The sequence below is a fragment of the Onychostruthus taczanowskii genome, unplaced genomic scaffold (assembly GCF_017590055.1).
Source record: "Onychostruthus taczanowskii isolate IOZ18803 unplaced genomic scaffold, ASM1759005v1 scaffold26, whole genome shotgun sequence".
In the NCBI taxonomy this organism is placed as follows: Eukaryota; Metazoa; Chordata; class Aves; order Passeriformes; family Passeridae; genus Onychostruthus; species Onychostruthus taczanowskii.
Window position 1 is genome coordinate 8,126,279 of NW_024499906.1, and position 143,793 is coordinate 8,270,071.

Consider the following 143,793-nt stretch of genomic DNA (forward strand, 5'->3'; position numbering starts at 1 on the left):
TTTTTATGCTGTTATCTGTTGTGTATATAAGTTCTTTGATTTTGCATGGGTGACCAAGTAAGAGGCTCAGAAGCCAAAATCTGCCTTGCTGTCAACAGAGCAATTTTAAATTTCAGCACTGAATCAAAGTGCAGTTTTGCTCCCACACTAGTTCCCTTCTTGCAGGGTCAGAGCAACTGGAATCAGATTGCTTAATGCTCAAAAGGGCATGAATACTTTGGGCCAAAAAATTAATCACCATAAACCAGTTTTTCTTTATTAGAGGCCTCTTTTCATGACTTTTACTATTATTATTGTTGAGCACTTTGTAAAAGGTCTGTTTTTCATACCACCCACAAAAAGACTGATCTGTTTATTAAATTGTCCTATGCCTACTCAGTGGCCCCAGTGCTTGACAGTTTTAGCTGAAATGTACAAAAGATGTCACTTACATTGCCATATCATGTAATGGCCATAATTATGCAGAAAAGTACAATTACACCGAAACAACACGTTGCTGTGCTTTTTGGTCAAGGGATTTCGCCTCGTCTTGTAACCAGAGCAACAGCTTTACCAAACATGAGAATCTGTAAATACAGGGCTGACAGCAGAGCTGGGAACCTTCAGCTCCCTCCTCTCTGGGCCACTCTTTCCATCTGCAGGTTGGGGTTCTCTCTGCTTGTCTAAACTGTCACACAAGATGTGATTACCTACTTTTTAAAACAACTTCAGTATGCAAAACTTAGAAAAATGTCAAAATAAATAGACATAAAAAACCAATCCCAAACCCAAGCAACCAAACAGAAGATGGAGCCAGAGAGAAGCTTTTAAAGCAAATTGCCAGAGAAGATGGGGAACTCGGATTGCTCCAACTCCTGAACTCCAAACAAGACTGCAGATAAGGAATTGGAGAAAGTCCTTCAAGACTCTGGTGCAGTTCAAGGGCATGGAAAGAGGCTCCACTGTGTGTGAACGCATCAGTGCAAACCGGCACAGCTGCTTCCCCAGGGTGCTCTGTCCTCCCCCTGCTGCTCAGAGGCAGGGAGCCCAATTCTGTTCTACCCCAATCAAAAGAGGGAAAGTCAGCCTGCCTCAAGAATAGAAAGGCCAAAACTAACAGAGGCATGGATGTTTCATTTACTGTGCTGTCATGCCTGAACACAGAGTAAGAGAAATGATGCTAAGAACCAAAGATGAGGTAATACTAATTAATTCGATGTAAAGTAAGCCGCATTTTTCAGCTTGATTTTCATTCTGTCTTACTAGTGGATACACTCTTCCAAGAAAGTTCACATAATCCAAGCATACCTACTAGACAAGAAATAGAACCTTTAAATGATGTCATCATGTAATTTTTGTAATTTCCTGCAAAAAGCAAATACCAGAGGAGCATCTTATAATTCTTAATCCTACAACATTTTTAATGCAGAAAAATAACTGAATAAGCTTGCTTTTCTTGGCTTCAGATTCAGATACTAAGTTGTTCTGCTTTCAGTCCTAGCAGTATTTTTAATCCATGCAATCTGGCCTGAAAGCTATGACAGAAAATGAAAAAAATATATTCTAGGAAATATTTATGAGATTTATTTTCTTGATTTTTCTTTTCAGTTATACAGGGAAACACTTTTCTAAACTACCCTAGTTTTGCTCCTGTAAGTTCTCAAAAAATTGATGTCTAGAGCAATTCTAACTTTGTCTGAAATGTCACACAAGACATGTTACCAACTTTCTGTCATAATATGAAAATTGTTTTTTTAAAGTTTTTTATTGTTTTGTGTGACAGTGGTAGACCTGGGAGGACACTCAGGTCTTGTTGGTAATTTCCATGGCTTTTCCACCACCACAATACTCTTTAAGCCTATCAAGGAGAATGCAAGAGGAAGCTCCAAGTTCTTACTTTGAAATCATTCTATTTCTTCTGTCTCCCATACTCCTTTCCCCAGGTTTCAGTAAATTACTTTTTCTTCCATCAGTCATAGCAAAATTGCTTTTCTGTGCCATAATTTCTCAACCCTCTTTCTCTATCTCATCAGAGAGAGTAGAGCACTGACCTCAAGTTTGCACACCTGGTAAAATGATGTACTAGACCTCAGGACACCTTTCTATTATTCAAGTACTTTCCTGGTCTTGCAGAGGAAATCACCATTACAGATAAGCTTTAAAAAAATGCCCTCAAGAATTTTATCTTGAATAGCCACTGGAATTCTGGAATCTCTTGCATTGTGTTGTCTTTTTTTTTTTTTTTTTCCTCCTTCCTTTCTCCCCAAAGGGTAACTTATTTCCAGAGGCCAACCATTTATATAAAGCATATATTTGATTTTATCATATTACTATTTCACTTCAGTCCAAAATGTATGTCTGTCCTTCAGTGTTTTCCTCTAAACAGTGTCTTAAACCTTGAAGGAGTAGCTGGACCTGGAACTGTTTAAGGATATAAGAGAGACAAGATAATAGGGAAGAGCTGTGTTTCAGTAGGCAACTGAAACAACTCTTTCCCGTTCCGTGACCCACACCTTTGCCTATCAAGACACTCATTTCTCAACTACTTTCTTCCTTAAAAGCCTTTTTGGAAAATGGATTGTGGGTCTCCCAAGGGCCTGCTCCAGCAAATGCTCAGCCCTGTTTATATGTCAGTGATCCAAAATGCCTTGATCTTGAGAGTAAACTACTGCAAGGTCAGTAGATCTTACCAGACTTCAGTTTAAAAGACATTTTTAGATATATTCTGAAAACTAACAAGTATATCAATTTTCAAAGAGTACCTCATACCTCACCAAGCAGTGAGACAAGCATTTCTGTCTGTAGCGCTAGCCTAGGACTGCAGATCATCCACAGCTGAGAGAAGGTGGGTCTTTGACTCTTCAGTACTAACTCCCTTCTAAGAATGATGAGGAAGAGATATTATCTAGTCCAGTCACACATCCTCAGGGAAATAGTTTGAGACTGCAGATTCATTTCCTGTAATCCAGCTGTTGCTGACCAGACCTTTCCCTCTGCAGTACTCTTGTGGACCTGTCATGTTTAGTTGAGAAAGCTTAAATGTCTTGCTGTGGTCCTGCAGACACTGTTTATCAGAGAAGAGATCACTAAACATGGTGAAATTTAATTTCTGTCATAAGGAATTGACTTTATCTTTCCTCTGTTGGCTCTGTCTACTACATAGGCAGCATAAGTGTGAGTGGGCAATCAAGATTTGTCCTATTGCAGACGCTGCTCTATTCTACTCCTAGAAAAAAAAAATTAATCTCTCGATCTCATATTGTTTGAATACCTGATTTTTTTTTTTTTTTTTTTTTTTTTTTTTTTGGTTAAACCGCTGCTGTTTGGGCTTAGTGTGGGTAAATTTAAAGTTGCAGCTGAAATAGCGCTTTCCAATCTGCTGACAACTTCTGCAATGTAGGACAGCAGCTCAGACATTGAGCATGATTTTCCGGAATCTTTCGAGACAGATTATGAAAGTTTGGCATATGCCTCGAGAGGAAGCTGCCTTTTCACTGGTTTCAGCACAGAGCTTTGGGCAAGTGATGTGACTTTCTTGGAGCTCAATGAATCTGTCAGGAAAAGCGAGCGAAAAGAAGGCGCTTGATGAAAACGAGCTGCTGGGAGTCTGCTGCGTTTCCCTTCGGAATCAGCTTTCTTAAAGAGAATTTCTGCTGGCGCCGCGGTGCAGCCCTACCTGTCAGCGTCCCTGTCTAGTGCAGCAGCAGAAATTCCATGTTTACCTTCAGTCCCAGGAAAAACTAAGATAGGAAAATGTAAACAGAGAGGGATGCGGCTACTTTTGCGCAACATTCTGTTTAATCTTGACTCGCGTTGGTTTTTTTTTTTTCGCCCGGCGGCCACAGCAGTGTGGGATGGACCGCACGGAGCCGTACTGTGCCGACAGTCCATAGCCGGGCACGGGACAGAGAGGGACAGGCTCCCCGCAGCCCTGGGGCGAGTCCGCGGCACTGGGAGGGCAGCCCTGGCAGGAGAGGTGCGCTCACACCTCCGCCGGACCGCAGCTTTCCCTTCGCGAAGGCGCCGCTCCACAAACCCCGCTCTGCGAGATGGCGGCGGGCGGCCGCCATTTCCCGCCCCTCCGCGCACCGCACCGCGCCCCGCCCGGCGCGGTTTGGCCCGGCCCTGCCCTGCCCGCTCGGGGGCGGTGCCGCGGCCGCCGCCGCGCTGTCCCTGCTTCCCAGGGAGCGCCCGGCTCCGGCAAGTCCCTCCTCCGCCTCGGCAGTGCGGGCCGCCTCCCTCCCTCCCCCGGCCGTAGCCTCCTCCGGTGGCAGCGGCGGTGCCCGCCGGCCCCATGGCGGCGGAGCCCCAGCCCAAGGCGCTGACTCGCAAGCCCCTCCTGCTCAACAAAGTGGAGGGCTCGCAGGAGGTGGTGAACATGGCAGCGATAGTGCCCAAGGAGGACGGGGTCATCAGCGTCTCCGAAGACAGGTACCGGGAGCGGGTGTTCGGCGGGGCCGCGGCGGCGGTCTGTCAGCTCCCACCACTGCTGCCGGTGATGGTGGCAGTGCTGGGCCCGCGGCGCGGGGTCCTGGCTGGCGGTCCCCCATCACCGGCGGGAGGTGGTGGAGGCAGACAGCCAGCATCCCTGTGCGACTGTAGTCTCCACTACTCGGAGCCCGGGCAAGCGTCACGGTGGCGGTGGTCCAGCATGGGGACATTGCTTTAAGCAGACACATCACATCCCGGAGGGGAAGGAGCCTGGAGCAGGGGTCTCCAGGATAGTGTCGCGCTCCTCCTCCGCCGCTGTGTGGGTCAGGACAGTGACCGGGCTGGGGCGCCGCTGAAACTTGCAGGACTTGAGTGACTTTTCTAAGCGTGGGAAAAATGGGATGTGAGATCCCCTTCATCACGAGGATTGCCGGAGAGTCTGTGGAGATCTTTGACCTTGCCTAAAGATTGTGGTAGCATTGGCTGAAACAGTAGTTTTGGTTCCCGTTTCCCCTCTCCAAACATTTCTTGGTAATTGTTTAAAAATACCACGTATCGGTGATAAGATCTTGGAGTTAAATCCCGTGTTGAAAAGCTGCCAAGGAGGAGAATGCTTTCAGGCCCTTTAGCAGGGCTTCGAAGGGACTGAGGCTGCCCAGGGGCTCAAACTTGATTCAGCTCTGCAGCTGGACCTTCCAAATTCTAACTTGAAAATCTTTTATTTCAAAATAAGTGCTTATTTTTCTTGCAGTGCCCATAAATAGTTATGTTAGGCAGGGTTTCTTTGCAGCTCAGGTGTAGTGTGTCCTAAGATTGAAAGACACATGTTGTTGACCAGCCTGTCAGTATGTTTTGATACTCACAGATATTTGGATGGACTGTTTCTCATGGATGCCTGTTCTGTTGACTGTCTGCTTTTATGTCTCTGCAGGCTTTCTGAAAAACGGACAGTATTTTCTTTCATCTTTGTCCCCACTGCGACTTAGTTTTCAGCTGTCAAATATGTGCAAATTTAAGACCATTTAAGTTCACCTTAAGCTGAGGTCTCCAATTGAACTCTCATTCATCTGCTAGCAAGAGGAGCTGGGTACTTAAAACAAGTATAATGTCAAAGGAACTTTAAGTAGAGTTTTACATTGTTATGTGCTCACAATTTTATTGTCCTCACATTTTTATGTATTTAAAATGATGCTGAATATAGCTTGAGCTTGTTTTCATTCATTGTAGCTTGTTAGGCTTACTTAGCCGATTCTTTTTACCTGTAAGAAGGTATTCCTGAAATTTATTTCCTCTCATATATTCTTGAAATTTATTTCCTCTCTCTCAATCTCTGCATCTTCCCTCACCTTAGCAAAAATACGTAGCTGTAGTTGTTGATGACAGGTTGATGCTCCATGTTGATATTTCTGTGTAGGGAACAGGATTGATGAGACATCATTATTTTCACTAGTAACTGAGGTGTCAGCTTCAAGAAACAAGCAGTGAAGAAGAAACCAGGAATTTCACACTAGGAAACTCCAGAGGTTCTCAGGCTATTTCTGTTTAAGGGAATTAACCAGGTAGTGTGCCTGCTTCCGGGACTTGTTTGCAGTATCCTTGACATGCTACAAGCTATGATCCTGCCTTTTATTTATTCAGACATGAAGATGTCGGTTGATGGGTCTTTCATTTTCTGCTTGCATTAGCATTTTTATTGTAATTAAAAGATTAAGAGTGTGAAACTGACTTGGAAGGAATAGCAGGTTGGGAGTCTAACTTGCAGGTTTTAGGCTGCCTGGGGTGAAAGCATAATTTGTCAGACTTTCAATACTCGTGTATTATGATTAGGCTTGTGCAGATCCTTATGGCACCTTTTCCTGTTTGGACCTGCCTTCTCCTGTCAGTGTTGACGTGGTTGTTTAATGGCCATGGAATGTGGAGGGCTTTTAGAGCTTCCTGGAAACTGTTAAGGATCATTATGGAGATGTTATCTGTCCCTTTACTTGTTAACCAAATAAGTGAGTTTTGTCTACATTTCCCAAACAGTGATATGCACTGCTCATACGAGGAAAATATTCTGAAACCTCTGCAGAGAACTTCAGCTAGAATCACTTGCCATCTCCAGTAATTGCTTCAGTATGGGACATCTGTACGTGAAGGAGGAATAGTTTTGCTGGTGAATGGCTGAACACATGATTATTGAAGTTGCTGGTAGTCTTTGCATATGCAGTAGCTAGGTGCCACTTTAAAGGTTTTTCACTTTAAAGGTTTTCTTTGCTGCACGATGTGGCTCTATACACCTCAGCCTTTAAAAGCAGGAGCTAGCTTGGTCTCTGGTCCCAGTTTTGTATGGCACTAGTGGTGTTATCTGGTTTGAAAAGACACAAAAGTGATTTTAGCTACAGCTTGCAGACATAGTTATGGATTATATAGCCCTGCATGTTTGTAGCTCATACATGCATATATTTTAAGAAATAAAATTAAAACTATTTAATAATAGGGAGTGTCGTTATTCCTCATAAAGAAAGACAAAGGTTGGGGGGGGGAAGAAGGAATCGGGGGGAAGGGGGGGAGGCAAAGTGGGTTCACGTATTAAACTAGGTTCCCAAAACTTTGTATACCCAATGGGGTTGGAGTTCCTTTTTAGTGTGTGTCATTTGTACACGTGATGCACATGGATTTTCTCTTCTTAATCCTGGTCACTTGTGATAATTGAGTGATGTTCATTGTGTGCTAATCTTAGTGGGTTTTCTAATTCTATATCTGGGCAAAATAGACTGAGCCTGTATCTACAGTACAGCTGGTATGCATTGGAGGGGTAAAGTATTATGTGCTTTTCTTCTAAGAAGAAGGATGCACCTGTCTAGACAGGTGAGAGTTGAAATAGTGGCAAAATTTGATATCCAGAAATGTATAAATCTATTGCAGGATGACTCTGAGAAATTACTAGCTTTCATCCATGCTCTTTCCCTGCCAGCAAACTCATGGAATCAACAGACATATATAGCCAAACATGTAGAGTCTTGAGTGATCCATAGCAGTGTATGCTCATGTGAAGTTAGAGTGGCTTTTCCTAATGTGCACAGCTGATCCTGAGCTGTCATCAGCTTCCTCAGTATTAAAAGCATGCACTGCCGTTTCAAAATTGTGAAGCATCCTTGTCTTTTGTTGTGCTCAGAGGGAGACGTGGGTGTTGGGCATGTCTGAAAAGTAGGTCACTGGCATGTCAAGTTCAGACATATCTAACTCCATGCTCCAGAGAAGATTTAGTGTCATTAATCTTACCTGAGCATGGGATACGGTGGGACAAGTGCACTGACTCACCCAGCTTTCAGTGGCAGCAGTTCTGTTCGATGCTGGCACACTCGTGTGCTTCTCAAGAGCCTGAAGAGCCTGCCAGTGCTGTGAGTGCCAGTTCAGCTGGGCCTCCGATGTGCTGATCGTGTGTCACCCATGTGCTGATCGTGTGTCACCGTGCCAGACTGGCAGGAGGGGCGTGGTAGACCTGCACTTTACCAGTAGCCCTCTTTTTACCCCTAGCTGGATTCTAAGTGAGGAGAACTTTTACAGAGGCTGGTGTAAACAGCTTTCCTGGTAATTATGAACTGTGGTCTGTGCCCTCTTGTGGGTGGGAGTTCTGTGCTCACTTCCATGCCACAGACCTTCTAAATGTACATGTTGCAGTCAAGAACTGTTCTCCTTGAACTATTCATAAGAAGTAAAAGTTTTTACAGTCAACTGAAAATTGTCAAAATCCTTTTATTTTAAAAAATGGGCATTCTAGTCTCTTGGTGGCAAGATAGAGAAAAAAAATATGTATCCCTTTATCCCATAGCTTTTTTGTTTTGGTTTGGTTTTGGTTTTGGTTTGGTTTTTTTTAAGGTTTTAAGGGAGTATGGACCTTTGTCTTCTCCATTACCTTGTATTATCTTAAGTTCTTTTTGAACTCAGTAATCTCAGCTTCTTCATATGGATCACTGTATAAACAGTGAGCCCCGACTGCTTATCTTATTAATGTCTTCATCTCACATAGAGAAAACTGTGCAGAGCTTGTATTGCTGGGTTTGGTTTACAGTGTGAGGGTTTTAAATACAGATGTGCACTTCAGCTGTTGTCCAAGGCTTGTGTTCTGAGTGTGCTAATGAGCAGGTTTTTTAGGGGGCACAACAACTTAATGCCCATCTTGTGTAAATGAAAATCTCTTTGCTAAACTAACAGTGGACTGGGAATGGGAATATGCATATGTGACAAGAAATGTGGGAGTTGTCTTTGCTTTGTGTTGACATGACTTCTACCATGGAGAACTGTGATCTTTCTGCCCTCAAGTATATCAAAAGCAATCTTTTTCTCCTTGTGGTTTTCCTGTCCAGATCCAGAATATTTAGCATACAGTGTCATAGTTCATGCCTGTGAAAAAGCTCTGATGGAAAGGTGGGATGCTTCACACAGTGCTGTATTCAAGCAGGGTGCAAGGAAGCACAGACCCTTGGTAAACTGAGTTTCCTTTCTCCTCTGGTGGAGTGGTAGAAAGTGATTGCTTTGCCCAACAGTGTTGGTTGCTGTACAGGTCTGTAACTCTTGCCTAAGCACAGGGTTACATCACTGATGTCTGCTCTGCCTTGTGAGTGGCTGTTGGTTCACAGCAGAAGTGTAGGTGCTGTGAGAACTGATTTTGATGCTGTCTGTGTATGTTTTTCAGTCTAAGCCTGTAGGTTTCACACCCAGGTGATTGCAGTATGAGCAGTAGTTCAAGCAGGGCAGAAGGTGTGTATGCTCTTTGCAAGTGTAAAAGGACTTGTTCCTGCCTGGAGGTTCTTTAAATTTTGATAAAAACGTTAGTCACCAATAAAATTGTTGATAGGAATTGAAGAGACCTAATGCTGTAGAAGGAATTTGGTTGCTCTTTTATTTTGTGTGGTTTTTTAAACTGAATTTTTTGGATATGTTGTAATTTGATGAGTGTGTGTTTGGAATAAAGGTCAGGGTGGAGGTTAGTGCTGGCTGTTTTGAGGAAGAAGTGGATGCTGGCAAGAGGCTTAAGAGAGAAGATAGGAGGTCCAAAAGCGCTTGGAAACAGACATTGTTGCAGATGTTGAAAAGTACTTGTTCCGGATTTGACTAACATGTATCCTGTTGAGATGCCAAAACCTGAGACTAGCGCATAAAATGTCTAGCTGAGTGCTTGTTGGGAGTGATAAACTCCACTTATTAACCTGTGGGAGACCTTACAATGTTGCGCTTTTTTATCTCTCTGTGCTACTTTCTGCCACCAGCTCTTGAAGTTTATCCAAGCTTGTGGATCCCTTGCCTTAAGATGCTCTCCTCCTGCGTGTCAGTTTAAGATTTAAAGCACAAGCATTTAGTGTCATCTCTCTGATCTGAGCTGTCCTGAAACTACTAGCTCATGTAGGTCGATGCACAGATTGATGAAACTCCTTCAGTTGCATCGCCTGTCGTACTGAGCTAAGGGGCCTGTGTTACAAAGTTCATGTCTTAATTGCACGACAACAGCTGCAAAAATGTGCTCTGATGTGACTTGGACCACAGCTTGTACAGACCCAGCTTCAGCAGCACAGCTGGGCAGCGTAATAGAGTGGAACCTTAGGTGCTTGAGCCTTTCAAGTTAGAGGTGCAATGACTTTTACTCCCCTCTCTAAGAGATTATTCCTTCCATAAAAGATGTGGGTGAATCTTATAAGCTTTATTTGGAATAAGAAGAGCTACTTAATACACCTTTTTTCCTCCTTGTAGCCTCTTTTTCTGCCTGTTGCTGCGCAGTGTTCTTGAGTCTCAGCAAGTTTTGGGATGATGCATCTGCTTCCCATATTAACCAGTTCTCATTTTTCTGCTTGTCTTCCCTGACCCCATCTTAATTTCCCTGGCATCTGTTTACACAGAGACTGGATCTCTCATCAGTGTCTCACGTCTTTCAGGCTTGGTGACCTTCCCCTGCAGTCTCTCCAGTTCTGCAGCTGAACAGTTCTTCTTGCCAAGAGGGGACTGCACAATGCCACTTCTGTGTGTGGCCTGTGGACCCTGAAAGAAAAACAAATGCCAGTTATGGAGTCCTCGCAGTCCAGAGATGGCACATAACTAAATATGCACTGTTGCAGGAAACTTGTTGGTTTTTCTCCTTAAGATAAAGATGTCTAGAGGAGGCAGTTGAAGCTGCAACACAAAATGGCTGCTATACCTTAAACTAAAGGAATTGCAACAGTTTTGAAGCTACTGAGCTATTTAAGTAAGGCTGACCTTTCTTTGTGGGTCACTTAGCAGACTGAAGATCTCAAATAGCATGTGACCATTGTAGCACAATAGAAATATGTCAGTAGCTTGTTTGAGCTACTTTACACTATTTTGTTTACTGAGACAGACTTTTTTTCTTTCCCTCTCTCCAGCTGTGCTGGTGCCTGCGTGGTATCTGGCAACACTGATCTGTGCGTAATTTCCCAGCAAGATCTTTTAGCTGTGTGATGCTACATGGAAGAGAATTGCTCAAAAGTGGCACAAGTTTTGTAAAATGGTGTTTGTAACAGTCCTGAGAGTCAGGAAATAGTTAGCAGCTCAGAGATCAAATGGAAAGGAGAGAGTAGGAGGGCATAATGCAGGTATACTGCTTTGGTGTTTCTGTGGTCAGGAGCTCTAAAAGCTTCTTAAATGATGAGCAATGCCCTAAGGGGAGCAACTGGCTTTTGTACAAGTGTCTTCTGTGCATCACTGTGTTCTGTGCACTGTAACCTCTCAGACATTGAAGGATTATTTACCTAAAAACACTGCTTTGCTCTTTTTGCTTCATTATACTCTGTCCAAGTATGAGTGGGTTTGTATAAAACTTCCAGTAACTGCATGTATTTTCCCAGAGATTTGATAAGAATTGCAGCAGTCCATAATGCAATCTGTTGCAAGACCAGAAGCAAGAAAAAACAGACCTGTTTCCCTTCTGCATACAGTGTGAGGAGTGATGGATGCAGCCATGCACGGCTGGATGTGGCAGGGTGGGATGGGGCACCATGGGAGGGAATAGGAGCAGCAGCCGTGGAATATTGAGGATGCACAGCAGGGTGCATGCTGTTCAGCAGAGCCTTGTCCTATATTGGGCAGTTTAGAAAAGAGAAAATGAAGCTTCCTTCTTTATACTTTTGTGAGGTAAAGAAATTCTGTGAATGGGAAGACTGTAAAACAAACATCCACACAGGAATTTAAGGTACCCTTGCAAGCAGTTTGGGTGGGTGGCTGGAGCAAGCCTGGAGAAGGAAAAGGACAGTTTTGTGAGAAAGAAACAGGAGAAGGCAAGTTTACCAGACAACCCTCCAGACAGGGACTGTCACATAATCACAAAGCCATATGCATCTCTTGGGGTTCTTCATATGTTACAATCTGCATGTCTGATGGCTTGAAACTGTGTGTAAATAATGGCCAAAATTGATTTTGGCCTATCAGAAAACAAATAATAAATTTTACAAATTATACTGTGTCAAAATTTGAGATGGACAAAATAATGCCTTCATCCTCATGAGAGAGAACAGTTGTGGAGGCTGGATTAAAAAATGTGGTGTTTCAATTTTTCTCTTAGTCAGGCTGCAGGAAATAGTGTTGTGTAACTAACCTTGGCCAGACTTTGAACATATGGGCTTTGCTTTTCACATAATGTGTATTCACCACTTAAATTAAGTTTTTCGGAGAACTCTTAAGGTTTGGAGCGCTGAATCGAAGGCGATGCCAAAGCGCAGTTCTGGGTAGAAAGCACTGCTGTTCTGCTGCCAAGTTTACTGCAAAGTTTTGTCTAATGTTGTCTTTTATTCTCCAGTCCTGTACCATTCCCTCCTACTGTGAGGTGAAAGATCAATATACTTAGCAGTTTTTTGCAATAACAGTAGTGATCGATCAGCCCCAGAAGGCTATGCTTTTGACCTTTAAAGGAATGTAATCATGGTTTCCTTAGGAGTGGAGTCCTGTGGAGAGAATCTGAGAAAAGGCTGTCCTAATGTGAAGTGGCCTATTTTGCCATCAGGTTGAGGATTCAGGTGATAGAACAAGTACAGTGCTTTGTCTTGAAGGGATATGGAGAAAAGATCCTTGCCCATGTTGAGAACATGAGAGATAATGAGATTGTGCACCTCTAGCAGTGAGTGCAAATATGGTAAATTTACATTTGGCTTCAAATTCACTTATAATGGCAAATAAAGCTTTCATTGTATTCTTAAGCAGGAGGTGCATCTGCTTTATGGAACACTTTGGGGCCTTAAAGTTTGCACTCATTTTGCTTATGTGCCAAATTATCCTTACTTTATCATTTTCTTCTTGATCCTAAGTGTTATTAATCAGTATCTTCTCATTCCCATACCGCATTCCTTTTTCCCATCTGATACAGAGAAAAACTCAGCCTCTCCTCTCAGCTCGGTGTTTTGGAGCAAATATGGGCTGTGGAGTCATCCAATGAATGGTTCAAATTGACATTTAAAAGGCTTCATGTTTTGCAGCATCATGTGCATTGAGTTGTATAGAATAAAAGTAGGATTTCCAAGGAGATACTTTCAGCTTTTATGGCAGGTGGCCTGTGGTCCAGCCTAGATTTTGCTGCATGCAGGGTTGGCTAAAGACAGCTGCAGCATTTTGATGGCAGTGGAGGTCCTCTACACGTCTTGTCTAGGTTTAGGAATCATGCCTTGGCTTCACTCACTCTTTCAGCAGCTCCTCCAACAATAAGCAGTTGTCAAAGGATGATTGCCCTTCTGCAGTTACTGGAAGTGCAGCAGGAAAGGTCATGCCTGTGCTGTTCTCCAGCATCAGGCATGATGCCCTTGTGCCTGTTCTTGTCGTGTTGGTCCCATTGCTTCAGACTCCTGTGGCACATGATCAGCCCTCAGCAAAGCTCCTGCTTTCTCCTGGCCAGGAGCTTAATGGCAGGTGAATGGGTCTTTACTGAATAGTCCTCTGTTTGTCTGCTAGAGATAAATGTTCTCTATGATTTTAATCTGCCATGGGAACAATTTACTTTAGCATAGGCAGAAACCAATACTGATAAAAACTAGAGATCTAAGTAGGGCAGTGTGGTAGTACTAACATAGGGAAAAAAGGAGTAATTGTGCTGAGGGCAGAGGGTGAAGAGGTAGTGTATCTGTCAAATCAAAATGGACACCTTTGACTTTATTGGCCCGATATAATTTAATTACTGAAATTAAGATGTTAAAACTTTTTGTAGCAGTCAAGTGACATATATTATTCTGCTCCATTGAGACCTATGTCCCATTCTGTCAGAACAACTGCAATTCAGCCCAAAAAGAGTATTTGGGGTCTACCAAAGCCTTGCCTGAGCTGTCATGTGTGCTGCCTTAGCAGCTGAGACTTTTAGTGCTGTCTGATATTACCTCAAGTTTTCTAAGTTCTGTTACATCTGAAGTTTTTGAGACTGCATGAGCTAGCATTGGCAGCTAAGGATGGACCTATGCTGGATTCCCTCAGGCAGGAGCAAGCAGGGAAAGCAGCTCATGTAAGAGTATCAGCTGCAGTGGGTGGCAGACCACTACACTTGGCATTGTGTGTTGCATACAAGGGTTGGTTACGCAATGTATAGGCACTAATCCATTTCCAAAGAAGAATTCAGTCTCTTCGCTTCAGGAAATGAATCAGACTTCATAAACTTATCTCTTCTTGGTAACTTCTGCAAGTGCCAGTAAATGAGTGGGAATAAATTAATCTGTCATCATGCTTTGAAAATATCAACTGATAAATGGTCCTGCCAGGTTTCCAGCAGGGATAGACCCATACAAACACTGAACTTGCAGCTTCAAACTCTGATCCCTGTTGTTGCCAGGTTCATTTGTAACCAAAAGGCCAAAGCACATAAAATTTCAGTCAGCTTGCTGTAGTGCTTGGAGTACTGTGGCAGTCTGAGCTGTGAAGCACCAGCAGGTGAGGAGCCATGTTGGGATGGGCTGTTGCAGAGATCTTCTCCCAGCTGTTCTGCAGGCAGGATTTCTACAGGCTGCCTAGCTGCAAGCTTTGCTCTGGGGGAATATTTAAGACCTCTGTTGTTTGGCATTTCATCTTCCCCTTTGCACACTCTTTATGGTTGCTAATGTTGTTGGGGAGCACAAGACTAGGTGCAAGGGAGGAAATCCCTCAGTAGCTTGTTCCATTAATTCAGGTTCCAGAGTGTTGGTTTTGGAGTGGAAGATGAAAAGGGTAGGGGGGTTTTTGTTAAATAAGAAATGCTGTGAATGCTGTTGGTCATGGTCCTTCAGTTTCCAGCAATAAGCTTTTCCACAAATACTGTTGCTAACCCATATTATATACCAGAGAAAGCAGTAGGAAAAGGGAGCTATGAATGTACTGATTGTTTAAAAAAAATACATGCGGTAGTGGTTGAAAAATGCATGACTTTCATCTGAATTCTGAAAGCTCCTCTGTGATTTCAGATGCTTTTGCCTCTTCTTTCCCTCCTCCCTTCATTCTTTAGTAGATGAGAGAGAAGCCTGGTGAGGATTTCCCTAATGAGTTTTTGTGACCAGGAAACCAAGCCAAGTAGTTGTCATCCCCAACTAGTTTCATCCACAGCACCCTTTTGATCACAGCCTATATTCATTCTAAAAACCTGATGACCTAAAACCTTTTCTATAAGGAAGCAGGTTGAACATTGTTGTCTGATTTTTATGAGGTGTGAACACATCTGAAAGGATGGCCCAAGGATTACAATTATTGAGGTTACCAGCGGGAAGCGTGGCTAAACCTAACCAGTGGCTTGGCCTGCCTTGGTTGTTGTTTCCCGTGGTCTTTCTTGTGCTCTAAAACCAAACTTGTGTTCACATGCCCTTTTTGACATGGAAAGACATTTTTACGTGGTTTTAAGAGTCAAATTCTTTTAGAAAAAAGTGTAATGGTTATACAGCTGTTAAGCACAAAACCGGTATTAAATGTGTGGGCAAGTGTTTTGTATACAAAATAATACAGGAGAAGTAGATAAACAACCACTGACAAAAATTCTGGAGACAGAAAAAGCAAATGGTATGGGTAATTGCTTAGTGAACTGTGTTCGTGTTTAGCATGTGGATTAAAAAGTGCAAACAGTGGTTTCAAAAAGTGGTGTGTGTGCATGTATTGATACCTCAGACTCAATGGTATTTTTCCAGAAATAAATTATACTGCCTGTGTTTGAAGGCAAGCTCCTAATTTGCAAGCTGGTTGTTGTGATATTCTGAAGCATTATCCTGGCAATGGTCATCTTTTTGTTTTAGTTAGTTTCATTTCCCTTTATTGCTGTGTATGATAACTTCAAGCCAAAAAAAAATGGTGTTTATTCAATTATTGACCAATGCCGTTATACTGACCTCAAACTAATAAAAATGAAGGAGGGGGAGTGGGAAAATGTGAACCACCTTGAGATATTATTGTGGTGTACTATGTAACAAGAAAAAAGAGTTCTTGTGCGAGTAAGCAGCAAACCCCTTGTTCTCACTTCCCTGTTCTTTTAGACAAGCCCAGTATTGAACAAGATGGTTGGTGTACACAGAAATCAATACTGTTTCCTTTTTTTAATGGCTCTGTGAACCAGCTGGGAGAAATGGGCTGCTGAACCCATGGCCAGCAGTTACAGTCACTGTATTTCTAATAAACTAAATAGTGCAAGAGTATATTTCAAGCATGGGGATCTGTCTGGCTGTGGTGTCTTGTTGTTGGTATTAAGCACTGTTCTTGCCATGAGCCAATTTGCACAGCATCAAACATCCAAACCATACAGGGTTTGGAAGTCAGCTTGTCCTAGGGACTGTTCCCAGTACATAGCTTGGATGCAGCTATTGTTTCCCTGCCAGGTGGCCTTACTGCCAGAGGCTGGTCCCAGGCCTGTGTCACTTATTAATGTAGGTGTGTTTCACATCTCCGGAGCACCCAGGTCATGTGGCTTTTCCTCCTGGTAGGGTATCAGATTGCCTACAGGAAATTGGTTCTGTGATTAAAAAAAAAAAACAAACCAACTAAGCCACTGGTTTAAACAAGACTCAGCCCTTGAAACTGTCATGCCTGTAAACATTTCTGGTGGTTAGAGATCTGTAACAGTAAGTTTTAAAAACCTGAATTTGAGACCAAAGTAGTTTGAGATTCTTAAGATAACTTCTACCAGACATCCAGAGGAGGACAGGTCTCCCAGGGCCCCTGTGACATTAGCCAGTGACCCGCAGGGCTGCAGCCAGGGCTGGAACTCAGCTGGAGCACTGAAGTCACATTCATGGCCTCTGTGGCCAAGTTCTCCAGTCAGACATCTGTGCTCGCTTCCTGCACCACAGGAGGCCCAAGCATTGGACCTGTAACCGATGTGAATACATCTTCTGGCATTCCTCAATAGCTGTCAAGATATGTTTGCTCCATGAGGCTTTGTTTCTGACACCCAGGGATGTATCTTTGGCCAGTTTGAGCAGAGTATTGCATGCCCTGTAGGTCTGGGAGATGAGACATGAATGCTTCCTTGTATGCCAGCTCCTTCCCTGCTTACGCCATCCTGGGGTGGGATCCTTCCAGTGGGCTTAGTGTCATTGCAGTGCTTGTCAGTAAAAGTACCCAGGTTTGTTCTAATAAGTGTGGCAGTCTCTTCACTGTTTCAGGCTTTGTGGTAGCTTTGGTCCTGTATTTTTGAAGTCATAGAACAGTGCTAAGCTGTAGTAATGACCAGTTTTGAAATACAAGTCACCAATCATGTGCATCTGCAACACAGACTGGTGGACGTTAGGTGCTGAAGACAGAATTCTTCATCAGGGCCATTCAAATCTAGAGCATAGCTTGAAGAAGATCAAGGAAACCCAGAGACCCTCTGCTGTGAAGTTTTTACCTAAGCATTACATCTTCAAAAAGATCTTTATTCATAAAAATTACATTTGTGCTCCTTTCAATTCTTAAAATACTTGAAAATAAGTTGGATGTACCGTGGTCACAGACCTTACCCCAAGCAGTTTTCTGCCCATACATTTGGTATTGCTCCAAATGATTGTAGAAAACTCTAAGAGATTTTGTAGATTGTATTAAAACTTCAAGGAGGACAGAAAATAAGAAACTTCTGTGTCCTAATAAAACTGGTGATGCCACAAAGAAACTGTGAAGAGGAAATGGGCTGCCTCAATAGCTTGTGAGCTCCTGTGCCTAAGAAAAGCAAGGAAACTTCAGGCACAATAATTAAATTAGTCTTCAAAGCACATTTTCAATAGAAAGTACTTTATAGCTAGAGATGCTTGTTCTATAACTATCAAGGTGTCTCTGCCTTGTCCAGTTTACCTGACACTGATAATGTAACGGAAGTTAAAGGTGTTGTTGGGGCAAAGTGTTTTGGAGAGTCTCTTCCACAGTCTTACAGTTTTTGTACAAGCTGTTTCCATTTGAGTATCTGGTGTATGATTCACTCAGTATTTAAGTCCTTCTCTTTTTTTCTTCTCCTTTACCCACTGTTTTGGGGAGAGTGATGTGTCTCCTATTAGGAAGAAATAGTATTTTCCTTTTGCTTCAATATGCAAACAAACACCAGAGTTGTCGTGGCTGGTTTCATCCTGCTCCAGTGTCACTTGAGAGTTTTGCTGCTGACCTTGGGAGTGGGATCAGCTGAGCGTTTGCAGGTGATACTTGGATTACTGGAGGAGTGAGTGCATGGACTTCTTCTCAAGGATGATACATTTCCCTTAGCCTGCCACAGAAATTGGGATGGAGCAGCAGCGGAGTCAGAAAATATATGTTGGATGGAGCATCATTGTTCTGACACTCTTTGGCACAGTGCTGCCCTGTGGTAGCTGTGTTCTCCTCCGCTTCCTGAACTTGACCCAAGTTGCTAAGCTGGGTTTTGTGTCTTGGAGCCAGGCTTTCCAGTGGCAAGGATTGTTGGACTTGTCTTGTCTTCCACAGTCTGTTGCTGTTCCCTCTGGGATTGTCAAAGAATTTATATATTCTAGGTTTTTTATTGTGTGGAGTGTTTTGTTGTAGGAGGCTTTTGTATTTCCTATGAGAAGTTTCTTGTTTAATTTTTAACATTACTTCAACTGTTCTCAAGATTGTCGATCTGAAATTCTCTGGTACAGGTCCTCTGATACTGTCAGAGTATTTTAGCCCAGCCCTGAGTTGTTATAAGATTATGATTGTTTTTTTACAGCATCAAAGGATCAAGAAAGCAACAAAATTTCCTTTAAATTATGTATGTCTGGAATACCCTGGACATAAGAGTTGTACAATAATCTTGATAGTATTTTTCTACAAACTCTGCTGCTTTTACTGTACTGCAATATTGCACTGTCTTACTTTGGACACAAATAGAAATTCTACTTGGCCTCCATTGCATAAAATCTTGTAGAAACAGTAATTTTAACATAGGCTGAGAGAAGCGTATTTTGAGTCAAATAAAATTAAGTTACAAAAAGCTATCAATTATGTAGACATAACAAAAATAAGCAAAACAAGATATCTGACTTAGCTCTCTCCTTCATGAGAAACTGATATTCTTTTCTGAAATCAAATCAGAGTGACAGTGGTGTTGCTCTTTGGCGACATGATCTGTTTATGTATTATCTGAAAAAATTAGGAAAAATAATCTGCTAAAGCTGGAAGTTGAAATGGAAGGGCTTCCTTGTAGAGAGAAAGAATGGGATGAATATGTGATTATCCATCCTCCCTTGCAGAGAAGTTTACTTCTTGTTCAGTCAGTGCCTATTCAGTCTTGATGCCATGAAAAAATGTAACTGCTACGTCTTTGATAAGTGTGTATAGTGTGGATTGGCTTGCACTGGGGCGTTTCATGGGAATTCCATTTTTCACTACCTACCTCTGTAGTGGAAACAGAACTCCCACACCTGTGTTCTTATTTTAGACCTTTTGGTGTTTGGTATCATTGTCTTAAGTTCTCTTGTGGAACTGGTTTGTGGTGCTGCTTTTCTATATGTCCAGGACTGATTCAGAAGCATCTCAAACATATGGTTTTTATCTTTCACTAATAGTAATTTTTGTAAACATATCCTAAACAGGACAAAGTTAGACTGTGTGTTTGTTTACTCAAAAGCTAAGCTGCTTTGAACAGAAAAATATTTTATTCATGGAACCCAGTAATAACTTGACTCAAGTTGAGGAAGAAAAGAGAGTAGGAATGTAAGAGCCAGGGCTGAGACTTGAAACTTTCCATAAACACTGCAGAGGAAGGCAACAGAAGTGGAGCTTTTTCTCTTCCTTAAAATATGTATACATTTTGCAGTATGCAGTTGGGGAAAAACCACTTGACATTGAATTCAGATAGTCTGCAATAGTCATAACTTCCTTTTTCAAACTGTTGTTTCTTTTTCTCTATGCTTATTTCACAGAGATAGATAATGAGCCTTTGTTTGTCTTAAATGCAAAAACCAATTCCTGTCTCTTGAAAGTAAAAAGAGCCTGAAGGATTTAGTGTCCCAAGTAACAGAGCAAGAATTTTGTATTTGTGAGGTATCAAGGTAAGTGCAACTGCACTTTGGGGAAAAGCCTTAATATGAGCAGTACTTTCCAATTTACAAATTTGGAGGGTAGCTGTTGAGTGCAGCTGTGAGGTTTCCATTGCCCTGTGTGTCACCAGGATGCTTCGTAAATGTACGGTGTGGAGCTGGACTTTCTTCTGGTGAAAGACAATCAACATGCACAAAGTTGCCCTGATACCACAGTAATTGTGGTGGTGGGAGAGTCTTGGGCTCTGAAGGCTTTGTCTGCAGCTCATTACCTCCATTTGGATAGACCTGTTATTACCAAAACTCTGTGCTCTTTCAGTTTCCTTGTCTGAGTGTTACTGAAGCAGATGTTTGCTGCCATCCTTACTGAGGGTTTTGTATTGTTTGTACTTTATATCCTGTTCCCTACTGCTGTTCTTCCCATTCGTGTTCTAACTCCTCTCAACTCACTTTCTCATTTCCTCACCTTCCTGCTTATTAATTCTCTCAGTGACTCTCCTCTTATCAATTTGGACTTCAAAAAAGGCAGGCTGTCTCCTTCCTGCATGAACTTGGAGCAGCTGCACATCCTTGCTAATGCTGTTAAATATCAATATCCAAGTCAGCTGACATGAAAGTGAAATGGGACAGCTTGGATCAGGAAAATTGTTGACACCAGAAGTTGGTAAAAACCACCTTGTGTGTTGGTGATGTGAAAAGGCATTTCGTGTGTTTAGCTGTTTTCATCTGCCAAGTGCTGCCTCCTGAAAACCTGAAGTCCCTCCTTTGTGCTTCTGTGGTCCAGCAGGAGTCCACAGTAATTCCCAGTTTATTGCTAGGTTTTTTTAAACCTGTTTAAATGTTATTAAAATGCATTGAATTGGTATGAGTAATTGAGAGATGGTGGATGTGTGGTGCCTCCCAGACATGAGAGAGTGGGATGGGATGCTACAAGCAGTAGAGAAATGGAAATCAAATGGGAAGAGTTTCTTTCATTTGCATTGGGTGGGGGGAATGGCAGTATTTGCCTTTGTCCTGCTGCTTCAAAGCTGACTTGGTGAGGAAGGGAACATCAGCTGCTTGAGGAGGAACATGGGCTACCTCTGCAGTTGCTTGTGGGGGTGCAAATGCTGAAGGCTTGCTGCTGCCAGGGAGAGGTGACCTTGGTAGCCTCATACCTGCTGGTTAATGGGTGTTCCTGGAAACCAAAACCAGTGATGCAGAGGGACTATCTGCACCTTTCCCACAAACACATACACATCTGAAGCTTAAATTCTTGCCAATAGCATGAATAATTTTAAAAGGCTAAGTCTATCAAGACTTGTAAATCACTGTCAGCTGTTGTTGAACCAGATGCTGGAGGCAAAACTCTGGGGAGAGAAATAGCGTGGTTTGAAATGTGTGTTAAAATGAAGGGTGCCAGAGAAAGAGACAGTGTGGGAGAACTGATGAGGGTACAGAAAAATGTCTCTAAGCTTTTAAGAGCATGGCTTGGAAGTAACTGGCTATTGGGCTGTCTTCTTTGGTTCCTATGTTCTAAATAGAGTTAATGGTTGACCACTGGAAAAGGTAGGACATAGATCCTCAGCATTCACTGGCTTTTTAATTAGCATGTAGCTGCCATACCATGAACCTTTGTTTCCTTCTACAGAAATACTTTCCTTTCAAAAACGGAACAAACAAAACCCTTAAATGCTCTGAAGAAAAGTGAGTAGGAAAAGCAAAGACAAACTGTGATCTTTTAGACTTAAGAGTGTGAAGCAAGTATTTTAAAGGTGCAGTGCCAGGGGGAGAGATGCATTTGTGGAATTATATGGTTGTGCATTTCTAACAGCCTTTGTTAGCTTGTACTTCCACTGTGCAGTGTAGATGATGAATATGTGTGTACTTCCAAAGCAACCCATTTGTTCACCGCAGTGTTCGAGGTCATAACTGCTCTCAGTCTTTCTTGTAAGCTTGCTGTTCCTGTCTGTTGGTGTTCTTTAGAGCTAACTGTCCATCTGATCTGTTTTAGGGGCCAGATCCAGTCTACAGAACAGTTCTGTCTAATACTTTGTCTTCTCCCCTTCAACTGGAGTGAAAATTTATTCTAAATATGGCCTCCATGTGCCCTGCCTGCCTCTGATGCTCAGTAGTTAAGACATCTCTCAATTAAGTAAACTGCTTAACCTGCTGCAGACTGTTAATAATTTACATTTCTTGATAACTGCTCAGAAATTGCAAATATCCCTCCAAAGCTCACTGTGTGTGGCTGATAAGACACAATGTATTTCTATTAGATATGACATGTGGAAGAGACTTACTGGACTGTCTGGTCATGTCTGGGTGTTTTCAGTACGTCTCAGGTACCAGGACAGGAGAGTGGGAGGAGGAACTGCTTGACACAGCAGAACACGCACACATAGATTTTGAAACTAACAGAATGGGTTTTAGTCTGTGGGACGTGTCTCTCATGGCTTGAGGTAACTGGACATGTTGTCTCTTTGCATAGTAATTTAACTGTCTGTAAGGAAAGCTGTTCCTTCCCTCCCTGCATTCTGTGCAAGAAGCAATCCTGTCTGACCTGCAAAAAAGTCAAGGCAGAATTACAAACATGATTTAGTTTTCCAGGCGCTGCTGAGCCTGCAAGGCCACAGGATCAAAAAGACCCTTCTCTTATTTACTGCCTTTACCCCATCTCAGCTCATCTTTTTCCCCAGCAGATGCTGTGAGCTGATTTTGTGCTTTACCTAATAGCACAAGGATTTACTAGCCCAGTGGGTTGTCTCTAGCTGTCTTCTACCTTGTATTACCATCTAAAATCCTGTGTCCTCTGCCAAGGTCAGCAATAGATCTCGTCTGCTTCAATCTGCTACTATTCTCTGCTTCCAGTGGCCCTTGAGTAGGCCAAGTCATTACTTCAGACACCTTTCTTTGCACTGCCTATGCTAACTAGTAGGCTTCCACTGGAAGGCAACATCCATAGATGCAAATGGCCCATCCCTGAAAATGTTCTAGACCAGGCTGGATGGGACCCTGAGCAGCCTGATCTAGTGGAAAGTGTTCCTGCCCATGGCAGGGGGGTTGGAAGTAGATGGTGTTCAGCTCGCTGCTAAGGAACTTCATCTTTATTCAGGATGGGTAAAGTTGGTCAGGTTTTTCCCGTGATCATGTAGAGTTGCCCACTATTTAATTCAGCAGTGACTTTGAAAATCCTTGCTTTGAAATTATTCTGTCTTGAATCCCTGATTCCTGTAAATATATAAATACTGACACCTTTATTGTAATTACCATGTCCAGTAGCATGCCTAGTAAGTACTTACTACTTTTGAACCTAAGGATGTTATGTTTTGGATTAGTTTGTAATAACATTCAAAAGTGTGAGACTGCCAAGCAGAGAAGCAAGTCTTTAGAGATGACTTTGTCTCACAACCTCAAATCTATTTCTTCCAAAATAATACTTATATTTCCTCTGTGAATGGCAGCAGTAGAAATCTGGAGGATGCAAGCTGAGACAGCATCTGGACAGGAACTGCAAAAGACTCTTCTTGTGACTGTCTAAAAAAAATGCCAGTAAAGTGAGGGAGTAATAATGTGCCAGCAAAGAGGTTTTTATAATATTTGATGCTTTTGCCATGAACCAGAATCTGTCCCTTATAAAGAGGAAGTTACCTGTGAGACAGTGACCAGGTAATTGAACTGAAGTTGCTACAGGCTTTATTGGTTTGGTCAGCCACATGGGCAGGGGTCTCCTATCAGGACACTTCCATCAGGCATCTATACAAGAATGCACAGTGATATGTTGCACCATTTCACATATTTGAAGAATGTATTTTTTGTGCCTGAGGAGAGATGGTCTTGTGTCTTCCCTACACTGCTGCAATAGACATGGCTTTCCTGTCCTGTTTTCACAAGGAGAAAGTTTGATGCAAAGGGTCAAGGTTTTTCTTGGTGTTTGATAGTCTCTGCCTATTGCTCTCCTTTATAATTTTCTTTTCACTTCTCTTGCCAGAAACATGTGGCTCTGGGATTGCCCTTGAGAGCTGTGGCTGACAAATCCTCTGTTCTCTTCTCTAACAGTCTGGACTAGTTGTCTAACCCAAATTAGCAGATAAGCTGATTGGGTCTACAGAGATCTGAAATGCAGAAGAACTTACTAAGTGGATAGCAGTGTACTACAGAGAAAATCTAATATTGATTTTTTTTCCCTCTTTCATCCATAGTCTGTAAGTTTTTTAATCCTGCTGGAAATAAACACTGCTAGAGTATGTACAGGAAGAAGATACATAAAGAAAAGAAAAGAACGATAATGGTGTTATAATTTAGCAGGTTTGTTTGTGTTGGATTGCTGCATTTAGTACAGAAGATGACAGTTCAGACAGGGTACTGTCTCTTTAAAGGGAAAGCAGGTAAGTGGAACAGAAAACAAAAACAGCTTTTCCAAGAGACTGGAAAGACTGATTACCTTAAAGAGGGGGCATGTAAGAAATTATATGAGTCTACACAGCAACTGACCAGTGAAGAAGGTAGAGACAACAGAATTTCTAGTCTCACAGGAGGAGAACAAGAAGATGTTTATTGAAATTTGCTGTTTAAAAATTGAAATTTACTATTTTAAACATGATAGAATAAAATTGCTACAGTATGGAGTAGAATGCTGAAGAATAGAAAAGCTGTAACTAGGCCATATGAGAGAAGTAGCTGAATGTAAAGAGGCCCTGCATGTTTGAGATAGATTTTTTTAAATAATAAAACCCAAAGTTTAGGATGGAATATTCAGTCTCACAATACATGTTTGAAGATGATTTCAGTTCAACTCTGTTGATTTCCATCTCCCCACATAACCCCCACAGGAATGCAGAGATGAGAAACTGACTGGCTTTTAAGCCCTTGAAATGCCAAATCACCTCTAAATTACAGAGTCAGAAGTTTGGGGTTTGCTGGGCTTTGCTGGCACCTCACAACACACTGCAGTATGCATGATAAGAAGAAATCTGAGCCCTTGGTAAAGCACTTCAGGGCTACAGCTCCTTTGCAGCTATGGCACAAGCCTTTCAGGACAGAGTTTGATTTGCATAGCTTTGCCCTGCTTTCTTGATCCCTTTTTGCTGGTGCTAATTCTGTTGACCTTGCTGGTTTCCTTCCCAGAGTACTGAGACTCCCCAGCCAAATTTGTCCTGCTGGGTCAGAGCAGCAGAGTGGCTTCTTACCTGCTCTAGAAGAGCAAAGCCTGCAGGAGTTGAGGACAGTGAGAATATCTCTGAGTCGGGCTGCCCGGAGGGGAAAACGGAAAAGGAGCAGAAAAGCCAAGGGAACATTTCATCACCCATGAATAATTGTTCAAGTTCAGCTGGAGGAACTGGAAATGTGATTCCTCTGCAGAAAGTCCTTGCTCAAGTAGAGCATTAGCAGAGGCACCTTGGTGTTGCACAGAGCACACACATTCCAAGTAGATATGTTTGTTGTCTCTGAAAAAACAGTGCTGTAATTGTTCAAGAGTACTTAAAAACCAAAAGCCTGTCTCTTCTTATAGAGGGTGTTTCAATGAATGATGCAGATGACTTGGGTCCAGAAATTAAAATGCTGAGAGAGGGCATCACCCTATACATGTGGAAATGTGTCTTCCTTCCTCTGCAGTAAAGGTGTCATTTATTACATGTTACACAGGATAGTTAACCAAACATTTATAGGAAAAATATGTTGAGGCCTAATTTATGACTTAATTTAGAGCTTGGGATCAAATATCAGTCTTTTCCTGTAAATTAACCTTTATGTGACTGTTGTTTATTAGAAAATGCCATACTGGTGGTATGTATATTGAAAATTAGTATGTTCACCTTTCACTTCACAGATCCACTTTTTTTATCAATTGAATGACACATTTATTTTATTCAGAGTGAATAACTTAACTAACCTAAAAATGATCAGTAAGTTGATAGCCAGTAGGAGTATTGGAGAAAAAAGTGTTGTGTTTTGCTGGACAGATGTTCCAACCAGGCAGCTGGAAGCAGGACAGTGATCTGGTGAGTTCTAGTTCTTGGTACATGGGCAATTTAGAGGGATGTAGGAGAATTTCTTGCAAATTCTGGATCCAGTGGGTATTCTTAGCATGGTTCCACTGAGTCACTGCATGGCAGGTCTGTATTTTAATCTAATGAGGATCTTTCTAATAACTTCCATTACTGAAACATTTGAATGTGGGAAGGAGGTGAAAGTAATTGGATTGCAATAATTAAATCATCCAATGCAATTACCTTCAAAAGGTTGTGTGTTTATGCTTTCTGAATGCAAACAGGAATTGATCAGTACAGGCAGCTCCAAAGCTGCATCTGTTCTGGAAGGGAAATCATTTGGTGGGGTGTGGGTGAAGGAGGTCTGTGGGTAAGAGAGAGATGAAGATCATTTTGTTACCCCAAAGATCTGTAAGGAAGACTGGTGCACAGTTTTTAATGGGGGAAGGTAATTTTGAAACTTTGCTTGAAAAGTGTTTCAATGTGATGGAATACTTGTTGTTTCACTCTTTCCAAAGCTGTAGGTTGATGCTCTCTGGGAACTCCGGTGCTACATGTACCTGCATTTGCAGAAAAAGTTAGCTTCCCTACAGCTGGAATGTGGTGTAGTCACTACACTGCTTCTTATCACACACGATGCGAGCTGATTTTGTGGAGCTGCTGAAGATCTGAGGCAGCTTGGCTCTCTGAACTTTGTTCTTGTAACCTCAAGGCAACAGAGTATTTTTCTGTGGTTGTGTCTTATGGTTCATTTTTTGGGTCTCTACTTAACCAAAGTTTCCAAAGTGGAAACTGGTCAGAATCTGGTTTTTGTCCCATGCCTGAAGAGCAGAGCTTGCACTGCTCCCAGGCATGTGTATTCAGGCAACTGGAAAAATCACTGAACTGCATTGCTTATTGTCCAGAATACTGAAAAATTGGTGGAAACTGTTTCACAGCTGAGTAGTAAAGCTGTCATGTCACTATCTCTTTTTTTTTAAAGTCATAACAATTCATTTCCCCTGATACTGTCTCCTATGAATCTTTGGTTTTTAGTCACTTCCCACAAAATACCCAAAAAGCCTTCTATGTAAACAAAAACTGTGTTAAATAAAATGGTGTCTATTTCTCTGAGGTCTGTGTACAACTGATGGGTATAACACCCTGAGAAACCCCTGTAATCCTCTAGCTGTATATAACCTACCAAAACTTTGACATTTTCCCTGTTATGCAATGTGCATCTGTATTTAGTTACAGCATGAATTAAATGTGGAAACATCTTATTAAGCATGGTTTGACTGCTTAGTATGCTTTGTGTGAAAAAAATCCTGCCTTTCAGTCCATCTGCCTGCTTGCTTGGCACTCTGTTTTGTGCAGTGTTTTTTATATCACTGGGTGGGATTGACAGTGCACTTGAATGTTCAAGTGCTCATGAGATTCCTTCCTCACAGCTGGTGGCTGAGCTACTGCTCAGAGATCCAGCTGCCTCCACACGAGTTTTGGTGTGCTCCCTGTGCTGTTCACATCCAAGACTGTGTGAAGTGTTTGCTTGCTTCACCTCCCTTGCCATGATCCTCTTTCTCTGGTGCTTCTGAGCTTTGTGTAGGAGGGTTTCTGGATTGGTGACAATGGCAGCAGTGTTTTGGATACGAGAGCAGGATGTCAAAGGTGCTGGCTGTTGGGAGCTGGCCCAGGTTCCTCTTGAAGTAAGATCTTACTGCTTCTATGGCTTTGTTGCAGGGCTTGAGAGATACAGAGTATCTCTCATTATTCAAAATTATTCTCAGCTATTCAAAATACAGATACAGGGTATCTTATCATTATTCAAAATACTTCCATTTTATAGGAAGCCCAATGATGAGTTACAGACCAAGGTGGTCATGAAGATATTATATTTTCTAGAAACGCCTTTATGTAATCAGTGCTAAGAGAGAAACTCTAAAACAGTCCATCCTTAAGAACTCTTTAATCTTTTCCCCACACATTTTCCCCCTTTCCTGAACTTGTAGCTCTTGCACTTTATTTCAGAAATGGAACCTGCCCTTTTGTAATATAAAAGACCCTAGACCAGATCTACAGTGATCACATAAACTTAGGGTATCTGGGCTTGCACGGGACCCACAAGGATCATCAAGTCCAGCTCCTGGACCTGCACAGGACACTCCAAAAATCACGCAACATGCCCAAGAGCTTTGTCCAAATGCTTTTTGAACTTCAGCAGGCTTGGTGCTGTGACCAATTCCCTGGGGAGCCTGTTACAGTGAAGAGGTTTTTCGTAATATCCAACCTAAACTTCCCCTCACTCAGCTTCATGTCATTCCCTCAGGTTCTATTGCTGGCCACCTGAGAGAAGAGATCAGTACCTGCCCTTCCACTTCCCCATAGCTGGTGACTGCTATGGGGTCGCCCCTCAGTCTCCTCCAAGCTGAACAGACCAAGTGACCTCAGCCACTCCTCATAACAGTTTCCCCCAAGGACCTTCACCATCCTTACAGCCTCCACTGCATGCTCTCTAAATACCTTTATATCCTACTGTGGCTGCATAGCTGTACATGGTCTCAGTCTCAGAAAAAGTCCAGTCAGATAATCTTTGACTAGTTCAGCTGAAATCACACATTTGTTTATCAAAACTGGGGAAAACAAGGTAGCACCTGGAATGTGCCCCAACATTTCAGGATATATGCAGAACCTGCCATCACAGTTGTGTGATAGGCTTTGTGGGAATTAGTATGGATGACTCTGAGTGGGAGACAGTCATGCACTTCCCTGGGTCTTTGGTGTTGGGTTTGGTGGGGGTGGTGTGGGACTACTGCGGTTTTGTCTTGATTTTTTTTTTTTTGCTTTTCATTTAGGAGGACATAGGATAAGGGCTGTTAGATAAAGTCCTCTGGTTGCCTGAGGCTTTGGCACTCTGCTATTACATTTCTATTTGTTTTCCCTGAAACACAAGCTGGCCCAGAAACTAGTTCTGGTTTTGATTTTTGCTTTCATATACTTTCTTTCAAAATTTATTGGAGAGATGAAACTCCTCATTACTGGTTCCAGTACACTGGCAGTGGTTCATGAGCTGCCACTAAGCATGAAAGATCTTTTTCTCACAGTAGGGTTCCACGTCACTAAGCAGGGGAAGTCAGAATCTCTTCCCATCTCTGCAAAAAGTCTCTGGACACGTTGAGGGATTTATAGTACTGTATAATTCAGTTTAATACAGTTGTTAAATAATTTTCCTTATCCTACTTCTAATGGCAGTGTGTTGCTGCTAAAAGTGATAAAGCCATTAGTGGCGTACTTGGACTTCAAAGGCTACTGTTGTCACATTTGTTTAATGACATCAGGTAGAGCTTTTGCTGCCACAAATGCAAATATTAGTTTCTACAGAAACATGTCTTTTGAATACTTCTGAATTGATTGTTATTGGATATTTAGGAGTAGGTGGAGTTTCTTTTCAACACTGAAGAAGTCTTCATTGTATTGATGGTGAGAATATGTGCTAGTATTCCATTAGATATGCCTGAAACCTCACCGATTGCACTAATGCTTATATAACATTATCCTAATATCTTTTTGTTTCTTCTGTCAATGAATAGCTGGAGAAGTGTTTTAAAGGACTTTTCCTTTTTCAAAACTGTTCTGAAACTGTGTTAAATCACTTCTGTAGTTAGAACAGTGGACAGTAGGAAATGTTTCTTTTTAACTGTGTCATTTGCACTGTTGACATATCCCCCTTTCCCAAGGAGCTATAACGTGCAAAGAGTCTCTAAAGAAGCCTGACGACTTTAGAAAGTGATTAAAGTTTCTGTAATTTGTGTTCTCACTACAAATAAGAATAAAACTATAAAATAATAAAATAAAAACTTAAACATAATTTCACATTTCATTTGATGCTTAGCAGTTTTGGTCACTCGGCAAAACAAGAGATAAAATAATCCTGCAGTATATGCTCCAAGGTACAAACTATAAGGAATACATTAAAATGCCATTTAAAGCAATTTCCCAAGAATACCTACAAAATAATGAAGTAAATTGTATGTGTTGAGGGTTACATCTGCTCTGTTATACTCTGGTTTATGTCTGGGGCATGAAGTTGATAATGTTAACAGAAGTGCATCTCAGCAAAGAGAAACTTTTCAAAAGACAGAAGTGAGAAAGGAAAAAAAAATGAACAGGTGAGGAAGGATCTGTTATGGGAAACGGATATATTAGATTTCCTCACTCAAACTGTGAAACTAGAACTGGTGGATTTATGGATATTCTGGAGAAGTGGAGTGTTATAGGGATCTTGTTTCTTGAGGCAATGGATCTCTCTACCACAGATTTCCTAGTATTGCAACATGCAAACATCTTGGGCCAGTGCTTTGACACATCAGTATGTCTGTACTGTGTGCAACACCAGTGTTTGTCTTTTGCCTTAATTTCATGCAAGGCACAAAGGAGAAAAAACAGGAGCCCTGCTATGAGTCACTCACAGAAACTCAACTCCAACACTCCAAGCAACAGAGTTTTCCAGCAGTGAGGTGATTGCTCAGGCCAGAGTAGGGACAGAGCAGAGAGTCTTGCATCCAACCTGGCAGCATCATGCATATTTTTGTGAGGCACACTGCAGCCTAGATGCACAAAGTTGGGTTTGTATGAACAAATTGTTTTTATCAGAAATGAGGTACCAGTGACTGAATAAGTTTCTGTAGACGGTGATGCACAGAGCTGCCATGCTGAGGTGGACGTGCTGCTGTTGACATGGGCATCTCCACGAGTAGAAGGTGCCCAGGGGAGCCCACCACCTGCACAGCCTGGCAGTTTGCTTGAGACCTGCTGGTACTTCCACAGCCACCTGGACCTTAGCACATTCTCTTCATCATAACAGAGAGAAGCAATTTTTCTTTTAAAATTGGCAATTTTTACATCCCCTTAATATGTGAAGACATAGCCTGTCTTTTGTATGGCAGAATTATTTCTGTGTAGCCTGTCTCATTTAAAAATAAATCATCTCAGTTATGAAAAGACTAGAAGAATATCCATCGATTTGACAGCTTCTAAAAATCTTTCCAAGTCAATTTGCTGGCAGCAAAATGAAGGGACAATTTATTTCTATGGTGATGCTGACTGAATCACTCTAGAGCAGCTGAAGAATAAATCCTGACCAAGGTGGGTGCTGTTTAAGTCCAGTAACCATGCAAGCAGCAAGTACTCCTCGTGCTGGGTATCCATAAAAAAAACTTATTTTCATTCATGCTTGGGTTTTTTTATTTGCATTCTTTAGAAGTTCCAAAAGCTCTGGGTTTCACATCTAGTATTCTGTGAAGAAGCATACAGAAATGTATGGAACTTCAGCTGAAAAAGGATGTGCTCTTCCAAGAAACTTTGGCTTCTCCCAAACTGAGTAGTTGGTATGGTTTGTTCTTTAGCCCAAATCTACTTTGAGAAAAAGATACCTAGAAAAGATTGCTGAACTGAGGTTTGTTTTATGTCTTCCAATAAAATGCCTTTTCTGTTTCAGTTATCTTTAAGAGAAGAAAATTCTAAATTGTCAGTTCCTGACATAAGGAATAATTTTCATGCTTTTACATGAGCTTATAGATAGATATTGGAAATCCATTATAATGCTTAATATAATTTTTAAATGTTTGCTTTAAAGACTTGCATAGTAATAATTCTTAATTTTAAAATAAATTGTTTACAAGATCTTTTATTTTCTCTTATTTCAAATAATTTACTGGGGAGACACTTATTTCTCTAAAGAGTTGCATGAACTGACTTGCTGGTTATGTTTCTTTTCACACGCCTTACAGTTAGATGACATCTTTTTATAGTATTTTTATTTTTAGAATGCTTTGTTTCTCATTTAGTTGTCATTTAGTCACCTGATTTAGTCCTTGAATGGAAATATATTTGACTACACTAAGAAATGAGCATACTGTGTACCTATAGAAGAGACGTATATTAGTAGAGGTATCTTCACTCTTAACACACCTCCAGCAGTTTTTTTCTTTGTTTGTTTTAGGCTTTAGTAGAAAATATGTTTTGCTTCATTATCATTCATCTAAAAGTCTTAAAATCTATGTAACTGTCAAATTGATTAGTAATTCTGCAGTGGTACAGTTTAATAAACAATGACAAACCAACCCAAAGCATTCAAATTATTGCCATTTTTGCACATAAAATTAATTTTTATTTCCTGCAGCTTTTGAAAGATCTGTTCTTCTACACAATCCTTTCCTAGCAAGCTGAGTTATTTGTAAGATGTTGTACAGCGTTTATTATTTTCAGGAGCATCAGAGTGGAGAGGAAGGGCAATGTTGTTGAGGCCTGGAGATTGTGAAACAGATAGCACTTGAATACCTAAATTGGGATGGTCAAGAAAGGCAGGTCTCTCACAGGTGCATTTCCTCAGGGTAGTTTCATATTCAGTTATTTCAGCTCCCTGTGATTCATCCCATTATTTTTTGTGCACACTCATTTATTGCCACAATGACCTCACTTGTCAACGACAAACACATTTGTAAGAGCTCGTCCATTTGGGAAACTGAGTGGTTGATGTGCATCTAGAGCTTCTGGTCAACAGCCATGGTCAGCTGTGGGGAGAAATGACAGAAGGATTTGTCTGTCCCTCTCACCATCAAAGATACGTCACCGTTGTTATTGGCCAGTGAATTGTGCCTTATAAAAAGTTTCGGTGACTTTGCGTCAGAGCTGCTGCTGTGTTCAACGCAAAAAGGCCATTAGACTTAGGACATTATTATAATGAATGTTATGTGTTTTGAGTAATTTGTGAGAGCTTTCTAACCTTGGGACTTGTTAACCCAGTGAAGGGTTAGTTTTTAGAGCAACATACCCTCTCAAAGTGTGTGCTTGAGATATTTCTACAATGATTCAGCTTGTGTAGTGCCCAAATGTGCAAGGTCTCAGAATTATGTGCTGTAAAAGGAGTTTGAAGGCAGGGTAAGATGAGCAGAAACTTGATTTTGACATAAACAATACAGGAAGACAAAGTGGTACAGCCTTTAGTTTGAAGTTTGAAGGATAGATTACTAGTTCTTGAATTGCTTTATTATGCATGGCATCTTAATTCAGGCTATATTTGTGTATGTAATGCCTTAGATCAATTTATATTCTATGATGATGTATTTCTTGTATTATGACATTGCTCTGAATTTGTACTGACTAAAGAGGGCTGCAATCTTCTTTTTGAATAAAATGAGGTAACAGTAGAAGTGATCATGCAGTCTTTTCCATAAGCTGTATTTACATGTTTCAGGTACTGGAAAGAGGCATTCTTGCTTGTTTATTTTTCCTTAAAAGTATCAAGTGCAAGTTATAGAAACAATAGGGTTTTTTTTATCCCTCCTGCATTTGCTGTTGCATAGTAATTTTGAAGGAAAAGACTAAATAGAAGTGGGTGGTGGGTCAAAATCTATGCTAACATGGTGCTGTCTTGGATAACTATGTTTTCTAGAGAAGGTTAATACATTAAATGTAAATCAATAAAGCATGAATACTGTATTATATGGAGAGTTTTCTGGTTAACATAAGATAAAAGTATTAGAGGAACAGTAAGGGAGGTAATGGGGGCTGTAAGTGAGTTGACAGTGGGCTATGCAGAAGCAATTCAGAGGTTAATGCTGCTTTAACTGTTGACACTGTTACTAGATCTGTTTTGATGAAATTAACTGATGAACTAAAATTAAGAGAGAGCTTCAATTACAAGGAGGCTTCAGAGACTGGACCAAAAGAAGCAAATGACAATGAGGGCTGAATTAATAAATATTTAATGACCCAGATGGTGCATCAGTCCAGATCCTCTGCTGTAGAAACAAGCAACAAATGTCTCAAATCTCTGAAGGGCATGGATTGAGTAACAGGCATCTGACAGTCTAATATGATTATGAGAAAGCAAAAGTAATCCTGAGATACATTGGGAAGATCTTCTAGTAGAGACGAAACTGCTGACATGTTTGTAGGGAGCACTGTGTGATTCTAAGTGCCTCTATTCAAAGACACCAACTCCAAACTGATGAGGCAGAGGAGACCTGCAAGGCTGCCTGTCACATTGGTCACCCTCTTCAGAGAAGGATAACTTTGGCTTCTTTGTGCTCAGTGGCTTCTTCTGATAGCACTCTGTGTGCATGGAGGAGAGGGAAAGGTCCTGAAGCTGAAGAGGTTGTTTTTGGCACAAATGGACATAACCTTAATAATAAGCAGCTGAAAATTTCAGAACTTCCTTCTTTTTCTTAGAGGTTTTTCTGAAATAGAAAAGTGAAACAACAGGCAGCAGATGGGCCAAGGCCTGCCCTGAGAGCAGGGGGAAGGTTCCTGCAGAGACTGGAAGCACTGATACAGGAATGCTCTACTGGGCTACCTGTGGTGCCCCAAATTCTCGCGTGAAGCACTGAATGAACAGTCATGTTCAAGTCCTTGTAAAGCAAAGAAATAAAAGCCATAGCAGTTTCTAAATATTGTTGAGATATGTTCAGCCCAGTTGTTGAATACTGAATGGCATCAAGGAGTCATCTACCCTCATCGCCTTACAGGGGTTAATCTGAGGCTGATGTATCAGGCTGGTGTAGGAGTTCATGGGTTTACCTTCCCTCTCAGAAAAATAATTTCATTTTGAAGAATATCTTGTACATTCATCACAACCACTTTGCTTTCATTCAGTCATGATTATTTAATTCTTCCTCACATGTATGTTGTATTTTTTCTTTTACAGAACAGTTCGTGTCTGGCTGAAGAGAGACAGTGGGCAGTACTGGCCCAGTATATACCATGCAATGCCATGTAAGTATAAGGAGATGTTCAATATCTGCTGTGGATTTGTAGATGTTTTGATGAAGCTTCATGCTTATGACCATTTGCACGCTTACATCTCGGTATCATATGTTATTCTTGAACAATCCTCTTGGTACCAGTGAAGATTTACAAAGTTACATGCTAATGCTTCTGAGAGGCATCAGAGATTACAGCAGTAAAAGGATACAGACATGTTACCAAGGGATGAGCGTTTAATGCAAACACAGGTTTTAAAATGTGGGAACTCAAAATGTGGTCTTGCATTCTGCCCCTAATGGAGTCCATAAATCTTTGTAAGTCTCCGGTATAAATCACTCTGCCCTTCCTACTGTGTGTGCTCAGTCCATTAGAGTGCAATGGTAAATGGTTTTATTTGGTGAGAACTTAATATTCCATGGCACCTAATGTGATAGAGAGGATACTAGACAGGGAAGCTCTTCCAATTTAGAAACTGAATCATTTTACCTCTGCAATTGAATGTGGAAAACCAAATTTCCCTGATGGATCCCTCCATTATGTCTCCTCTCCCAAAGAGTGTTCATGCTTTGAGAAACTGCAGATCAATGTTCATTTTTCCAGGGGAGAGTTGAAGAAATGACAGACCTTGCTGTTTGCTGTAACCCCTGTGCTGAGTGCAGGAATATAATTTTGTGGGTCATCAGAGGCAGGTATATGCTAATGCTCTTCAGTCAGCTTCAATTAGATGTGCTGGGTTAGCCTGTCTTTGGAAAGCTTGTAAAGCTGACCTTAAATCCAGATTGGGGAGCACATACCAGGTCTCATGGAGGTATTCATACTGTCTGGAGAAAGGATTATTTTAAGCTAAGATAGGTAGATTTGGAAGAGACGTCTGTCTCCATGATAGCTAAAATATTTAATAGATGTAAGTTTTAGTATAAAAACATCAATTTGGGACTGTAGGGCAGCCATGGTATTTGCCTGCTTTAAGAAAACAGTTTGGTCTTCTTCCTTTCTTGATGGACTAGCTCATAAGAACATGCCAATCCTCAAAGGTACTTTCTGCTCAACATTTTGCCCAAGAAGGTATCTTCCTTTGTTGATGGACTAGCTCATAAGAACAATGTCAATCCTCAAAGGTACTTTCTGCTCAACATTTTGCCCAAGAAGGTATTAGGAACTACCTAATGGCATGGCAGTCTCTGTAACTCTGTCATGATCACTGGCAGTGGCCTGAGTTCCCTTGACTGGTCCTAAGAGATTTGCTTTCCCCAGCCAAACTGTTATGAAATGGCCTTTCTAGCCATTTGGCATTGATTCTTCTCTTTTTCCATGTGGTATTTTTGTATACATTTGCATATTTGAATCTCATTGGGTTCTTCTTTGGTCTTAGCAAAGCTGTGATATTGCCAGTAATAACTGTTTCAGTGGAAATGATGGAGTAGATCCAGTTCCACTGAAGGGGGACTATTTCAAAGCTCCTTCATAAATTTGAACACTTGACAGTGCTCCTTCACTTCGTAGACTGGTATGCTTTTGAGGCATGGGGTACTGAAATTATATTGTGTTATTCAACAATTTCAAGAATCATCAGGTACAATTAACAACCGAAGCAGTTACAATCAGTCATGCCTTTAAGCTTGGAAATCATAGACAAGGCTCTGAGTCAGAATCTGCACAAGTCTGCACTTGACTGGAAATGATGGTTTTGTCTGCTTTTGTGTTGATCACCTTTTGGATGGTGTTCTGCTTTAGGTTCATACTGGGTTTTGTTGTTTAAAGACAATGACTGCTGAGAGTTTCTTTGTGTAGAACTGTAGTAGGCACAATGGTGCCTTTGTGCTGCTTAGCAAGCTGAGAGTAGCAGTCCTACCTATAGATATCCCATTAACATGAGTTGTGACTGACTGTGGTCATGTGTGACCCAATCTATTTTATGATTTGATACCAGGTAGCCTTAATAACTGAGTTTGCAGATAGGTCCTCTGGGAAATGAGGAGGCTGAGGAGTTGGGTTGACTCAGTGATGTGCTTTGGTCAAGTTCTGCACCCAGACAGGGTCATCAATGCATTCTGAATGTCAAAATCATTAAATACCTAATGGTAAAAAAAGGCCAAGATTGTAGATCTCTTCTGAGCTTAGAGGTAGAATTTCTTCTAATTGGGAAAGTTTTATGACTTGCCTGTGGGTGAATCTATGGTCAAAAAATTCTGGACAACACAGTGGCCATATTTTTGATCATCATCTCCAACCCGTGAGAAAGAAAAGAGCTCTAGCTGAAACCTTGCTAATCCATTTCCTTCGCACCAGCGTTGTCTCAACAGCTGATTAACAACAGAGCTCTGTAAACATGTAACCCTGGTTAGATGCGTACTCTTGATTACATGTGTAACCATGGTTAAATTTGTCACTTTGGGCGCAGGATAAAAAAAACAGCTTAGCAGACACAAATTTATGAAAGGTAAAGAAATTGTAGTCAAGAGTCAAGTAAACTTTTCCAGTAAAGAAACCAACAAAAGTAAAGCACACAAAAAGACCTAAATGCAAACAATACCCCCTATTGCAGATGTGGAATGGAGGATTTATTGTACTGGTGAACAATGGAGTATCCAGTCTTTGAGGCAGATAATATGCTGCTCATCTTTTGATGGTTTTCATAACTAACACTTTGCTTTGAACAGGAGGGTGAAACAACTGCAATGCAAAACATGCTTCTTTGGTCTTAAACTGTGTCATGTTTAGGCATTTCAGAGGGGATCCCAGAAATTGCAGGGACAAAGTCTGTATTTCTCTTCTGATTCTTTCAGCCTCTAATAAAGGTGACATGCTTTTGAGAGCATGAAATATATAATTGGGGTTTTCCTCCATATTTCATTTTCTAAAGGCAAAAACTCAGTGTGTATTTGTGCTGTATTTAGGAAAATACTTGAGCCAGAGTTCTGCATCAGGAATATCCTGCTTGACTTCCATAGTAGTTCAGATCAACCTTTTTCCAGTCTGAAATCCAAATCATAGCTAGGTTCTTAGAGTAGAGAATCTTCAGAGTGCTGTTATTTTTCCTGGATATGTTTTTTAAAGAGTCTTAAATATCTCAGAAGCTAAAGGTTTCAGGTTTTTGTTTTATTTTTTCTTACTGTTCTCTTCCCCTCTTTTTAATGTGCCTAAGTGCTAAAGTACGTGAATGTTGTCTTAATTTTACTAGAGTAAGCTGCTGCAGCCTTGTTACAAGTGGCACGACTGACTACATCAGTGTAGCTGGTATGGACATAATTTTAGTGCTGACATAATGATTTTTCTAAGTGAACGTGTTACTGAGGAGTTCCCTTGGGAAAATGATTATAGCAAAATAAGTATCTTTCCACTGCTATGACTGTGTACAGACAGGTCTGGAATTCAGAAATTAGTTCATGTCAAGCAATTGCTTGCATCGTTTGCTTCTGAAGTGTTTGGGAAAAGCATACTTCAAATAATTAATTTACCTTAGACTACTTCTCTGTGAGCTGCTCATTGCCTGCAGAGATACTGGTAGCTCTTTCAATGTGTGCGTAGTGTCCAGCATTTAAAAGTTGCTGTGTGATATACCTGTTCTGGCATTAAGTGCCTTTAAACTTATTTGATGTTTATTATGCTTAGAATTGGAGCGTTTTCTGTCCATTTTTTTCATACAACTCTTATTCTGCTACGGGCCTAGAAGCCTCAGTATAATAGTAATGCACCACCTTTGGAAGGGATGATTCCCGTTTGCCTTTTCTAAGCAAGAGGTACAGGCAGGAGCAATTTTGTCACTGTTACTAGGTCTGATTCAATTGTTTCCTTTCTGTCAGTTTCCTTGAACAGAAGCCTTTGCATTGATTCAATTCAGTCAACCCTTCCAGGAAAGAAATAAACTGAGGTGCCTGCCTGGATGTGGATCTGATGGGCTTTCTGTTTATGGTTACTTGTCCTTCAGGAAACATTTCAAGAGCGAGTCAATACTGAAGGTGGAACAAGTTTTATTACACAGTCAACAGTGACTCTTCTGCATATAGCTTTGCTGCCAATTAACTATCAAGGAAGATTTGCTAAGCTATGAGCTGTTTAGTCCTAAGAGAGACATTACACAAATTGAGAAGATACTGAGTTACAGTACTGCAAAAGAGAGGACTCCAGGCTTGTTAGTTACACAAACATGGGAGCAATCACAACACACAGTGGAAACCAAGAGGCGGGGAAAGGCAGAACTAAAAGTACATCTGACTGCACTCTATATTTATCATAAGAATATGGTTTATGAAGCTTTATAACTCTTACTGTTATCCTAGCTGCATTTGGAGATTGCTGCTGAAAAATAATTCCTGAAGGTTTCTGTTGGGACAGCAGGATTCCCAGCTGCATGCTGCTGTGTTGGGCAGTAAAAGCAATTCCTGCTTTCTGAATGTAACTTCACGAGTTTTCAGTTAAACCAAGCACAGCTCTTGAATTCTTGCAAGGAAACCTGGTTTTATCCTGGATACAAATCCTGCCAGATCTTTGAGGGAGCATACTGTGACCATCTTATGTGCAATTTCAGGATAAATCCTGATATTTATTAGAGTAATATCAATGTAATCAAGCAACGGCTAGTTTTAGATAAAAACATTTATTTTGACCATGATATGTGATACTGTCATAGTGTTGTCTGTGATGGAATTGGAGTAGGGGACAGTTTAACTCGGTCCTTAATTTTAGTTGATATGTTGATTCCTACTGGAAAATTTTCTTACTGCAGGTATAGGATGCAAGCCTCTGACATAATGTAGTGTTTTGTTTTATTGTCAGCACAGTTCAGGCAAATGTAAAAAACTAAATTATTCAGCTAAGTAATCTCTGATTTATACTGAAGTGTCAAGTGCATCCTATATCAAAGCAGCACTATTCCTCATATATGAAAGGCTTGTTTACAGATAACTAGTAAGGAAAAAAAGTTAAAGGAACTGGAGCAAGAAATAGCTACTTTCCCATGTCCTAATAGGATAGGGTTGAATGAATTGCAAGAACACTTTTTAATGCTTGTCTATTGGTAAGCTCAAAATCTGCACAGCATCATAAAGCATGTTAGCTAATTTTAGGTTTTCCAGAACTTCAAGAAAATGAGAATTGCAGTTTTGTTAACTTCATCAACATGTTCATTTTTTTCAGCTCCATGTTCATGCATGTCTTTTAACCCGGAAACCAGAAGGCTGTCCATAGGTCTAGACAATGGTACAATCTCAGTAAGTACATCCAAAGATTTCTAGTTGAAATACTTCCTTTTTGAGAAGTATGTATGTGATGATGTGGTGAGAATATTTTTGCCTAGTGTTTGGGAGACAGACTTTTTAATGATAGTGGAACTAAATCTGTTGTACAGAAAATATTAGATTATTAAAAATTTTATTCCAGCTGCCACAAAGAGTTTGAGTGGGGTTTACAGTATTTATTGGGCAAGTCAACAAACTGTCTTAATTTGCATATCTTTTAAAAAATAACACAGAAAACCAGCTGTTGTTTTATAAAATTTAAGTGATTTGTTAATTACATGATGCCAAAGTTTTCTGAAAGCAGCAATTAAGAGGAGGAAAAATCATCTTCTTAGAGGCAGAAGGTGGATTTCTGCTCCATGCCTATCTGCTTTTCAGAACTTCAGAGTTCAGATTTTGTTTTCCTCTCCCTTCCAGAGGAGTTGCTTCTAATTGGCAGTGAGGTTGCTGAGAGATTTGGTTCATCAACATCTGAGATAGAGATGTCTGGAAAGGAAGTAGGATATTAAAAGAGGAGTATGTCTGTTAGGTCTATGATAGAGAGTAGCAGTTTACCTTATTAATTGGATTTTTCTTGTGGGATGATGAATAAAAAGCTGTATCACTTTGGAAGAGTGGAAGAGTCATGGGTCAGAGGTATTTTTCACATATACCTCATCAATGGATTCCTCTTCCTGTTTAAGATCAGTTTACCATCACTTCAGATTTTTCTGCTGTTCTCTCTGCCTTATGGGCCTTATAACTGAATGAGTGTTTTCAGGCTAATAGAAGGGCAGCTGTCTGCACCAAAGCCACTATGGTGTTTGGGAAAGGGGAGGTGACCCTTTTAGCTGTTGCCTGTAAGCTCCCTCAAAGATGTGAAGGTTTTGACCTATAAAGCTATTAATGCCTGGAAGCAGAGTTTTGTGTGCCTGTAGGAGATTTCCTTTTGTATCTAGGAGATGGGACAGATTCCAGAGAATTCTCTGCACCTCTGAAATTCTCTCCTTCCCACTCTGAAATAGCTGAAATTTGCTGGTCCTACTAGGCACTTTTGTTTTCACCAGGCCTTTGAGGAATGTGCAGGCAACTGTAAGTAAGGTATTTAAATACTCTGGCATGATGGGAGATGTGTCCTTCATCTTGGGGGCATTTTGTTTTGAAGAGTGAGAGGATGCTTCAGAGAAATGGGGTCAAATATTTTCCATTCTGAAGCTAAAAAAGGTAAAGGAGATATGCAGGTGATAAACCTACACGTGACTTTGGATATTTATAGGTTTATATTGCCACATCTAAGGCAGATTCTATTTGTCGCTAAGCTGGGTTTTTCTTTTCCCAGTCTTCTGGATAGAAGTATATGGGAAGGGGGAAGTGCTTGTCTGTGTTACTTGATTTAGTCTTCTGTAAGCTGCAAGGACTTGTGTGGTAGGGAAAAAATGCACTCCAAAAATTTGTACAAAGGATGAAATGTTTTCATCTGTAGCAAACCTACTACTTACTTGTAAGAGTAGCTACAATTGTAATGTGCTGCAAGAGGTGGTGGAGATGGGAATGGATAAACAAGGGGAGCCCCATTTTCAAATCCCAGAAATACTGGGGTGTAGGGAACACCCCCAGGTACTTGAATGTGGGTTACAACCACCTTCTTGAGGAAAGGGTAAATTTTCTCTCCTGGGCCCAGCCATGATGATTAGTTTAGCATAGAAATACATAAGCAGGGCACATTGACCACAAATTGACAGAACTTACTGCAGCAAGGTGACCTTAGTACCCTTATTTTAATTTCTTCAAAGGGAAAATACTGGCAATTTGCTTGAGCAGCTTGAAATATTTGGGAATTAGTCAGCTGTTCCACATTAGCACTTCTGTAATGCCCAGCATGCTTGTGTGTGCTGGGTGCAGGGCCAAACAAAAACCCAAACAAAAAAACATCCAACCATACCAATAAAACCCTGACAATTATTCTGTACCTTCATTTTGGGTAAAAGGAAAGGATTCCTGGTAAGGACTGTGAGCTGATAGTCATGACTGACACAAAATCTCAAATGATTTTTTTTTTTTACAGTGCAAGGAAGTACTTTCTGGTGTAAATGGAGATAAGAAAGTGGAATTGCCTTTTTTATTCTATGTGAAATTTTTGTAAGCTGTATGGATTTTGGTTATACATGTGGCACCTCAGGAATGCATATTCTGCATTTTGAGAAGGACAGGCAGCACTGTTGGCACAGAAAGAAGTTCCAGCAAAGCCACCTGAGGTGAGCTTGTATGGCCACCTCTTTTGTGAAACAAAGCAGCAAGTTCTGCTTCTACAGAGAAGAGATTGGTTTTAACCTTTTGTCAATTCTCAGTATGAGGGCTGCACAAACATTTGTGCAGCAGAGCACACCATTATCTCGAGCAAAGATTGTTTAGCATCTTGCTTCAAGAGTGGTGGCACCTAATGTAAAACACCCAAATTTTGTGTGATCTGCTTTTTTTACAGTTGGCAAACTCTTTTTTTCAGAAGAAATGACATCTTAGGGACTGCTTGAAATCCCTTTTGGAAACTAAAAGATTTTATCCTGGACATAAATTCCTTGGTCAGAACTGGAAAAAACCATACTTGAATGGCTGCAAGGTTCTTAAGATAGCACAAGAAACAGAAGAAAGTTCTTCCACTTGCAATACACAGGAAACTTCCACTGCCAAGATGAGACTTCTTACCTCTTTCATCCATATGAAAACTCCTTTCCTAGCTAAAGTTAAGCATTAGGTTCTGCAGCCAGTAAAGGAGAGAAGAATTGTCTTTGGATGCACCCATGTTAGTTTTTCTAGAAACTGTTATGAAATGGCATAAATTTCTTCCTTCATTTTTTGGGAGATTGAAATGAGTGATTTAGTTCTTGGGTAGCTGAAGATGAATTAATTTTTTTTTTTTTTTTTTCTGACCATGCCTAAATCTGTATGGAGCTGTTACATACTTTGAGCAGAGCCACAAGGACAGCAGGGCACCAGAATAATCCCTTCAGAATTTGTCTTTGGAGATGGTACTTATTAAGATAAATTCATCTTCCACCTCATCTGATCTTGCAGCTGTCTACAGGTTTGACCAGTATTTTGAATATCTGAGACTGAGTCAGGCTCTACCTGCTGATGTACAACCTTCCCCTCTGCTGTTCTGAGGAGTTTAGTATTTTTTACCTCAAGAAATGAAATGAAATTTTATAATAAATAAAGTGAAAATGCTGTCATTATTTATAGAGTCTTGGTTTTTTCCCCAACAGATATAGATGTAGTGTCTGACAGAAGATTTAAGAGTTTTCATTCTCTTCCATTTCTGAAGTGGGTCTTTTTTTGTTCTCTGGAAGACCTGAGAGTGCAGTCAGTCACCTGTGTTAACAGGATAAAGTCAAGCCTATAAGGAGATCTGTAGTGTGTTGTCAAAATGGCATCATCTATCAAAGAGACTGCAAATTCCCCAGGGTGGGAACTTGCAGACTGGGTGCCCAGTCTGTGCATGGGTAACACATAACTAATATATAAAGATTATTAATTCAAAAATGGATTCAGTTGCTTAAGGAGAGTTCTCCATTTTGCAATACATCAGTTGGCATATTCCTGAAGCTCTAGGAAGGCATGGATCTTCCTTAGTTCCTGGACCATGTCACCCAGCCCCATGGCCAAGGACTCTGAATTATTTGAACAAGATGCTGATACTATTTTTAGGATGAGGTTTTACAGAAGTCTTTTGCTCAAGAGAAGTTTGTGGTGGGTGTATGTGTTTCAGTATGAAGGAGGTGTGCTACACAAAGGAATCGTTGTGAGTCTTTGTACATCAGTGGACAGCTAGATTTTGACAGTCTTCAAGAATTCTCCTTTGTGCTTTGTGAAGACTTTCATGGTACCAAGTTGCTGTTGTAATAATAAGCTCACCTGAAACAGGCAAGACTGAGCATTAATGTTTTAAATATGAAAAAAATGTAGTAAAGTAGCTCCAAAACCACCTCTGAAGGATAAAGAGTGATCTTGGCAGAAAAGTTGTTTTTAATCCCTGCAAGGAGGGTGTTTGGTTTACCATCCTGAGTGCTCTGATGTGTCCCAACCCCTCCTGTGCAAAAGGGATGCACAGGACTCAGAAGTCTTTCTCTGTTCTGTTAACAAGCACTGACTGAGCTGTGTAGGTGACCCCAGCTTTTCCAGCTCATTAAGAAGAGCCAGAAGCTGCCTAATGAGAACTGAGCGTCAGCAGCTCTGAGAGGAGCAAAACATCTACGTAGGCAAGGATAAAAAAACAGCTTCAGCTTCTGCTGGTACAATGTTAAAGAGATGTAGTCGGTGTTTTTGTAGTGCAGGTGACACATTCTATGTGCAATAGGGCATGAATTTCTTGAGCAAGATGCCCTGTGCTAAAATACCTGTCTAGTGACACAACTAATGCATTTGGCCTGAAGAGGGAGAGAACAATAAGTGCAATGGAAGAACACGAGAGATTGTAAAGGGAGGTGGGGAGACTTGCAGGGAGATCAGAAAATGCGTCACAAATTATCATGTGCTTTCAAAGAAGAAAATTAAATGCAAGAAGTCTTTGGGGGAAAAAAAATATATCCAGTATTTAGGTTAACTGAAACTGTGTTTATCTGTTTATCTTGTACTGTATTTGTCTTTATTTTGGATGGAGCAGTGTATTGAGAGTACATAGCTGTGGTTTATATTAAAGAATACAGTGGTAATCAATACTTGGATAGACCTTAAAAATCACATATATTTGTTTATTGTATTATAATGGAGATATTCAAAAGCCTTTTCAGTATTCCAGTGAAACTGTAGGGCTCTTTGGATCACAAAACAGAATGGCAACATCAAATTTGTTGAGAGAAAAATGCAAATAAAAGTGAGAGTGCAATCCACTTTTTACATCTCACCTGCAGTCACTGGCATGTGTGTGCCACTGCAGTCAGAGACAAGGACAGCCAAATTGGTGGGAAAGGCAGACATATCTTCCCATCAAGTGTTGCAGCAATTAGAGCAATTTCTCTTTAGGTAACAATAGCAGAAAGTTAGCATTCTAGCAAAAGGTTCTGCTTCAAATAGGCTTTGTAGTGAAACATTCCATGTAGTGATGCAGTATTCTTCAGGCCGTGGTTAAGGAAAACAAGTTCCCCTGTTAGTAGCTGGAAAGGTATAGCAGATTTTAAACTTTCTGTGGTTTGTAGAGCTAGGGTGACCCTGGTATAGAAATCCAGCTGACTTAATTTATTTGTTAGTGCTGTTTAAGTAACACTCGCCACTGTAGTCCGCAGCTGCCAGAGAAACCTACTGGGAGCTGGAGCAGATTAAAGAGAGGAAGATAAAGTAGAGCAATTTAAGAGAATGTATTTGTAACAAATTTATGAACAGAAACATGGAGAGAGCAGAATACATAGCTGCCTCAAGTCATGCAGTTGTTTTTCTGGAAGCTGGGATATGTAGATGTTCCACTGTAACCTCTCTACCTTCGTGCCAAGCAATAGATGTGATGTGTTTGAATAATCCTGGTGCTGAAGGCCAGGCAGATAACCTGCAGTGACCCAACAGAAAATGCAGAGTGATGTTTTTTTTTAAATTGTACTTTGGAAACTGGGAGGAAATACTGGCTTGTTGGGGGTTAGAATGTCTTTTGCATTAAACATTTGGTTTGCCTTGAACACAGTCTGTAGGCTTCTGAAGTCCAGTTTTCTGGGAGTGCTTTTGGCATGTGCACAAGAACATTTCACAACTATGTGTTTATCAAATTTGCTTATCTTGTGTTTGTAATGTTTATTTTAGCTTCCCATCTTATTTCAGGTTAAATGAGTTAGGTTTTACTTCTTCTGTCCTCTAGGCAGATTAGCACAGGAGTTTCTGTGTAGTTTGCTATAAATTATTAAAATGATGTGGTTTTACACTCCTTCGTATTTTACTTTGTGTTTCTCTAAATATGTGATGTATGTACATAGACACCTGACAGCTCTCTGAAAGCTACTTCATGTGGTGCTGCTACAAAGCCTACAATTGGCTTGGGTGTTTCCTCCAGAGAGATTTTACAGGAGTTTGGTAGTGGCCATTCTGTTTCCCCAGTTTTGAGTAACTCTCCTCTTCAAAACAATCTGCAGGAACACCTGGGTGGTCAGTGAGTTTAACCACCTGGGACTTTTCCAGGAGCTGAGGCTGCCATGCAGACTCTTAGCTGCCATGCTCAACATTTCCCCGTGCAAAAGCCATATTGGAAGTTGAACAGCAGCACCAAGACAACAGAGCCCGTTGTTGATCAGCAGCACCAAGACAATGGAGCCCATCCCTATAGGTGTGCTCTTGCCTGGACACACAGAAGTTTGGGTTTCTGTTTGTCTGCAGCACTGAGAGGCTTTTTAACAGAAACCTAAATGCATTCCATTTCTATGATGTATTGTTGGTATCTAGCCTTGACTGAGCAATTTGGAGTGTCTCTTACATATTTATATTGCGTTTCCTGAGTGTTCAGGTTGGGGTGTATGTAGTGTATGCACACACATGGATACATGTGGATGCACAAATGAGCACACATAGCTGTGCACACAGGCGGGTTTCTGCCCAGGCAGTCCTGAGCAGCAGGTGTTCACCAGGTCCCAGGTTCCTTATTTTGTGGCACCTCAGCTCACAGCCAGTCATTTCTGTCATCTTTTTTGACTTCTTTTTTAATGGTTCCTCTTTTATCCATTCCATTCAGAAGTACTCATAATATTGTCTTAAGTGAAATAATTTAGGTTTTAGGTACTCAAAATTATTAAAAGTGTAGATAGGGCTCTGGTTGTGAAGAAGGGAGAGTTTATGTACGTAAAGTATACAAATGTAAACAGCCTCAAATGCTTTACATCTCTAAGCCATATTTCTTTTGTTTTTTCTTTCCCTCCCTCAGGAGTTCATTTTATCAGAAGATTACAACAAGATGACACTAGTGAAAAGTTACCAGGGTAAGAACCATGACCCATGTTAATTGGTTTGTATTGTCATTAATTTTTGTTAATGTTTTCTTAAGGAGTATGAATGGAAAAGTTTCCCTTACAATGATAGATTTTTTTAAACTTATGTAAATGCTGGTTTTATCAATAGATCTATACTGTGCTGTGTTCTGAGATTACAAGAATTTCAAAAGAGCTGTTTCATGTTCTGTTTTTCCTTTTAAATGTTCCTTTGGAATATCACAGTAGACAGCAAACCATCCACATTTGGGGAATAGGAGTTTTAATTTTCAATCTCCAGTAATCCAATCTACTGAAACAACTTAGGGAACGAACCCATCTTTTAAGGCTCAAGCTATTTGGATTAATCCAGTTATATTTCAGTAACTATCATTTCAAATAACCACAATATTGTCAATGAATACCCCTCCTAATAAAAGGTCAAGAAACACCTTTTATAGCATACCTTTTCTAATTAGAGTCTGGTGTTCACTAATGTGATGTTTTCAGAAACCTAGCTATTTATCCTTTTCAAACCTCTAAAGGACACTGTTTTAGACAGGTATTCCTATAAAAGTAACAAATACATGTGACAATTTCTTCTTATATATATTTTTTTACTGTTAGACTAAGAGATGGTATGATATTATATGGCAACATATATAATATACTAAGCATTATGTTTCTGTGTAGAAGCCTCTGACATGTTAGCCTGACATTTCTCAGATACATTTTAGAATATGTTCTTACTCATATATTTTGAGTTTTATACCTTGAAAGATTGAGAGGGTAATTTAAATCTCTAAATGGAGGCTCTGGGGTTCACTTTGTAACATTTGAGTTTTAAGGTATGAAAAGAATCTTGATTTTTGCAGAGCATGGCTAACATGTGAGTGTTTCATGAACGGTGTGTTGTAAAATTAAGCTAGAATGCCTGCATTTTTTCTTAGCTTTAAAAACTGAAGAAAAATACCCAGTGATGATAAAATATATATATATGTGAATCTTAAATAAGATTGCTGCAGTCTGACTGTATAGGTGTTAATATCCAAATTTGTGACTGCTCTGCAGTCCTCAAAGTTTAATGCAGCTAAGTTTCATATTTAAATGTTGTGGCACTAAAGAGAGTGAGATGAGGTCTTTTCTTCTGTATATGCAGAACAACATATGCATGAGAACAACTTTCTTGATGACTCCTTCAAGGAAAATGCTGAAAATTTTGTAAGAGGGGAATGCATTTCTTGGCAGCATTTCAGAAAAGCCTGTTGGCTGTGACAGCCCACTGAAGGTCTGGGCAAAAATGCTCATAAAATTAAAAAAGAAAAAAGAAGGAAAATGGAAGCTGGTTTTTGTGGCTTTCTGCAATATGCCAGATGTGTTGCAAACATTAGAGGAGGCCTTTGGATAGGAAGATGTCATGGAGAACCTCCATGGATTGTCCTGGGGGGAAACCCAAGAGCTCAGATTCCCCAAATATTGGAGAGCAAAGGATTCTAATGAGTGTCCACTAACATCAGTGGAGTGCAGCTGACCATACTCCTAACTAGTCACCTTCTTCCTAGCCTGCCTTCTCACCATGGGAATGTTTTTCATAGGATCTTAGAATGGTTTGGGTTGAAAGGGGCCATAAAGTTCAGTAAGATCCACTCCCCCTGCCATGGGCAGGGACACCTTCCACTGGACCAGGTTCTCAAAGCCCCATCCAGTCTGGCCATGAACACTTCCAGAAATGGGGCATCCACAGCTTTTCTGGACAACTTGTGCCAGTGTCTCACTGCACACACCTGCACAATTGCAGTGAACAGTTTTCTGACAGCACAAGGCAGGAAAAATAAAAAAACCCAATGAGATTCCCTGCTGTTTTCAGGGCGCCAATGACCTGGGGCTGCCTGCTGCTCCACAGCACAGTGCCTCCCACCACCCCCTTCCAAAAAGACAATGCTCCTGGATTCTCCACTCTCACACCAGGTGCTGGTGAAGGAGTGCAGTGACCCATCTGTCTGGCCCTTGAGCCCATGCTAGAGGTCAGGAGTGCTGGGGAAACATTGCAAAAGTGAGGTGCTCTGTGAGCTGCTGCCAGTCACAGGATCCTGTAGTTCCACTGGTCCACACAGTGTTAGGCACTTTCATGCTCCTCTTGCTGCATTTGCCTCCAACCAGAACAGTGGATCTGGGCTTACCAGTGGCCTCACTGGGTCCAAAGTCCAGCTGGCACACAGCAAGGGGGAAAGAGCCACGTTTTCAACATGCTGTCTGGAAGAATATGCAGGGTAAGAGCATTGCAGTCCTTTGGGTAGGTATATCAGGATCCAGCAGAGATGCACCTTCCTCACATGGAGCAGTAGGACTCTCTCCACAATCCTGTCCCTCCAGTGCACCTTTCTCACATGGCCATACTGTGTTTTGGGTTGGCATAAGCATCTTGGTAAAACCTTGAGCAAGGAAAAATTAAAATTAAAAAGGAACAGATGGTTTTGTTGGGTATGGTGGCCTTCTAGTTGTTCATTTGCTAAAAGTCTTACTTTGAAAAAGTTTTGCTTAAAGTTTTCATGTAAGACCTTTATGTTCTTCAAAAGTATTTTAGGGGGAGTAAGTGCTTTTATTTAGCCTACAAAGTGGCTAAATAGTCATAATAAGTTGCTTTAGCTGAATCATGCTGACTGGTTTTGTGTTTGCTAGCTTTGTAAATGGTCAGCAGTGCTCTTGTGCAGCAACTGGTGGGCTGTTGATCATCTCCCACAACGAGGCATTATTATAAATAGCTGAGGCTGCTATATTGTTTAAAGACCATTTATTGTGTCTTGAAAGGCCATGAATATGTGGGTCAAATGATCTGGTGACAGAGAAGGACAACACGTGGATAGGCTGTGCTTTGGCCTTGGTAGGGGTGTGCAGCCAGGTCTGGTGGCTTATGGAGCCTGGCCTTGGCAGTGTACAAGGCTGGACATGCTCTGTGGAGGTTTCACTGCAACACTGTGTCTGGAGTTGTGAAATCTTATTTCTTGAAAGGGATCTGAATGCAGAGATGGGGGATGTGACACAGGATTAGTCAGGACTCCAGGGTGGGTCTTGTGGCATTGGCCTCCTACAGGCACTGACTCATTCCCTTGCATAAGGAGGAGTAGTGCAAGCATTTGGTCAGTGTCATTTGGGATGCCCTGGGAAATTAATTTTTTTCATTGTGTGTCTGTCTCTCATATCAGCATCCCCATTCTTCAGCCACAGCACCAGCTGAAGGTGTAGACAACCTCTGCTCTCTCCCTGGGCAACTCCTACCACATTCGTCCAAGAAACCTTTCCCTCCCATCATCAGCCTTGGATTCCAGCCCCTCACAGGCTGGTCCACATGGCTGTTGGTGCTTCCAATTCTTTATGGCCCTCTCTACCCTGCTTCTTGCAACTGCACCATCCTGCCATGCTCCTTCTAGATGAGATAACAGCTCCTGGTTTAGTGTTTTGTTTTGTTTACTTATTTATTTGACACATGCTTTTTCTGCCTAGCCAGACTTTGTTTTGTTTACTTATTTATTTATTTGACACATGCTTTTTCTGCCTAGCCAGATTTGTAGACCTGCTGAATTTCATCCCAGAGAAAACAGGAGATGGGATCTGTTTGAAGTAGTTCAAGTGACTCCTGGATGGTAACCCATCCTTTTGTCTGGAATCTAAAAGTGTGGAAATGACAGCCAAAATCTGAGGTCTTCTAATGGGCAAGGGTGAAAGCATCTGGGCACAGTTCACACATGACACTTTGGTTTAGCTGCCAGTCACCGTTATGGCAAGCTGTGTCAATACATCTATTGATTTTTCTGCTCAGGGAATCGCAGTCTGAAAAATAAGTGTGGACCAAGGCTGGTGTTGGCTCTTCGGAGTCTCCTCTTCTTTCCTACAGGTAGTTCTCCCTTGTGGTGTTTGAACACAGCTCTCATATACGCTGCATATTTGTACAGGGCAGACAGCAGTCTTCCCATACTGTTCTGAGGTGTTTCTCTGCATTCCAGATGGAGGCTTGGGGCTGGTTTTTAAGCTTCTAAACATATTCAATCTTTTTTTTTGTGTCAGCTTTTATTCAAACAAATACAAGCAGTCTGTTTTGTGTGACACATGTCGCTGCATCTTAGTAATAAGCCAGGAGGGCTGTAGATTCAGGAGTATGGCATTCACCATTAAGTTACAGCTGGGAATAGTTCTGTATGTCTTTCCAGCCACTTATTTTATTACAATATCAGCTCCATCAGCACTTCATGACCAAGCCCACTGGTCATTCATACAAAAAACAAAAATGCGTCCCCGTGTTTTAATGAAAACCTTTTGATGACTTTATTTTGGTAGCAGTAGAAACATATTTCTTCAGCTGTTTTATGCATCTACCACAGCTGTGATATTTTGTTTTATTTAAATTTTATTCCAGTAAACTTTTAATGCTGAAACTTCCCTTTGGTGCAGTATTGTGCCTGTACTGTAACTCATTGTTCTGTTGGGGCATCACAGCCGAGATCCAGCAAGAGGAGTAGCAGTGTAGGCATTTTCACTGCTGTCAAAAAACTAGCTCAGAAGAGGTTTAAATGGAACCCCAAGTCCACTCCACAGTGGCAGCTTTCTTAGTGATGATACAATGATGGAAGGAAGACTTGTGCTGCTGTAGAAGATAAATTACTGCAGTAGGCATGGAAGGAATTAAGTCTTGCTTCCACTCTTTCTCATGCAAACGCTGAACATGCAGAGCAGGGACCTTACAAGCTTCCATGGAAGCTGATGTCAACAGGATTATTAAACACCAGCTGCTTCTGTAGGGAAGCGTGAGTGGAGGAGTTGGGTGTAGTTTGTGTTTGCAATGGTTGTATGCCCCCATGTTCTCTGCAGTGTGATTATATGTCTGTCTGCTTAACTTTCAGCTCATCAAAGCAGGGTCATCATGATTCTGTTTGTCCTGGAGATGGAGTGGGTGTTGAGCACCGGACAAGACAAACACTTCACGTGGCACTGTTCGGAGAGCGGCCAGCGCCTGGGGGGGTACCGCACCAGCGCAGGCGCCTGCGGCCTGCAGTATCCTTTGCTGAGCTCTCAGTTCTATTTCTGCTCTTTGGCACTCAAACAGCCCTTTTAGTTCAGTTGTCTAGTTGTCCTCCAAATTTTGTGCCCTGTATGGATTTAGTGCTTTGTAAGAGAAACTGTTATTTAAAGCCAATTTAAAAAACTGTCAGTTCTCCTTGCTTTGTCTCCTTAATGCATTGTGGCATATTTAGGTCTAAGCATTTTTGAGCACCACAATGGGCGATCTGCAACCTATTGTGGTCTGTTATTGTAATAAATATGGATAGGGTCTTCATTTAAACATGCAATGCATGCTTTCTTCAGAGAATTAATGGTAGCAAAAGTAGGTTGATGATCAGGTCAGAGTGCCTGTGTGTATGCGTGGTAAAAATTAAATTACTTTAATATAAAATAATGAACACTTGTCCTTCACTCTGGAACTGCTCACTATGTATTGGGAATTTGGGTTAACTAAAGAGTAAATTACTCCAGAAATGGCACTCAGGTGGCTTATTCATGTAGAGCTGCCCCAGCTGCCTGACAATAAAAGAAATATTAATTCAGCTTTATTGCAAATGAAAAGGTAAAGGAAAAGTATGAGCTCTTAGGCTGAAAACTGGGATTAGCATAAACAGACTTTTTAATGCCCCAGAGTGTATGTGGTACAGATGATGCATGTTTTACTAGTTCATGAGAAGTGATACTGAATGAAAATTATTGTTTCAAGATGGACTTGTTTTGTATTATCTGGTAATTCAGCCAATGTAAATGGCTAAAAGACTGAACTTATTTTCTAATTTATTGATAAATATTTTTGAAAGCATGATGCAAGAATTTGCCCTGTGTTCTATAAATCTCTCTAGAGAACAGCCAATTTTGACTGATTAAAACTTTTGGAGGACAATTTAATTTGGGTCATCTGATTATGATGGTGGAGGGCAGTGGAAGGGAGAATCACTGGCAAATACTGCAAAAATATTTGGCATAATCAGGATCAGGTTTGGAATTTTTTTGTCCTGCAGTGTCCTGTGTCCTTAAAATCAGTACTCCTTTGTATAATTTTGGGTGGGAGAGAGTGGATGCCATCTGATCTAGCACTTAAGTTACAAAGCCTGAGGAGACACTCTTATGTTCATGGTGAAGAGCTACTTCAATGGTGTTTCATAACAAAACCACAAACTGTGTCCTAGAATAGTCTTGTTTTTTCTCACCCGGGGTACTGCACTATTGGTATGAACAGGTATGAATATTATTAAGAGGAACAGGTGCCTGAAAGTACACTCTTGTGTACTTACAATACCTCCTTGAGACTGGAGCACTATTCACAAGATTGCAGTATACTCATGTCAAAAGAATTAGCAAGTCATGAAAGGAATGCAAAGCTTGTGTAAATAATATGTTTTCCTCAGCATCTATCCTTCAGATTTGATGTGGAAACCCGGCATGTGTTTGTTGGTGACCATTCTGGGCAAGTGACCATCCTCAAACTAGAGCAAGAGTCCTGCAGCCTTGTTACCACATTTAAGGGACACACAGGTAAGGCCTCAGGAGGAGACCCAGAAAGGTGCTCAGGAAGGTCCTCATCTGTGCTCAGCATCATGATGGTTTGACTGTCCTGTGGTATGCTAGGATGGCTTGTGTCAGTGCTTAGCATGGAAGGGACATAGCTCTGGATCTGTTCCAGCAATTCAGGAAAGCTGTGTTGGTAAAAACAAGAGTGATCAGAGCTCTGAGCAGAATACATCTGTGACAGAAAATGCCACAATCAGTAGCTGCTAATTAAAGCAGAGTGAGACTTGAACAAGTTGTGGTAGTTCTGGGAGGGAGAAAGGATGCTGTTAAAGGCAAGATTTGTATTGGCAGACACTTCATCCCAAGTGGAATAGGCACAGCTTGGAGGCACTAAATGCTTGTTTCACTGCTGGGACTTGTGCCCCATCACCCTTTGAAAAGAGCAACCCTGGACATGATCCTACCATCTAACAGAAGAAATGCTGTCATTCCTCAGCATTTTTTCGTCATATCCCTTCTCTCTAACTAAATGCTAGTAGCTCAAGGTAGCACAATATAGTGTTATCAGTCCTTGTGCTAGGGTACTGGGAAGATCCCCATAGCATTCCACACTTGCTTCTTTTTTAACCTTCTGGAAATTACAGAAATGGAAAGTTGTGTAGCTCCCACTGTGACCATTCTTCTTCCACACTTTCCTGCTCAATGGAGTCACCTATGCAAATGGCATTGAAGCCCTGTGCCCACAGAAGAGCAGGATGGGGTTTCAGTAGTTTTTCTAGACTGTTATTTTTCATCTGGAAGGCACATGGTTGCATAGTCTTTGCCAAAGAGATATGCATTTTAATCACTCAATTTTTTTTTTTTGTATCTTTATATTTAGCTACCTTCCAATCTTCCACTTCCAGTAATAAAATGACTGTTGTGTGTGTTCTGTTGCAGGTGGTGTCACTGCTCTCTGCTGGGACCCAATACAGCGAGTTTTATTCTCAGGCAGTTCTGATCATTCCATTATAATGTGGGATATTGGAGGAAGAAAAGGAACAGCCATCGAGCTTCAAGGACATAAGTATGTTCAAAGCCCTTCCTCCTGCTTTTATAGGAGAAAAGCTAAATGCAGAAGCCACATCTGGAAACAAACAGCCCAAAGGTTACAGTCTTCACAAGCCTCAAGCTTGTATGTGTGACTCCCTGTGGTCCGTATACAACAGGAATAATTTGCTTATAGTAAGTTTTCCAGTGTTGGGCCCACAGGCTGTTTTAAGAGTCTGCAGAGGGTGGTGAAGGAAAGCACAACATCTGTAGTCCTGAGTGTTATGCCAGAGCCTGTGCCTTTGTTGGAAAGAGGAGGCTCCTCAAATGAGCACAGCTGCAGGGAAATTCTTGGATTTTAGGTGTCAAAGTCTTTCCTTCCCCTAGAGGGAGCATCGGGCTTGGACAATTAATCCCTTTTTGCTCCGTGCTCTTTCACCTACAGCCTGAATTTGAAGTGATGTGCTTTTTACCTTTAACCATAGCAGTCTTCACATCTCCTCAGTGCAAAGAGGCATCATCTTTGCAAGTACATTTGCACAGCCATAGCTGTCTTTCAAGATGGGTAAGCCCGTGCTGAGCATTGATTATACATCAGAATGGCTCTAGTGGCAATGACTCCTCGCCTTTTAACTCTGGCAATGCAACAAGTTGATTTCAGAGTTTTGGGATTGCATATATGTGGGACTTGCATGCCAGGCTGAGGTCTGCAGATACAAAATCCCATGGTGGTTTTGAGCTAACAGTTTCCTACATATTCATACATTTCTTTTGAGTGATGCTGCACTCTGCTGAATGATTGGGATGCCTCTGGGATTTCAGAGCACTGCAGAGCTCTAACTGAAATTACCAGATCAACCTCATTCCTTACCATTGGTGCTTGCTAATGCATCACCACTTGATTTATTGCTGTGGAGATTAGTTCTAATATGAAATTAGCCTCTGGACCTTAATCTGTGAGATGGCTGTCAGCTGGAACTGTACAACACAGCATCCTACACATCCTGCTGGTGCCTCTGCAGGCAGGCACTGTGAAGGGTGGCCCTGTTGTCCCTAATTCTCCCATGAATGCATTTCCCTTTTCAAGTTTAGCCATAGGCACAAATAAATGTGTTAGCATGCAAGTCCTTTTGACAGACAAGACCAGTGGTGGTAGCAAAGGAAACCAAATCTTGTGGATGATTTCCAGTCACAGTATGTTCAGTTCCTATGTCTTCACAACCTTGTTTTTTCCATAACAGTGTTGTACAGTCTTTGTTTCCCAGTGTTCCCAGGTAAACAGCCTGAGATGAGGCCTGAATTTCTTTCTTTTATGAAGGACTGAACCTATCTTTGGGAGTTTAAGCTGAATTGTTCCTCCCATGTTGTTTTTTCATTAAAAGAAGAAACAGAAGCACCTAAATTTTCCACCTTACTGTGAGAAGGCTTAGGAACAATTTAGTGTCATTCCTGCATTATTCTTCAAACTCCTTATGCTTGTTAGTGTCAAAAGAAAACCTTCAGTAGTTTCTCAGTGATTCATTTCTAGATGTTGCAGAGATTTACAAAACAAAGTTGTTACTGACATTCTGCAAGAAGGTATCTTACCAGGGCTGCGTTTATGCATCCAGATGTGCCTTCACAAGCTGCAACCCTGTTGAGGCTTCTCAGTGCAGCTGGGATCTCATATCCCAGGAACAGCAAAAACAGTTGTCAGAACAGGTCTTTGCTTTCGTGGATGCTGCCCAGATGAGCAACACTCTCATTCTGGTCCCAGTCTGACAGCAAGGACTGATTTGCATCTGATGGATACCATGTGCAATGAGTGGTGGAGGGAAACATATGGGCAAACAAATGGTTTGTACTGCTTTATTGATATTCTGTGCTCACTTGTGCAGTAGCCATAGGTGGTTGATTGCTAACTGTCTTGTTTCTTTCTCAGTGATAAAGTTCAGTCTCTCTCCTATGCTCACCACACTCGGCAGCTCATCTCCTGTGGTGCGGACGGGGGAATCGTCGTCTGGAACATGGATGTTGAGAGGCAGGAGGTAGATACTTAGTTTTTGTCAGTTTGGTCTGAAGCAGTCCTGGGAAGAAGGGACCTTTCTAAAATGTGCAGCTTTCAACCTAAACAAGATCATTCCAAGGTTTAAAAACGTTTCTGGACATGCTCCAGTTGTTATACAGCAATTATGTCATGCCTTTGATAATATGGTACAGGGGAAATCAGCTGGCAGAAATTTGTATTAAATAGGCTGCTAAATGGCTCTTGCTCATTACATTACTGCTCTGAAAGATATTCTGTTAGGAGGATATTGAGATGCTCTGCCATGTTTTTCAGCATGTCATGAGAAATAGCAGTTCAGATGTAAATGGATGGACTGATTGATTCATTTTGGTTTGAAAAAAGTAAAACAAGAAGGCTCTTGGTCATCTCTGGGAAAACGCAACCCAGCATTTTTTTTTCCTTGATAAGAGGACATTTAACTAAGGCTTCAATCTTACCTGCTACTTAGTCTTGCTTCCCTCTGGTGTAACCACATAGAAGTGGAGTAAATGATGGCTTTGCTGATCCAGACAGTAAGATTTCACCCACACATTCCTAATTGCTTTTGTGCTTCATGGCCAACAAATGTAAGCGGGTGCAGAAACGCTTCCCAGGTCTTTGGCATTGTGGGAGCAGCCCCCACTTGGCAATTTCTGAGTCCTGACTCAGAGAGTGGGCAGTGAGCTCTGTGCTGGCTGAGTCAGGCACCAGCCCTGCTTAGGAGCTTGGCAAATCCTGGTGCCATGAGTCACAGCAAACCTGTGCCCTCTTCCTGCAGGGGGTAGGTCAGAGGAAGGCTTTTGGTAGCATGGGTTTTCACCAGCTTTGCTGGGTCTCAAGAGTTGTGGCCTGCATGGATTGAGTGTGTCTCCCTTGAGGAAGAAAAAATGCTAAGTGGAAAACTTGATTTTAAAAAACTACTGAAGTAGGCATAGGCAGAAACTGAGCTCCCTTTTAAATGTGAATTAGTATTCCAGTTTGCTCTCTTTAATTGCTAATCCAGGGGCCAAGTACGTCATCAGCTCCTAAATTGAAACGAAAGCAGAGCAGTTTCCTCCTTCCCAACAGATGTTTCCTTTTTGCTGCAGGTCAAACATCCAGAAATGAAAACCTTTATTTATTTGCTGCCTTCAAAAGGCTACAGTAAGGGTTAAGATTGGCTTGTCACCAAATAGACAGGAATGCTGTGAGAGGCTGGTTTAAAATATAGAGAAGGAATATTATTAGCTAAATAAAGGCCAAGCAGCAGGTGCTAATGGTGCACAGCTTTCCCAGACTATGGCTGTGTGGGCTTGTTCTTGTTATCAGCAGCACAACAGGGTGTTCTTGGTGCTAAACCACCCCCAAAACATGAATCTTTGAGATTTTAATATCAAACCTTGGTTTTGGGTCCTTGATCACTTACTTTTGGATTTTGGCTTTTGTATATTTGCCCTTATTTAAGGATTTTCTCCATGTAATATGTGCTCAGTACTCAATTTGTTGCAATCAGACTTTCCCATATTTTTGAGACTGTGTTAGAATCATTTTCACTTAAGCCATTTTAGCCCTTGATTCTTTATTTTCAACTCAATTTTTAAAAAGCTGTAAGCAGATGTTTGAAAGATGCTATAAGCTGTCTTTCTGTTTGACTACAAAGTGGTTACTTGTCACAAACAAAATGTTATCTTCATCTGTAGTGTTCACATGCCCAAGAGATGGAAAGTTATACACAGAGATGTAAATCTGTAGGCATTAAAAAGAAAGACTGCTGTGGGTAGAAAAGAAAAGGCTTTTCCCCAGCAGAATGAACTGCCTTCAGAATAACGGGCAGAAGAATATGAAAAAGGTGATTGCTTTATTGCTGGGAGTCAAAGCCATCCTGGGAGCTGAGGGTCTCAATCCATCCTTAATTTGCCTTTGCCTGGCTTTTCTGTTTTTAGTTCTTTATCTCGCCTGTGTTTCTTGCCATTTTAATTTGCAGCATGTGAGAAACCAGTGGCTCTGACAAGACAACTGCAGTTTGCTAATAGTGCTTCCTCACAAAGTATTAAACAATATTTAGTGTGTATTTAACCTCATGGGTTGATAAAGGAAAAGAGCTTGGGTTTGGTTTGGGTCATAGGCTTGTTCAGGTGAATTACATCTTTCTCATCCCTGTGTGTGATTTGTAGCACGGGCACCTCTGGGAGCAGGAACTCCTCTTAGGGTGTTAAAGAAAGAAAGAATACAAAACCCCCCAACAACATCAGCATTTCCCATAACTTCCCTTTCCCTTCAGATGATTTGCTTGGCTATTGGAAATATTAATTGACCCCAGCTCCCACCAGAGGCAATAGCAGATGGTAAATGCTGTCCCCACAAATATAAGAAAATATTTCTATATGTTTCATTCCTGAATTCATTTGTTTCCATGGTCTTACTATCAAACTCTTCTTCATGATTTGGATGAGAACTGTTCCTCCCATGTCCTTCAAAGCTCAAAGCTAAGCCAAAAAAGACATCCCAGGGAACAAATATCACCATCATCAACAGCAGTCAAAATGTCATCTTGGGAAAACTGAGATAGTAAATCAAGCTTAGCTGGCCATATTGCCACACCACAACACATCTTTTTTGTCCTGCCTCTAGGCTCCACTGGAAATGTTTCTGCTTGTTGCTCACTTCCACTTTGTGTTTGTGTGTGTGTGTTGCAGACGCCAGAGTGGCTGGATAGTGACTCCTGTCAAAAATGTGACCAGCCTTTCTTCTGGAACTTCAAGCAGATGTGGGACAGTAAGAAAATAGGCCTCAGGCAGGTTTGTATGTGCCCTTCAGTGTGTTAGCATGGTGCTATTAGGCTTTTCTCTCATAAAGGATTCTAGTAACCTTTTTCCCCCGTAAAGCTTTGAGAATTTGCACTTTGTTCTTTCACTGAGTGCTCAGGAGTGGGACAGTGGTTTCCCCTCTGTGGCTTGATTTTGTGGTTGAAAGGAACACACTGTTTTATTTCCAATCAATTCCAATAGCAAATGTATGTAATAGGCCTTGGGCTGAGTACATCTGGGGCCTTCCATGACTTTAGCCATGGGGGACTTTGCTCATTGTTAGTCAAATAAATTACAAAAGAAATTTATAGCTGATTTTTGGAGACTGCTGGTACCAAAGCCGTTTTCAATGAGATTGGATAAACATCTCTACCTGCTCAGGCTGTATTGGGAAAGGCTTAGTGGTCTGCTTGAAACATGCTGTGTTTTCCTGCCTAGCATCAGAGGGCTGCAGATTGCAGCCCTTTTGCAACTTTTACAAAAGGGGTGTAGAAGTGCTGCAAGTGCTCATGGAACTTGAGAAATGAGTTGTCTGGGGCAGAGCTGAGCTGTGTCGTGTCTTGCTGGAGTGAGATGGAAGAGCCACTTGAGCAGTGACCTGGTCTGGGTTTGTGGCCTGAGATGTCTTTCTGCCTGTTGTCTCCTGCAGCATCACTGCCGGAAGTGCGGGAAAGCCGTGTGCGGGAAATGCAGCTCCAAGCGCTCCTCCATCCCGCTGATGGGGTTCGAGTTCGAAGTGAGGGTCTGTGACAGCTGCCACGAGTCCATAACGGATGAGGAGTAAGTGTGGACACTGAGCTGGCTTGCACTGCAACGGGGGAAACTCCTGCAGCTGAAGGGCCTGGGTGGGTGCAAGGCTCCAGGAGGGAGCAGCCTGGCACGGTGGTCCCTGGGCTTTCTCAGCAGGATAAGGAGGAGACAAAGCCAGGAGGGATAGAAAGCCCCTCAGCCCTGTTCCTTTCAGGCCAGAAAGGTCTCAAAGTGCTGTTTACAGAGTGGTTGCTGAATTAATGGCTTACAGCAGCAGTCAAATACTTATTTCCTCAATAGAGAACATTATGGGGGGAAATCCTGCAGTTACAGTTCTTGCTGATTTTTGGATTTCTTTCTTCAGGCGGGCGCCTACAGCTACTTTCCACGACAGTAAGCACAACATTGTTCATGTACACTTTGATGCCACCAGGGGATGGCTGCTGACCTCGGGGACAGACAAGGTTATTAAGGTAGGAGCAAGAAATGTGCTCTAGCTCCTTTACTTCATTTCCCTTCCCTCTCCCGTGTGGCTGCAGGATGTCATACCTGCCTTCCTCCACCCAGAGACTTCTCACTTGCGATTGGGATTAGGATTTCTGCCCAATAAGGACCAAGGAGGTCTTGGTCTGTGAAGTTCTTGCCTGAAGGGGCCGGGACAAGTGCTCACTGTAGCTTTCCCTTGAGGAAGACCAACTGGTTTTCAACATGCCAAATCTCAGTGTGGCTAGATAAAGAAATAGCTAAAATAATAACTAAGTTATAACAGTTTGAGTAATTTAAAAAAACAAAATCCTCACAGTGTGTTATGACTGTTCTGACCATTGAAGTTAGTTATGTAGTGGGAGTTTTTTTGGTTTCTTTTAAGGCCAGCTATGAACCTGGCTCATACAGGTGAAAGCTGGTGACATACAGAATGCCATTTCATCAGCCTCCACCACTGACGTAAGTGCTGGAAAATTAAATAAAACTTCTTCAGACTTGTTGCATCCACCTCTAACCATCTTCCCCCTCTTAATTAAAGAAAAAAGGTTTAAATTATATTATATAAAGGTTCAATTTTATTGTATTTTATTGTCTTTTACCAATATTCATTATGTTTTATTTTATTGTATTTAACAGTTGTGGGATATGACACCAGTAGTGTCTTGATGTTACATCAGTGGAACTTGAAAGGTGATATTTACAGAAGAAACGGATTTCCTAACCCCAATTATACTGCAGAAGATAGATAACACTGGGCACATATGGCAGATGAGAAAGGAACTAACGTGTTTACAACAACTTTATGTCCTCTGCTTGATCCAGGCTGAACATTTGCACGAAGACTCTTTCCACTTCTCAAAATATACAAGAAGGTATTTTTTTAACTAACGGTTTGTACGATCTGACTTTGGTTGTCTTGAGTTTGTTTGGAAAAATCTGTGTGCAGTGCAATTTTTAGTTTTTATATTTCAGTATGTCAAGATACTTGCTGCTTTGTACAGAGGGTTCTTGGGTTGTGTCTTCCTCTGTGAGTTTTTGGTGTCAACAGACTGTGTAAGGCAATTGGCTCTCCCTGCAGCCAGTACCTGTTGGTTTGGAATATTTCTGCTGACCATGCTCTCTCCAGAGGAGGAAATCCAGGCATGGTCTCTGGGTGCATCACCAAGGAGCTGATGGACTATTGCAATTCCTTTAAGGGCTCTACCATCTACTTGTCCTAGTGGGCATCATCCAGAGAGCATTCATTGGTCTGTATAATCTTCCTGCCTCTCCCTTTGCGGCACAAGTCGCAGAACCAGGTCAGGTTATGCAGCAACTGATTTCTACACAAAACTGAAATTGTTTTCCATCTCAGAGCATTATAAGGAGCACACAGACTTGTTTGAGTTTGATGATGCTGACAGTCTGATTCAAATGAAATTAATGGCAACAGGAACTTTTGGGAGTGCGTGCATGGAGGGGGGCAGATCTAAAACTGGTCTAGATCTGAAAAGTCTGGTTTATCTCTACCTCTACCTCTACCTTGCACAGCAACATTTCAGCATTTATACCTGTCTGTGTTGTTGAAGATGAATTTTGTTCTTCCTGTTTTCCATATGGTTAGTCATATTTATTTTTTTAAATGCTGATGGTTTTTATTAATTTTCTTTATAGACCCAGAAGTGATATTGCTGAATGATGCCCATTGTCCTGTTGTCATACTTTACAGTTTCTCTTAAAAATAAACAGTATTTAAAAACCTGGATTGACCAAAATTACCTTTTTAGAATGACATTGTCAAGGTGAATAAAATAAAAAAGCCCTTTTTTCCAAAGGGACCTTCTCTGAAGAGCCAACTCTCCATTCCATTAATCCACGTTATTTCTTAGCATGATACTACTCACACACTTCAAAGAAACTGGTGCAGAGAATTTGCTCTGCAAAGGCCTTCCTGCATCTCCTGTGTCAGCAGGCCTTGTGACACAGCACATTGGTGGTGCTCAGTCTTGCCCTGTTTTGGACTTCCCTTCTTCCCTCTGTAGTGGGGAGGCCATGACATTTGCCACTTCAGAGCACACTGCTACCTGGAGAAGCCTTGTGTTCTCTCTTGAGAGAGAATGTCAAAAGAAAATAAAGCTTCTCCTTTCTTTGCCCAGCAGCAATTCACTTTTGAGGGAAAAAAAAAATGGTTACCTCAGTCCATGGCATTAATTCTGATCGAGTGAGCTGCTGCAGTAAAGGGTGAGTGGAATTCTGTGTGCATGTCACAGGACTGCTATGTATTTTCAGGAAAAATTCTCTCCTTAAACATCTTGTAACCTGTGATAAAGCATTTTGCAGTCATGTTCTCTGAAATAACACCACCTTGGGTTTCCTGGTCATACAGTCTGTTGTTGGTTCCCCTCCAGACAGCATATTTTAAAGCATATTTTCAAACATAATTCGCACAGTACTATTATTTTTCCAACTTGAAAGTTGTTTTCTCAGTCTTCCCACGTTCTCTCCTGGAAACTAGATGCTTGTTTCCTCTTGGAATGCTTTTCATTACACCTTGTGCATGTTTTCTGATGACTGAAGTGTTACTGGCTGTCAAAGCTATGCAACATGAGCAAGTGGCCTGCCATATTTCATTCCAGCTGGAGAGTATGTACAAAGCTTTGCTGGACTATGGTGTTCCATGTTCCCTTGGGCTCAGGGCCTTTGGCCAGAGACCTGACTTGTGCTGTGCAGGGAGTGCATCTCATGGTGACAGAAGCACGGGCGCACCGAAGTGAATTTAAATTGCTGTTTAGTGCTCGGTTCCTGAGGAGACAGCACTGGCACCAAGGCTGGACTCCAGCATGAATTGTGCTCACACTGATGGAATGATGGAGTCAGCAAGCTGAGGATCTACCCCTGGGTCAACGCCTACTCCTGAATGTGTAATGTGCAAACGAAGGTGAAGAACTGATTCCAAAGAAGACTACATTTGAGAATTACTTGTTTGGACTGTTCTGCAATAAACTCCTGGCCATTTCCCCCTTGTCTTCCAAGGAGTTGTGGTTTCAGTGTTGCTTATATGTGGATGTGGGGTATGCAAAACTCTTTTGCAGAATTTTCCTAGTTGTTCTTTCTCACTGAATAACCTGCAGGGTTATCTGGATTTAAGCTAAACATCTCCTTATCTTACAGTCTCAGGACAAAATGCTCTGGGCTTAGAAAATTATATAAACTGCAAGTGAAACTGAGGGGGGGAAGGAAAATTTGTCCCTTTGCAATGCCCTCAAGAGCTGTAATGTAGAGATTATGAAGGGAATATAGATGCATCTAATTCTATAATTCTTTTACTTTCCAAATGAAACAAGAAGGATTTGACACTGGGAGAGATAAAATCCATGACTTCCTCTTCTGCTGTGTTAGAGTAACAATTTCAGTTTCTTCTGTCTGCTTGATGCATAAGAAAAGGGATCTCAGTTGTCTGATCCTTTTTTTTTTTTCCCCGTTTTGCTTGCTGAATAGTGAATTTGGGCTATTTTTACGAATTTCACTGTTGGAGGGTGGGAGGAGGGTGTGTTTTGATACAGGTGTAAACTATGCAGTGCCACATACCTACACACACTCTCAAATGAAGCCAAGCCCCCTTTTCCTGGGGCTGCTGAAGTGCAGTACCTTTAGTGATACCTCATGCTGTGACAAGGGGCACACAAACATAGCCAGCTCCCTCTGCTCTACCCATCAGAAAAGGTGATTTTCATTTCTCCCTTAGCTGGTGCTTCCTTGGGGGAAGTGTTCCGCAGAGCATCTGCCTGCTATTCTTGGTTTTAAAATGAGCAGTGTCTGTAGGGCTTAGGCAGCTGATGGGGCAGGTGCTGGTCACATACACAGTGCCTGAGCAGCTTGCTGGAGTCACTTGTGGCCCAATCTGAGCACCAAACTTCAGTCTTTTTAAGCTGAAAATATTTAGGTGAAGGGAATAGAATGTGGGCATCTGCTTGCAATGTAGCATTGATGGTCCTCCCATCCACCAGAAGACTTAATGTCATGGTTAGATGTTGAAACAGAGCAGTGATAGGGCTACAAGTCAGCCAGTCTGACAGAGGATAATCCTGAACAGTGACATTGGTGTGCTCAGCTGTGAGCACCCTTGTCTGCAGCTGCTTTTTGCAGCCAAGCCCAGGTGACCTCCCTGCTCTGTCCTCCTGAACTTGAGGCCATCACCTGAGTGCCAGCATGTGGGCTCTTAGTACCTCAGTAGTGGTTACTGCACTTTGCCTGAGAGGGTGGCATGGGCATCTCTGTACTGGGAAAGGGAGGGATGTGTTCCCTCTGAGTGGGGGAAATGAAACCACTGTATGGAGTCCAGCAAAGGGCCACTGAGGTGGTGAAAGGTACAGGAGCATATCTGGCAGAGCTGGGACTGTTCATCTTGGAGAAAAGAAGGCTCAGAGGGATCTCATCAGTGTGTATAAATGCCTGAAGAGAGGGTGCAAAGAGAATGCACTGGTGTCCAGTGACAGGGCCAGAGGCAATGGACACAAACAGAAACACAGATTTCCTCTGAACATCAGGAAACAACTTTTACTGTAAGGATGACTGCGGATGGGCACAGACTGGCCAGGCAGGTAGTTTGTGGGTTCTCCATCTTTGGAGAAAACCCAACTGGACATGACCCTGGGCAGCCACCTCCGGGTGACCCTGCTTGAGCACGACCAGATGACCTTTGAAGGTTCTTTCCCACCTTGGCCATTCTGTGATTCAAAGTCCACTTAATGCCTGTGTCTACTCTATTGCTTAGAGAAGGAAAAAAAGAACTATCTTTCCTTAAATCAAAACTACTACCAAATTAGCAAATATTACCAATGTCTGGCCTCACTGTTCCAAACAGGATTTGCATACCAGCAACCAAAGTTCTGCTTTGTAGCACACAAGAAGTAGGGCTACAATGTGTGGTTTTACAGCCATGTCCTTTCCAGGAGACTGCATTGAGCACATGGGATGTTTTTAATTAGAACTTACAAGATGCAACAGTAACAACAAACTTGATCCTTTTTTCAGGATGTATTGATGTCCTGAGTCCCTTCAGTGATGACCTCTTATGTAATATTGAGGAAGACAGAGATTTTTCTCTGAATGTTGGCAAGAAATCTTTGCTCCTCAAAAGACAAAAAAATGTCCCTAGCTTGCCAATAACTGGAAGTTCTGGGATTTGAGGTTAATTTTGTGTGATCACATGTCACTTTTCATTGCATTTTCCCAGTTTGGGGATTTTCCCTTGTGACCAGTCTTTGGCCATCTCTGAAATTTTGTTTGCTGCAGGACACATTGTCCTGCTCAGAAGAGAAAGAGATTGAGTTCAGTTGAAATTGCTGCCAAGTAGGGACATTGAACTCAAACCAAAATGAAACCACAAGAGCACATTCCTGGCAAAGTCAGTGCAAAGAGGGGATACCAGGAAAGAATGCTATCAGCATACAAACAAAACCTAAAAAAACCAAACCAAACCAAAAAGCATCTACAGTATAGAAATGAATATACATCAGAGCTATATAAAGACACACCTAACCCCCATCCCAGTACTGTAAGCCAGCCAGCAGCCATGGTCCAGATCCAGAAGCCACAAGGAACACAGAGTTGTTCCAGTCAATGAAGATTTGACTTCCATTTCTTGTTCTTTGGTTCAATTGCCAAATAATATTTATCTACCTCAAGTAGTTTTTTCAGGACTGCATTAAATGCATAAGCACTTCAATATTAAGAGGATGGGGAAGAGACATATTACACTGAGATGGTACAGAAGAGGTGTCAGGCCTTATGAAGATACTCTGTCCAGTTATTTTTCTTTAGATTTTAAATAATCTGAATTTATTAAAGGGTTTATCACCTTTACACTTATATTTTATCACAGGTCAAGACTTCCTTCCGATGTGAAAAAGCCATTGCTAACACCCCTGTTTTGTCCTGTCCCAAGAAAATTCTGTGGGGTTGCCACGGCCAAGTAATTAAGAAATTTTCACAAATAAGTTCACAAACTCCTTGCTATATCTTTGCCATTAGCACTAGTTTTGGCTGTGGTTTAGCTTTCCAAAGGCTGAGCCTTGTTTCTGACTCTGCTTGGTAAGTTGTCATACTGACTAATACCTCATAGGCTTTGCTGTCTTTTTGATTAGAGGGATTTTGTATGAAAAAAAGCTCTTACTGGCTTTTGTTCAGGTCAGTGTTTTATATGAATGCTGCTCAACAATTTGACTTTTTCTACCAACTACATTGTAACACTTTCCAGTACTGTTCCATTATGTAAATAAGTGTCTCCCATGTAGCTGAATAAATTGTGGTACCTTAACCCCACTAAATTAATTTCTATCAGCTTTTGGCTATTTCTTTTCCCTCTCTATGTGTGTAATGAGGAATTTGCTTTATTGAATTTTGGCTGGAATCATTCACCTGCCTGTTCTGTGAATTGTCATAAAACTGACAGCTGTTGTATGGACATGTCTTTTGCCTGGACAAATTCTTGCCCTGAGTGCCTGGCAGTGGGTGAGCAGCCCAAAGGAAATGGTGTCTGGGCAGTGGAGAGGAATTGCATGATTTTGTGCATTGCTCCAAGGCTCCCTGTGGATTGTGGATTCTGAACTGAAAAGTAAAGGGAAGATGCTCAAGATTTTTAATCACAAAAGAAAACGGCACTTCCTGGGACCTCTCTCCCTGAAGTTTGCACAAGTGCAGGTTTTACCACTCTTCCCATTTGGACAATATTTTTATCTGTGAAGTGGCACTGCTGGTACAGCAAAGGTCTGAGTTGTTTCTCCTGGCAGCAGGGTAGGAACCTGTCCTGCTGAAGACCTTTGCCCAGGCTGACACTGTGCCCCTTTGTAAAGCTGAGCATTAGCTTTTAGCTTTTGTTTTGAGAGAAAACACATTTCCTTCAGATGAATACATAATTTTTATCTGATGGCTCCCTCTAGAGAAAGGAACATAAATACTGATGTACTTCACAAATTTAAGTTCTTGGATTTGATCACTTTTAGTCCCAGAAGTGTTTTTGTTCCACTTGCTCCCTATCAGTTTCGGTGCCTTTTCAAAGCCTTCTTTCTCTCATTGTGTAGATCAGTGCTTTTTGGACGACCACAGGAAGGCAGAATTTTCAAGTCATCTTAGCTGCATTTTAAAATTATCTCCTGTCATCAGTTTCTGGCTCTGCTTGAATGTGCCCAGAATTACCTCTCCTACCAAAGCAAGAGATGGAAGCCTGAGACAAACAGGGAAATACTGTGAGATGAGCTCGGGAGGATGCAAAGCTCTGCACTGCCAGAGTGGAAACTGCCTGTCTAAAATGACTGTGGGTGGATGTTGACCAGCACTAGTTTTAAATAAGCATGATCCAATGTCATGAGATGGGGTGCTTTATTTTTGCAGAGAGGATGTGAGAGCAACACACAGAGGAACTTACAGATTTGAACTGCTTCATAGCTGCCCTCCTCCACTGTTCCATCAAGTTGTTCCCTGAAAGACTAACTCCACTCATCAAGTTCAGCCCTGCTTAAGGAAAACTAGTACTGCTTCAAGTACCATGGCTTTTAGAGAGGCTTTGTAATTACAAAAATGCAAATTAGTGCTTGTACTGACAATTGAAATGGCTGGGCTTATCCCCCCACCAAATTAATCCATTTACACTGAAGTTTGCAGGACTGACTTATCAGACTATAATGAAGGATATAGCAGAAGTAACTCCCTTTGAGCCCAGGCAGTGCATATTCAAAATCCCACCTGAGCCTTGTTTAACAGGAAGGGATGGCCCTGCTCACACCTTGTTCCCACTGAGCAGAACACAGAAGCTGGAGTGCGTGTTACTGCAAATGCCAACAATTGGTATTTGCAGTTTACTCCACAATTGTGAGGTATGTATGGGACTGCCCCCATTCAAAGGCAAACAACAAACAATTTTTTACACCTTTAATCAGCAGGTTGATTTAGTTTATTGGGTTTTTTTAAACAATGAATAAAGATGACCCAGATATGAAATTAAAAACAAAATGCAGTTTACAAAATTGTTTGATACCTATTACACTGATATCCTAAAATTTTCATCCAAAACAAAAAGAGAAGTTGCAGTGGCCCCTGCACCACTGCAGTCACTCCTCCGGCGCTGATGATGGGCTGTGCCTTTCCCTGAGGAGGTAGGGAAATGACCAACTCCACATGAGCTCTGTGGTACTATATTCCTGTGCAAGATCCCTGAGAGCAAAAGCTTCCCAACTAGGTGACTTCATGAAGTGAAGAAAAATGCAAAGCCATCAGAGTGAGGTCAGAGTCATAAAAGCCTCGAGGCTGCCACAAGAAGTGTGGGGCTGCACCTGGACTGGAAAGGGTGGCAAGAGCAGCTGCTGTGCTTGTCATTCTACTCCCATGAACCAGGTGTGCTCTCAACCTCCCAGTGTGCACTGCTTAGCAAGGACCTGTGCCACCCTCACCTTCTGGTCATCTGGCACTGGATGCTATTTTTGTTTTGTTCATAAAGTTTTAAAAGTGGAAGAGGAGACTGAGGGGGAGACCTAATCACAGCCTACAACTTCCTTGTGAGGGGAAGAGGAGGGGCCAGCACTGACCTCTTCTCTGGGGTGACCAGTGACAGGGCCCAAAGGAATGGCATGAGGTTGTGTCAGAGCAGGTCTAGGTTGCATAGCAGGAAAAGATTCTTTACCCCCAGGGTGGTTGGGCACTGGAACAGCCGCCCAGGGAAATGCTCAAAGCACCAAGCCTGACAGAGTTCAAGGAGCATTTGGACAATGCTGTCAGGCACATGGTGTGACTCCTGGGGCATCCTGTGCAGGGCCAGGAGTTGGACTCCATGATCCTTGTGGGCCCTTTCCGACTCAGCATAATCTGTGAGTCTACAACTGTATTCACTTACATGAAGGTGCAAGTCATTCTGGATTGCATTTGCATTAGACAAATCCTCTTGCTGGCTTGCAGCCACATGCCATGTTTGCTTTCGTGGAATCAGGCTGAAACAAAGCATCAGCAGGACCATAATACCAAAGTGTGTGACACTCTGGACTTTGTTTCTACTTGCTGTTCCTGTGGTTTAGTTCTTTTTAAATCAGAAGTGCTCTTAAACCATAGCATGTTGCTCTTTGACACTGTGACCAAACTTGGATTAAAGCAGTTTTCTTAACTTTGGCTTCATTTTTAAGCTGTGACACAAAATGAAAAATATAGGCTGTTCAAATGCACTAGCACAGAATGTGGACTAAAATGTGTTAAATATATACATATATAGTGCACAGTTTTTACTTTTATGAACTATTTAAATACCAGTCATTAAACTTTTCTTCTGTACTGCAGAGCTGAGAAGCAAATTGATGTAAATACTAAATAATGCAAATGTTTTTATTAACCTTGCAGCTATTGGGTTAAGAAATGTAGTTACTATATATGCTACCAGCCATGCTCTTGTTTTGGGTAACTGTATTCAACAGCTGAAACCACAGAAAATGTTAATACCAGATTTGCAGGAAATAAACCTCTGTACAAGCCTTGCTGTTGTTTTCTTTCACTGTAGTGCAAGAAGGAGTTAAGTTTAAAAATGAGGCAATAACTGGAATGCTGACCCAGGAGGACCTGTGACAGCCTGACTTGTCTCAGCACTGCTTATCATGGCAAATTTTTCTCAGGGCCTCTCAGACAGTAAAGTCTTCTAAGGAGATTGACAATAGGCTGAAAAAAAGGAGTTTTTTTCTTAAATTGATACTTAATAGTCCACTCACAGTCTTTAGCTGTCAGTCACTGCAGAGAGCTCAAGAACATCTGTGTTACTGAGTTTTTTTCTTAAACTGATACTTAATAGTAGATCTTTGTATAACAAGGAAATAGGAGGCAACTTAATTACATAAACCAGACAGAAGGAGCTCCCCTCTGTCCATCACCAGTCTTTAGCTGTCAGTCACTGCAGAGAGCTCAAGAACATCTGTGTTACATTTGTGTTCAGGTCCTTGGTCCTATCACACTGGTGTGAGCCACATGTGAAACAGTGCAGCACCTTGGCTGGGTTCTGGAGGCAGCTGGTTAATACACACACTCAGTTCAGGAGAAAAGGTGTTACCTTTGTTAATAATAGTCCTGGCTTTGCAGTAAAGCTGAAATAATTAAGACAAAATGAGTCCCACCAGAAAGTCTAAGTGTGAGCTGATTGTCTTCAGCACTTTTAGAAAGATGCAGCACTGTAGGTGGTGTTTCTTAAACTAGATCCAGTAAATCCCTGTGAAAAAGCCCATTTTTCCCTCTACCGATTTACGGTGAGAAACTCAATGAGTAATTCAAATGGCCACAGATCAGATAGGATGAATCCTGTCCTCTGTGTCTGGAAGCAAACACATCCAGACAAAATACAAGCTTCTCATCAGGAGGTGGACTCTCCTCTAAGACCTGTGCCATGCCAGTTCTCCCTTCCCCTCTTAATCTATTCACAATAATAAAACAATTGCCTTTAATCTCTCAGAGAAATGGCAAGCAGGTACATCTTAGCATGTTTCTTTTTGTGCCTACAGTCATGCAGCCACTTCTCTGCTAGATCCACCCATGTCTGGGTGTGTTGTGTTGAAACCTCCTATTTCATGGTATTTTGACATAAATGGGATAATATTTAGCCCTGGCTCCATCAAGTAATGTGGAAGGCATTTGGCAGTGTTCCTAAATTCTTGCTGTTTAAACATGAGGAAGCGGATAACTTCTGCATACCAGCACTAATTTATAGAAACTAAAGTCCGTGAGGAATCCTTCCCTTTAAACTAAGCAGGCTCTGCAAGAGAGTTTCTGCATTCCCAGTTACATGCTTGAGCCCAATCACCCTCATGCAGTGAAGGAAGCCACCAACCTGTCAAATACAGCAGTTTAAAGCTGCTTAAAACATTCCCACGTCTTTCCTGAAGTCCTTCACGAAGGCTACTGAAAGTACACTCCTCTGCATTTCTCTGTGCTGAGTGTTTTAAATTATTCTAGGTAACTTTACAAAGTCTCAGGGCTTATTTTAATGCCTCTCAATTTTTCTTCCAATCCAAAGAACACAACCTTAGTGTGTCTTGAGGCAGCAGCTGCATATTCACAATGGGAGAGACTTGGCAGCAAGAAAAGAGAAAAATTACACAGGTGCCACTCTACTACCTCATTATGAGAACACCTGAACCTAATTCATTTTTAACAGGCCTATGGCATCCTACTTCCCCTCAACAGCACATTACTGTGTAATTAGAAGATTTGTGGTGACACTGTGTCAGCAGAGACACTAAATTCCTGGAGAAACAGATTTAAACTTCTGGGAGAATTCTTCCAGCATCTCCATTAGCTTCTCTTCATCCTCCGGTGGACTGTGGGTGTATGCTAGGGGTAAGTGTGTAGGGACTGGTTGCCTGTCTGGAAGAAAAGAAGAGAAAAAAACCAACCTTATGGGTACATTTAACTCTCTTATAGCAGAGAGGAGGTTTTTTTGATAGACTCTGTACTGCCCAAACATACCTCATGGTCTTGAAGGCAGGAAAATTAACCTTCTAGGTACCTGTAAATAATGCTACTTAACCATATCTCCTAAACCAAAATTAAACCAATTTGTATTTTGGAGCTGGAGTAATTTTTCTGTAGCACAATATGACCTGGACTGTGCAGCAAGCCCCCCTTTGCAGCTGGGGACAGTTTAGGAGAAAGAAGACTTCCTTGTGGGGTTATGCCTGTCAGTAGGGCAGCACCTCCAGGCAAAGACAAATAGCTGGAGTTTGTTGCTGCAGGCAGAGGATGATTCTGCACTTGAAACAACATTTTTCCTTGCCTCCTGGATAACATTTCTAGTAATGTACAAATCCCCAGCTGGGACTTTGTAGTTAGGATTATTTTCAATTTTTAAATCCTTACTTTCATCCTTGGAAACAATGGTTAAATTCTAAATGCAAAGGAACTTGGGCTTATTGCTCAGTCATCACAAGTAACACATATCCAACCAAGTTTGCTCAGTTTGATGCTTTGCTTGGTTTTCCAGATGTCATGCCTGTCACTCACTCTGTAAATACAGCTGTTACCACCATCCACTCTAAGGGATTTTCCCCTCCAAATCATGGTGTCTAGAGCCTGGAGCCTTACAACAATGCTGTCAGGTGTCTGTGGAACAACACTCAGAGCACTGGTGCAGCACTGTTAAGTCTACTTAGCAAGCCCAACTTCCACAGCAGCCAGCTGAGACAAAAAGAACAAGCTGTTGCAACCCTGGGCAGCAGATTTCCCTAAAAACCTATCAGGCTGCCACTGGCCTCCCCACAAGAGCAGAGGTATTTGCTGTCTTAAGAGCAAATGTTTACCTGACTGCACACACCACATAACTTCTGCTCGTGGAAAACTGAGGAGAGTAATGTTCCCTTCTCCATCACCGCTTATGAATGGCTTCCCACCTAGCCACAGTGCTGCCAGTAGCCTGTGCTAAAATTTGGGAACTAGGTATGAAAGCCAAGTTCAGCATCACAGAGAAGATGCTTCTAGTGTTTGGAAAGCAGGTCTCTGTTAAGCATTTTTTATATATTTTAGCAGATGCAGAGAATTCTGGTAGTAGTAGTCATGCTCTCACTTCCCTTTATAATTTTCTCAGAAAAAAAAAATAGCTGGCTTTGGTTTGCTTTCAGAGGGAACAGAAGAAGAGAATGCAGAAAATTGAGAGAAACCTGACTGATTTGGAAAATGGCTGCCTAGGATCAGAAGCGTGGGGTTTGTGGCAAAGTGCTCCTGCACCCCCAAAGCCTTCACTGAAAGGGCCTGAAGAGTGCCCATGCTAAGCTGTGGCTTCCAAAAGGCCATGGGAGCAAGAAATAACTGACTTCACCACTATTTGATAAGCACAAGACATAGACTCAGAACTTCTTTTGCAGCTTTAAGAGCAGTCATGCCAGGACCAAAGCATTCAAAAGTCAGTAGCTTTAGCTAAAGAGGCAGGGCATGTTCCCTGTTTACCAAAGCTGGGAGTAGAAAAAGGCCAAAGGAAAGAGCCTGGTGGAATTATGAAAGAAACAGAAAGAACAACTGAGCAGAAGCATTAGGACCAGAAGAACGTGATTGGAGTTTTTAAAAGAAAGGCAAAGCCTGGTTCTACAAAGAAGGCTGACCAGTTGGAATGTGGGGTTTCTATATGCACCACATGCTGCCATGAAAAATATCCATTTAAGTATCTGTCAGCCAACCCTGCGTGACTGTCTGTGGGACAGAAGTCAACCCAAATGCAGAAAAGTCTGAGCTTCCTGCATTCTCCATATAGAAATTCAGTGAATCAGGATTTGAGTGCCACATCCAACAGAAGCACTAAGCTTCTGTAAGAAATTACCCTGAGCTTTCTTTTTCTGGACTGACCTGCATCACCACTGAGGCATCTCTGCTTCCAGCTGCTCCTACAAAGATGCCTGTCATTTGCCTGGGAGAAAAGAAAGGCTCTGCTCTACTTTTCCATTCCCTAAGCTCACAGTGCCAAAAACGCCATTGTGCTCAAGTCTTTGCCCAGTGTTAGAGAAAGGGGGAATTGGCAGTTTTAGCTAGGATGGAACAATAGGAAGAAGAACCTGTCAAAGCAGAGCCAACTCCCAGTGCTCTGTGAGAAAGATGCTCATTTCCTAGCATCATAAAAGATGCTGTTTGACTGCTGTGATTCACCTTCCCCTGGCACAGTCCTACATGCAGCCATTTTCATTACAAAAATCCCCAGCCCTCCCAAAAGAAATGCTTTGAAGTCTCTATCAGCTACTTTAGAGGACAAAAGCAGGAACATAACAATTTAACACAATGCTCACTCGAACATTTAGACTTGAAACAACTTTGAGAAATGCTTTATCCTTTGCACAAGCTGCCTGGTGCAGCCTTCATCCCCTTCCAAGCCAGACAGGGATCCTCAGCTCAAGCAGGCTGGGATCTCCAGTCTGTGCACTGTGAGACACTGCTCCTTACCTTGGAAGAACAAGCCACTGGGCAGCTTTGTTGCTTCAGCAGACACTGCCAACCACAGGACGGTGTCGGCTCCCTGGGCCTCGGTGCGCAGCGAGTTCTTCATCCTCTCATAGAAATCAGGCATGGACGACCTCACAGCTGGAAAGGATAACAATGCAATGGTGGCCTGCCATGCAAAGCTTTTTTGACACACACACACAAAAAAAAGCACCAAAAAAAAAAAAAAAAAACCCAAAAAAAAAAAAAAAAAAAAAAAAAAAAAAAAAAAAAAAACAAAAAAAAAACCACACCACAAACCAAAAAACCAAAACCACAAACCAGCTTCAAACTGCCATTCTGTGTGTAGGAAGGAGAAAAGGCATCTCTGGAGCTTATGGAAGAAAATGAGTATTTCCCCCTATCTGGCAGTAGGATGGCTTGCGGGAGAATAGCACTAAGCCACCAGATGATCCACCACTTGTTTGTTTGGGTCAAATTACAGGAAAAAACTGACAACAGGCTCTGTAAGAGGTTCCTCTGCCAATTCCATTCTAAACCATAAAGATGACAAACACAGGGAAAACAAATTCCAAAAAGCAGTATTGTAATGGGATTTTTAGCTCTTCTTTTCTCACCAGTTTTAGAAAACCAGTTGCAGCCCTGTATTTAAAAATTGCTTACTTCCTGTCTAAACTCTGGTTTCATTTTATTTTGTCCAACAGATGGTGACTGAGGGCCCATTCAATGCAGGTGTTTATTTTTGGGGGTTGGAGAGTCTTTGAACTTTAAGGTGGGATAACTTTATGGTTCATTAAGTTTGAAATCTGTAAAGGAAGTGCAAAAATAAATGTATTTTAAAGAAAAAGAAATACCAGGATATTTAGTTGGAAAGGGCTATTTTCAAGCATAAAGTAGAAAGGGAAATGCTTCTTCAGAAGCAAATTTTGGAAACTGCATCCCTATAAAAGACCTAGAGATGTAACTGCTTTTCTGCATCCCAAGCTTGGGCACTGGGGGCTGGAAACATTGGGGAATGCAACATGCATAGCGCATGCTGGCCCACCTGCTCAGGCACAGTCACTGAAGAACAGCTGCAGCTCAGACAAAGGCTGAATGGCCAAACTGCTTCTCAACAGCAGTAAATGTTTAGAGGAAGAGCAGAGGGCTTGCACAGTGGTGCATTCTCCTACATGCCCTCACAAATTCCCAGCGTCTGCACACTGGTACCTACAGAGGCAGAAGCTCCATCTGTGTGTTTAACAGTTCCACTACAAATGTAACTTAAAGGTTACCTTAAAGAACTGTGTCTCTGCTGTGCATCTGTGCAGGGCTGGAAGCATTTCACTGCCCATTATTATTCTCTAGATATAGGCACTGTGCAGAATAGAGCCACCAAGGGGATATAAAACTACTTCAGGCACCAGTTTGAAGAAAATAAATTATTGCACCTGTTGGAAAAATATACTAGGAAGTTTCATTTCTCTTTGCTTTTAAACAAAAAAATCCTGTAAAGAAAGAAATATTGTCAGAGTGTGAAGGAGATGTTACCTGGAGTGTCTGCCCAGCCGGGGTGCATCACGGAGAAATGGATATTTCTGTGAGCCTTTGCCCATTGCTCTGTCAGGACAACTTGCTGTCTCTAGGACAGAGCAGTAAGAGCCATGCTAGCACCGACTTCAACAGCCCGTCCACCAAATTAGTTCCCAGGGAAATAAACTACATCAAATGTGCCATAAATACCAGAGCATTTATGTACAGCAGAAATATACCCTTGCTCATCCTGGCTGGATTTATTGGGTAATTTCATCAGAGACTTCCACAGTCATTGCCATCCATACCCTGGCTACAAATTTACTTTTAAAGCAGCTGCACTGCTTTTACTGACCATTATCTACTTGCTGCAGACTGTGGGCAAGAACTAAGCAGGCAGACAGGGTTCATCAGCTAAAGACAGTGCTCCCCCTTGGGACTTCTCTCATATTAAATCAAAGTCTAGCTGTGCTCTCCTCCATGCAAGATGTATGCACTCCTAAGGGCATGCCATTGCACTCCTGAAGATTACTGCCTGTGCATCTGCATATGGGTTGGATGCAATGGGAAAGCACCAGTGACCAACAGGCTTTTTGCAAAGCAGATGGTATGAGCTGCCTAGCAAAGAAGGGCTGGGCTTTGTTTTCACTCCCATGGGCTGTACCTTGTTCTGTGCATACACCATGGTTCCATCAAATGGCCCACTTTCCGACTGCAAGTCGGATACGTTTAATTTTTGAACAAGCATGCCCCCAGAAGAGACAGTGATCTGTAATGAAATGAATGAAAAACAAATGAATGAAAAGCAAAGCCAGGAACTCCCCACAGATGCACTCATGCATGCAATGTAGTCTTCAGGCCACAGCTAGAAGTCCCTACGGAGCAGGATTCCTCTGCATACTTTCTGCATTATGCTTATGCTCATGTGTAGAGCATACCTGGAGATGAGATGGAAGATACATAAGGTTTTTAAGATGGGATTTTCATTCAAACTTATGTTGATTCATTTCAGAAATTTTGTGCTTCTCCTTTTGGAAAGTAAAGGGGAGAAAGAAAATAGCACTATTTGTAGTTTGTATGCTTAGCATTTACCAAAGCTAGTTAGAAGCCATATAAAACTTGGGAAATTTCATTTTCAAAAAATGTACCTGCTGTCTTATTTTACACCAAGATCTGTAAAGTTCTTTTAAGCTTATACTCCTGTTGTGCATATTTTGCACTTTGCTGAAGGAGCTAACTTGCCCAAGGGAATCTAAGAGGGCAAGTTCCCAAATGAAGTATTTTACTCTGATTTCCAATGAAGGGTTGAGAGCAGCAGGCAGGAGCTTTGCCTTAGAGCAGGAGGTTGTTGTTAGCAAAATCCAAGAGGATTTTAGAGATCCTTACAGCATTTTAAGTAATCCTGCATTGCTAACACAGTCAGAGAACTGCTGTTACAAGCCAGAAGGTAAAAATAGTAAAACAACCCTTTTAAACAGCATCACAGACTCACCACTCTGGCATCAGCTGCTTTTTCCAGGAGGGGCAACAGGGCAGTTGTCATGATGTATGTACCTAAAAGACACACAAGCACCAACATTAACTTCTCCTTTTAAAAAAAGCTTTCTTCTCTCTCCACCCTCCTTAACAATCCAAAACCCAAAATCTCTTTATCTCTGAAATCTGATCTGAAAATGACAATTTTTTGTTGCTGTTTCACCTGTAGTGTGCCAGCTCAATTTGTAGTGGTTCACACTGCCATAGATTATTTTACAGATTTTCATGTTTGTTTTATCTATAGAGAAAACAGCTCCCTACATTCATCTGTGAGAATCTGAAGGCAAAATAGCTCCGGTATGGAATTCCTTGGGTGTGGGAAGGTGATGCCAGTGAAGAAATCGGGAATGCATTTTCCCTGCAAGTCTGGCATAGAAAAGGAAACTGTACTTCATACTTACAGTTCTTAGGGCACTGCATATGCACTTGAGATATGTCAATTCTTCCCTTCTCAGTATGAAATCACTCAGAGTATTCTGATACTTTTTGTGTTGCACACAAAACCCACCCCTTAAATCCCCAGCGTGACCATTATGGAAGATAAGGAATCTTTGGGGGAAAAAAATATTAATGTTGTCTGCCCAAGGCTGAGCTAAGATTACTTGGGGAAAGTTAATTGAGTCCTTCCCTGCTTTTCATCATGTTCATTTAGCAAGGATTTTTACACACCACACAAATATATTCCATTACCATGACCAGCAAAGTTTGTTATTACAAACACTGTCCAACTATCAGTGTATTTGACACAGACACACCTAGTGATGTCTCAGGCAACCAAGTGCAATACAGAGATTTTTTTTTCTGTTTAAAATGTATTTTTTTAAATTCCATTCAATTCAAAATGAATGTAGCTCCATTTAGTCTAGAGCTTCTACATCTACTTCCCCCTCATGTCTTTACAAATGGCTCTAGTTCAACAATTCTATCAGTGATAAATGCATTTTTTTCCTTGAGCTACCAAGGCCATGTTTTTCACTAGGCATGAAGACTTCAGCATGTCTGTATAACCTCTCTTCCACACAGGCAATGAGATCACCCAGTTAAAATACAGCACATTTATAAATACGGTACCAAAATCAAACATGTTACATGCCTGGGGAACAAACTGTTCAGTTCCCCTGTCAGTCACAGCAGCCTTCACTTTCTCTATATAATCAGAGATACGTCCATACACACACAATATATTTAAAACCCTGGCAAATCAAACTAAGCAGATGCACCGCAGATGAGTAAATGCAGCCTGTCCTCAGCAGAAAATGTGAGCAAAGGCAGTTGCCAGCGAATGACGAGAGCCCAGTTGTGTCCCCTGGTAGCAGCAGGGAGACTGAGCGATGACATCATCGGTACAAGAACTCCCCTGACTGTCAGGGGAGGCTGCCGCGATGTCGGGGAAAAATATTTAAAAAAAAAAAATATCACTTCAGTACAAGCTGAGAGCCTGGTTTTAATGCTGTTTGGCTGTGGATTCTTAAAAAAAGTAACATCATGTCTTGGTTAAATAAGCTGCGTCTCCTAAAGGCAGAGCTGCAATGCACCAGCTCTGACGATGCTCCATTTTACTGTCCTGCAGATTAATTTACACTTTTAAGGGGCTTCATGTTGATTTGTTAATTCTAAAGAGCTGCAAAGATGAATGCACTAATGTTGCCTCATTAACAACCGAATTTTGTTTTGTTTTCCAGCCAAATAAGAGAAACACTCAATGCCAAAATTCCTGCTTAGAGCAACTACAGCTTGTCAGAAGTTTATGTGCTTATTTAGAACCACAAACTAACTGCAAAGCCCACATCTCCTCTCTTCCTCAAGTTTATTAAGAATTCAGTAAATCCCACAAAGCCAGAGCATTCCATCTTTTTGCCCCACAAGACCACTTGCTCATTTGCTTTGAGACAACACAGAGCAGTTTGATCACAGCTTCCTATGGCAAGCAACTGTATCTGAAAACACACACAGACACAATGCATCAGGCATTAAGGCTGCAGCATTTCATTTCTCCTACTGCTAAATATTTCACCAACTACTGTCCCCATTTTAAGTGTTTGAACACAAACTCCTCATTCCTTTGACAAAAATACTTGGGTATTACACATTCTTATTTGCCTGGGCTGGTCTGTCAGGCAAAACAGCCTGGAAAAGAAATTTAGAACAGTAGTAGCAAAACAGATATACTTTATCAGCAAGGTTTAGAACACATCATCATCAACTGGAACTTTTTTTAGAGCAAAAGCTGGCCTGTAGTTTGATGGTGCCATCCAAAGAGCTTGGGAGAAAGCTCAGTATGGTCACTGCAGGGCCTGGCAGAGCTGTGTACCTCACGGCAGGTACTTTGTCCAGCACAGCTACATTGCCAGCCACCATCCTTATAGGGGGGGGAAAAAAAAAAAAAAAAAAAAAAAGGTATGGTCACTGCAGGGCCTGGCAGAGCTGTGTACCTCACGGCAGGTACTTTGTCCAGCACAGCTACATCAAATGAAGGCATTGCCAGCCACCATCCTTATGGGGGAAAAAAAAAAAAAAAAAAGGAAACTTTTCTTGTTAAAAAAAAACTTTGCAAGGAAAACTAAGACTAATTCGGTAGAAGAAACTACATTCATGTCTGCCTCTATGTAAGGAAATCAAGGCAACATCCAAACTGTATGTCCTTTTGCTAATACTTGATTATTAATACCAATGTACTGGATATCAGCCTTGCCAAAATGAGCACTTGAGTATTCTAACACTTGATGCAAAAATATTTTTGTCTGTCAAAGGAGAAACTTCCCCCCACAGAGCCTAGTTTAAAAAGATAAGGCATATCAAATGTGGTTAATGCTTAATTATCACTGTGTTTGAACTGTACAGATTGAGCTGTTTTGTTGGGTTTTTTTAATGGTTTAACACAAAAATACATGAAAGGAAAGGCAACATCCAACAGTGCTGTGCCTTGCACTGAAAGCAGTAATTATTGGGCATCTGCTGAACATACAGCTGGTACTACCTGCATTTAGGACTGTGTGACAGGGGCCAGATTTGTGCATCACCATTTCCTGTCACTGGAAGATACTTTATCCACATGTCCTGAACGCTTGCCTTCCACTGGTGCAATGGGGGGGGGAAAATCAGTGAAATAAATGGTATACAACATTTCCCTTTGATGAGAAGTATTCGCTGTGACACAAAAGAGTCCAGCATGATGAACTGGGGAGTTTGCTCAGAAACAGTAGGAATGCAGAAGAAGGTGAGCCCAGTCTATCACACCCACATAAAGGATTTCATCTTGCCCTTACTGAACTCTGTAAGGTGAAGAGTTGACTTGTAAAACATACTGGACAAGCTAGAGCCCTGTTCTGTGTAATGAGGTTTGACACAGTACTGGCTGGCCGTGTTTTCTCTAGTCAAAAAGGCTCCTGGGATAGATGTACAATTTATTTCAAAGATAAACAGCCTCTTAACATTAGCTTTCTTTGGAAAAACTTCTGTAGGCTTTATGCCTTGGAGCTGATCTCCCATAACTGATCACATATAATACAGAGTAATTAAAGCTTTTCTGTAGAGCAACACCATTACACACCATAAACCAACTTTATCATACGTTAAAGTAGACAGGGTGAGTTGCCAGTCTATGCATTAAACATGCTCATTCCAGTAAAAGTAACGAGGTGGCATTTAATGAGAACATACTTTGTTCATGCACATTAATATTTAAGTTTCGTGTTTACTCTGAAAATATAAAAACAAAACCCACCAAAAATATTGAATGAAAATATTGAACACCATGCATTCCCTTGTGGTCTGTCCGGTAATTGCTCCACCTGGCCTGAGATCCTCTCAATTCAGTCAAGTAATCTGATATTGTGCTCTAACAAATCAAATTTTTGACCCCATACAGTGAACTCCTCTGCCAACCTGGATAAGCACAAATTCAGTGGTTTCACAATCACAGAGTGAAATATTCATGACATATGTGTAGAAAATGAGGCACCGTAATGGAGATAAACATTTGATTCATACAGTAAGTTGATTTTTTTTTTTTTAAACCCAAAAACTACAAAAATCAGCCCAACTGCCTCAAACTCCAAAATAAAGTTCTGCTACCTTTCCTATGACATGATGCAGAAGCTGAGGGGACTCTATGGAAGACACTATTATTAGGTCTTGTGGAAAGGCAGCTCTCTATGTTCTTGCAACAGTTATTCCACTGTGGGTCTCATGAACAAAATGAAATCTATCCTACTGCACAGGACAGCAGCCTCCAGTGTATTAGACACTGGTCTTTCTCACAGAAAACTGCAAGTCTTGCTATACTAAAACATGAAAGTAATCAAAACACAGGATAGCCCTAACAGAAAATATAAACAAACACTGTGCATGCAGATTTCCAAACTGCTGGTGGTTTAGATCAGTCTGCCAGAACCTGGAAGACTCCTTAGGATTCACATAGTTCAGACTGAAAATTAACAGGATATCACATAAAATAAAAGTACACAAACATATAATCTGAATTGCTTTAAGATTTAATGTGACCCTAAAATCTGTACTTTATAAATCAACTTTGAAGAAAATTATGGTTTCAGCAGAAGTAATATTGTAAACCCACTACCTGCTTATAACATCAAATTAATTGATGATACAATTGCTGTGGACCCAAGTGTCTTGGTGGATTCTAGAATGTTTTTTGCTTGATGTTCTATCTGGCAATTAGTGACACACTGCTGGTGAGGTTTTTGCCCTGCTAACATTCGGATAAGGGCAGGCAGCCAGCACCACACTAAGTGAAGTGTTTAATCTGCCTGAGCGCTGCAGTATTATTAGGAACATTGTTATTTTAACTGTGAAAAAAGTGGGAACAAAAAAAACCTAAACAAACAAACAAAAAAACCCAACACCACCAAAAAAACTTTTGCTGTACAGATTTCAATGTCTCATTCATCTGGAAAAAATCAGTTAAACTGGCTTGCTTGAGTGCAAGTAAAAACAAACCACAGAAACAAACAAACAAAACCACCCAACAAACACAGTTCCATTCTTCATTGGCCTGATTACCTTTTCCCGCGGTTTATGCAGTTCCCAGTAAGAGACATCCCTGAGTCTCTTCTCCTGAGTAAGAGATCAGGAATGAAGATTGTGCTGTCTCTGAGGGCCAATTCCACCGCACTAGCAATAACTGAGAGTGTATGGGAAGAGTTAATGAACATGAAACACAAAATAAAGGTTTACATTTCCCTCAAATGACAAAGCTCATCTCAATAAGAGCTCTTCTGTCTCCTGGGAATCAGGCTGCAGTACAGTTTCTGCATGTGCAATTATATTCAACCTTATCCTTTCACATACCACCTCTGATCCATAAGTCTCAAAGCTCTTCAGGAAGAAAACTGGAACCACAGTCTCCTTTTCAGAGATGAGGTTGTCTTGCCAAAGATCAGGCACTGGACTTACACCAGACTGACAGCTGACTATTGTCAAGTTGTTTGACTTCCAAGTGATTCAGAAGACCAGGCTGCACTGGATTCTGTTAACGCCAGTTAGATACAGTTCATGTGTAGGGAAGAGACTGACAAACATGCAACCAGGTCAGGCAGTTTGCCATAGAGAGGCTATAGTGTCACTATGACAGATAAACATCTCACTTCCTCTGGCTCTAACCCTTCTTGTACAGAGTGGAAGTATATGTCTATATATTATTAAAACATGAGAGCACATTAGATTGAGGAAAAGATGCATACTGGGAGCATCATTTATCTTTCAGTGTGTTTTAGCATCCCCTTGCCTGGTAAGTAGCAATAAAAAAGTAACATATATGTCATTTTTCCAAGTCAAGTAGGAAGATACGTTGAGTAAAAGCAAAGTGAGGCAGGTGATAAAATAGAGGAAAAAGGATTGTTTCAGCTAAATGCCTGCTTCAATAAGAACATGCTGCTTTTACCTCCACTTGCTTATAAATGCTGAAGGTTTTGGGTTTTTTTTCAAAATGACTGAATACCAACAGCTTTAATAGTCTTTGCTGGGAGTTATAATAAAAAAGTAAAATAAAATAAAATTAAAAAACAGTTTTGACTCAGAAGTCTACAAGACTCATCAGAAGAAATGACTGCTCGTTGCTGCCCAGCTCCTGGGTACAACCCTGAGTACATGGTCAGCCCACAAGAAGAAATATAAGAGCTACATCACACAAACTAGAAGACAGAGAAAAAAATCTGCCCACCAGGACTGGCAGGTCTGCAGGAAATCTGCCCACATTACCCTAAGCAAGCCACTCAATTTGGTTTATTTGAAAGTGTCTTTCAATCAGCACAGTGCTATTCCAGACTTGTGCCTGGCCAGTGTTCCCACATTACAGTCTAAGTGTTCCATTCTGCTCTCTACATTCACTGAGCTCCAGCAATCAGACAACAGCTCTTGAGCCTCTAGCAGGGAAAACAGGCAAGGTGTTTCATTTGACAGCAACAACAGAACCACAACGAGCCATGCAGCATTTGTGCCTCAGACTCACTGTAAGGGTCCTACAGGCACCAGCACAGATGCAGCTGCTACCACCTGCTCAAAGCACTTCACAGTTTGAACTTGAATATTAAACAAACCATACCAAGCCTTAACTATCAACCTGCATTTTACATTTTCATGAACTTCATCCACCTGCATACTCTGACAGCACCAGAGAGGACTATCGTACCTCTTCTTTCAGTTGCCATCCTCAATGAGCCAGACAGCTGTGTTTTACATTAAGGGAATTTTACTTTCTATTCTAACCACTGTTATTTTTGTACAAGAGGACTTATGCAGTCATTTTTGTCCCATGTAGTCCAAGAAAAGATCAGGATATAAAGTATATTTCACAAATCAGGTCATCAATTAGAAATGAACACTGACATCCATTATGCTCAAAAATGAACTAACAGATAAGTCAAGAGGAAAACATTCCTAGACTAGATTTAAAAACTCCGCAGCATTTCAGACACCTAAATGAGCAACTTTACAGCTTATAGAAATGTTAATCAGATATCAGATACAGCATTCAAAAACTGTGACGTGTGCATTTAAAGCATGTTATATTTCAGTCTTGCATTTTTAGATAGTTACAACCTACACACTCCTTTACTAGACCAGAGATACAAGATAGAAAAAAAAAAAAAAAAAGTGAAAGAAACATGGAAGGAATACTCTACATGTAAAGATCTGCAAAAGATATTGATATTATTCTATCTTAGTCAAGTAAGGGACAACTGCACATTTTCCAAACAAGGGCCTTGAGCCCATGTCACCCTTCAGGCTTTAGCATTACTAGGGCAGAGAGGAGAATTTAGTTTGTTCTTTCAGACCACATTCAAATTTACAGCCAACCTATATACCAGCCTTATCTAATTTAGCCATGATTTTCTCTGAGAACCTATAACCACACATAGTTACTGAAACAGAAATAACTTCTCCCAAGAAAAACACACCCAAAGGCACATAGTACTTAGGGAAATAACAGAGCATCTACTCTGACAGGTCTTTCTCCACACAGCTTTCTCCTACTGTGGCTCCAGAAGTTATGATTCATTACCCTATCCCCCTGACTTTGAAGAAAAAAACTGTGGTTTGTAGCCTTAGTCCTTCATGTGTGTCTGGCCTGCAAGCACAGAAGCTTCTTGTTGCCCTGTCAGCTTCTTCCTGCTCAACCAGGTCCCACTCTGTTCTACAAGATTCAAAATTTAATCCTTTTTTTTTCTAGAGGAAGCAGACTAAGCAAACAACCCAGTCCTTGTCTGAACTCTGAAAAAGTTGGACAACAGAGGATGATTTACCTCCTTAAGCTTCTTATACAATCATGCAGCAAGTGATACACGAATGAATAACTAAGATCTATAAGTAACATCCACAAAAGACAATACAGGCATTTTCCTAGTTTGCTACAACTATAATTCAGCTTCCTCTGTGCAGCTGTATACCACTAGTAAGGCTGATTTACAGCTGGAAAAGCAGAATTTGCTGCTTCTACTTGTGTGATAAAATATAATTCAAGTGATGCACTACTACAGTTCCTCAGCACTTAATAGCCTTAATGTCTGAAACTAACCCAAAACATGCTTTTGTATTCAGACTGTTGTGTTCGTTTCACTCTGCTTCTCTCTAGAAGAACTGTACCTTTGCACATTGCTGGGTTTTTGTCTGAAAGTCTGCAAGAGGACAAAAACTAATTTAAGGTGAATAGATCCCTCAGGATAGAAGTTCTGGTACTTATGCAGCCAAGGGAAATTTGATGGCAATATAAAACTCTTTTTGAATTTTTTGACCATGAGAAACAGAAGAATGTTAGTAGAAGAATAGTCTGAACCAAATTAATCTCTGCCTTTATACTTAATTGCCAGTTTAATGTATTCAGACTTGCAGAAAAAATGAGCTGTATGCACCATAACAGTGAAGCACAAGACATTTATACTAAAATGCTAGCTTTCAAACATAAATAGGATTTAAGGAACCAACACAGGAAAAAGGTTAAGAATAAAAACCAACAATGGTTTACAGGTTATACTAGTTCTATAAATGCCTTATCTTTATAGACCAGGTTTTCCTCATCCTCATTCCAGATAATGATGAACAGGAGGAAAACACAGAAACAAAGCACCACAGTTCTTTCTTAATGTATCACTTTTGAATATATAAAAGACAGTCTCTTGAGAAATCCACCTACCCTGCATGGAGGCAGAGGGAGAAGAGTGTCAGGACTGCTGGGCTGATGCAAGCACCATGTGTCTCTGTGCAAGAGGTGCAGCTTTCAGCCTTACAGATATCAGCAGTGTCAGACAGCCTTCTCTCTGCTGGCTGGCTGTTTGCTCACCTCTTGTCCACAGCTCCTATAGGCAAACTTTCCACTTGGCTTGCCATTTTCCCTGCCCTTCCACATCTCCACTTTCCCTCTTGACTTGTTTCCCATCATTTGTCCCTCTTACACCACTGCCACACAGTTCACACACACTGCCCCTTGCACATGGAGCACCCAAGGCTTGCCCATTACTGCTCAATCCCTTGACTAGAGATTGCACCTGCTTGAGAGCATCCAGAGCACTGCATATGGCACAGGCTTCCCACACAGCACCTCTGTCGCACAGAACAGGGCTCTGCAAGCCCACTCAAACATCTGAATGTCTCTTGAAACATCTGAACGTGTTCCAAGCTCCATCCAAACTCCAGAAACACAATTATTACAAAGAGCATCATTAGCAGCAATGCTCAGAATGAAGTTTCCTAGCAAATTTCAGAATCAACCTACCATTTCCCTTCTACCATTCACTTCTGCTATGATAAATAAAGATGCTGTTATCAGAACAACTGAAAATGGAGAAATTAAAAAATGACACTCCAAGCAAGCTATAACATTTATTTTCCTTCCTGGTTCCATCCCTGGCACAGCAATGCTATGACCCTTCTTTGAGCAGGAGTACATACATTAACCCAGCTATAAAAACACATTTCTGTAAGCAAAATAAGTGTGTTCCAGAAGAAGACCTTCAATACTCACCCAAAGTGTTTGTTGCAAAGTTTTTTTCAAGTCCATCTTCAGTTAACTCTCTGTTATTCACCATACATCCCGCATTGTTGATCTGTAAAACAACTCCTTTAAACAAAAACAATCAACACAAATATCTACAAAGAAATCCACACATACAAGCAGCTCACGTTAATTTGCTGTTTTCTGGCACTACAAAACAAAGATACACTGTGTAGCTTTTATTTGTTCAATAAATCATGATTGCAAACTGCATGTAGCTAGCACAGTCTCTGACACATTTGTTTCTCTGCCTTATCTTTCAGAAGGAGATCAGACTTTTCTTTTCCTCAAAAAAAGATCTGCCCCTACACACCTTCCTGCGTGTTCACTGGCACTCCTCAAAAGTTATTTCCTCTTTTTTATCAGATGTTCCTCATCTAGTAAGCACCAATGGAGCTGCTCCAGGTGCCTCAGCTGTGGTACAGCCCCCAAGCAAATTTTCACTGCTAAATAAAGGGGGAACTGCACTGAGCCCTTTGCCAACCATTATGATTAATTGTTTGGTCCCTCCCTGGATCTGTTTTAGTCTTTGGAGTCTTTGCAGAAGTTTAATCTTTCAGAAGGTCTAGCTTTAAGAGGGACAATGTTATTAGCAATGAAAGTCAAAGAGAAAATGTATGGTGTCTCCAAAGACGCAGCTATAAAATTACTGCTTTTCTCTTTTTCTGCATTAACTGAGAAGGGACAAGAGCAAGCAAACCATGGAGACTCCTGAAAAAAGCATTTAGAAAAAAATAAGGACAGAATTGTGGGCCAAACTGTCAAGTCTACATGACCTGTCAGACAAATTCACAGCCTACACACTCCCAAGACAGACACACAGGATTAAAGTACATGAACTTACCAACACATTTAGCTTATGTTCATTTTGGAATTTTTCAGCAAACTTCCATATTTCTTTGGGATTAGATATATCCACAATATGCAAGAAGATGTTCTAAAGGAAAAGAAACTAAGTCACAATCAACAGGGAAAGTGAAGATAAATCCTGTTTAGGCCTGTCTAAGTGAAAAGGTATTTAAGTAGTATGAAAAAAATAGTGTCTCTAGAAGCCAACTAATACAGGCTAACATGCACAACTGCAAAATTTAACTCTAGTCCTTAAAACACGTTTAGTCATTAAAGCTTCTGAGACACAGACTTTTAATGCCAAAGTTATTAAGAGAGAGTCCTACTTAGATAAATATATGTGACAGTCAGGCATAACAGAGTACTAGAAAAATATTGTAAAGCATGCAAAATTTCAGTTTAAACAATTTAGCAGCTTTCTCTTTGGCTGAACTTTCCAAGGAAATGCTCAAGATCACATCATTAGAGAATAATCTAGGTTGGAAGAGACCCTGGAGGCTGCTTGGTAAACATGGAGATTCACCAGTCTGTATGAGCCCCCTGCTCTGAGCCTCCAGCATTTGACCACCCTCATGGTGAAAACATTTTTCCTACTGTCTACTCAGAATTTTGTCCCTGTTCCAATCTGTGTCAGCTGCATCTTGTCTTCCCACTGAAGACCTCCAAGAGAAGCATGGTAGCGCCTTCCCTACACACTCCCATCACATGGCTGTAGAACGCAGCAAGACCCATCTAAGCCTTCTCAACACTGAGCAAAATCAGCCTTCTCAGAGTCACTTCATACATCACATGTCTCATCTCCCTAGTCACTCTCTGCTGGACTCGCTCCAGGACATTGATGACTTCCTCATCCTGGGGAGCCCAAAGCCAGCCATAGGACTCCTGCTGTGGTTTCACAAAAGGCTTAATCAAAAGGAAGATGCACTTCCCTCAGCCCTCTGGCTAGACTCATGTTCATACAGCCTGGGGTACAGTTTGCCTCCCTTGCCCCAGGACACTGCACACAGAGGGATAACTTGTCACTCCCAGGTGTCTTTCTGCCATCTATTTTCCAGCCAGCTAGGCAAAGACTGCACTTCATTCTGTCACCTGCACTCTTAAAAAGATGTCATCAGGTTTTGCCCTTGTATTGATTCATGGGGATGTGACTAAAAATCATTAACAGCTCAGCTTTGTACTACTGATTGTTACTTTCGAAGCCACATGATCTGGACAGTTTCCCACCCACTTTTCATCCACCATTTCAAACCACATCCCTCCAAACTGGATACAAGGATATCACGGCAAATCATGTAAAAAGCCTTGTCAAAGTTAAGGAGAGCTGCTCCACTCTTGTCCACAGCCAGAGTCATCTCACCAAAGGGATTAGGGAGAGAATCAAAAGGGTAACAGATAGAGAACTCGTGGGCTGAGATAAAGACAGATTAATAGGGAAAGCAAAAGCTACACACAAAAGCAAAAAACCCCAAGCCCATGTGCATACAATCCTCAGACCACCCAATCTTGTCTGATCTCAGAAACTAACCAGGGTTGGGCCTGGTTAGCACTTGGATGGGAAACTGCCTGGGAATACAGGCCCTTTAGACATTTTACAAGGAATTGACTGACTGCCTTCCAATTGACTGCAGGCAGGTGTTCAGCCATCTCCAGGAGAGCAGGGCCCCATCACACATAACAGTTACTTGGGAAGCCACTACCCCAAATATCTCCCCATTCCTTTTTCCTTTCCCCAGCTTCATATACTGAGCATGATATCATACAGTCTGAAATATCCCTTTGGTCAGTTAGTCAATCTGTCCTGGCTGTGTCTCTTCACAACCTCCCATGCAACCCCAACTTCTTCTCCAGTGTGGCAGCACAAAAAGTAGAAAAGGCCTTGGCTCTATGTAAGCCCTGTTCAGCAATTGCAAAAGCATCTCTGTATTATCACCCCTGTGTTCATCACAAATCTTAAACACAGACCCATACAAGCCACTGTGAAGAAAATTAACCCTACTCCAGCCAAAACCAGTACAATGAGCAAGGGTATACATCCTCTCCAGCACTCTAGTCATGCCAACTATTTCTGCCTAATCCCAGTGAGATCACAGCTCTGCAGTCACGCATGGATTCCTGTGTTTCCTATGCTATGTGTACGCATGAACAGGCATCTGAAATGGGCTCCCAGACATGCTACCTTCTCATGAAAACGGTGAGACCTTCCTCCATTTCGCTGTCCCCTAGACACATACTCACTACTCTCATGACTCTTCTACTCTTTTGGGTTTGGTCACTACAAACCAATGAAACCCCTTTAAAACCTCCTCACTAGGCTTAGCAAACCTGTTGGCAAGGGCGCTCTTGCTCTAATACATCATTGCTCTTCAGCAAAGCTCATTTAACAGAGAAGGTCCAAGAGGCCATAAAGGCTAAGGCCAAAGTGACACCAGCTGAACATTCAGGTGTTGATCTGCAGGGCATATATGCTCCTACCCAAACCCTTTCATTTTTCACTGTGTGGGTTTAGGAGACCACTGCTAGGGCTTCCATGCCCTTGACTCTCTAAACAGCCTTGATGAACTCCAGGTTACCCCTCACAATGTCATGGGTGCCCATGTGATTGGGCAACAAGAGGTACGGAGGCCAAGGTCCAGACCAGCCTCATCAGACTCTCTGCAATGCCTCACATCTGAGTTCCCAGCAAGCGACAAATCTCTCAAGTCATAAAGCCAAGACTGCAGACGGGTGCCTCCATCCCCCACAGGAAGGAGCCTTCAGCGATCATCACCCACAATTTCCTCCCACTGTCAACAACTGTTCAGGATCATCTGTCTCCAACACCTCCCCTGACAGAGCTTGCTCTTCCTCATGTGTTTCCATGGCACTATACCTATCCTATAAATGCACATCTGCAGGCAGAGAAGCAGCTGCCTTCTATTGCCATCATTCACAAGCTTCAATTCCTCCTCATCTTAGAAGTCTCTATCCACTACTTATTCAAATGCAGCTTCTAGCTGTCCCTCCTTCCATGCAACGTGCTCTTCTACTCTGTGTAGAGGCCCTGCCAATCTCCTGTTTCTATTCCCTGTGATTCTGCAGCCTGCTCATCTCCTGCCGTCACATCACCTGGCAGCTCAGCACTCTGAGGACAGCAGAATCCAAGAGATGAAGCCACAATCATGTGCTGCCCCAGGCTCAGGGAAAGTCCCAGTCACTCCCTGCAATCCAATATCTGCCACATTATCCCTCTGGAGCTCTGGCTGGGCTAGTGTCCCACATGCCAGGCACAGTTGCTCCAGCCAGGGTGGTAAAGCATGCTTTCAGGAGCAGCACTGCACCCACTCCAGCTGTCTGAGTGCTGGGTGCCTTCTGCATCCCCTTGCATGCTAACTGCTGCATTAACTGATTACTATAGCCAGCAATGTGGATGCAATAAGAAAAAAAAAAAGGCTTGACAATGTTATCATTCTCTAAACCACTAAAGCTAGAAACAATTCCTCCCTCCAAAACATCAAAAACCTTTTGCTGTTTGCTACAGACAATTCTTTTGCTTTTTGCAGATTTGTGTTCTACATAGTACAAGCACAGTGGCATTTACCAGCATACAAAGGCACATCGACTCCTACTCTTCTCCTAGACAGCACTTAGTCTCAAAGACACACCACAGATAGTCTTATGAGGTATGCCAGGAAAAGGCAGTTTTAAAATAATTATGCAGAGGATGTGCTCTCTTGCAAAACAACAAATAATCATTAAAGGGCCTCCTCTCTTTCCAAGTTGTTTCTTTAAATGCTCGTTATACAAGCAAATGAGAAAAGTGAAGAAGCTGAAGAAATGATATGGCATTATTCCTTGCCTGTAATTCTGCTTCCCTGAAGATAAAAAGCACATGACTTTCTCTCTAGTAATTTGATTTTAGCTCCTTAGTTGAGTTTGAGTCAGAATTTTCTCATTGTAATAACGTGCTCTAGGATGATTCTGTTTGATCAAGGTGATTGGACCAGATGACCCACTGTGGTCCCTTCCAACCATATCCATTTTGTCAATCACTTATAACCAAAAACGTGACACTGCTCTACTTGTTCAAGCTGGATACCTCTTTAAAACTTTCTACTTTTAAAACTAATACCATTATCTACGGGTACAGAAGAGGTGAGGATTTTTGAGCAGATGTTCAGTATTGCAAGGGATTTCAGAGATTGAAAAAGATCTCAATCAACACTTATCTGCTGAAGACCGTCACACTGACTCAGGAAAGGGATATTCAGGCCTGTTCCCTATAAAAGTCCTCAATGATAGCAAAGCCATTTTCAAAGTACACCTAATATCCGTGACTTGATCTATTTTAACAAATTAGGAGAACTTTCCAGTTCCCAGATCTAGGGGCAGGTGACTGCCAAATAACTCCATTTCAGTGGCATTCACCAGCATACAAAGGCACATCAACTCCTACTCTTCTACTAGACAGCATTTAGTCTTCCTGCTCCTAGACAGCACTCAGGTCTTTATTCCTTTATATTCATTTGCATTAAATAAAAATTTTCTCCAGCATGTACTGTGGAAGATGGAAAAAATCTTTGGTGTATACTATAACAGGATCTCCATCCAAATTATCAGGAAGAGCAAGTTCAGCCTGGATACAGCCTGTCAAGTTGCAGATAAAGCATTTTATTATCTCTCTGAATTGTTTCTGAATGAGCACTTATAAAGAAGGATATTCTTGTGGACTCCTTATTAAAATGCTCTTCCCAGTGCAGTCACATGTCCCACAGGGCCTCTTGTACAGCTCATCTAACACTTCACTGAGAGCTGCTCTCTGCACAAGTGTCCTGTCCCCAGGGTCACAAACAAGTTCCGCAGTGCCCTCACACTCTCCCATGACTACAGAAATGACGGGTCTGCAGCCTACCAAAAAGTGGGAATGCAGTAATTTTGCTGCCTTTAGAGGAAGAATATTATTTGCCTCAAGTTTTTTTCACCAGGTGACAGAAAAGAGAACATGAAGGAACCTTCAGAGGTCAAACTCACCTCTCTTCCCAGGCAGCCTGATGGCAGTTAGAGAAGGAGGTAACACAGATAATCACCAGCCTTACTATAGCCATGGGATCACACAGCTATAGACAGCTGGAAGGTATTTATTTCTACATAAGGACTGATCTAATTCACCTCCATTAAAGAACTGAAGAGTAATGCTGGTTGCCACACTAGGGAGCTGAAATCATAGAGCAGAAATTTAGTCAATATGACATCTCCAACAATAAAAAAACTCTTCAGAATTTTTGATCCACATTAAAACCTATTACTGGAATCAAAATACAGTGTACAAGAGCCAAGTCATTATTTACAATGAAGACAGGTTTCCATCCATGTGCTGTGAGTTAACCCTGGTAGGTAGTTCAGCCCCACACAACCCTATTTACTCACTCCATTCCCAGTGGAAATGGGAAGACAATCGCAAGGACAAAACAGGCAAAACTTGTGGACTGAGATAAAGACATTAATAAGCAAAGCAGAACTGTTTGTGCAAACAAAATAAAACAAGGAATTCATTCACTATTCCTCATTGTCAGGCAGGCATCTAGCAATCCCCAGTAAAGCAGGACTTCATCCCATGCAACAGTGATTTGGAAAACCAAATAGCATATCTGTGAATGCTCCCTTTAGCTCCTTCTTCCTGCCAGCTTTTGCTGCTGAGCAAGCAGTCGAATGGTCTGAGGTGTCCCTTTGGTCAGCTGGAGTCAGCTGTCCCAGTGTGTCCCCCCCATCTCCTTGTGCACTCCAGCCTGCTCACTGGGTGGGGCAGTGTGAGAATAAGAACAGGCTTTGATGCTGTGTGAGCACCGTTCAGCAATAACTACAACGTGGGTTGTCAACACTGGTTTGGTCACAAATCCAAAGCACAGCACCAGTGGAACTGCTAGAAGGAAAATTAACTCTATCCCAGCCAAAACCAGGGTACCAAGTAAGATAGATAATGACTAGTGAACTTCTCCATAAGCACACCCTCCTGAACAATTAATGAAAGCAACAGTGACAGATACAGGGGTATACTGCAGAGTGATAGATACAGAAACAAAAAGAATGTGTAACAGAGGGAAGAGGTATTATAAGAAAAGGAAATGAAAAGGCATGTAGAGCATAGAATTAGTACCACACACAGGACTTCACAAAGCAGCCAACCTTAGCAAATCAAGAGCATGTTATTCAGACACATAAAACCTTCAGCTCCAATGCTGTAGACTCATAAATGTTGTTGCAAGAGTGTTGCAATGCATTAACTTTTAAAAGCCTCAGACACATAGTTAGGAATAATAAGTAGGATATCAAAAGGCAAATCAACAAACAAACATTAAATGAAACAGCATGCTGCTGATGATGTTACTAATCACAGAATACATCACCTAATGAAGTTAGGTGATTCAAATGGTTTGAAGTTAATCACTTCAAATCATTTGAATTATAAACGGATAGATGTTTCCATGTCTGTATGAAATTACTTAAAAACACAACAGCAAGATGTTGGAAGAGTATCTCAAGGCCTCTGTGGTCTTTAATATTAACAACCTTTCTAAAAGTAAACAAAAGACTAAGAAACAACTCACCTGATTGCCCGTTTCTGTCACTAGTTCCTCTTTGGCAACTTCAGCGCGTTCCTTATTTCGGCAAACTAGATGAACTGTGCCACCTGGTGGATTGCAACAAGAAAAGCATTTGATAATTACTAACTGCATTTGGGGGAGACACCAACATTTTAATTAGGTGAGATACTAGATATAAGAAAAAAAGCTGGAATATTTCTGCTTGGCTCTCGCTCCTGCGAAGGCAGGCAGGGTCATCACTCAAGGAAAAGGCCACTGCACTCTAAGCACTGTGCTCAAACCATTTCTGTCAAGTCTGTACATCATCTTTAGTGGGTGAAACACCAGAGCTAAATGGGAAATTGGAGCTAAGGCATCTATATCATAGATGGTTTTTTAATATATGCCTTAAGAAGTTCATTAAAGGGCTTGAACAACACAAGTGACTAGAATTGCTCTGCAGAAAGGAAATAAAAGTGCCAGCTATTGGAATTCTCAGCAGTGGGAGATAAGACAAAGACTATGGCCTCAATTGCAGCTTGGGAGGCTCAGGTCATCTGAATTATTTTTCATCAGAAAAATAATTTTCAGTAGTTTTCTTCTCAATAGACAGGCTTTCTCAAGAGGACGCATAACTTGCATCCTTGTGGGTATCGAGCAGCAAAACACAGCAATGACTGGTTTGATCTACATTGCCAGCAGTCCTGCTCCAAGTGAGATGCTGGACAAGGTGACCTCTAGAGGTCTCTTCCAACCAGTTTCTCCATGAAAGGAAGACACAAGGCAAGACTCTTCTCAGAGCCCTGGATACTTAACACGATCTCATCACTTCATCATATTAAAGAAAGCCTACAAACACAAGACTAAAGTACAACGAGGCAAATTTTTTTTTTGCTTCATGTTCTCTGATTGTTACAAGTGATGCGTTAATTTCAGTCCTAGGCATATCTATACTCTTTACTTTTGCCTGCCTTAAAAGGTGTTTTAGGGATTGCTAGCAGCCCACTTCTAGAAATCTCAAGGAATTAATCCCTAATAGAAACATAATTATTCCATAATAGAAACAACGACTGTGTCGGGTCACATTTTTAGTGCCCAGAACCCAAATGCAAAATACCAAGTCTACCTTGGGATGATACAGTCACACACTGCACAGCCCGTTCTGGGATCTGATAATGAAACCTTTTGTCTACAAGAGGGGTTTTTCCACTGAGCACCAGGACAGGGGGAAAGTTTAGGTGTGACTGACACACTAGGAAATGAATTTAAATATATTTGCTTAAGTAAAGACTTAAACTGTTTGAACTTAACACATGGGAATAATCAGAGTAGTTGGGAGAAGACTGTTATCAAGCTGGAAGCGCAGTTCACAAGACACAGAGAAAAGCCCAAATCCAAATATCCATAAGACACCAATTCAGAGAAAAGCTGAACTCAGACTACAGCAATTGTCAGCAAGATCATCATTAGTTAGAAATATCTGAGTTCTTGAAGGTAAAGCAAACAGAGCCTGATTATTCCTCTGCTGAGTCGGAACTCCTTATTTGCTTGTCGCGGCGTACTTGAAGAGATTCAACCAGAAGCCAGAGCCCCAAGAGCTGACACTGAGTTTCAAAGTGAGATGTTCAAGGATGGGACCAGGAAGTCATTTTAACTTCATATCAACAGCAATGCCCATACAACATCTCAGACACGCAGTCTGAGCCCAAGGTCACTCTGCTAAACACGGTGACCAAATTCCATACAGATCCAGCCAGCTTTCCAGCTTGCAAAACCTGGTAGAGATATCCATTTGTGAGTAGAACAGTCACCTGGCAAAGCAATAATTACATAAAGTGATTATGTACAATAGCAGTGGTGGGAACCTGAAATCAATCACATGCTGGCACTGATGTAATCTTAAACCCAAAGACTCTTTGATGCTAACAGTTTTGAATTAGTTTTGTTTAACTGAGTCGCCAGTTTCCTTCATAAGATAGTTACAAAACCTAAGCACACAAAGGGAGAACAGAGCCACAAGCTCCTCCCCTTCATTCTATGTGCCAAAGCTCCTGTCACTCTTGCACAACAGGAATTACTTTGTCAACTCTGTAAGGGATTAGGTTTATGCTTCAGCAGCAGCTAGGCCCAGTTTATACCATGTCTTTACGTATAGACAGCAACATAAAAACATAATTACATGTAATCAGCCAAAGGGCACAAACTCCAGGGTATTATCATTAAGATCAAGAACAGCTACATTGAGGTTTTTTTTATGCTCTCCCATCTCATTTTTGTAAAGACAGTTGTTTTCTTTCATCGTACTATACATTTGCAGATTCTTCAGTTCAAATTCAGCCAGGCTGCTACTTGTACTGAATTAACCTTGAACAGACACCGATATGTCACCAACATCCTTAGATACCACTATAATATACATAGTTTTGGTAAATATGCACTTGAAAAACAATTTGCAGCTCCTCTCTGCTAATTTGGTTTCCTTATCCCAGTTTTCACTACACTGCCATGCTTAAGCCTCTAACCCACACTAAGACCCCTGTGAAATGAGCCACATCCCAGGGATTTGTGTTTGTGTGTAAGTGCTGGAAGGCCAAACCTGCTTCCTTACATCTTCTCTGTAAGCCTCCTGGGAGCTCCATGGAAGCCCTACTCACCTCTCCTCGCTATCTCCTTAGCTGTGGCCTTGCCAATGCCACTGTTTGCACCAGTGACCAGGAAGGCTCTTCCAGCCACATCCACCTCCACATCAGCTGGGTTGAAGCGCTTGGAAGCGGACTCGTAACCACCCCTGAACAAATCAGGAGACACCTGTGAGAAACTAGAAGCAAGCCCTTCCAAAATAAACACATGTGTGGGTTGAAAAGCACTTTCACAGCTCAGCATCCAGTAATTGCCCTGTTTATTCTCTGTAGTCATAGGACAGGCCATGAATGCCGGTGCCACTGTAAACAGCAATGTATCATAGAATCAATAAGGTTGGAAAAAAGTCTAAGTTCAAGTCCAACCATCAACCCAGCACCACCCCCACGTTCACCCACGGCCTCAAGTGCCGTATCCAGACATTTTTCTCAACACTTCCAGGGATGGTGTCTGCATCACTTCCCTGGGCAGCCTGCTCCAGTGTTTTGCAATGAAAGCGACAACTCGCGGTGGCGTTCGGCCGCCCCAGACCACCCAGCCCCGACCATTCCAGCCCTCACCGAGCGGGGCTGGAATCCGCCCGCCTTGGCGGGGGCGGGCAGCTGTCCATAAGAACACCAAACCAAGGCGGCCCCGCCGCGGGTACGCGCCTGCGGGCAGACCGGGACGGCCCAGCCCGGGCACTGCGCCCGCCCCACGCCGCCTCCCGGGCCCCGGGCGGCCGCCGCCCGTACCTCGTGTACTCCCGCAGCCCCTTCACGAACCACACGGTGTTGCGGTACCAGGACATGGCGCTGCTGCTGCCGCCACCCCCGCAGCCGGGCCGGCTCCGCCTCTGCCCTTACATAAAGCGCCCGGCCAGCCCGGCCGCGTTAGATAAGGGCTGAGGGGCGGCCCCGCTCGGCCCGGCCCGGCCCGGCCGCGCTAAAGGGAGGCTGTGAGGCGGCGCAGCGAGTGTGACAACGCGGGTAGTGGTGCCACCTTCCTCCTTAGCACCAGTTCGTGGGTTGGTTCTTCTTTCCTTTCTGTTTTCTTCTCTTCCTCGTTAGCCATGAAGGATAGCTATGGCCAGCCCTCGCCTCGCTGCAGACGGCTGTGCCTGGCGAAGGTGGTGGCGGATGAAGGATGGAGAATTTCCTAGGGCTCCAGCCTGGGGCAGATGCTGCTGCCGGCTGAGGCGGGGCTGCGAACGGGGTGTTGTGTTTTGTGAACGGGGAGCAGTGCTGCAGGACCTAGGCCTGCATCCTCTGCCCTGGAAAGCTGCCAAAGGGATGCTCCCAGACAAACATAAAAAATTATGTCATGCTACATGAAGTAGCATTTTACATAACAAATCCATTAAATACCTCTCTCCTACTGGTGCAGTGAAATATGGAAAGGATACACAAGTGGCTGTTGCAGTAGGGGGAGTGAAATTCAAAATGTTTTTGGTTTTATGCTCTTTGGACCTGTAAAGCCCAAGAGAGGCACTTGGAGTTGCACATGTGGATAGCCCATGTTAGCCATAAGGAAATTGTCATTTTAGGTACAATTATGCTTTTAATTATGCAAAAGGTCTATGCACCTAGAAAGATCTGTGTACAAATTGGATAAATTCATGTATTTTATTGGGTATGCCGGGGCCACATCAGAGAAGCTGCTCTGGGAACCCTATCTAAATTTTCAAGAGCTTAAGTTACCTGATTTCAATAGCACAGATAGTGGAGAAATTGGAATATTTTCTCTTTTTTGAGCCTGTATTATAGCCTGATACTTCTTTTTTCTAAATCTCTTTGCTCTGGCAAAGGCCTTGTCCTAAAGTCTTCCACTTTCTCAGCATGATATGTGAGTGTTAGGCTCATACAAAAGGCACTTCATGGTAGGAAGTTACAACTTTTGAACTCAGCCTTGTCTGCTTGTATATTACATGTGCAGTAAAAGTTTCTAAAGGGCAAAGAAACACATTTTCACATTGATATTTTCTTCCATGCAGAGGCCATCCAGCTTGTTGTACCTTTTCATGAACTCTAAAAATGCTTGTTCTTAAAACAACTGAAAGACTATTAAAAAATGTAAATGCAGTAATACAGATTGTGCTTTATTCCCGTGTAATTTCTGTGTTTACCCTATTTATTTCTTAAGATCTGTGATTATGGCTTAGTACAAGCAAAATGGGATGATGGCTCTGATGTGTTTTGTTTGTAGTTCCAGCCTGTGTTCTCATAGATGGCAAAGTTCATCCCTGCAGTCTGCCAACCTCTGAAACTAAATGGGGTGCGTGCAGATACACAGAATTCCTCACAGGCTGAACCATTTGGATTGTGATCAGCATGATGCTGGATGATGCAGCCCTGAGTTGCTAACCAATGTGAATATGCCTGGCAGAAGCTGTCCATGAGTCAGACACGAAAAGAGATTATGGCAGGCAGAGAATGGGAGCAGCTCATAATATTTTGGGGGTTAAGCAGTAATGGGCAATTACAGCATATTACTCATACTGAGATTACAGAAGATGTTTGAATGTAATGTTGGCAACTAGTGTCATCCTGGTACATACACAATTTTCTCAGAGAATATTATATAAATACTGCAATGTTAGCTGTACCCTTCTAACAAATGGCATTTTAAGGACATTTTGTAAATGCCCAGGAATTGTGCCCTTGCCAGAGTGCACCAATCCATGAGCACATTCAGCTGCGAGATTTCTTGTTTTTCTGTACTGAGGGGCTAAGCTTGCACCCAGAAATGAACTGTCACAGCACTCTGTCTGTCTGAGCAGCCTCATAGAATCAATCATTAAGGTTGGGAAAGACCTCCATGATCATCAAGTCCAACCTTCACATCAAAAGTGAGCTGTTGCACATGTCCTAACGCCACCTAGATATTTCTGTTGCCTCATCCCTGTGGTGTTTTGCTTCTATCCTGTTGTTCCAGAGGCAGGAGGCTGTAGAGATTGTGTAAGTGCTCTCTTCTACCCAGCCATCACGGTGATGAAGGTCGTGCAGGAGAAAGGCAAGATGTAATTTTTCCAAGAGCTGGGTGCTGCTAATGAAAGGCCGGCATCTCAGTATTCTCACAGGCAAAATTTCTGCCCACTTCAAAAGTTGACCACATATCTTGCCTTCTGTACTGAATTCTGGATTGATACATCTTGTTAGCTGAATTAGAACTTATTCTGGAGATTTGGAAATTCAAAAAGTTACAGCTTCTGGTTTCTTTCTTGGCTGCTGGTAGCTTAGCAATTAACTCCAACAGGACACTGCTCTGAACATGAGGGATTTTTTTAGACAAAGAATTTTTCTCTTGGATTGGCATCCTACATCTCAGACCCCTATCAGAGCCAGCAACTGGTATATTTGTGTCATATAGAGCTGAAAGAGGGAGAGCCAGAGTCTCTTGAGCTGCTAATGTTTCCCTCATTTGAGGACAGAACAAAATGGTTTCACCCAGGCTAATAACGAAAACTCAGTGTTTGTCCCTGATAAAACATATCCAAGTTAATTCTTACCCTGTGTCTATGCTATCAAATACTCCATTGCATATTCCCAGGCCTTGATCCTCTTATTGCCCATAGGCAAATGATTGTTGATGCCCAGGTCACAGTAGGTATTAAGCAGATACTTCTGTCCAAAAAAAGCTCAAATGTCATCATGAATAGTTTGCTCAAAGGGTACTTTTTTCCTAAATACTACAGATGAGGGTGCACCAGGATTAACACTGCACAGCTTGGCTTGACCCTGGTGGTCCTGTGTTCTGGTGCCTGCATTTACCAGTGCACAAATAGCGCCCAAGCCTGTTATGCAAGCCTCCATGACTCCAGGTAATCCTCCAAGCACATACAAATTCTGGAGTGTTGTGGCTGTGAGCCTCCAGACATCAGGATTTTTCATGGAGTAATGAGCTGAGAATCTCAATTTTCTTAAAACACAAGAGCTGGTGAAAAATACCTCTCTGGCACTCAGCTGGGCTAACATGAAAAACATACCTTAGATTTGATTTGTCTTTGTACCTGTCAAATAGCAAGAAGTTTTAAGCAAAGTTTTAATTACTTCTAGCACAAAGGAAAGTTGAAAATGCTGATTGCTGTTCAGGGCTGTGTGTTTCAGCGTGTTTCATATTGTCTTCCCAGGGGACGGATCTAAAAGTAGAGTACTCAAGAGCTGGAAAGCAATTATATATTATACAAGATGTTTAAAACAGCTTCAAGGCCATTTTGCCAATCTCTTTTATTATCCTTTTTTTTCTTATTTTTTGGTGAGAGGCTAAAATCTTGATCTTAGGGACAACTGGCTCCTTTGCTTGCTTCCTTCCAGGGATCTGGCAGGCTGTTGGGCATTCCCTCCTTTCCTTGCAGTTAATAATTTTCTAATTAAGTCTCTGTGCCTGCCCCTATTAAATCAATCAGAACTGATTCAGTTGCCACTGATTGCAGTGGGAACAGGCACAGGCTTTAAGGGCCAGATTTGCAGGAAAGCTCTGCATCTATAAGTGGGGCCAGGTTTCCAAAGGAAGTGGCAATTGTGTGTAAGCCACTGTGGTGGGAGTTGCTCCCAACCCTGTTTTTACCATGCTGGCCTCAGCTCTGGATTCTGGAACACTTGAAGACTCTGCTTTAGAAACTTGGCACAGCCCCAGTCAGTGTAATAACAATCAAGAGCTGTCAGCAGCCTGGGGAGAGGTAGTTGACACTTGTCCTGTTGTCTGGATGAAGCAGAGGGCTTGGTGAGTGGTTGAAGAGGAACATTAAGTCCCTGAGGTCTCAGGGACATGTCTGAAGTGCTTGTGGTAGTAGCAGGGTGAGAGAAGCAAAAGCTGCTCATCCTGAATGGAGGGAAAGGCTGAAGTCCTGGCCTGTGTTGTGTTTTTGTGAACAGTAGGGTGTTTTCTTTGTTGTGTACCCAAGTAATCACCAAGTTTGCCAGCTGCTGTCATCAGCAGTGTTGTTTCCAGCGAAGAGTCAGGCTTTCCCCAGACCAAATAGCCTTTTATTACTGAGGAACAAGTGTGGCAGTATGTCATATTTATCACTCATTTCTCAGGGGCCAGTTAAAGGAATCTCATGCTGTGACTTACCAGAATTATAGGTTGCTTTATCAGCTGCTGAGGGCCCTGGTCTCTGGGATTCTGCAGGGCTTCCCAGCGTTAGGCATGTCCTGGCAAAGAGAGGGGCTGCTTAGTGTCCTCCCAAAGTGAAAAGAATTGGCTGGTAGAAGCAGCTAAATCTGTTGCTAACCTAGTTAATCTCCTATATATCAAATAATTTTGCAAGCTGAAGTGTATGTAATTGTTTTTAAAATAATAGGATGGCTTAGGATATTTTTAAAGTAATAAACCCAAAATGTTATAGTTGATAAGCATCCTAGAGAATAATTTTTTTAGCCAGTAAAAGATAATTTTGTGATTTCCATGACTGAAAAATTCATTCTATTCTTACAGTAAACAGCATACTTGAATGCATACATGTTTGTTTCTAGGCTGTGGAACTAATGCAGTTATCTATACCAACATTTTCTTCAGCTATTTTTCTTCTTATTGCTCTTCTGGATCTTACTGTTCTTACTACCACCTGTTGGACAGGAATGCGTATGGGCTTGTTAACTCAGGTGAGTCCTGCTACACTTTTTTTATTCTTCTGCAAATCTTACTGCTTATTAGCATTTTATTCCAGCCCAGTTGTTACCAAATTGAAGATGTTACCCAGTAGAATGTATCCTCAAAGAGGTATCTACAAGCAGGAGAACACACACACCTGCTTACATGGTTGCTGTTTTGTTCAAATGCCAAAGGAATAGTCTGAAGTTTTGTGTCTTCAAGCATTCCCTGTGCTGTTGTAACAAAACCTGCAGAGACATGTGAAATTTGTCCATGCAAAGCTGTGGAGCCAAACCTTCCCATGCAAATAAGCACCAGACTTCTTTACTTAAAGTCTTATTTCTCCTGGACAAGTTTTAAAAAAACAAACAAGTTCACAAAAAATATTGAAGCAACTCTCTGTTTCTCATACATTCTGAAAATAAATAGTGTCTGTTATGAACTACTATTGTGAAATCCTTGCAGAAGTAGAATAGCAATACAAAAGTAAACAGTGATAATAAAAAGGTGTTGTCTACAATAGCTTGTGAATAAGAGTGAATAGCGGGGTTTTTTTCTCCACTGTTTGCATCCTGTGTACTCATTTCATATTCCAATGAAAGGCTAATTTTTTTCAAAAGGACTGACAATCAAATCCATAAGATATCGTTGAAAGGGACATTAAAGATTATGTAGTTCAAACCCCCCTGGTGTGGGCAGGGACACATTTCACTAGACCAGGTTGTTCAGTATTCCGTACAACTTGTCTTTAAACACTTTGAGGAATGGGGCACCCATAACTTCTCTGGGCAACCTGTTCCAGTGGCTCACTACTCATAGAGTGAGGAACTTTTCCCTGTTATCTAACCTAAACCTGCTCTCTTTCAGCTTGAAGCCATTCCTCATTATCCTGTCACTACATGCTCTTGTAAAAAGTCCCTCTCCATCTTTTTTGTAGACTCCCTTCCATATGCAGGTACCTAACTCATCTGGGCATCAAGAGGACCTTGTAAAAAGAAAGCTTTCTTGTATGGTGATTTGCAGGCCCACAGTTTTCATCTCTCACATTTGAGCTGCTGTACTGCAGCATGGGGAAGGGAATAATGGATTCTTCCTATGCTGGAGTATTGCTAATCATAAAGAAGAGTCAGTATGGCTGAGATTCAAATCTGTGGGTGAAATCAGTCTCTGATATAACTATTCATCTCAGTGAAATTGCAGCAGGCTTGATTAAAATTATCTGGTAAATGTAAAGTGCCTTAATTTTTAGACTGCAGTCACATAAGCTTATGCACTTACACTCATTTTTATTCAAATGAGACATTTGGTAGAAATTCAGTGTTACAAACCTATACACATGATTTCTCAGAATTTCATACAATTTGTTCAGAAATCTTTCAATATGACATTGTTCTTTTCAGCCGTTTCCTTTTACTGTGCAATATCAGATGGCACTTGACAGCCTTTTTTATTTTCCCTCAAGTACTATACTTTCTAAAAACATTTTCTGTTTCCTCCTATGGCTGATACCTGTGGGACTTGCATCTACTCCAGCAGTGAACAGGAACCTGAAGAATCCTATGCCACCAAGCAACAATTTCAAATTGCAGTCCTGATGTAACAATCATTTCCGTATTACATGTAGAACATACAAGGGTCCTCCTTGTGATGCAAAGTCGCTATCAACTAGAATTTGGAGAATATTAATTATCTGAGAAAAGATTCAAGATAACTTACAGAAACTGGTCTAGTGTAAAATGTTGCACAATATATATGAGTTAGCATCAGTTTCATCTTTGTATCCCTTTGCCTGTAAAGCCAAAGCATTTAGGATCTTTTACACAACTGCTCTATTTCAGGATCTGGGACATTTGAAACAGCTCTTGGCACAAAGAAGCAGAAGCTGTTCTAGGTTATTTTTTTTCTGCAGTTACCTTGTAGTTTTAAAGCCTGATGTCTTGGGACCTCATAAAGCTCAGAGCAAGTGCTCTGTGAGAGAGATCATCTTCTCTGACAGCACAGCGTTCTGCTTTCCAGTCCTGAGAAGATGAGGTCTGTGGTAGGTCTGATGCTCTTCTTTTCTCTCTTCTTTGGGCCAGCAGGTAGGAGCTGTCTGTGTTCAACATTTGGAGTGAAGGATTGCTTGTCTGTCTGCTGCTGCTAAAATAGCTGTGGAAAGCTACTCTCTAGAGCTTTGGAATCTTACGCCTATTGCTAAAGAAGGTGGAGTAGTGGGAGGACAAATATACTGTGGGCAATAAACTCTAATAAGTGTAACTTATTTCATGGCTCCTGACAGTGCACTTGTATGTATGTGTATAGAGTCAGTGTGTGCATACAGAATTGTCTTTGGGTCTTCATATTATTAGATTTCTGTAGTACTCACAACTAGTAGTGAGCTGGCTGTCCTATCTGTTGAAGTAATTTATATTTTTTCCTTTAAATACTGGAAATAGACCTTTCTTTCTAAGGGAAAGAAGAGCTGATATAACTGAAACAGAGCTGGTTTCCTGCATTGTAGTCAACACTGAGTGCATAATAATTCGCTTAAGGGTGTATTCTGTTCAGTTTTCAGTAAACATTTATATAACTTGGAAGAAAATTAACATTTTCAATTTGTAATTTTAGTCTAGTGACAAAATTCAAATAATACAGTCTACACCTTAAAATGTTTATTCAGCCACTTGACCTTTGGGCTGTAATGACTTAATTCCCCCACAGCTGTTTGCTGAGGAGCCACACCTACTTCTGTAGGGGCTGAGGATTTGTCTGGGACACCATCAGTTTGTGGCAGTTCAAAATGTTGCTGCTTGCAAGTTAAGGTGCTGTGGCCCATGCACATATTCATAGCTTGCCCCTAAGTGAGATAAAGTGTCTTCAATTAAACTACGTTCATTTAGATTTTAGTGCTACTGGGGCAATTTGAGAGAAACTATGCAGCTGCTGATGGGTCAGAAGAGTCACTATGACTCAGGTGTATCTAATCACATGCCAAAACCAAGTATCCTGCTCCAGTCCTGCAAGATTCCAGTCTGCTGAAAGTGCAGAAGGCACTTAGATCCCTTTGGGCATAGAATTGATGGCTCCAACTGTTTGAAGGTATTGGTGTTCTCACTTGCATGTGCCATAGCATAAAGGTAAATAATTTGAATGCAGATTTTTTCTCTCTTGGTTGTAGCAAAGTGTTTTGTTTACTTTGTATAACTTCAAAATATTTCAAAATATTTCACATTTCACAGATGTCTTTTACCTCATTAATACCACCTCTATAGTTTTGTGTTTGTACCAACCAGGTACTGAACACTAGCACAGTGACTTAGCAGCACTTTCCCAAGATGTCAGTGGATGCTACTTTCTTATTAAATTTCTTTTGCATTATCAACTGAGTATAATTTTCTGGTTTTATGCCTGTTCCAGGCTTCTGGGTAAAGTTCCTGTGTGATGATAAACAGCTGCTTTGTTGCATTTGAGTGATGGATGGAGTTATGCCTTTTGATAGGCAATTTCTTAAACATTTTGAGTTCTTAACAAATGAAAGATGCTCTCTGCTGAAGGTAAAAAATCCCATAGATCAGTTCAAAACTTAACCCTGAAATCCTGAAGCCCAAGTGGTGAGTCATTGTAGTGTTTGTGGTGGGAAAGAGGAATTCTAGCATTTCACCATTGGCAGCAGTTATATTTCAGAAAAGTGAGGGGCATTGGAGAGTGTGTGGAGGAGCAGCTCTTTGGGAAACAGAGACTGATTTTTCCCAGATCCAATCTGAGGCCCACAAATAAAAGGAAAGATTGGTCCCATTTCCCTACATAGAACTGTGCATGGCCTAAGCCAACAGTATTAGTAATACCTATTCCATGGATTTCTTAATGGGGCAGCGTGGCTGTGACCTGTCCTGAAGGGATGCTGCAGAGCAGGGGAATGCTACAGTGACGCTGCCCTCATGTCAGATTATTTAATCTTTATCCTACCTTCTTTCTAAGATTAGTTCTCTGGAAATAAACAATTCTTAAATCTGAGGTCTGAATTAAAATCCTTGTAAACCAAAGGCAGGCTTAATTATCTGTACAGTAGCCTGTGAGAGAAATGTTCTTGTTTGAAGACAGGTGGTTCCCACAGATGTTACACTGCTTTCAGGCTCAGTCCCAGGAAGGATGGTTGAGCAGACCATGTTCAGCTGTGGCATATTGTTGAGCTCTTTTGCATATCTCACCCTTTCACAGGCATTTTATAATCCTTTTGGGTTTCTCTAAAACACAAGTTTCAGCTGTGCAGGTTTTAACAGACAAAATACACAAAACACACATCTTTTTCCTGTGCCTTGGGCCACCCCCAAGCTCATCTAGAGGGGAGCCCCTCCATTTTGACCACATTGACATAAGTGCTTAAGAGCAAAAGCAGAAAGAGCACTTTTACACTGCATTCATCAACACATGAAAAAACAATCTACCAGGACCGCTTCTGGGGTTGTTCCATTACATGTCACAAAAAATTATCTCTCTGCATGCTGGTGCTTTTAAAGCTGCTGCTGCTGACTGAAAAGCTGTTTGCATATACATCTGTCCATTAAGTACCGATTTCTGTATGTACAGCACCAAGGTGAACAAATCAAATGTACATTCACACCACAACCAGAGAACTGCTGTAGAGAACACATCTGCCTGAAATTCTCACATCCCCACCCATGTCTTATTGTTGTGGTTTATATCCAAAATACCAAGGTAACATCATCAGTTTTTCTACTAACTTGATCACAATGGTTTGACAGTAATCTTTGTGTTAGTGTGGTACTGACAAATTACTGCTATAGAAAAAGTGTATTCCCTGACTGGGAAATGCTGAGCCCTGATTGAAGCACCAATCTGACACTCAGTAGCTCAGTTCTTTGTTCTGCCAAAGACTTGCAAAGCAGCCTTGGCTCACTTTGGATGTATTGGATATATGTGGATGTATTCATACTGTCTGGTTTAGCCCCAGGGTTAGATATAGATGCTTCCTAGTCCAAGTTCAGAAGAGATCTGAGGGCCATATTCAGGCTGCCTTTTATACATGCTTGTATTGCTATCACAGCTGCTTACTGGCCAGTCTGACAGTAGCCTGAATAGCTCTCTAGTGAGCATCTCAGTTACTGTCAGAGTTCCCAGAGTCCATGTGTTTGCAAAGTGGCCTGAATACAACCCTTTGTCTCAGCTCCCTCATCTGTAACTCAGGGACAATAGCAAACCTCAGACTATGGGGAGATGTTCAGATCCCAGTGAAGAGAACAACATGGCTACTTTTATAGGCAAACATGTACTGTGCTATATACAACATAAGGGGGACCTGGTTTTAAAGGAGTTTGCCATCTGCAAGAGCTCGCTCCTGGTAAAACATCCAGAGTTTAAAAAATGGGATGTAAAAGTTAGCAGGAGTACACCCTGGCACTGGCAGCAGCATTTTTGCATAGACTATGCTGTATTCCAGCATAGCTATTTCCAGATGGCACTGTATTTTTTAATTTCCCCTTGAAGTTGACTGCTATCACACATATATACCATACAACAAAGATGTACACAAGGGTGAATTATTGCCTGTTCTTTGTTGTACACGCTTTCCCAAACATCTGGAGATTTATTTATGTAGCATTTAGTCTTCCTCAGAAGTGAGTCTTTGCCTGGAAAAACAGTATATGCAGCAGCTACAAAAGATAAGGAGAAACAGAACAGTATGGCTAATAATGAGAACACCAACAGCAAAAATGTACAGGGTTTTGTCACAGTAATCCTGAGGCTGATGAAAAGGTGGGATGAAATTTGGCAGATACACAGAAAAAACCCAGTAGTTCCCAAGAATGAACCAGAGAAAGAGGAAAAGGCTGAGGGTTAGATGGACGTAGTACTTGTGAGCATTCTGCCTCCAGGGATACTCATCGTCATCATCATCATCAATCACAACAGACTTGGAAAGCAGCTGCCTCATCCTGGTTGAGTCGTACAGCAGGAGAGTCACCTGGAGGCATTGGGGAGAAAAGGGAATAAGTAAATTGCATGCAGAGAGTCTGAACACCTTCTGACCACTGCCAGTCTTTGGGTCAAACAAAATTGGATGTGGGAAAATAGTGTTAAGAGAAAGCTAAGGAGCCACAAATGAGGCAGGTACTGCTGGAAAGTAATGCATTTTTTCCTTGTAGGTTATTCACCAGTGGGGGTCATACAATGGAAAAAAGTCACTGATGGAAAGGCATGAGAACAGATTGTGTAGGGAGATGGCAGCAGCTCCCACGCTGGAGACTTTTAAGAACAGATTACAGTAACTGCTAAATGATTTAAGTAGTGTAGTTCCTGCCTTGTAGTGGGTACATTTTTCTCTTCTAACTCTATTTTTCTGTGGTTATAAAGTTGAATCAGCTTATATCAAATTATGAAGCATATAGTCTATGACTTAAACCTCAAAGAAATTGCTTTAGATACTTGCAATGTACTGTTGTCAAATTTTCTTCAATTAAGTGTCATTTTCCTAGATTGCCCCATTCCTGCCTTCAGTTGAAACTAGCAGAGAAATATGTGGAATACCATGGTGCCAGGTGGTTAGGAAGGTCTGGTATACAGGGAAATGCAGTAGGACTCATCAGTGATGCCTGGATTTCTCGTTTAGTCTTGGCAATACAAAGGACACAGCTAGATTCACTGGGGTTCTCGGTCATGTTCTCTTTCACAGAGTTATAATCTGTGCTCATTTTTCTGCTTGAAATGAAAGAGAAGAGGATCCCTCATTTTACACTCTTCTTTCTCTAGAACACTGGCCAAGGAAAACCTGTTTGGTTATATATTTTTCCAGGTTCAGATTTTATTCCATGTGCCCCATTTTCAAGAGGAAAAGCTTAGCAAGAGAATCCAGAGTTTTCTCTTATTCTTACTCTCCTCTGGAAAACTGTTTGGTTCTATATAAATTATTAAACATTTGTTCACAAAACCTACTGGTTTTCCAGCCCAGATGTTGGTACCAGTTTTTGAGAAACACAGTTTAAAGTCCCAGCACCAAAATAGGCAAAAAATGATGTTTCCACTGATGTCTCACATCCAGCTGAGCACTCAAAGCAACAGGCTTGCTCAAACTATCATCTTCTCATATGAACACTTATTTTACACAGACTCATGGGGCACAGGAGGGATAAACCTGCCTGGCCAGTGGCTCTGAGGTTTCTGCATGAGGGTGCCTGTGGCTGGACCTGAAGCCTACTTCAGTCCATTTAGCTTTCAGCTCAGCACTCAGGTTCCATCAAGCTCAGCAGTGAGAATGGGGTAAATGGCAGATGAGTATTGGGTTTGAGGCAGCCAGAGAGACCTCCCAGGTAGATTTATGAATCTCAGCTGCATCTAAGTAGTTCACGGAATGTGCATTTAATTCTTACGGGTATTGCCTTGCCAAGCGTGATTGAAGAAATTGCTGGCAGTCGCTCACATTGTTACTAGCTGCTGAACATACATTTATGGAGCAGCATGGCATGCATTCAACAGGCCTCTCTGGGTGCTCTAGAATGGCTCAGTTGCCTTGGTGAACAGTTACCATTGCTTTTTAAAAGACTGGAGGTGGCAAAGAAATAGATGAGGAGCCTACAGACTGCACAGATCTGGGCTAGAATGACTTGCTATTAGATGCTGTCCATCATAGGACAGCATCCTTTCAGACTTCATCCTGCACCCATCCTCTGACCTTTTAACTTTGAGAGCTCAAGTGAGGGCACTGCTGGATGAAGTCAGTGCAGTCCATTGAACAGAACAGAGAGCAGAGTTCAGACAGGCGAGAAACTTGAATTTGGCTGCAGACCAAGCGCTGAAATAACACGTGAGTGAAGCTGATCAAGTTCTGACCAAATGCATTGCCAAACTGCAAAATAAGCAGTCCTGCTGTCAACTGAAGTAAAATTCAAACCATTATTTGATGTCAGCATGAATATTAACTATCTGTTTGCCACCTTAGTTACAGTGAAAAAACCTGACTTTTAAACCAGAAATAGCTAAGAATGAGTCAACATTTTTTATGAAAGCTTCAGTCCACTACCCTCAAAATTTCCTTTCAGTTCTGCTCTAATCTTTTCTAAACTATTGTTAAATGAACCTTTGATTATACAGATAAGTCCACTGGTGTGATCAAGTGACTAAGCATTTGCCAGTAGAACTCACAACACAGCAAATTCCTTGTAACAAGATTAAGCACTTGCACTTTCTTTCTTTCTTTTTTTTTTTTTTTTTTCCATTTTCTTATTTACTGACCAAAGGTCCTTGGAGGGCATGATTCATATCCCAGTGATGTACTGTGGTTTTGTTGGGTTACCACTCTGAAAGAGTGCAGTGAATGCAAAGACCTGCAGAGGAGGATTCTTTCCCCTTTCTTTCAGACCTGGCAAAGAAAATGGCTAGAAATGTTGTGGTAAGGCTCTTCATGCTCCCTAAAATCCAGTTAACACATCTGCAAAGGGACTGTCAGAACAGGGTGGATCCTTTAGAGTCAATGCAGAGTTATATAGCTTTATAGTGACCAGGATTTATCACAGCTATGAGAGTGCCTCTACTTGTCAAACTGCCAGACTGTGGCTCAGCAAAGATATAAGTGAGCACAGTCCACTAGAAGACAGGCAGTTGTGGTTAGAAAATGGTGCATCTTGATTAATAAGCCCTGCTGTGTTGCGGGGATGTATTTACTTTGGAAGGTAGTGATTCTGCTGCAGTCATTTACTTCTGGCCAGGTCAGAGTGGGAGTAAATTGAACTTGTGAAGGGCTATGTACAAGCACAAGTGGTTTTGTAGTATTCCCAGTGCAAGGGGAGTAACTTAACTTTTTGTCCTGTCTCTATGAAAATAATGGAGAAAGATTTGACATTCTTGGAGGATTGCTTGTGGAAAAAGGACCCCATTTACCACAGGCATCCACGTTAAGTAGTCATTTCCCTCAGTAGGGATGGTAGCACAGATGCTGTGGTGCAGGAGAAAGTCACACCACAATGTGTGGGACAATGCTGAGCTCATTAGCAGCTCACTTGACTGACAGGTGCTTTTGGTGCTGGAACAAGCACAGCCCAATCTCATAGCTCTCCAGTACTGGGTGCATGTGGCTGTGTGGAGCTGTCATCATGTCTTAACTAGCACGTCAAAGTCGGGTCACACAAAATATTTTTCACACATAGAAGGCACATTACCTTTAAGCTGCCAATCACACCACCCACCAACAGATATAAGGGAATCAGTGGCTGAACTGGGCAGTCTTCCAAAAACTTCATTCCTGAACGGCAAAAATGGATGTTTGTTATCTCAAGTGACCAGATATTGCAACAAGCTGTACAGTGAGAAGTACAGATGCTGTAAGTGAAGTGTATTACTTACACCCAAGGCTTGTATCCTGTGTCTGTTGAAATGGGGGCTGAATTAAAAGGGGGCTGCACCTCCCACTAGAGGAGTGAGGACCATGAACAAGCAAAAGGCAGGAGAAGAAAGAGAGAGAGCAAAGGCAAAACCAACATTACTGTTTTCTGGCAATACTAATTGCAGCCACATATAGAGATCATTAGTTTCAGCCACAACTCTTTGTTAAATGAACCATTGACTGAGCTGGACAGGAAATTTTCATCAGCAGTAGAAAATTGACTGAGAATCAAAACTATGAAAAGAAGGAATTCTGATAAGCTTCCCCCAGGATTTTCCTGCTCATTAGTTCCCATGAGTGTGGCATGTTCCTGAGTCAGATGCCTGGAAGCTTGGGAGCCAATACCCGTGGGTGCACCTGGAACTGTTTTAGCTTTCCAGGCAGCTGATAGGGAGCTGTAGAAGCTCAAGTTTCCAAGCTGTTTGGGTTGCCAAAGGATAAAAGAATTGGTTGTTATGGAGCTGAGGACCTTGGCAACCCTCAGATCTACTGCAAGAAAGAGAAAGCTGGGTGAGTTTTAGGGAAGAGAGTGTATGCCTGTGTGAGGATGTTCCTGGCAGTAGAGACTGAAGCTTGTGATACAGGTCTGTGGCAGTGAAACTCATCTGTCCAAATATAGATGTCTGCAATGCAGGCATCCATATGTGAACTAGTTTTCTACACTCTTTAGTCAATAGGGAGAAATAGGCACTTGCAAAATGCAATTCATTTATCCTAAGATAGGCATTTGAAATGTGTCGGGTGAATCGGTCCCTGAAAGTACTTCTGTCTCTCCATGGCTATACAAGAAATCCAGACTGCCAGCTGTAGATACCCATAAATTAGCTGGGATAAATCCCCTGCCCAAGTCTCTTATCCAATGGCATCTTCAGAAATTTTAAACAGTTCATTACACTGTAATTTTATTGGTATTGATCCCGTGTTTCAGGGCTTTGATGGAGCAGTTGCACAGAGTAGAAAGGATTTTCTGTTTTCTTCTTGCTATATACATAGTTTGCAAGGAGATATTCTGACCTTTCTCTGAATAACTGGGGTTACCTAGTTGCAGGATACCAAAAGAAGTGTGCTAGTCTTAGTGCTAAACATCTCTCACATGAAATGTCTTGCCTCCATTTTCAGAACTACACTGGATAGGAGGAATTAGGAAAGAAGTACCAGTGCGTTTTGGGTTTGGTGGGGTTTTTTTTTGTTGTTGTTGTTGTTTTGGGTTGTTTTGGCGGTTTTTGTTGTTTGGTTTGGTTTGGTTTTTCTTTTCTATAGCTGTAATCCTCTTTAGCTTGTCAATTTGCCCACGAAATCCCCTGCTATTGCTGGTCCAGAACATTGCTGATGTCCTGAACCTCTCCTGAACTCTTTGCATGGCATAATACCAGTGCTCTGGATTGTGGTTGCTTGCTACAGGTCTGATTTTACTCACAGGACAGGGGACAGTGTTTTGTCCTCTGCAGTTTTGTGATCCCCTGTGTGTAAGGGCTGTGGAGTCCAGTGGACTCGTCTATATTAAGTGTTTATTATCAACCTTTGTATAAATGAAAAAGGCTGTACTTAGGTGGATTTGGATTCTCTCCCCTTTCATTCCTTATTACAATGCTGTATTTTTTTTGTCCATTTTGCCACTATGTAACAATGAGACCTGCTCAGGCTCCCAGCTTTACAGGGTGGGCAGCAGGGAAATTGTCACAAATTACATCATGTTCATCAGAAAGCTGCTGCCAAGGTTTCCAAAGTTCTTGGCCATCTAATAGCCTGCCACAAAAGCAGCTGGCCAGGGATCACTGGGAATATATTTCATTTTAGGAACCTAGGCAATTTCTATTTCCAATGTGCTAACTGAGATTTCAATTTGAGGGGAAAATAAAGTCGGGAAAAAATACCTTTTTTTTTTTTTTTTTTTCATGCAGCTCCGATTCTCTTTCGCAGACAAATCTATTGTGGGATGCTTTCATATGTATAACATGACATCAGTCAGTCTTGGGAAGGATTTGAGTGACAGACAGCAGTGCTCTGTAGGTTTTGGGAGAATATTGCAGACACATATGACAGCAAAAGAGTAGGTCAAAGCAGGTGATACAGTAGTAACTTTAAAAGTACACCCCAAGGTGTGAATAGGAAATGAGGACCTACAGTTGACAGATGGGCACTGGCATTTGTTACAGTGAAATCAGTGAATGTGCCAATCAGTTCTCACACAGCGTGTGTTTTGTTTATCTGGGAGCACCAAAACTAGTTGGAAAGCATCAGTGCTAGCTCTTCCTTCCCATAAGCAACAGATATGTTCTCCTTTGACTGCTGGAGGTGGGATATATGGACCATGAGAGATCAAAGATCTGCTTCTACTGCAGTGATCCCTGCAAGCCAGAGCAATCTGTGGTTCAGAGTGAAAAGCAATTGAGCCTGACCACAACATAGACCAGCACAGGAGTCCAAATGAATGAACCAAAGACCTGTGCAAGATCAGACACAGCCTGAACATAATCCAAAGGGGGGGAAAAAAAAGAGATGGGAGGCTTGGGAAAGCAGAGGTACTTGCACATTTTACCTCTTGGCTACCACAGAACAACACTGCAGTGGGATCCAGGACACAGGGATCAGCATGTGGAAAGAGCATTTGTGAGCAAACAGGACAATGCCTTCTCTAACGGCACCATTTGGGGCAGTGCTCTGGCATGGCCCATAAAGGATTGCTACCAACCAAGTGTCCTTTTGACTCATGATTATCCATGGGATGAGGGGATCAGGATGAATAAAAATTAATACAGCATTGGCCTCTTTTAGCTACTTTACTCTTCTCAGCTGAAATGGCTGAAGTACAGCCATAGGAAAGGAGGGCTGCTCTATAGCAAGGCTGATCTGCTGTTTGGTGGCCACTACACAACTTTATTCCTAATGGGAGGCAGAGACCTCAACATGCCAGGCCATTTTCAGGTGTTCCTCATAGATGGCTGCAGCTGTCATCACTTATCACAGACCTCAGTCAAGCTCTCTGACTGTGGGCCTTACACTTGGATCTAGGTGCTGCAGAGAATTTATCTTGAAGTAATTGCTTTTGGGCACCATTTTATCAGAAAGCATATCAGCAAATCAGAGGACTGGCTGAAGGACTGAAGTGCAAGGAAAGACTGTGTTAAACAACAACTGCTAAAGCACAAGACTGGTTCCCATGTAAAGGCATGGAGTATGAGAATAGGCTTCAGACAATTCTTGGGAGCATTTGAGATTTGAGGAATTATTTGGTGTGATGAGTGTGAGGAGTAGTACTGGGTTAAATTTGAACAGAGGGCACTTTAGGCTGCTTATTAAAAAAAAAAAAAAGCATGTCATCAGCTCTCAAATGTGATTTAGCTACCCTTAGGGAATTCTGTATATAAAAGCACTCAGGACAACATACAAGAATGGGTTATTGAGAGTAATCTTTCACTGCCCTGGAAACTAAAAAAAAAATAAATAAATCTCTATCTCTTTGGAGTGTTTAGTGAAAAAAGGGATCTTCTCTGCCAGTAAAAGAGCTGCTAAACAATCTATGGCTTAAATGATGTCACAAGTCTGCAGCTTGGAAAATATGGTGAGTCCTTTTCATGTATCTTGAATTATACTGTGATTTACAGCATTATCAAATTTTAAGAGTGTATAATGTTAGCATGTAATTATTACCAGGGCTGCCTGTTATTAATCTCTGAGTTTTAACAAATATTTTATCTCACAGTTTTCCTCTGTAGGAAGCAAGAGCCAAAATGACTGGAGGCACACCAGCAAGACTTTTTTCTGAGATCACAGTAACAGAATATTATCAGAAAATCATAGCGTTTTGCTTGGAAAATAAATATCTGCATTTTCCTTGACATTTCATTTTCCTAAAAATACCTTTGCTGATATGGAGCTGCAGGAAGCCAATATCATCTGACAACACTATATTACAGTGACATTATCTCTTAATTTCAGTAAGTTGTAGGGGAAAAAAGGGCTCTGTATCTGATGCAGGACATATCCAGAGCTCCAGGCTGATATCTTACTATAGACTTTCCACTTCTCACTGATCTTAAAGATACTGTGAAATATTCCTGAGAAATTATACGTGGTCAGATTCCAGACCTGAATTCATTTCCAGAAGGCAGGATGTCAGTATGCATGGAAACCATGCCACATTTTGTATTATACTTTCCCATCCCTATTTCACAGTTCAGGAATATTCAGCCTGGGGAAAAGCTAAAGGTAGAATCTTCTTAAGGGATAAATAGCAGTCTTAAATCATGGATAAATGTAAGAGCAGAAGTGTTGAGATGTAACAGTTCAGTCCATTTCCCTACTTTGTAATTGTTCCCCAATCCCTCGTTAGAACTCCCTGGTTCCTAATTAGGACATCCTAATCAGAATCCCACCATAGTAATGAGTGGTACTTTGAAAGCCCCAGATTAAGGGAATAACACCAACCTTTAGCTGAACAGTTATTATGTGGGTTTGGATAACTATCCATGGCAGTGGTCCAGGTGTCCCAACTGCTTTAAAAGTTACCTCATCTCAAGACAGACACCTAAGAGAGGGTGTGGGCATTTTAGTCAGGAACATCCATTTCCCTTAACATCCTGCAAGGACAACACCCAGCGCTCAGCCTGGCTGTGGATACACACAGTCCGAGTCCTGGTGGGATGCAGCTTGCCCTCAGCATCTGTACCTAGAGTTCCTTTGGACCATCCTTCATGATTAACGAGGCACCAGGTGGGCAAAGACAAGGACTTGTCAAAGACAAGGGCTCTTGAGGACTTTGAATTCAAAGTGATCTGGATACACTGGAAAAAGGCATTCAAAATCTACAAGATGAAAACCGATAGAGCCAAACACTGTGTGCAGGGGAGGAAACTTCAAGGTAAATAAAAAACCAGATATGTCTGGGAGGGAGCAGCACTGCCAAAAACCATCTGGGCTTACAATGCACCATAAACTAAATTGAAGGAAATGGGTTGGTGCAGAGAGACCACAATTCATTTTGAGGTGTGTTTACAGAAATCCTGCATGTTAAACAGAGGAGCTAATTACTCTGCACTGCTCATTCCTCAGGTCTCAGCTGGAGGCCAGTGTTACATCATTCTTTTATTAATAAGGAAAAATACTTACATCGGCCAGAGGTCAAAGGAGAGAGGCAACAAAAAAAAAAAAAAAAAAAAAAAAAACCCAAAAAACAACAATGACAAAAAAAGCTACAGAAACAGTGACCTATGAGGTCAGGATGAAAGAATAAGGTTTTTAAGACCTCTGGGAAAATAAAAGAGAAGATAGAGCAGGGTTATAATAGCAGCCTTCAAACAGTTCAAAGGATCTCATGAGTAGGATAGTGACCAATATGTTTTGGCTGTAATCTGTTTAATTTGCCATAGGGAAGATTTAGGTTGGATATGGGGAAAAATATTTTGTCTTTGAGAGCAATAAAATGTTGAAATAGCCTCCTTGGGAAGCCATGGAATTTCCTTGAGCAAGGGCAAGTTAGACATCTGTCAGGGATGCTGTGAGCACATGGACCTGTCTGAAAGTAGAGGTGGATTGGTGTCTCCACTTATGTTTCTCAAGTGGGGTTCACGACCCATATGGAGGATGTGAAAGGCCCAAAGGGAGCAATGAAGTGTTATAGAAAAAATAGATCTATGTTAATGGTAAGGGAAAGGTGATGCTTAAGAAAAGAGGGGCCTTATGCAGTTTAAAAAGGTATAAAATTCTGCAGCTGAAAGGAATTTCCTTTCTTAAATATTTGATCTTGAAATGCTACTCACAAATCCAGCCTTTGAGGGGTTATACAGAGATAGATCAGCCAAAACAGGTCTGACTTTCAAAAAGGTGGAGAAATAGCAGCCTACAGCATCTCTTTTTCCCTTCCAGCACTATGCTTCTACAATTTTTTGCAGTGTAGTTAACACAGAGGGATCCTGAGTAATGAAATCTTCTCATTTGCCAGATTCTGAGCTTCCTCCCACAGACAAAGCTGGATTTTGAGGTAAAACACACTGGAGGGGTTTTTCAAGATAAACGGGGTCAGAATTCAAGTACTTCTTCCTTCTGATACAGAGTGTGGGCTGAGATTCTGTCTGAAGCTAAAGTACCAAGACAGGGGTTTAACAGTTGGAAACCCGGAATTTTCCAGTTCCTTTCTTCCACCAGATATATTAACCTGCCACAGAGTGCCAGGAAGTTTCTATTTTCAATTTACTTTAGTAGCCAACTTACCTATAAAAGTCATGGACAGTGGTAAGGCAAGGAAAGCAAGGAGCCCAAATATAAAGCATACTGTGAAGGAGAAAAGAAAGACAGTGTTATTTTGGTCTAGTTCAAGTTTAGAGTCCAGCATTTCCACCCAGTTCTTTACAGATGTTCTGTATTCACACAATTGTGCAGGAAGAAATGCAGTGCACTTGATGGTGTGGGAATATCACCTGCATGGTGCAGCATTTGTGGTGATGAGACCAGCACATGTTTTATCACTTCCAGGATGCAGTGAGAGACACAAACTGCTTTTGCAGCTACTGCTTGCAGCTTGTCTTAATCCAAGGGCGAGGAGTCATCGGCTGCTGCCTTATCCTGCATCCTTTTCAGAGGCACTGCCAGGCGACTGTGCAGTAACAAGTAATTTTGCATCAGCTAATCCATGGCGACTGATGAGCCATATCTGTTTGCTAAGCAAATAGCAGCTTTAATGCCATTCCACTTACTTTTCACTGATAGCTAAATAAACTGTCTTTATCACAAATGTGAATAGTTTCTGGCTGGTCTAACTCCCTGACCCAGCTTAGCTCACGAGCACAAAGGCAGCAGCCCTGCTGCAAGGAGTGGGATTTGTCATTGGGATAGATCAGCTTAAGCTGTGTGGAAGGATGCTCTTAGGGGTGCACACAGACTCTCCCTGCAGGTGAGTGGACCTGAGGGGTTACTTACTCCCTAGAGAGTTGCTGGTGTATCTGAGCCCTGGTGTTTCCCCTGCACAGCCAGGTGCTGCACTGGATGAGTACTTACCTTCACAGTGGGTGAGGGACACTAGTGTCTAGAACAGTGTGAGCAGCCTGTCTCACAAGAGCTGTCACCTCTGTGCCTAATCATGAACACTTGGCAACATTAAAGTGAAATGCTGCCCTGCCAAATGAGAGTAAAATATGAGGACATTCTGTGGCAAGTGTCCCTTCAGAGCCCTTCCAGAAATGGCTCAGGCTTCAAGTGGGTGCCTAAGGGTGCCAAAGTGCAGGTGGGCATAGATTGCAGAGGGGCTGAGAAGACCACAGATAAGAAAAGGAGTAGGTCTCCTTGGAGGCTTGCAAAAAAAGTCTTGGAGCAAGTATTTGGAGTTGGCTTGGGACCAGCCCTTTCCTCTGGTAAACTGTGTCCTGCAGTTCCCCATGCCAGGGAACTGCAACCTCTGCAAGGTGCATGGTGTCCCCCTGGCCATGCAGGAGCAGGGACACTGCCAGCACCCTGCGGACAGTGCTGCTCTGGAAAATTCTGCAGCGCTGCCAAAATACCACCCTCAGGCTGCCTTAGAGAAAAAGGGCAGCATCACTGCCTCTGTTTTACAGAAGGAGAAACAGAGAGGACATAGGAGCAGCATCAAAATTCAGAGCAGATCCACCAGGCTTTCTGACTCGCAGACACTTTTCATGGGAGCACACCATCCCCCACACGCTGCTCGTGTTTTCTCCACAGAGAACCAGGATCTTACACTTAAGTGCTTGAGAGACATCTTTCTCAGAAGCAGCATGTTCGTTATCTCCATGAACTGGGAGAGACTGAGGGTATTTTGAGCTGAAGAAAGCAGTTCTGTTCCTTTGTGCCGCCCCCTCCTCCTTTCCCTGTCGGCCAGTCTCCCCCTCTCTCTCTCTCTCTCTCTCTCTCTCTCTCTCTCATTTTTGCTCAGACTCCTATCTCTTGAGTGCTGCATAATACAGAAATTCTTCCTCTGCTTGAATAGTGTCCTACACTTGACTAAGCTCTTTCAACCACTGACAGCCTCTCATTAGAACAACTCAGCCTAGAGCCTCCCTTTTCACCACATGTCACATTTTGTGCTAGCTCTTCTTGCTGTTATCTAGACTGTTCTTTCATATTAAGAAGTGATGGTATTGTAAATGAGTTGGCCTTCCAGCATCGTTTTTGGGCAAACAGTGCACACAGGCTGGACAACTCGTTTATCTGGTACCCAAAGGGGTGCCGCTCTGCTCTGCAGGCATTGCACCGACTGCCTGGTGTGGCCACATGTGCTGTCACTGCAGCGCAGCCCTCGGAGCGACGTCACCCCTCTGCCTGGGCTTTCGCAGCTGCCTCCTGCCCCTGCACGGGAGGTGCTCAGGAGCCCGGGAAAAGGAGGAGGAGGAGGCATCGTGTCATTTGTTAGTTGTGCAGCGCCTGTTCTGCCCGACCCTGGGGAGGGAAGCTGCAGTAAGCTGTGGAAAAAAAGCTCAGGGCGCTCATGTGCATGCGAGGCTGCACATCTGGCACACAGGTGTCCGTGCTTGCTTGTGTCTGACATCTGCCCAACAGCCCGCTTTTGGAGGGGAGAAGTGGGAGGTAGAGACCACTCAGAGCTCAAGAGAAAGAGATAATGGTTCATTAATTCCGCTCCCAAAGCAGTCGCTGGGAATGTATTTACTCATTATCTCCCCATTCAGCTACAGCCTCTTAGGTCTCGAATTGGAGGGGCAGATGCATAGTCTGGGAAGGCTTCCAGATCCATGTTTAACAAAGTGAGACTCTTCAACAATTGCCTACACAACTGGCAGGGCTCTGCAGCCACTCTCAGTGTCTCTAGCAGCGCTAAAGACTGATATTCCCTAAATGTGTGGGGGTTTCACAGAAATGCTGCTCAGGCGGGATACAGGCATTCTCTGCCTGGGTTTGTCAGGGCTGTGCTGCCCCGTTCTGGTCCGAAGACAAATCGCTTCAGAAATGGCACTTGCCGCAGGTAGCACGGCTCAGCAGAGAGGACGCTGCTGTGCTGTGCAGGCAGGTCCACCTGTGGGGCTTGTGGTGTTTTTATGTCGGCGATATCGCCTCAGGTGCTCAGAGAAGACCCTGGCCCCGTTCCTGGAATAAGTAGCAAAAAAGGCAGGTAGTCTCTAAAAACACAGCACAACTAGGGAAATGTTCCCAGGCATGCCTTGAAAGGATGTCTGGTGCCTTTGAACCCACTGCTCTGTACCAGCAGGGCAGCGCCTGCTGGGGCACTGGGGAAGTCCTGCTGTGGGATCCTAACCTGCTGGGAAATGCATGGAGGGAAGAGCTCTTGTCTGGGATCACAACAGAGGCAGAAGAGAACAGGTGATTAAATATCTTGTGCATTCCTTGAAATCTGTGGTCACAAAGATTAGATCAGTGGGTGCAGGTTTTGTGTCTCCTGCCCAGCAGTACAGTCAGCTGACACAAATCTGTTGTTTGGCTGAGCTCCTCTTGTCAGGATTTCCCCACAGAAGTAAATGCACTTGAGATCACTGTTGACATTGTGGCTGCATGTCATGGTCTTTCTTCTGTCTCATGCTTGAGCCTTTGCATCTTCCACAGCCATGTCCCTGCACTGCAGCTCTCCTCCCAGTCCTCTGCCACTCCCTTGTCAGTCCTGGCCTCAGGACACACAGCCTGTTGCCCTCTGGCATTTGCTTGGGATCTGGAGGCAGTATTGGAGGTGACACCAATTCACCCGTGGGCTCCTCAGACTTTATTTTGCTGCCACGAGTTTTCCGAGCACTTGAAAGTTACAGATCAGCTCAGGTTGTCCCTATTTACTTTGAGGAGAGAGAAAAGGTGAGAGTCTTCACAGGATTTTCAGAAGGAATTATAAATATAAATCTCAATCTACCTACTCTCCTCTGTAGTATGATAATACAGCTGTAGTGCAAGCTGCTCAGTAGAGTGACAAGCTAAGCTCTGACAATAAATACAGTAATAAATGAAGTGTTGGTTATATTGCCATCACTCCCAGGTGTTGTTTGTTCTGTAGTCTGTCAAGTTCTGGATAAATTGGGGTTTTTTATTTTTTTTTTTTTTTTACATGAGATACTACCAGCTTCCAAACAAAGTCTGCAGTTACCCCAGGATTTATCTGCATGAACAAGCTGAGGAGCAAAACTGTGTGAAAATTCACAGTATGCCCTTTGGACAATACCCTGTGGGAATGCTGCTCTGAAGGGACCTGACTCCCAGCATTCTGGGTGTTAGGAAATTTGGGTCAAATTCAGTTGGCAGGGCCCCATGCCTGCTGATGCCCTGAGGCAGACACAGATGGCAATGCAGTAGCTCAGCAAGCAGTGTCACAGTGTGCTGCACTGCAGCAGGGGTGGTGTAACAGGCTGGAGTGCAGATGGGGAGCAGGTATTTTCATCCATGTTTTATTCCTTCATGGCATCTGCAGGCATCCCCTGCAGTACTGACAGGTAATTGGAGAAAAGAAAGATGCAGTCTGTGGGGGTGTTGTGGTGGCAGAGAAAGTCTCGACGGATCTTTCTGAGGAACCAGCCCCAGTAAGATCATATTTTACAGACCAGGGATGAATCTCCCCGTGATTTTGGTAGCTGTGATTACTGGCTGTCTTTCTGTGCTTTCAAGTCACAGGAAAATGTCACTATCTGAGAAAGGATATGCAGAAAAGACTTGAATGAAGTAACATGAAGGAAAGGAATTAAATCTGTTCAGCTTGGCTGGCCACCACCAAATAAGAAAATAACAGCAAGGTTTGAGTACTGAAAACCAGACTTGTGAGTGATCCAAAGAGTAAAGACATGAGATATCCTTGAGTAAAACCAAGGAATGCTCTGTTCATGAAGCTAAATGCCATGCAAAGAGATACATTGATGGAACAGTCTCTGGGGATGAATGGCAGGAATCCCATCCCTGGCGTGATTTAATCCCTTGACCAGAGTGGATACTAAGAAGCTGGAGGATTCAGGAGAAGAAACAGCCATTCCCATGGAGGCCTTTAGTTCCAGTGCAAAACCATTTGAGGCAGGGAAAGTGTAAGGGGACTGACCAAATCCCAGCTCAGGGCCACCGGCTGTTTGCTCTGTTCCACCACTCTTTGCTTAGGCAGGGTTGCATTACTGTGATATAGAACTTTGGTACCCATATATCAACATCACATCACCTAAAATTTATGTCCTAGGTGTAGGTGCTTGGGGGTTGAGTAATATTGCAGAGTGTCTAGCCTGGATTTTATATTATGCCTCTGGATACTGAACTACAGTTATGCCATGGTCTAAATTCTGGATTTGGCCCCTTGTGAATAATTTCCAGAAGTAATTTTATAACAAAATTTAGGCATTACATATATATCCATTCAGTTTGCTTTGCAGTGGACCCAGGGTCGTGGATTAGGCTTTTTTATTTTGGTTAGTAAATTGAAGACTGAACTTAAATTGCTACACCAAGAATGAAAAGATGCTCCACAGGTGGGTTGGCTCTTGGAAGTTATTTAAATACCAGGAGACCAAAGGTACAAGTGTGGGGTTTTGTTGAAAAGCTCTTTGAAAAGTATGATGAGGAAGAGTGAAATTAAGCATCACTGCATTTCATGAGGGCTTGCATTTTAATGAACTTAAAATCAATTTTGGATGCATTAGCTGATCCGTAGCTAAAGCTGAGCTTATTTTGAACTTAAGCATGATAAGAATTGAAGATATTTTCTGGAATGGTATTTCTGAGTTCCTCACTCATGGGTAACTTTTCAGCTGCCCAAGAGGGTGTTTCTGGTGTAGAAGAGCATAGGTGAGACCAGAACTAATCCCAATCTTAAAAAAAAAAATAAAAATCTAAAGGAATAATTCTTTTCTCTATCATCATTGAAGTTCCAGTGGTAATTTAATAACAGGGAATGGTAGCATTTTGCTTGTAGACTCTAGGAACAAAAATCAGAGAAAATACCACTTTTGACCTTTTAAATTTAAGTCCAGATCCTCCCTGCATGTCTTTCCTGCAGGACGTGAGGGATCCCACTGGGACCAGTTGGGTCCCAATTCCATTCCCAGGCCCTCATCAGGGTGTAATGAGGGTGCATGCTCTGCACCCCTTGTTTTCCATCACTCCCCAGCCCTCCTTTCCCCTGGGGCAGCAATGAGCATGAAAAACTGGGCCAGAAAATATTGTCTCCTTCCCTACCTGTGCCAGGTTTCTGCAGGGAGGCCTGGACTGAGTTTTCTGTCCCTTTGGCCTGATTTTCTCTGCCAGGTTGTAAGACAGCAAGGCGTTGAGGGGTTTAATCATTAATAAAAGTTCATTCTGAGCTTTGAGAGCCTTTCAAGCAAAGCAAAGATCAGGAATAGAGAAAACTCCAAAGTCTAACACCCTAGACTGGCAAATGCAGCAATTAGTGTGGGTAAAGTATCAGTTATGATGAGTGGTCAAGGGGTTTGCTGCTTCTTGTATTTGAGCAGAATTAGAAATTGCTACTGCCTAGAAGTGAAAGCAAAAGGCACTTGCAACTCAAGAGTGAAAATGAGATGCAGTCAGCAGGAGTAAGCTGCTTTAAAACCCATGGATTTTAACCTCCTGCTGAGGACACTGCTTCCCTGATCTTACAAAACCCCACCTCTGAAGTGTATTTCTTCTGTGCCTCTGTGCAGCTTGCACAGCCTCAGCCCAGGTCAGCTTTCTGCTGTGTTGCTCCTCGGAGAGCAGGAACCAGCCTGTTCAACCAGCTGTCAGCTCATTACAGCCCTCTGAGTCCTCCAGCCTGGGCGGGGAGAACCAGTTGCTTTAAAACCTGAGCAAGCCCTGCAAAAGAACCTCTGTCCAGATAACTGGTGCTTCCAACCCCAGCAAGGGGCTGCTTCTGGGGGATACCCCCACCTGCAATGCCAGGGAGCAGGCAAGCAGAGGGAAGAATAACCTGTCCCAGATCTCACTAGGTGAAATGGGGGATATTCCTGACCATATTCCATCCCCAGATGTGTGCCCCTGTGCCATCACACAGGCTGGCAGCAGTTTTGCTTGGTGGGAATCGCTCCTAGGAGAGTTTGTTCCCAGGCTTGCTGTGCTGCTCTTCACGAGGTGATTCTCCCTGTGGATGCTTCTGCTGCTCTAGTGTAAGGTAACACTTCAGAGAGGAGGCAAACACATTGTTTTTCTTAGGCTGTCTGTTGCTGCCCATAGTTAGGTTCATGGTGGTGTTTGTTTGAACTTTTGTGCTGGTTGCTGTACTTCAAATACTGCAACAGGCAGCTGCTGTTAGGGTAGAGTTACTATTGGACACTCCATCGGTTCCCAAAATTATCTAGGAAAAGAAACTTCAGTGGAAGATTCAGGTGGGACTTGGTACCATTGTGATTCCTTTATATACTTGGCTTAGCAACAGGGCTGCTTAAATACATGAGGCAATGGCTACCAGAAGTGCCTTACCATTGCTGGCAATTTTAGATATGCACCGGTGACAGGCTTTCTCCAGACCAGCAGCCATGGTGGTGAGCCTTTTGGGGTGCCTGTGGAGACAGAAAAATTAATATGGCTATGAGAAGTGTCTTTACCTTACTAAATATCTTGATTCAGAGTACTGTCACACGTGCTGGCAGTCTTTCACTACCCTCAAAAATCCCAAGCACACACAAACCCAGCCAGCAGCGTGGCACACCCAGAAGCAGGCATGCCTTCCAGCAGCTCCAGGTTTGCCTGCTGGTGATGATGCTCGAGCTCACAGGGAGGCTGGGGGAGAAGTGTTAATGCCATCTTCATGAAAGCTATGAAAGGTTCTATCTTCACTTTGATTGGGTTTTGGGCAGAACAAAGAGTATTTAACTGTTAGGAGAAAACACAGGGAAACAGGTGGGGTTTGGTACACAAAACTCAGCAATAATTGACTAGTGAGCAATAATGAATTAAAGAAAAACAGGAGGAGAGAAGATTAAAAGAGTTTTAAGGTCAAGGAGGATTCTGAAGAAGAATATGGAATAAAAACTGCAAACGACAGGGAGCCCAGAACAACATGCATTTGACAGAAAAGTAGCTGGATTAGAAAGTAACTCCTTGTAAAAAAATTTTTACAACGTGGGGTGAGAGATGAGCAAGCAGCCAGGCATCCAAGTTTGGGCCTCAGACAGCACCAGGCAGTTAAGCAGCATTCCACATCAATGGGAGTGTGGAAAGCACTGGCCAGGGTCACCACAAGTCTGCCACCACCAGCAGCTGTGTGACAGAGGAAGGTGTGTATGGAGGAGACCAGGATAAGGGAAGCTGCATTCCTGCACCTACCTCAAAATAGCCTCTAGATTTCTTAATGATTAAAGACCAGCATTTTAAGCTTAGCCTCACTAAGTAGTCATGAGATCCACCCCAGGGTTTTTTGTGCAATGCTGTGTCCAGCTTGGCCCAGAGCCTACTAGGGACCACGGGGTCCCAGGCATGTATTGAAAATAGAGACAGACTTGTTCACCCGCCTGATCCATGGCCATACCCCCCTCCAAAGTCTGTCCAAGCCCTGCTAGTCATGGCTGAGCAGAGGGGGCTGTCTCAGACAGCCCAGACAGGACCCTCTGCTGCTGTGGGAAAGGGGATGGGGTTTGATCCTTGCACAATGGCATTGCAGATTCTGTTTGCTGGCAGTTAATAGAGGCTGGTGTGGTTTTACCTGTGGGTGAATGACCAAGCAAGAGTCAGGGACTGAGGCATTCACAGACATCCCACCAGATCAGTAACCTTTGCAAGCAGCAGCCAGCCACCAACACATACATCCAGCTTTCTAGTGTGCCTGCTTTCATCAGATGTCTCATGGAATTTAGCTCTCCTTCTCCAGCCCTCATTTTCATATCCCAGAGGATATCTCCATCAGTACTGAATGATGGACTGGAATGGAAATGATATGTGAGTGCCTGACCTCTGGTGAGTGCATGTGTCTCATACCAGCCACAAAACTTTCTTCAGCAGAGCAAATACTGTGCCTGTGGGCTGCAACTATTGATGAGCATTTCAAGGAAAAAAAATAAGCACTGTTGCATGCTCAGGGAAAACAGAAAGAAGGAAGGAAAACTGGTACTTTTACCAGCCAAATGACATATTAATTTTAAAGATTTCCATGCAGATTAGTTTCTAGAAGATGCACAAACAGGCATTCATTTTGCATCTGGCAATGTCTGCTGACAAAGGTGTTCTAAATTGTACATAGATTGGGAATATTAGTCATTGTGTAAATGTTTATGACTAAAATTACTTTTATAGCAGTAATTCTTACAGAAACAATATTAATCAATCCAATGCCATATTAAAAATCAATTAAATATCAAATTATCTGAAGCAGAATTTCTTGTAGCTGGGAATGCTGTTTTTCCATGAGCAGAGGGTAAGACGGACAGTTTTTGTCTTTATTTACTGCTCTTTTACACTAAAATAAAAAGTCAAACTGAAGGAGAACTCGTTATCTGGAAGCATGTCACCACCTAGTGACAGAGCCCAGAAGTGACCGTGATTCAGAGCTCTGTGTGCGCCGTTCCAACAGGTGAGAAAAAGAAAGCAATTTCATGATGGCTGTGCACAAAGCCTGTTCACACAGGAACACAACACACATAACTGCCAGGTAATGGTTTCAGTCCTTCCTCAGATGTTGGCTTGGACTTCTCCGGGACTGACAAATCCCTCAGAGAATTAATTCTATTTGCCAGATAAAGAGGCGCTGCCCTTTCCCGCACACTTTTGGTGAGTCTGCAGAAGCTGCTGTGGGTGTTATTGTGGGTGTATTTTCTTTTGTACCAATTCAACAGCCAGGCAGCTGCAAAATGGTTTTGTGTCACAGCTGAAACAGGGAAATTGTCACTGAAACTCACAGGAAACTGAAATTGGCACAGCACAAAGAGTGGTGGCATACAAGGGCAGGAAAGTGTCCTGCCCCAGTGTACCTGCTCCCAGTTTGATAGTGAGTTGGGAAAGTCATAAGAAAGACAAAAAACTCAGCCAGGAAAAAAAAGTTAAAGACCAAAGCCAAGTTCTGGACCTCCTCCCATCAGTCCTTCCCTGAGTTTGTTTCTCCAGTGGAAAGGGATCTGCCCTTGGGTTAGAAGGGTCAGCAAGCAGTGGGGAGAAGTCTCCGAACCCCTTGCAGGAGGCTGGAGCCTTTCCATACAGCTGCTTTTTAGGATGGCAGGTTGCTGCTGAGCCACACTAGAGTCACAGCACCCCTGTGCCTCTTCCAGGCTGTCTGATACTCCTCACTGAGTGCTCTCACTGCTGGTGGTGGGCAGCCAGGTTTGCCCACCCGGAACACATGCTGTGTCTCACATTGCTGCCTCCTGGTGTAACTCAGTTCCTTGTTCCTTACAAGCAGCAGCGTGATAAGTGTGTGTGGCACAGACCCTCCAGCCTGTTTCCTTTCTTATTTCAGCTAGTTTTAGCTTTAAACTATTTTTCTGGTCATTATTTTCATCCTAAATGTTTAGGTAATAGGAGTCAAAAGAGGGTGAGCACTGACTGGTGCATGCCTGACCTACAGCAAAGCCAAAAGAGAACTTCAGGCTGACCCCACCATGTGTCAGTCTAAACAAGAGCCATGTCCATCCACATTTGTACTGTGATGTTCGGAGTTTTCAAACTGAGCTCTTCTCTCTCCCAGAGCAGGTTGCCCCACTCAGTGCTGGCAGACAGAGCAGGCAGAATTGGCGGGGCTTCCTAATATCCCAGTTGCCACCTGATGGCTTCTGACTGCCAGGGGATCCCTGCTGGGACACGGGAGGTGTGCATGAGCCAGCAACCCCCTCCGGAGCAAGGACTCTTCCCTAAGGACTGCTAGAGGGAACAATTGCTTTTTATTTTTCTGAAATATTCCGAGCAAAGTCCTCTTCCAGATCCATGTTCCTAACAAGCCACAAAGCCCCACACTGGCTTTTCAGCCAGCACGCTGTCCACGTCCCAGCAAATCCCTCTTACCTGAGAGCGCTGTGGGTGCCAAATCCCTTCACCTGCTCGTGTGGGAGACCGGGCAGAGGAACGGCAGAATCCAGCCTTCAGTGGAAGCCAGCTGGGAGAGCCTCTCCGGTGGGACCCCAGAGCTGTGCTCGGCTCGCTGGGACGCTGCACGGAGGCTTTTATTGCTGCTGCCTCCCGCTCTCAGCTCTCGGCCGCAGCGCCGTGGGAGCTGTGGGATGCGGGAGCGCCTGCCGGCGGAGCCCATCCTCATCAGTTCCCCAACTCCCACGGCTGGCTGCAGCCTCAGCCCACCGTGTGCCGTTTCAAGGTGACAGCAGGGGGAAGCAAAGGACCCCACACAACTGTGACAGGAGGGTTAAAAAAAAAAAAAAAAACCAAAAAAAACCACCCCAAAACTAAACCACCAACAAATTTATTTCTCTAAGTCTTTCATTTTGGAAGGGGAAAAAATTATTTCTTCAGAAATCAGTAGAGAGAGGTAAGTACTTGGTTCATTCTTCATGCATTCCCCCCCCCCCCCCCCCCCCTTCTCCATCAATGTAGCTGACAGAGCTCTTTGCAAACTGCCGCGTGTATCACTTTAGCTGTTGTCTCGTTTATGTCCTGTGTCACCCCGGCGGAGCATCACCTATTTTTTAGGTGGTTACCTGTTAGGTCGCCTTCCCATCAGCAGGTGACCATCTGGCATCTCAGGTGTAATTATAGGTATGGATAATTTGCTAGAAAGCCCTTGTTTCTGCACAAGAAAAAGTGGGTTTGAGGGAGAGCATCTCTGCAGGAGGAGTGACAGTGTTAATAAAGATTGATGTGTATTTTGAGTCCATTCAGGAAAGCCCTGCAAGAAAGAAAAGGTTACCTGCTTCATTAGTCACCAGCAGGGAGCTGACAAAGTGCCTGCTCCAGCTCAGAAGGAACAATTCTGCCTTCAGCTGCCAGGTTCACACAGTTCATCACCAACATAACTCCCACTGCCACACGCTTTGCATTAAGAAAATGGGTCTGCTCTGGGTCAGACGAGGTAAAGAAAATGATGATGTTTGATGGGTGACTTTGCATGCTGCTGGGCCAGCACATGCACAGCCACAGCCACAGGCTGGTTCTTACACTCTCTGTGCTTTTCCTTGCAGCAAGGTTTCCTAGCAGCTGGCTAAAGCCCTGACCTCATGGTGGTGTGACTGCCTGATTGTTGTAGCCTTGCAGAGTGAAAATTTTGGTGGAGCAAGTTTGGCAGTGAAGCAGAAGGAGAAACTGTGGCCTTTATCCATTGCACTGAAGCAGGGGTTTGTTTGAGCACTTACACAAGGAAGCCATGCACTCTGTATGGCAATGAAGGGAGCAGGGAGACACTTCTGGAAGAGTCTGGTGCTCTCCACCGGTGCTGGAAGAGGCACAGCAGGAAGAGACTGAGACACACCATCCAAGTGGCCAAACTGGACAGCTGGGCTTTCTGTGCTCCTAGTTCTTCTTTCCTTCAGTGTAATAGAGCTTCTTCTTCCAGCAGAGAAAGCTTTTTTTCCCAGTAGTTATTCCCAGGCCAGTGCCTGGCATTAGACATCAGCAAGGATTTTCAGTTTCAATATCACTGCCTGCTTTTGGGGTGCTTTTTCTCACCCTCCACGAAGTTCTGAGGCAAGTGTGGGTTGCTGAGGTGATGCTAACCCAGGGCGTTCCAGGCTCTGTGCTGCTGAGGTCCTGGGCTGAGCTGAGCAAAGGGACTGTACTGCTGCCACCAAAGGCACAAGCCAGAGCATGCTGTCCTCAAACGCAGGAGGGACTTTTATATCCCCACATAATACACATTTGGGGTTTTTTCAACCCCCAGGTGCCTTTGTGGAAGGGGTTGCACCTCACCATGACTTTTCCTGGGTATGTAATGGTTAGCATGGAGAGGGAAAGGGCCGTGTAGAGATGCTCTCTCCTTTCCAGTTTGTGTTCATGTTCAGTTCATTTCCACCCTCCGTATAGGGTGAGCACTTTTGCCAGAGGGCCTTCTCCTAACTTGATGACTCAGAAGTCAAAATCAACACAGAAATAGTCCCCCAACTCCTACATAATTTTTTCTTTTCAAATTGGAAGAGCCTGGCTGTTTTTGTAAATGCTGGATGCAATCATGAATGTTATATTTTCTTGTATAAATTATCCTCGTGTATTGAAATATAAACAGCCAGTGGGAAATAAATTTAGTGTACATTTATTTCACCATTCAAGGCAAAAAATGTGCACTTATCTGCTGAGAAATACTCTGCTTGTGCAGTGGGAACCAATCATCAATACCAACTTGCCAGCATTTTAATGATGGCCTGTGGGAATCCTGGAAATTATAACATTCAATCATCACAAGAAGATCATAGAAAAAAATAACAGGGACCAAGAGCTCCTGTGGCAAGTGTAGCCAGTTTTGACAGTGACATTTAGTAGTACCATTAAATTGCTTGATTCTGGTGTTTTTGAAGGGAAATTTTAAGGCAGCCTTAAGAAGAAACTGGGACTAGAAGTGCTATTGATGCAGTGAATCACTGTGTGCCTAGCCCAAAGTCCCCAAGGCTCTGAGAGCCACCAGGTGACCATGTCGATCCCCATGGATGGTCTGGAAGCTGCAGAGCTTGGTGCAGGGCAGAAGCTGTGAAATGCTTCCACCTGCTGACACACACATGGTCAGACCAGGCACTTTCCTCTCATGTGTATCACTGAGAAAATGTTTTGTGTGGCTGTCACTATAAATTACAGTGCCAGGTGAAGCCTACTGCTGTGGATGTTTCAGTTCCTTGGCTTCTTCCCACAAGACTGTCCTGGGGAAGGGATGTTTATGTGCTAGTCTCCATGGCAGTTTATTTGGCAATGCCCAAGAATTAAGGCAGAAAATAAGAAAATATTGGACTGTCTGCTTCACACTTTCCTTTACTCAGGACAATTTATCGCAATGTAATTGAGGCCTAAGGAGTAGAGAGACAAAAGACAAAGCATGCTGGATAACCTCCAGGGAGAGTAACTTTAATAAAGTCTAGTAAGGGATAACTGCTGGTGTTGCAGCTTTCACTCACTCATGTTATTCAGAGGGTCTCTTTTTCTACTTTAAATATGTACCACACAAGCAGAATAGGACAAGATTTGCCTTGGTTTTGTAGGAAAGATTGGAAGACACAAAGGAAGCAGCTGTGGCCTGGGATCCCTGCAAACCTCCAGCCCTGGATGCTGGAGGATAATCCTGGGAGAGTAACAATAGATTACTTGTATTACAATTATTACCCAGGTTCCCTGGGTCCATAGCCATTGTCCATCCAAGGCATGGTAATGAGCCAGATGTCCTCACCTCATTTGCTTGTATCACTGAGTCTTCAATTACTCTATCAAATTCAATCAGAATTGACAAATAGATTTGCAAGATATTAGAGGGAACAACCAGACATCAGAACCCAGGGCAACAAATGCACATGGTGTGTGTCCATAGAAAGCCAGGCTAAATCAAAAATCCAGTGCTCAAAAAAGATAGTAATGAAGGAGTTACTTCCTTAGGAATGTTTGCTGGTTTCCTATAGAAAAAAAAAAAAACAAAAATAAAACAAAAAAAAAAAAAAAAAAAAAACAACAAAAAAAACAAAAAAAACCATTTATTTCATTTTTATTGAGTGGTATTCATCAGAGATTGTCTCCCACTGGTAGTTCAGGAGGAGAACCTGTGTATTGTTCTGCATAAAGAAAATTTTCCTTTAAATAATAAATACATTTCTTTAAAAATTCTAGTCCTCTGTTCCCCTGCTTATCCACAAAAGTAACAAGTAGCCCAAATTAATGTGAGCAAAATTTACCCACAAGCCCAGAATATTAACTGGGAAATTCCAGTACTCTTGAAACTTGCAGTAAGAGAAAGTGGAATTACTAAAAATATAAAAGCCAAAGTCCCTATTGAAGTCCATGTATTCTTTGTTTATGCCACTACAGAGTGCACTAGGCAAATGTGTAGAGTTTGCAAAACCCTTTGAGAGTCCCTGAAAAATGAAGTGGGGGATAAAAAGATTAGCTCCTCACACAGGGGCATAATAAAGCTACTGAACATTTCTGTCTTAATTGTGCTTCGTGCTAGAGTATAAGGGAAAGTTGCCACAACTGAATAAAATGCTAAACTCTCCTAGCAGCAAAACGCCTCCTTTAATGTAATAGCAGGAATATAAACCTCTCACTTATAAGATATAGTTGACAAAAAAGGCTTATAACTCACAGAGGTTTTACATGGAATGAAAAATTTAAAAATCCTATAAAGTTACTATTCTTGAAATATGATCATCTAAATCAGCAGCTTAATTTGCACTTCCGCACATCAGAGTTAATATTCCCATTGCATACAGACATAATGAAAAGTGCTGTTCCATTGACAACAGAAGATAACATTGTGTGTTTTCATTTTTGTTATTTCATTTCCTCACTCATGAAATATGCCTTTTGCCACCTTTCAGTGCATTTGTCCTCCTCAGCTGGAGGATAGTGAACCATATGTAACACTGTATCTGTTCAACAGAGCTGAAAATTCTAACCCTCCGAAAGGGAGGAGCACAATCCCTACTTGTAGCCTTAACTCATGGGAAGCAGAACCATGTGTTTGCTGTAGAGTAATTACGGTGAATGATAAGGAGAAAAAGCAGGAATACCATAGGACAGCTGAGTGACCACAAGTGAGCTAGGAGCTGGAGTTCAGTGCAGTATCAACATGTCAGCTGAAGAGTCTTCATTGCAGTTGTCTGAATATGTGATTTCTGGGAAGAAAAAAATAAAAAAAAAAAAAAGGAGAGAGAGAAAAAAAGCTTGCTGTGCAGCTGAGCTGAGAAAGAGGATTTTGTTCACTCTCACCAATGGATCAACTGAGAGTCAAATAGAGGTGTCTACACAGGAATTCCCATTAGGGTCTGCAGAGAGGCATGGTCTGATATGGTTCCCTGAGTGCATCCCACCTGGCCCACACAGAAGGATGTAGGTCTTGTCTTGCTAGCCCTGGATAGAGTGGTCATTGAGGGTACCTCAATCAGTTCTGTAACTCTGTATTTACCTGAAGAGTTCCTGCACTGGCTCCACCTGCACTGTGACATGGGGCTGGACACCTGCAGCGTGTGTAGGTGCCCACATTGCTGACAGCCTCATTTAGTTACCTGCAGCGTGGATTCTAAATTCATCCCTGTGATCTGTGCAGGCAGGAAAGACAGGAGTTGGTTAAGTTTGTGTTTCTTTCTTCTGTAGGACTGTGTTGGGGGTGGGAGGTGGGGTGTGCTCTCGCTAGCACAAGGGAGAAACAACCCTCCCCTCTGTGCATCTGGACATGTGTATATTTAGGTAATACATTAAAATCTCTACTTTGAAAGGTAAAATCCTTCTTTATGCAGTCACTCCAAGTCCCATAAATTAGAAATTACCCCATTGATTCCTGATCATCATTGTCTGCCCACAAGTCCTGCCCACAGACTGCAGGTGAGAGGCCCAAGGTGGGAGTTTGTGCTCAGGGGATGCTTGTGAGAAGGTGGCAGCCAAGGCCATGATTTCTCTCAGCCGTGTCTTGCCATGCACAGAACATCTCATGGCTCGACAAGAGGGCATCTGGAGCAGGCTCTAAGCACTTTGTAAAGAAGTCAGATTATTCAACGACGTTTCCCTCCAGGCCAGTTTCTATTTGAGCAAGAACCAAAGGGGGTTCCCTGGGGATCCCAAGACCTTCCTCTGCCAAGGAGAGCTTTGTGGGAGCAGTTATCAAGGCAGCTGTTACAGTATAACAAATCCAATGGCATGTCAAATCCAATGTTTTGGGATCCCTTTCAAGGACTTTTCATATCCTGGGCATCAGGTTCCAAAGGATTCAATTTTAGACCTAGTTGCAGTGGATGAAGGCTGGATTAGGAGCAGCTCAACTTGGGGCTGTAGCAAATCCAGCCTCTGGCTGATACCTGAGCAAGAAGACTCATGCAAATGAGCCATTTCTGGTGAAATTCCAGGCGTATTGCTGCTTCTCCTGGTGAATTTATGTCTCAGTGGTGTGCTGGCATTTAGGCTCAGGTTTGGGTTTTCCCATCCAAAGGGGTTAGTGAATGAGAGGCAAGGCTTATTTGGGCTGCAGACACGTCTCACCAGGTGGCACTGTGCTCACAGGCTCAGGACAGACCTGGGTAGGACAAGTGTCCCTGCAGGAGGTGTGGAGGTGTTCATGTAGTGTGTAGATACGCCAGCAAGTTCCCAGACCCACCCGGGGGGCTGCAGCTCTCCCTCCACAACCTTAGCATGCCTCCAATCAGCCTACACTCAGAGGTGGGGACAGTGATAAAAGTCATGTTCACTTGCGCATTGGGTGGGCTCCGAGTGCCTCCAGAGCAGCTCTTGGGAAAAATAGGGAAGCAGCATGTCCCATGCATTGAGCACATCAGATGCAACATCATTCATATGGAGTCTTTTGTTTCCATACTGTCTCCTTGGGGCAGCACTTCCCTAAGTCCTCTTTGACTGAAACGAGCCATAAGGCTCACATCCTCACAGAATGAGGAGTGGTGGATTAGTGCTGCCAGGGCATTAAAAAAGATCATTTAAAAAAGAGAGGTGTGGCAAATCTGGTTTTTTAGCTCAATCTGCAGTGTTCAGCTAGCTTAGACTAGGGGCATAAGCCTAATCCATCTAAATATACCAAGGATAAAAAATTGCTTATGCAAACTAATAATTGATAAAAGACTTAGATCAAGTGAGTATAATTGGGCATTAAATAGAATCTGATTTCTAAACCATCAGAGCAGCAAGGGTAGGAAATGACTTCTCATTACCTATGGAAAATGTCTTTTGTTAGGCTGAGAGGACTACTAGATGCATTATTTGACCTGGAACAAACTGGTCTGAAACATCAGATCATCTACAGTTGCTGTAAGTTTCAATTCATTCAATTAACCAACTGAAGGTCTTACTTTGGGGCTTGACTTTGTTTGTTTTTTGTTGTTTGGTTGTTAGGGTTTGGGTTTTTTCTGCTGGCATTGATGTGTTTGGAGTAGGCTTGTTAGATGATTTCTCATGATTTCTGGAGCAGTGAGGCCACACAGTGTGGACAGGGTTGTGTGCAGGGGTCAGAAGGCTGCCATGGAAACACCTCTCTCCATCATATTACTGCTTTTGTAAGGTGATGGTGTGATGGAGCAACTGTGAAAGAAGGACATGGAATCTGAGAACTCAAGAGGTCTTTTTTTTTTTGCTAAAGCTGAGTCTTAAAAAAATGAAGTTGTAACCAAAACTTGGCTTGATTCACCACTGGAAGGTGCCCAAAGTTCCTTCCACAAAACATATGGTATATGTGGCATACACAGGGCTTTGCCTAAAGTCAGTGAAGACATTTTGGGATTCTGTAGCTCCTGCCGTCTCATTTTCTCTAAAAATGCCTATTTACCAAATCCAAAAACACCTGAGCACTTGCAGCAGCAACAGATGGCCTGTGCACAGTAACTTTTCCAAGAACACTTTTCCAAGATTCTCCCTTGAACGATTTACCTCCACATGGGCAGAAATTAAAGCCTTTGGGCAGGTGAGGAAATCTTTTTAAGACAACTCCATGTGTTGGTCAGAAAGTGATTACTGCTATTTTAGTGATGGATGAAGGAGCCCTGAGGCAGAGCAGTCACCCACCCACTTTGAGTTGCTGCCCATTGGTTCGTGGTGCAAGTGGCAGTGCCACACATTAGGTGGCATCTCATGATCTAGGTATGACATGGATCTGTGTCCATGGCTACTGGCCTCCTGTCTGGGAATCAGATCCAAACTGCAGACACTGAAATGTTGCTGTTGGGACATCCCAGCTGCCATTAAGGCCAGTGGAGAACTGCTCTGTACAGAACCTCTGGGGTCTGTGGTGGGATTCAAGAGGTGAGAAGGGTCCTAGAAACACTCCATTCACAGAATCCATCCAAACATCCAAGTTCCAGTTGTGCTTTTCCTTAAAAAAGAGAGCTTCCCATTCCTTATCCTTGAAAGGAAAAGAAGTTTTTCACTGATGTGCCAGAGAACAAAGTTTTAGCCATCTAGTCCTTCCCAGGAAGGATGTTACTGGTAGCAGTGATGTTGAAAGCACTTTGGAGTGAAATTCATCTCCATATATTACCAGGAAATTTGTGCTGAAATGGCAAAGGATGAGGAGTTGAAAGCTGAAAGAACTTCTTTGTCCTTTTTGGTAACAGAATTTCTTTGGTGAGGAGGAAAAAAGAAAAACAGAGGAGAGAGAAATAATACATCCTGCTGCTGCAACTTCACAAATTTATGGCAGGCACTCAAATGTCAAAAATTTACACACAAAGGTTTCATTCACCATGTCACCAATGCAAATGGTGTTTATTGTGCTGTTTGCTGCACTTTCACCACTAAAATCTCTTGTCTAGAAAAACAATGATTTACTAAAAATTCAGAAAGTATTTGACTAAACATTATTCCTTCCACCATTAGTCTTTCCCAGCTATAGTGTCAAATAGGGACCTGTAGTGGGAACACAAAAACATTTTGGAAAGAAGAAACAGCTCCTGGAGGAGGGGATAAAGCAAACTGAGAGAAGAAAGAAAAAGCTTTCCATTACCATTTACAAATAAGAAAATATCTCATCTGGGAAGAAGACTGAGAGGGTGTCCCAGAGAGCAAGACTTCCTTAATGAACAGAATTGTGTCTATCTGAACTATTCCTATGCTGTTTTCTGAAGTTCAGACAAGGAAGTATTTTAGCAGAAGCTGTTTCTAGCGGAAGTACTGAGACATTTGAAAGAACCTTGAAACCGAAAAAGCTGGAATAGATTTCCAAGGGTTATGTCCTAGCAATCACGATGGTTTTTAATCTTGGTTTCTCCTACAGCCCTCTTGAAACATCTCATTCTTCATGTCTGTCCTCAGTTCCTGGCTGGATGGTTGATTTTGTCGTCAAAGAATCTGGGTGAATTTGGCTCAAGGTCTCACAAAGAGGTCACTGTGACTCAGTGAAACATTCTACAACCAAACAGAAACTGAACACTCATGTCCAAATTTTAAGTCAATTTCAATAGAAAATTGAGACAACTTCTGTCAGTAAAGAGCCTAGCTCACATCTTGCAGGATCAGGGCCTGAGTTGCACTAAATGTATTTAAAATGTACATCATGAAAATATTGCTTACCTTCACAGAGAAGGTGTTCAAATTACCAAAATTTCAAAAACTAGAAACATAAGCCCAGGTTAAAATACCTGCTCTAAAGACAGATCTGATTTTCTAATCTGCTCATCCACCTCTTCTTCCCAATGACTTCAGTGGAACCAACCCATTTAAAAGTCAGGCTTCTCTCCTAAAGCATGCTTTCAGGTAGATTTAGGATCACAGGTCTTGGCTGTATCTGTGCTCAGCTTCAGCTCCATCACTTGTTTTAGTTCAAATAACACAAGATACAGTAGCTCTGCCCTTGGCTGCCAAATAGTCATACAGCCGTAAGGACACAATCTGAGATGTCCCTGACATTTAGTGTGTGTGCTGTTTGTGCCTTCCAGACAGTTTTCCCAAGCAGGGGAGCTGGTGAGCATAATGAAACCCACAGATGGGTTTTAGTATGCTTCAGAAGTGACCAGCATGATTATGGAGCAAAGTCCTCGTTTTGGCTCAGCCTGCCAGGAGCCCAGTGATTCTTTCCAGCTCCACCCAGCATCACTGGACTTCCAGCCAGGTTCCAAACTTCATGAAATTCTGTCACTGTAGGTGAGCAATAGATCAGTCACCAGTGGGTATCAGAGACCCAGCTGCCATTAGGACTGGCAGTCCCTAAGTGTTGTGTGTCTCTCTTCTAGAGTTTTCAAAATGGTAAGTTTTCCAGCAGCATGACACAATTCTTTGGGGCTTTATTTCTTTTGATGGTAAGAGATGGTAACAGAGAGGGATAATAAGAGTCTTAACAAGTAAAGACATAATTTTTTTCAAATTCATTTTACATCTGTTCACATAAGGCCTTTCTCTAGTCAGAGAACAAATCTAAACTAACATGAGGCTTGTTAGCCATTAGTTCTGCACTCTTAGATTTGTCTGCAGAAAATTATTTCGATAGCAACCAAAAGAGTGTTTGCAGACTTGTGGAACAAAATGATATAATTTAGTCATTTTCTGTGAGATAATAATGACATTTTAATTTTAAAATGTACTCTGATATAATTACCCTACATCTTTATAAGCCTGCCTCAGGAGCACAGTAAAAGAACAAATGTCAATATTTTTTACTGTACTGTGTGAGAAAAGGCTCTCAAAGTCTTTTTTGTATCATTTTGTGCATGTTCAGGTGATGGAAGCCTCATAAAAGCATAATTATTTCTTGATTTTCTCTGATCCAAAGGAAATTTGACCACACGAATTAGAGGCAGGCTCCAAGGTGAGACTCACTCATATATCTGGGTGCCCTGTGCCCAGTATGTGTTGGGATATCTCCCTCAGCTTCCACCTGCAGGTCCCAAAGGACATGGGTCTCATCTGTATTGTCCTCTAAGAGACCATACGCAGAGGGGTTCAGTGTTAAAAATGTCACTGGATGCTCCTGTTTAGACACCTGGATTGCTTCCTCCATGTCACAGTCAAATGTGTTTTCCTAAGAAATTTTCCAGCTGAACCCTGAAAGGGCAATAGGGAAGAAGAAATGATTGTTTCTCCCTGCCTTGGGTTGCTGCTCCTCTGCCATCCTTTCAGGAGCAAGGTTTTTTTGCAAAGAAACCAGGCTGAAATTGCTGCACAGAAGAGTTTTTTATTTATAATGCAGCCTACTCTTTCTGTGGAGCTGGAGGCACTGTTCAAAGTAATAATAAATCTAATGAACAGGATAAATAATTAAGCCACTTGAATCCTAGCTGTAGAATTATGAGGTAGAATAGTAAACAGAAAATTAGATTTTTTTTGTGGTCTTTTCTTTGTTCAAGTTTCATGTGGTTTTGGAAGCTGTAAATATTTTGGGGGAGTCTGTGAAGGGCAGGAGACTGCCAAGGGTCAGAGGGACAAAAGTAACTCAAGCACCACAGGGAAAAGGGCAGAGGTGTCTGTCCCTCAGATGGGAACCTGCTGATCTGGGATGCAGGGAGCAGTGCAGTGCAAAAGGCTGGCCCACCCCTCTCCAAACCAGCAGCCCCTGGAATCATGGTGGGAAATGAATCCCACGATAAGGATGTCTGGAAAGATCAGCTCCTCTGGGAGAAAGACAGGGCCCTTCTGTATGAGGACAGCATTCTATGGGAAGAAAAAGAAACTCTGGAGAGATAAAACAACTCTCCTGGAGAAGATAAGGAGGAATATGAAGTAGCCTTAAGGATTATAAAATGTCCATCTTCCTGGAGGCCTTTGGTCCTGAGAGAATATCTTCACAGGGAAAAAAGCATGAGTTTTTCTGCTAGGATCAGAAACATGTGGCAAGCCATGCATACTGAAGTGAATACTTTATTTAAGTAGTGATGAATTTCAACCAGTTCTCTAAAATAGCATCTGTCATCCTTGGTATAAATCAGAGGAGGGGTTTTGGTGAGATTGTCTTTAAAGCCATTGCACCCAGGTTTTCAGGACATTATTCATCCTTTTGAGATTCTGCAGCCTAAGGAATGCTGTACACCTCTGGTTTCCTGGCCTGTCAACAGGACATTTGTGGGTGGGTAAAACACAAGAAAGTGGGAACTTCATGGCTGAGATCATCAGAACAGCTCACCTAACTCAGTGCAGTACATATCAACTAAATAAGACACTGATAAATGGTAGCAGTCAGATCCCCAATATTTAAAGGTCGCAGTTAACACTTGAGTCTTAATGAGGCAACTTGTGCTGTCCCACCAGGTTTGGTGGAACGTTTCATTTTCCACAACTCTTGGGAGCATGATGGGAACATTTACCCTCTTGGCTGAGCCTTCTTCATCAGGTCTCTGTCTGAGCCTTGCTGCCATGGGAAGAGGGCAGGGAAGAAGTGGGAAGGATGACAGAAATCAAGTATGTGGGAAAAGATGCAAGCTGGAGGGAAAGGTGGCAGCAAGTCCTTAGCAGGAGGGAAGCAAATGTGTCAGTTTGTGTATATTTGTGTGTGTAAAAGCAGGAAAGGGTGCACAAAGGAACTGGGATTATTATTCATCTGCTGAGCTCATATTGCCAGTGCAGGTACAGGAGCCTCTGACAGAAAATCCTCAACAACTGTAACACAACATGTGGTCAATATTTAGCAATATCTCATAAAATAATTTGGGCTGGAAGGAACCTGTAAAGTTCACCTAAAGTTCAGCCCCTCTGCAATAAGCAGATCCCTGCCCAACATGACCTTGAATATTTCCTGATTTGGGGCAGCTACCACCCCTCTGGGAAACCTGTTCCACTGCCCCACCACTGTGGTTTTATGGGATGTGAGTACAGAACCAGAGCCTTCTGCCAAGCTTTAGCACAGCAACTGCAGCTTTTATTTCTTCTTGAGAAACCAAACTCAGATGTTTGATGTTTTCAAAGGTTGAGCTGTACAGGCTGTTCTAGAGACAAATCTCTATTTGGCCGTCTGTACATCCAGAAGGAACATGGGGGACAAAAGCAACAGTGGAAAGTACCAAGTATTGAATTTTTCTCTGGAATGGTAGCATTAGTAGCACATTCTCCTTCTGTACAAGATTTTAGCACTGAATAGACTCAAGGACACAATGTAAGAAGTCTTTATAATTGCTGTTAAAGAATCTAATACTTCTGTGACTGTCAGGCAGTCTTAGGCCGTCACTCAAGACTGCCAGTCAAGCTCAGTCCTTTGTGATCTACTGAAGGATAAGGCTGCCTGTCCTGTTTAATTTTGGTTAAGTTAAATTATGCACTATGTCTTTTCTGTCAAATCTATGAATATTTATTGTTAAATGAATAACCAGTCCATAAAAAAAGCCAGCTGATTCAGCTAGGGTAGGAATGTTTTGCAACCTTGGTTATTATTATTCTATTATTGCCATGTAAGGCAGAGATGAAAATTACCTATTAGACCATTCAGTGCAACTTCCTACAAATTCAGGACTCTTACGTGTTAGAGCTTTATTATCAAGTGTTACAGAGAAAAAGAACCTTTCAGAAAATAACAGTATTCAAAAAGCGCTTGTCACTTAATAAATTTTAATGTCAAAAAGCCAAGAATTTATCTCAGTTATTCAAATGCACATGTCAAATTAATATCCATTTAAACTAAAATTAGGTGTGCTCTCTCTGGCAGAGAGCTTGAAGCACATGAAATGCTCTTAGGAGAGCTGCTAGTCGCTTCTGTCACAGCCGAGCAGAGCAACGCGTCCTTCTCTGGTGCTGTCTGTGACAATACCACTGGTGAGAAGTTTAAGACATTACGCAGTACAGCACAGAGGAGCCAGAAGTTCACCAGAGAAAAGCATAAACCTATATGGTTTTGGATTGCTGGTAGCTCCCCCCAAAAGATTGCATCCACCTGGTAGCTTCAGAGTGGCCTTTGCTTGGGTGGCATTGTTGGAGAGAGACTGAGTGCAAAAGGCTTTCCAGGGCTGGGTATTTGAAGTGGAAAATTAAAGGGCACCTGCTCTCTGTCCAGCAGCTCTGGACTGAAGATGAATTTCAGTCATGAAGATCTCTGGAGTGGTAAAGTAATGAGAGGAACAAATAAAATAACTCCTATATTAAAAGAAAAAGAAAGGAGAAAAGAAAAGAAAAGAAAAGAAAAGAAAAGAAAAGAAAAGAAAAGAAAAGAAAAGAAAAGAAAAGAAAAGAAAAGAAAAGGTGAAAAAATACACCTCGCTTGGAAGAGCAAGTCTGCTGATCTGGCACAGGTTGGCTGGAGGGACCAGAAAAAAATTGTAGATGTCTGAAGGAAGAACTCACCTAGAGTGGATCTAAAGAAGCTGTCAAGCCCACCTGTGCCTCAAAAGCAGCTGTACCTGTAGTGCTCTGTGTAAACACTTCTCTAAGCTGTTTTTCTTATTTAATTCCCAGGACTGGTGTTTCACAACCATCAATTTACCTCTAGGATTTTATTTACATTAATGTAATGTAGTTTTTTCTTTCAAAGTTTTGCTCAAAGAATTCACAGCAGGATATTTTCTGCTCCAGGCCACAACAAGAATGGAAATTATGGACTGCAGCCTTGTTACGCTAAAACCACAGAGCATCTCAAAGCCCAAAGTATTTTACAGAGCAATGACAACTCCTTCAGAAAGCAATAAAGAGATTGAGTCAGTAGTGACAAATCAGCTTAAATATTTGAATGGGGAAAGAAATAGCTCCTGAGCTCACCTGCACAATTTTGAAATGCAGCAGTGTCATCAGAAAGCATTCCTGACACTGCTATGGAGATAACTTGTGGGAGAGACAGAACATGCAAAATGGCAAGAAGTCATTTAAGTCAACTGACACGTCTAGATGTGTCACAAACCGGAATGGTAAGAGTGACAGAAGAAAATTAAATTTATTCAGTATACATATGTGTATATTTAGCTGTAATTATCGACTCTGTGTGTCAGTCATTGCATAGGAGGAATGTCAAAAACCTGTAAGGCAGTCCTGTGAATCACGAGAAACTGGGGGTATGGAGCCCATCCAGCCACATACAGAAATTCTGCTGCTGTTCTTCCAGTAAATCTGACTGAATTGTTAAAAGTCAGTGCAGAGAGTTTCCACAGAAATTAAAGGAAAAGATAGAATACTGTGACTAAAAATACCAGATAGGAAAAAATAACCATACTTGAATCCTTCAGAAATTAACATCTAATGTGGGTTAAAGAAGAACCATGAAGAAACTGTATTTTAAAAACAATTCTATAATGCTGCAAATCTCTCTATTTCTCCTTTCTTTCCATATTTCTCCTCTCTTTTCTACTTTTTAAAATATTTTATTTATTGATTGAACTAAAAGTATGATCTGCAGAGAGAGAGGGAATTCCAGATTCTTGATGTCTGGAGATTTTTGGCAGGTTTTTTGTCCTGATCCAGTGATTCACTCAACCTACACAGTCCCTCAGAGGATCCAAAATCCCATATAAACCCATATTCACAATAAAACTGGGATTCTGCTATTACTAGTTCACAAGGGGCATGAGAAGCAGGCAAGGGGAGCACTCAGAGGAAGTGGTGAATTCGAGCACAAGCACACCTCCCCTTGATGACGTGGGCTTTTGTAAAAAAAAAAAAAAAAGACAATACAGTTTTCCACCCAGGATCTTAAAAACC

The 143,793-nt window shown here is 42.2% G+C and overlaps 3 protein-coding genes across 6 annotated transcripts; 1 reads left to right on the plus strand and 2 right to left on the minus strand.

Annotated features, from left to right (window-relative positions):
• The first annotated feature begins 4,219 nt into the window (after positions 1–4,219).
• On the plus strand, positions 4,220–62,045 carry WDFY2 (WD repeat and FYVE domain containing 2). The gene is made up of 12 exons (XM_041407281.1): positions 4,220–4,410; positions 34,476–34,543; positions 39,671–39,744; positions 46,643–46,697; positions 51,581–51,731; positions 53,143–53,255; positions 54,171–54,297; positions 56,182–56,287; positions 58,962–59,063; positions 59,722–59,852; positions 60,187–60,295; positions 60,945–62,045. The coding sequence occupies exons 1-12, from the start codon at positions 4,274–4,276 to the stop codon at positions 60,972–60,974; spliced, it is 1,203 nt and encodes a 400-aa protein (XP_041263215.1). The 5' UTR covers positions 4,220–4,273; the 3' UTR covers positions 60,975–62,045.
• An 8,040-nt stretch (positions 62,046–70,085) lies between these two features.
• DHRS12 (dehydrogenase/reductase 12) lies at positions 70,086–97,686 on the minus strand. Of its 4 annotated transcripts, none has more exons than XM_041407282.1 (10): positions 97,562–97,686; positions 96,842–96,975; positions 94,212–94,294; positions 87,626–87,718; positions 86,752–86,833; positions 77,230–77,291; positions 76,402–76,506; positions 75,756–75,846; positions 74,229–74,366; positions 70,086–71,672 (listed from the first exon to the last, which is right to left on the minus strand). In XM_041407282.1, exons 1-10 carry the CDS (start codon positions 97,615–97,617, stop codon positions 71,545–71,547), a joined length of 972 nt encoding a protein of 323 aa, XP_041263216.1. In that variant the 5' UTR covers positions 97,618–97,686; the 3' UTR covers positions 70,086–71,544. The 4 variants fall into 4 exon arrangements, with proteins under 4 accessions (XP_041263216.1, XP_041263219.1, XP_041263220.1 ...); XM_041407285.1 differs by lacking the exon at positions 97,562–97,686 and adding an exon at positions 92,638–92,821 and having other exon boundaries at positions 96,842–96,894; XM_041407286.1 differs by lacking the exon at positions 97,562–97,686 and adding an exon at positions 92,638–92,821 and having other exon boundaries at positions 86,752–86,847; positions 96,842–96,894.
• Positions 97,687–107,997: 10,311 nt separating this feature from the next.
• Positions 107,998–125,179, minus strand: TMEM272 (transmembrane protein 272). Its single transcript, XM_041407410.1, has 4 exons — positions 125,122–125,179; positions 117,982–118,041; positions 111,548–111,630; positions 107,998–108,360 (listed from the first exon to the last, which is right to left on the minus strand). Exons 1-4 carry the CDS (start codon positions 125,177–125,179, stop codon positions 107,998–108,000), a joined length of 564 nt encoding a protein of 187 aa, XP_041263344.1.
• Between the last annotated feature and the right edge of the window lie 18,614 nt (positions 125,180–143,793).

Excerpts from the sequence above, each read along its gene's own strand:
- TMEM272 (XM_041407410.1), bottom strand. The coding sequence starts at position 125,179 with ATGGCTGCTGGTCTGGAGAAAGCCTGTCACCGGTGCATATCTAAAATT. Across the intron at positions 118,042-125,121 it reads ATCTAAAATTGCCAGCAATG|TATGCTTTATATTTGGGCTC; the intron begins GTAAGGCACTTC and ends TCTCCTTCACAG. Across the intron at positions 111,631-117,981 it reads ACTGTCCATGACTTTTATAG|GAATGAAGTTTTTGGAAGAC; the intron begins GTAAGTTGGCTA and ends TTTGCCGTTCAG.
- DHRS12 (XM_041407282.1), bottom strand. The coding sequence starts at position 97,617 with ATGTCCTGGTACCGCAACACCGTGTGGTTCGTGAAGGGGCTGCGGGAG. Across the intron at positions 77,292-86,751 it reads CTTTGCAACAAACACTTTGG|GTACATACATCATGACAACT; the intron begins GTGAGTATTGAA and ends TGTGTCTTTTAG. Across the intron at positions 74,367-75,755 it reads CGGCTGGGCAGACACTCCAG|CTGTGAGGTCGTCCATGCCT; the intron begins GTAACATCTCCT and ends TATCCTTTCCAG.
- WDFY2 (XM_041407281.1), top strand. The coding sequence starts at position 4,274 with ATGGCGGCGGAGCCCCAGCCCAAGGCGCTGACTCGCAAGCCCCTCCTG. Across the intron at positions 34,544-39,670 it reads TATATACCATGCAATGCCAT|CTCCATGTTCATGCATGTCT; the intron begins GTAAGTATAAGG and ends CATTTTTTTCAG. Across the intron at positions 56,288-58,961 it reads TGGATGTTGAGAGGCAGGAG|ACGCCAGAGTGGCTGGATAG; the intron begins GTAGATACTTAG and ends TGTGTGTTGCAG.